This window comes from Rhipicephalus microplus, chromosome 4 (genome assembly GCF_043290135.1).
Source record: "Rhipicephalus microplus isolate Deutch F79 chromosome 4, USDA_Rmic, whole genome shotgun sequence".
Lineage (NCBI taxonomy): Eukaryota > Metazoa > Arthropoda > Arachnida > Ixodida > Ixodidae > Rhipicephalus > Rhipicephalus microplus.
In genome coordinates this window covers 77,404,160-77,548,338 of record NC_134703.1, presented here as the reverse complement: position 1 = coordinate 77,548,338, position 144,179 = coordinate 77,404,160, and the positions used below count along the sequence as shown (strand labels likewise).

The following is a 144,179-nucleotide window of genomic DNA, read 5'->3' as shown; positions in this document are numbered from 1 at the left end:
CGAATAAAAACTTCAGAAAATGTGCTCAAGGTCACAACGCGCGCTGGCGAAGGCACGTGTCTTGGTGAACATATTAATCTTGGCTCTGCGTAGGCTTTCAACACGCTTGGCTATGACTGAAGAAATAATATCTGGGGTTTTACGCAACAAAATTATAATATATTGATGATAGGCGCTGTGATGGAGAGGTCCGAAAATTTCGACCACCTGGGGTTCTTAAGCGTGCACCGACATCGCACCATAGACGGACCTCTACCATTTTGCCTTCATCAATATGCGACCACTGTGGTGGGGTTAGAACGCGTTACCTTCGGGTCAGCAGCCAAGCCCCGTAGCCACCATGGCAGACTGCTGAAGGAGATAGAAAGATAGAAAGGAGATAGAAAGAAATTCCTGTAACTCCGCTCGTACTCGATGGATTTAAGAAAAAAAATACGCGGTAGTCGATTTGGGAGGCAACTGATTCTGTGAATGAAGCCATTTCATTAGAACTTATCAAAGTGTTGCAGGCCTGCTCTAACACATAGGTTCAGGGGTTGCGTCGTTTTGGAAGCGGCTGTCTTCCGGTGTTCATCACGTTTGTTTGCTTTGAGTGTAGAAGGTCTCAAGCGTTGGTGAATTGGAGAATGGATTTGGAACTGCAGAGACCCAGAGGGAAATGGGATGCCGAGGCTACTATCAAGTGAGGTAATTAGTGTGCTCCCATCTTGACTGAGGGTACCCTCTAGTATGATTACTGACAATGTCTCCATTGCTTCGCGTCAGACGTCTACAGCTCGTGATGGATTACAGGGGTTCAGGAATCATCATCATCATCATCATCATCAGCCTGACTACGTCCACTGCAGGACAAAGGCCTCTCCCATGTTCCGCCAGTTAACCCGGTCCTGTGCTTGCTGCTGCCAATTTATACCCGCAAATTTCTTAATCTCATCTGCCCACCTAACCTTCTGTCTCCCCCTAACCCGCTTCCCTTCTCTGGGAATCCAGTCAGTTACCCTTAATGACCAGCGGTTATCCTGTCTACGCGCTACATGCCCTGCCCATGTCCATTTCTTCTTCTTGATTTCAGCTATGATATCCTTAACCCCCGTTTGTTCCCTAATCCACTCTGCTCTCTTCTTGTCTCTTAAGGTTACACCTACCATTTTTCTTTCCATTGCTCGCTGCGTCGTCCTCAATTTAAGCTGAACCCTCTTTGTGAGTCTCCAGGTTTCTGCTCCGTAGCTAAGTACCGGCAAGATACAGCTGTTATATACCTTCCTCTTGAGGGATAGTGGCAATCTACCTGTCATAATTTGAGAGTGCTTGCCGAATGTGCTCCACCCCATTCTTATTCTTCTAGTTACTTCAATTTCGTGGTTCGGCTCTGCGGTTATTACCTGCCCTAAGTAGACATAGTCTTTTACAACTTCAAGTGCACTATTACCTATCTCGAAGCGCTGCTCCTTGCCGAGGTTGTTGTACATTACTTTCGTTTTCTGCAGATTAATTTTAAGACCCACCTTTCTGCTCTCCTTGTCTAACTCCGTAATCATGAGTTGCAATTCGTCCCCCGAGTTACTCAGCAATGCAATGTCATCGGCGAAGCGCAGGTTACTAAGGTATTCTCCATTGACTCTTATCCCTAACTGTTCCCATTCTAGGCTTCTGAAAACCTCCTGTAAGCACGCGGTAAATAGCATTGGGGAAATTGTGTCCCCCTGCCTTACACCCTTCTTGATTGGTATTCTGTTGCTTTCTTTATGAAGCACTATGGTAGCAGTTGATCCCCTGTAGATTTCTTCCAGAATGTTTATATATACTTCATCTACGCCCTGATTCCGCAGTGTTTGCATGACGGATGATATTTCTACTGAATCAAACGCCTTCTCGTAATCTATGAAGGCAATGTATAGTGGTTGGTTATACTCTGAGCATTTCTCTATTACCTGATTTATAGTATGAATGTGGTCAATTGTTGAGTAGCCTGTTCGAAATCCTGCTTGTTCCTTTGGTTGATTGAATTCTAATGTTTTCTTTACTCTGTTAGCAATTACCTTTGTAAATAGCTTGTATACTACAGAGAGCAAGCTGATCGGCCTGTAATTCTTCAAGTCCTTGTCATCTCCTTTCTTATGTATTAAGATGATGTTAGCGTTCTTCCAAGACTCTGGTACTTTTCCCGTCAGGAGACACCTCGTAAATAGGGTGGCTAGTTTTTCTAACACAATCTGTCCTCCATCTTTCAGCAGATCTGATGTTACCCGATCCTCACCAGCAGCTTTGCCTCTGTGCATGCTCTCCAAAGCTTTTCTGACTTCTTTTATCATTACCGGTGGGGTGTCGTCTGGGTTACTGCTAGTTCTTATAGTATTAAGGTCGTGGTTGTCTCGGCTGCTGTACAGATCTCTGTAAAACTCCTCCGCTATTTTAACTATCCTATCCATATTGGTAGTTATTATTTTGCCTTCTTTGTCCCTTAGTGCATACATCCGACTTTTGCCTATCCCAAGTTTCCTCTTCAATGCTTTGACACTTCCTCCATTTTTCAGAGCGTGTTCAATTCTCTCCATGTTATACCTTCTTACATCGCATACCTTACGTCTATTAATCAACTTCGAAAGCTCTGCCAGTTCTATTTTGTCTGTTGTACTTGACACTTTCATGATTTGACGCTTCTTAATTAGGTTCTTCGTTTCCTGCGAAAGCTTGCCAGTGTCCTGTCTAACTACCTTGCCTCCAACTTCCACAGCACACTCCGTAATGATACTCGTCAGATTATCATTCATTGTATCTACGCTACAGCACATGTTCAGGAATACACCACGTCTTTCAGCCAAGGAGGCCTTCGGCAGCATAGAAAGGGCAAGATTTGCTGGTGATGAGTGATGACAGGCTGACGATGCAGATGTGTTGCCGTGATTTGTCATACAAATAACGACCTCTTCTACAGCACATGCGTACCACGAGTCTCCCAAGAATTGTTAGCAAATGTGTGGATGAGACAATTGTGGTACACGGAAAATCTTTACTGCTATCAAGTTTTGTATCAGCCTGTGGTGAAAACGCAAACTATCTTATGAAGGCATTGCACAACTCACTTATCATAGTAATCTTTTCATGCATGTTTACTAGAAATGTGTGAATAATGAAGTTTAGGTTCGAAGTGAACAGTGCCTTGGTCGAATTATTTAGTATGAAATTCGAATAGGATATGCCTAACATTATACAAATGGCCATGTTTGTCATTACCCAACAAACCTGCACAATAAGAAAATCTGTTACAAGGCACACACAATTTTTTTGTTTGTTTATCAAAGGTACGTGGAAAACAACTGAGTAGAAGAGAGGTATGACTTTTTGTATGACTCAAGTGATAGTGCGCAAAATACGTTACGTTATACAATTCACTGTACTTAGAGCACATAAGCCAGCGTAAGAGGCTTTTAGACATAATAAGGCTGAAAAATGGTGCATAGAAGCCATAGTAATGTGTTCATTTAACCTTAAAGTGGGGTTTCGCGGCAGTGCATATTTACCTTAGATAGAATTTGCCCTGGCGTAGCAGTTCTTAGACGAAGGGAGTCAACCTATAAAAGGGGTTATATGCGGTTAATGAAAATCTATTCCTTCCGAGTTGGTGATACGTGTTCGTATTGTCCCACTCCAGCGATGCAAGCAGATGTATACCTCCTCACATGGACATATAGAAACGTTTAAAGGGCTGAAGCCAGAACGCTCCCGTCACCTCCTTCAAGCCGGCCTTCACTACAGCGACACAGACAGTTACAACCGCTGGATACATGACAACACATTCCACAAGACGCTGCATGACTTCATATGCAACACTGGCCTAACGGCGTATATTTAACCAACATACTCGCAAAAATAGTATGCCTGAAAGACAAGTCTTTGTCACAATAAAAAAATATTCCAGTGTTCTTTCGAATACTCAAAGCACCTGCATATTAGCACATTCCCAGTTTTTTATTGGGCATTTATACAGCTACATAATTTAGACCTTTCAGCAGGCATCTACACCATCACTTCTTATATAACTGCCAGTCATTATTATGATGCGGCTGGTGTTGTTTCGACAAATCATACAATTCCACCAGGAAAATCTTAAATGAAAGCAAGTGTACATTCGTAAAATTATCCGCTTCGGGAAAAAATTAAACGCAGAACAGTCACGTGGAGTTCCTGAACTCTAAGCTGCTTCGTCATCAATAAAGCTGAATTAAAAAAGCACGGAGATCAGTTATGGGACAAAGGAAGTGCAAATGTAACAACAAGCCTCGCGCACGGTCACTTGTATCAAATTTGTCATGACCTCTCCAGACGGTGACGAATGTTGGAAAGGAGATGAAACACCCCACACGATGCTGTCCGAATACAGAGTTCTATAAGGAAGCGCGGGGCTTACAGCAACACTCCTATAACAGCGTTATCTTTAAATTCCACCGTTGTGGTTGCGTTAGATGATTGACTAATATGTGGGATTTACAACGTCCCGAAACCACCATATGATTATCAGAGATGCCGCAGTGAAGGGCTCCGGAAATATGCACCAATTGGAGTTCAATAACGTGCACACAAATCTGAGCACATGGGCCTACATCAACTTCACCTCCATCAAAAACGCAGCCGCCGCAGCTGGGATTTCAACCCTCGACCTGCGAGGCAGCAGCCGAGTACCTTAGCCACTAGACCACTATGGCGAGGCCGGTTGTGTTATAGTGTCTGCAATGCGTCGTACCTCCTCACACTGGTTGTGACAGCGCTACGCATACCTTTCACGTAAGGACACAAGAACATTAGTTGACATGCGAGACTCGGGAGAAGATGTGTGTCGGTCGAAGTGTCGGACACTCAGTAGATCGAAAGGTATCTGGAAACGCTCTAGCGTTTATAATCGGCGCAGCGCTCGAGTCTGCCAGTGGCGGCGCAGGTTAGCAATAATAGGTTCACCCCAACCGTTCAATTGGAAACTGAGAAATTCATACTCCTAGTAGTGCCGCACCGCGTCTCTTTAACACGTGCGCATTTGCCTCAACTTATCGCAGAATCAAAACACTTAAACGGCTGCGCTCAAACTTCTCATTAGCCAGTATTGTAACTTTCGGAGGATTTTCGCTTCAATGCACTGAAGGCCGCATGAGACACGTAATGCTTTCTGAACCACTTTACAAGCGAAGTCCGGCAGTCTACATCCATCATGGCCAGACAAATTTAGTCAGAGCGACAGGAGCATGATGGAGTTCTTAAAAGTAAGTTACCTACTGATTCAAATTCGCTTCAAGATTTCTTTTTTCTGCTGTCTTCACGCTGGCGAAATTGGTAATGCCGGTGTTCTATATACTTTTTTCCTTGATAACGTTTCCCGAGAAAACCCCCACCGAGATTTCTTCTTATTTTTTTTGCTCTCTCGAAACCACGTTTTTCTAGCATCTCTTATTTTCTTCCTTTCTTTTTCTTCACTGCGCTTCTTCCGGCAGAACCCTGATTGATGACGGCTCTCGGGCGTGGCTTCCCTTCACAGAGAGAATATTTGTCTCGGTGATTTAAACAAACTTTTATAGTATTTTAGCGTGATCTTGGATAGCCCTGTGTGGTGAGGCGCAGGACTAAAATTAGACTACTTATTAGGTACTTCGGTGCCCTCGCGCGACGCTGTAGATTACGTGAAGTGACCCTTGTAACTGCTGCTCAACGTGTATCATGCATACTCGTAAAGTGAAGCGATGTTTAGCGCCTGCTTTTTTTTTTCGTGTCGCTACGTGAAAGGATGCGCGAATATCTTACAATTTGTATGGATTGACTTATCTTCAAAAACTTTCTCTCTTGGAGCTCATTTTTTATGTAATTGCGTCCATTGCTTGAAAATTCTATAATCTGTGAGAAAAAGCAGCAGGCGCTATTAAAAGGCCTGACGTATACGCAAAATATAAATAATAAACACACCTTAGACTGCTTTCTCTCTCTCTCTTTCTCTCTCTCTCTCTCTCTCTCTCTCTCTATATATATATATATATATATATATATATATATATATATATATATGATTCAAAAAAGAAATTCTGTGGGTCCGGTGCAAATATAATTAACAAATAAAGCAGCACAATTACGAAATTTTGATAGTTGTTTACTCTACGTTTCGGCCGTGGCACGGCCTTCGTCAGGATTAACAGAGATACGAGTATGCGGCTGCTTTTATGGGCAGTCATGAACACGTCAGTACAAAACACGTGCGATCAGCATGTGAGTGTCACAAAAATACTTTGAAACAGCCGTGACTACAAAAAAAAACATTAATGGTTTTTTTTTACCTCGAAGGTAGTGCCAGTGAGAGATTTCTTCCTTGCGTTGTTGAACAATAAAAAATAGTGCTCAATGTACCTGTTAATGGCTGCTAATAAGGAATGAGAGAGATGAGCATTCGGCTTTTAGTTAACGCGCACGCTGCGATTCCCATTAGAAGCCATTGGCATGTACATTGAACACTATCTGACAAAAAAGGGTTGCTACGTTATACTCGCTGGGTGTAACCTCCTTAGCTTTAGAAAGGTTTAGCGAGCGTTGAGCCTCAGTGCCATGAACACAATGAACTAGTATATACCATGAACACGAGGTGGTTAAAGGTGGGAAGTAGATACGAAGCGCAAGCCGTAAGAAAGTAAAAGCCAAATTCTCCTGTCTCTCATTTCCCATTAGCAGCCATTAACATGTACATTGAGCACTATCTGACAGGAAAAGGTGGCTACCTTATACTCGCTGGGCGTAACCTCCTTGGTTTTAGAAAGGTTTGGCGAGCGTTGGGCCGCAATGCCACGAATACAGAGAACTAGTACATACAATGAAGTGGTTAAAGGTTGGAAGTAGACACAAAGCGCAAGCCGTAAGAAAGTGTGCATGTGCCACCTCTCGTTTAGTCCTTGGAATGTCCGCTGGATGGCGGTGATTCTATATAGGGAATATACTGTAACGGAGATGCCTCGTAAAAATATGATGAAAAGAGGCGAGATGGTGGTACTTTGAGTGTTGAATAGATAGACTAACGGACACACAGACATATGCGTGGATGGACGCATGAACGGACGCAGGGGCGGATGCATGGACGAACGCAGGGACGGACGCACGAAGAGACGCACGCATGGATGGGAGGATGGATGCATGAACGGTCACACAGACGGACGCATGGACGGACGGAAGGAAGAATGAATGGACGGACGAATGCCTCGCCCCACTCTCCATCATTCACTCCGTGGATATGCTGCCAATTTTTTCTGTCAACTTCGTTGCGTACAGTTGTTATCAGCCAAACAACGTAAGCTGCAGCTCGTAAGCATTAATCCTTCTTAAACATATATTATTACAGAAGAAAGTGGGATGCACCAGGTTTGTTGTAGCATCGATTCGTGCATATTTGCTCCCGGGTATTGAAGCAACTGCTGAACGAGCTTGAATGGCGTGGAATGCAGGGTCACCGCACCTGCTACAATTAGCGTTGCTGCAGCGCTACCTGTCTGATTGTTCTCTACTAATTGCTTGACCGTATGAACGCGTGCACGTCGAGCGTAACCTAATTACTGTCCCGAGAATAATTGAGTTACGCGTGACTGACGCGTCTTTCGAAACTCGTGGAGAAGTCAACACAAAGAAACTCAACCTGCCGAGTTCAGCGCGTCGACGGCACAGTCGAAGAGAAACTGGTGCTGCCGGTGCGTTTTCTTCAAAGCTTCTAAAGGGTAGCATAAAAGTGATGATCGAGTTATGGAAAAGATTACACGCATCATGTTATACTCGCACGCTTTGCGTTAAAAAAAGCTTTTATGTTAATTTCGAGATAATTGTATATGCGCTCAACGACGATAAAATTGTTGCTGAAGTAGTGCTATGATCTTTGCCCCACTAATTATCGCTGCTGGAAGTCTTGAGGCAGTTATAAAAGTATCTGAAGCTAGCTGACCTAAAGAAAGAATCACATCTCAGGCACAATGCACATTGCTCGCAATTTATCTGTCGTCATATTAAAGTTACTACGATACCTTTGATATTACCGTGTGGCTAAATCCCAAAGTGTACTGGCCCCAAAAGAAAGTCACAGGTGCTCTAAGAAGAGAACACTTCGTCTTTCTTCTTCACCCTGCCGCATGTACACTTCTATAAAACTTGTACACCCCCTCACCGCCCAACTCCCTTACCTCTGGTGAGATTTCAGTCCATACAAAGAGAAGTGTGCAAGCGTTTTTAAATATGACTGCTCTTTGAAAACTTGTTTTATGTTCTAACACACGCACGTTATGCTTAAAGCGAGCTCTGCCGACAAGGCACGTTAGAAAGCGGTGGGTTTTAGACAGGAAGTCTGAAGCAGAATCGACCTTGTCTTAAATTTGCATGGTACCGAAAGCGATAACATGGCTGTGTTGTGTTCTAACTTCACCAAGTTCTATGAAAAATGAACTGGGTTGTTCATCAAGCACTTGGCGCAGCGCGTAGTAGATGAGAAATGAGCAGCACGTGCGTGGACTCGTGTTCAAACTTAAAACTTATGTGGTTAAGCCCTCTGCTAGAGTAAACCTCTCCGCCGCACGCACGGGACAGGATCCGGCCAAAAGAAGTGGACCATAATTTAATTACACTGCTAGTAATTCGCTAACTTGCCGAGATGAGGTGTTTCATGTGGGGATTGCGGAAAAGCGTCGCACCGAAGGGACCAGAAAACATTCCAGTCTCGAGTTAGTGGACTGTACGTTTCTCGCTAGAGAGAGAGGTGTGAGAGAGAACGAAATATATACAGCTAGATAGATAGAGGCAGAGGGGTGATGAGGAGAGCTGTATATTACTACTTTACTATATGTTTTCAAATATAAATAAAACAATAAAAAACTTGTCTGATGGAACGGGCTGCAGCGACCAAATGTGGCATCACAATTTCTTTTTCCGTACAGCGAAGATTTCCGATGCATGTGGAACAATAAACAGAAATCGCATAAAGTTAGGGAGCAAGCCAAAAAGCTCAGCTCTGTAAAGCGGTCATCGCCGCTTTACGTTTTGGCGGTCGCGTTATTCAAATCACCCTAATATCTTCTCCCCTTCCAAGGTCAGAGAAAGAAACTGTTGCAGGCAAATGTCAAACACGTTGACACGCTATTCCGAAGCAAGCAGAGAACGAGGAGAGAGAATGAAAATATTCGAGTAACCTGGCAGGTAGCGCGAGTCGTTATATAGCGAAGATAAACAGGCCTTCCGAGTGTTTGTTGTGCGAATAATATAAATGTTCTATCCATAGCCAGACGCCCCAAGAAGACTCTTACGCTTTAAATGCAAATTAAGCCTTCCCTCACTTCGTGGCACCCTCTCGTACCTCTTTCGCTTCCTTACACCGTTTAGCCCCATTTGGAGTGCCCTAATGCGTCCTCCCCAATCCTTCAGATATGTCAGGATGCGCTGAGGCATCCTGGCCCATGTGTTTATCCTTGTGGCATTCGCAACACTCCGCCCCCTCCCACTGAAGAAGGCTCCAGGCTTCAAGCTGTGCTTTTGCAATCATTCACTCGGCGCTGGAGTGTATGTGCCTGCGGAAGCACGTCGGCGTCTTCTCTCGCTGTCATACGTGGATCTTCGTTAAAGCACTGCTCAGGCTATACCCAGCGCTGCCAGCGACCTCAGCCACGGCCGCTGGTTCGTGCGCTTTTTCATCCAGTCACCGTGCCTTAGCGGACTTCGTCTAACTGGTTTCGCGTAAAACTCGTGCCCGTCGACTCTGGCGTGTCTAGGTGATTCGTAACCTTTCGTTTACGCCACGACCCATGCGACTGCGTCGTGTGTGGGATGAAATTACTGCTGGCAGGTTGAGCTAACCAAAGCATCGGGCAAGACAAGAGAGAGAATGACAGAGGAAAGGTAGAGCGGGCAACCAGTTTGCACCCGGTTTGCTACCTTATACTCTAAAGGATGAAAGAAAGAGGAGGAAGATAATAAAAAAAATGAGAAGAAAAGGGAGGACAGCCAATGTGCTCGCACGCATATCAGTGGTCACGAGTTCACCGCGTCAGACACATAGAAGACTTCAAAATGTCAATTGTCACAGAACACAATTAGACGAAATGCAACTCAGCGTGCATGTTTCTCGCAGTATAGAAAGGAAGCCAAGCCACGGTGGTTACATTCCGCAAGTAAATTTCACTTGAATCTATCTTTAGCGCAAATATGAAGTGCATGCTTCTCGGTTTAATTAATAATTGTTAATAGCTAGCTCAGCTGGTATACCCCCAGGTTACCGAAAATATTGCGTCACGAGTGCCAATTGATCCCCTGGCGATCGGTAGACCAAATTTCGGAAACAGAAAATACAACATAAACAACTACAAAACAACGCTGCTGCCATATCAAAGTTTTCGTTGATGTGCGAGGAGGAATCGCCACGCCACTTGTCATCTGTTATGTGCATTAAGGTGGTTGTCAACTGAGTTTGTTGGTTCTTGCGAATGACACATGACAAAGATACAGACAGAAAGAGGCTTCACACATGTGATTGCTTGTTTCACAATAACATACTGCTGCGAGTAAGCGCTCGTGCGTGCCAAGTCTGTTCTCTGTCTTCTTCTTGTGCCCTGTGTCGTGTTACGCGCACTACGATCGCGCCTCTATCTTGAAAACCGCTAGCGGAAACCAATGCAGCTTGCTAAATTCTTTTCGGATAGTGTTTCTCTTGCGCATGTTTTCGGCAGATTTCAGTTGCTAATTTTCTTTTTTCTGAAATCTCAGCACGTGCACAAAACATTTATTCACTAATCTTTCTAGGTTCCACACGAGTGAGCCAGCACACCTTGACGTGCGAAACTTCGTTTTGGCAAGAAAAAGTAATAGTCGAAAAATGTAGTTTTTTCACTGGTTTTATTAGCCGCACATTGACAAAAAAAAAGGCGTGCAATACATGTTACAGTGGCGTACAACTTTGCCCTTCGTATAGTAAGTAAAGATGATCGCATTGTATAGAGATGATTTGGTAATTACTAAGAGATGTAGCTGGCTGTAACGGGGTCGACTTTTGGCAATATATACGGACATGTGTAACATTCAAACTCGCATTTTTAACCTACCGCCTAAGCAAATCCACGCCCTTTTTTTAATAAGATGGCGTATCCAACTCAGAGTGGGTAGCTCCGAATATAAACTTCAACCAAAAACATTGATCTAAAAGAAGTTAGGCAGTGCTCCAAATTTTAATGCTGTCGTACAAGAACGTAACATGTTAAGCATTGCTGGTCTCTCATTAGTTGTTTCAGAATGTTGTAGTATTGCAAGTTCTTTATTCTCGAATCGCTATTCTTCACCGCTGACAAGATGACATGGAATCCCAATCATTTAAGAGCAGCTGAGAACCTGCACGCATACTTTTGCTCCTGCAGTATACTTCTACTATACACAGTGGAAACGAAACTTATGGAGCTGATTGTATACAGGTGGAAATACTTCGCTTCACCACATTCAAATGTGCCGTTCTGCAAACACTCACTACGGCTATGAGACGCGCCGTAGTGAGGTACTGTGGACGTCTATATCGACTACCGGAGGCGTGTATTAATTTCGCGCTCATCGAAACGCGATTTAATTCCACGAGATCGGGTTTCATAGCGCACACCATACGTGATACGCGACAAGGGCGTGTGACTGCCGTATCGTTAGCTGCAACACCAGGAGCGCCGCGCCTTCTTACGAATGTGAAATCGCTCGTTATGAAAAGAAAATATCCGCATCTTCATCGGGGCCAGCAATCTGAAACACTGTGCACCGGAAATGATCATGAAATAATAATAATAATAATAATAATAATAATAATAATAATAATAATAATAATAATAATAATAATAATAATAATAATAATAATACAAACCAAAAGCAGCTTCGCAATTGTGATACCAAGACTGAACCAAAGTGTGGAGCTTGGAGGCGTTCCTCGTTTGTTCATATATTTTTTTCGTTTATCTCTTTTATTTTTCTTCAGTTTTGTGTGTGTGTTTAATCTATTTCTTTGTTTTCCTATCTCAATTCTTATGCTTTTCTTTCTCACTCTTTTTCTTGCTCTCTCACATTTCGATATTTCTCACTTCCTTTCCTTCTATCATCTTCTCAATCTCTATTGCACAACAGCCTACCTTCAGAAACAAGGCCTAAATATATCAACTGTGAAGTGCGCGTTGATGGCGTTTACACGCAAACCAATGACGCCATACCCTGTTTACATCAATGGGCAGAGTGTCAAATATGCACGGACGCATCGTTTCCTGGGCATAATAATCGACAGAAGTCTTTCGTGGAGCCCACATTGTGCGTACTTGAAGAAGAGACTGCTATCTATTGTGCATATCATGAAATTCTTGTGCGGTGAAGTATGGGGAACTTCTGTGGCCTCCATGCTACAGCTATACAGGGCCCTATTTCTGGGTCTATTGCGCTACAGCTTGCCGGTACTGACTAACACTTGCAAATCGAATACTCATTCATTGGAGAGTTTGCAGGGCCAGGCACTGCGTATCTGCCTAGGACTGCCCCGATGCGCTTCTACTTATGCCACAATCATGCTTGCCAAAGACCATCCGGTCAGGACATATATAGTTGTGGATTGCCTCAGAGCGCACATTCAACATGCTAGCCGTGTCCCCGACCACCACTTGGCCCTTCTACCTTCCGGAAGACCACGTGCTACGTTTTCAGACGTCATAGCCAAGCACCTAAACAGCATTCCATCAGGATATACGCCAGCTGCGAGAACGGCTTGTCCTTTGTGGTGCCTCGACCAGCCGCAAGTACGTCTAGAAATTCCGGGAATCAAAAAGAAAAGCAGTCACTCCAGAGTAGCATTGAAGCAAGCAACACTGCTATTATTACATGAGTTGTACTTAGACCGAACGCAGATATACACTGATGGGTCCGTCTCGTCCAGCAGCTCATCAGGTGCCGCTGTAATTCCGGCTGCAGAAATGACAATCAAGTTCAAGTTGTCTCATATGACTACATCTACGGCATCAGAGCTTGCTGCTATAAGGGCTGCTTTACAATATCTCGTTCAAGAACGTCCAGGAAAATGGGTCATATTCTGTGATTCGAAGGCAGCGCTTCAGAGTTTGCAGTCTGCCATGCGTAGGAGGAGTCATGACCAACTGGTACAAGAAATAAGACATTGCCATCATGAAGCTCTAGCACGAGCGCATGATATTATATATCAATGGCTGCCTGGACATATCGGTATTACCGGAAATCAATTAGCCGATGATGCAGCCCGCTCAGCCCATGAAGGAACCCGTGTAGTCCCGATTTCTCTATCAAGGAATGATGCAGCAAGACAACTTTACCTGCTGGCTCGAGATCTCACACGCACGTTCTGGTCGTCTACCAGCTTCCAAAGGTGTCAATTTTATGAACTGGATCCTTCGCTCAAGCTAAAGCTACCATTACAACTTTCCCGCTCCGATGCGACACTGTTATGCCGCATTTGGTTGGGTGTTGCATTTACAAAGGTGTACTCCTTTCGCATTGGTATGGCAGACACTCCTACATGCGACTACTGCGGAGCTGAAGAGACCATCGAACACGTCCTGTGCAGTTGCGCTTGCTACGACACACAGCGATGCCAGCTCCGGATGGTTTTGAATCGACTTGACCCCGGACCATTTTGTGTGCAGAAGATACTAGGACCTTGGGCATCTGCCTCAGTTGCGCAGAAAGCAACAAAAGCACTGCTACTTTACCTCAAGTCAACAAACCTGAGCGACCGCCTGTAGACTGTGTGTGCTCCCCAAATGTGCTCGTGATTGTGTGTACCTTCTCATCTTTCTGCAACCTCTTTTCTCCCCTTTATCCCTTCCCCAGTGCAGGGTAGCAAACCGGATGCGCGTCTGGTTAACCTCCCTGCCTTTCCTTGCATCTTTATCTCTCTCTCTCAATCTCTATACTTTCTTTCTCTATCCTCTGTTCTATCTTTTTTCTATTATTTTTATCTCAGTACTCGTGTACTTGTTCTCTTGCCCATCAGAGTTACTACCTCTCACGCTGGACATTTCGGTGCTCTTGTTCTGGGGCTACGCAGCTATAGATGAAAAGCACAAAGCCAGCGCGTGCGTGTTCGTAAAGATACTTTTTGTTCACCGAAAAGCACGCGTCATCTAGTGAGCATTGTTGGAATCACTGGAGCGCCGACGCATTATGGATGGATGGATGGATGAATGGATGGATGGATGGATGAATGGATGGATGTATCCGGCTGTGCCCTTTTGATCGGGTGGTGGCTCACGCCACCTAGCCACCAAGCCATGCGTGGAGCGGCGGCTCACCATCTAGTGAGCATTTCCGAAGTCACCGGAGAAGTGTAGACGCACAAGGTGCGAGTATAAAAAGCTTGCCGAGCAAGCTCCTAAAAAAAGCATGCACTTTTTTGTGCATGGGGAACACATTAATCAGAGTAACGTCACGTGGAGCCATAGCTGACGAAATGAAAAAAAAAAAGGTATATAACGGTGCTCCGTGCTGCTCGCCCTTTCACCATACCCTGTATTTTTGCTCTTCCACAACCCCACCCCCCCTCCTACCACTCTCACAAGACCCCTAACTTCATCGTTCACTACACAAAGCGAAGATACGCACCTGATCTGATCTTTGATAACCAGTGCAACAAGCCGGCCTGTACATACCTGCTACTGCAGCGCTGTTTCACTCCGGGTGGTCTTAAGTCAAAGCAAACATGACTTCTGCCAGGGCGTTCCTTGAAGATAGAACAGATATGCCACATTTAAGTATTGATTGATTTGTGGGGTTTAACGTCCCAAAACCACTTCTGATTATGAGAGACGCCGTAGTGGAGGGCTCCGGAAATTTTGACCACCTGGGGTTCTTTAACGTGCACCGAAATATGAGTACACGGGCCTACAACATTTCCGCCTCCATCGGAAATGCAGCCGCCGCAGCCGGGAATCGAACCCGCGACCTGCGGGTCAGCAGCCGAGTACCTTAGCCACTAGACCACCGCGGCGGGAAGTAGGTAGCGAAGGAAGATAATTGTATGTTTAGGTGATAACATGTAATCAAGTGTAAATCACACACCTGGAACTCAATCTCAAATATGGCATGTGTATCACGCGTCAGACAGTAAGGTGGGCGAAAATGAATATCGAAAGCGCGCACCATCGCTACCGCTAACAACTCGTTTTTCTTACCTGCGTCGATACCCCACTTCCTCTGCGAGAGTGGCAATATCCACTTACAAGAGCCGCGTTTAGGGAGGATTGGCGTAAGCACTTTCGGTGAAATGATCCGAGCATAGGCGGTGGCCGTTGTACAGTCGAGCGCGATATGACGATTATCGCGCGAGCGTCGTCTGGTCTAGCGGTACAGAATCCTTGTGTAGTGGCTCGTTTCGGTACAGTGAAAATCGAGATAGTGCGTTCTTCTCACCCTCATTGTCAGTTCCATGCTACAACAATCGCCCCTACAATTCCCTCCACACCCTTTCTCTCTATTTAAAGCTTTCCATCAGCTGTGATCAAGCGTATAACTTCGTGGGCTCCTATCTACTCAGACGATAACAAAATAGCTGAGATATACGTGGTAAAGCTCTTACTTGGCACCACTACATCTAAAAAGCTCCCTCAGGTGGTATAGTGATCCGATAAAGTGAAGCTTGCATCGTACTTCCCTGACCTCCTTAGAGTATTCTGGAAGGTGGCGCTGCTGTAGTTCTTTGTCGATGCTCGCACGATAACCTTCAAATCACGCTCGACTGCTCTCGTGTCAGCCATTCGAGGTTTCTCATTTTCGAGTAATTCCGCCACACGTAAGACCTAGAAAAACCCCGCGCCAGGCCAGCAGTGAATGCGCCGCACAATCACAGCGAAAAATTGAAGAGTGGCATTTCAGAGCCTTTTTAAACACTCTTTAGGTAACTATCACGCTCACTTTCAGGGTACCCACTACGCCATCAATCATTGCGTAGTAGGCAGACATTCACTATGCCATTCTTCGTATTCTTCGGAGAAGTATAGTACTTGCTGCACACTTGCAAGGAACTTCGTGAAATTTTTTTTTGTGCTATGGCTGATGATGATGAAGAATTTCGTCACAAGCTCTCGTAATCCCTACAATTCCCTCAGGTAGTATACGCCGCAGCCAATTGGTAAAAAAGATCAAGCTTTTGAAAAGAGTTGGAGCGTTCAACGACCCACTCGTTGCGCAAATCGCACTATTTGACGCCTGGTTGTTCCTTTGCTGTTTAATAACGCTTTATTACTCATATAAATGTATTAACTTCCCCGACGATTGAGCCTGCCTAAGGCCAGTAGGTCGAGGAGTTCTTAACACCGGTGAGGCTCAGTGGTAGAATACTGGTCTGGTACGTAGGGGACCGGGATTCAAATCCTATTTTGTCCTTAGTGTTTTTTATTTACTTAGTTTTTTATTTTGTGCGATAGTGGTTACAGACAGCTACGGCGCCGCACGTGATCTGTGTTGTGATCTCATAACAGCTTTCGCTGTGATCAAAGAAATGTCACCATAGATATCAGTAAACAACACGTGAAAGCACAAGAAATATTGAGTGTGCGAAAAAGGGACAAGAAAATGTGTTCTAGAGCAGGTCAAAGAGCGATCCGCAACTAGGCAGTTGGGCAAGTAACTCGAACTGCTCCTGACACGGCCGGAATGGTCACTGCTACGTAAAACAATTTAGAGCTGCTTTCACGTTAATAACATTCAATGATGGTCATTTTGAAACAAAAAACTGATTATCCCAATACTTTAAACCTGAACCTTTTAGGAAAAACGTTTAAGCACATTAGGCACACATAATTCTCAAGTTTTCTTCTCGCGAAAAAAATGAAAAAGAACCGTTTACACAACTGACACCACGGCGAAATTTCCGTCTGAGCCTCAGCTGGCATCAATCGTCTATCGAAAGACTGTCCACAAGCAACTTTAAATGCTCACAATATTACTTATAAATGTCCTGGGCGAATTACAAAAAACGTGACTGCAAAGCAAGAGAAGAAAAGTTCTCGGTTCGTCCTTCAACTTCTTCTGTTAGGAATAGCGCTTGATTCTTCGTAACATTGGAATAAACAGCGTACTTACCCGTCGTCCGCCGGGAAGCGGCACAATTTCGCTGAGCTGCTCCTTCCCGAGTTGTTGCACAACAAAGTAGCGCAGCACGCTTCGTGTCCTTTTCGTAGTTTTTCTAACATCTTGAACACCTTCACACTCTCAGACACCGATTTTCGCCGTCATAGCAAACCATGAAAATTCCAGACGTGCACACAGTGAAATCGGCAGAAGCCGACAAATGGAAGACACGGCGGAAGAGATAAGAGCGGAAGCGCTACCCGTCGGCGCAACGAATGACGCCTGTAAATAAATGTATCAGGCGTTGAAAACGGAATAGCCAAGAACACATTTTGTTTCTAGTCACAATTGCCTAACTTTACTTTATTGATGCGCAGGTTGGACATATGACACCACATACGCAAACGTTGCGGAATTTTCTCTAGGTACTCAACTTGTGTCGACGTCTTATTTCCAATAGCGAAATAAGTCAAAGTGTCCGTCCTCTGGTCTTACTTGTCAATACCACCACATCATTACGGGGAACGCTGCCGTTGAGGGTTTCAAATATGGCGACGATTCGATGTAATTCAATGTCCACCTAAATATAAGTACACGGGATTCCAGCAAATTGACTCCATTGAAATTCGGCCGCCGTGGTCGGGATTCGAAGCACCACGGCATAGCTACTTTCTGATATGACCCGCCATGGTTATCTAGTAGATAAGGCACTTAGCCTGACCCGCACTGGCTAATGCACTGACCCGTGGGTCGCGGAATGGAATCCCGGCCGCGTCGTCGCATTTTGATGGAGGCGAGAATGCTTCAAACCAGAGGGCTTAGATTTAGGGGCACGTTAAAGTACCCAAAATGGTCGAAATTTCCGGAGGCTTTCAATTTGGCGTCTCTCTTAATCATATGGTGTTTTTTTTTGACGTTGAACAACAACAATTATTATTATTATTACTTTCTGATATGCGGTGCTTCTAACATATTAAGGCATGATTCCCACTTCGTATTTTTTCATAAGTTGCATCAACTGATACCATACCATACGATGCCAGATTGAGGTTGCTTGACAAGTGGGGATAAAAAAAACAATTACTGGGCTGACGGGTCATTCCAGAGGCAGCACACTTGTCTCTTTGGCTTTCTTATCGCATTTTTTAGTTTTTAGGATCATGTATAGAAAGACGCCTGAGTGAGGGGAGTTGATCACATCTCTGTCTCCATGTTTTTTCTCTTTCCAGGTAGCGTGTCATCTATATAATCAATTCGACACCGTCATCGCCAAACTAAGATTTGTCGCAAGGCATGGTGACTTACGACGTTATGACGATAGTTAAAGCGCGAGAACAAAACGACGACACAGAGACAAGAAGGACACGAAGGCCAAGCCCAAGTTGCCACACTTCCAAGTTACGACGTTAACGTCGAGGAGTAGGCGGCATCGAACGCATGATGGATGATGCCAGAACGACGCTGTCGTACACCGGCACCTCATCACCTTTAAGCGTGACGCGTAGAAACAAACAAAAAAAAAGGCACGAGGAAGTAGTGAGGAAGTTACGCTTAATACATGGGTCTAACTTGACAAATCGAATATAAATAAATTGGTTATTAAGGTACGGGTGATAAGACAAAAATGTTCGTTGATTATTGTGAAAAAAAAGAAATTAAAATCGCACATTAGGTGGCAGTCACGAGGAACAACTGAGTGTCTATGTTTCACACTCATTGCTGAGTTTACAGCTACCACCAGTTTTAGCGTTCGTCAAGTACTAGCTAAAGAAAAGTCCAATAAATGGAACACTGAGAGTCGTCTCTGAAAAATTTTGAAGTTTGAGATATGTACAACGCTGGGAGGAACCTGAAGGAAGCAGTCGTTGCAGATTGTACCGGGTTCATAACGCCGTTTATCACGGGCTTGCGTGACACAAACCAATATCAGTCCTGCTTCCACAATATTGAGCAATTAATTAGTTAACTGAGGCAATCTATTACGACGCAGTGCTTTGAATCAGTTCGAAAAAGGAGTGCATAGGTTTAGCGCAGCTATCCATTTTAACAGTTTCTAGAAGTCTAGAAGAAATACGTGTGGTCGTAGTGGTTGCTGTTTTTTTTAGGAGAGAGGGGGCGGGTGGCACGCGCTTTTATAACAGCAAACTGCGGTGATTAACTCGCTCAAATGCAGAATTGCTGAGCATAAGCGCATTTCTCGTTTTATTATCAGAGGAAAAAAATATATTGCGTGTTTGTATGCGTGAACTTGTTATATGCACAATTCTTGAAAAAAAAAGAGAAAGAAAAACATGCTACGGCGCTTTACCATTAAAAACTTGAGCCTGCGGCGCAATTTATCTTACACATCGAATTAACGTGAAGGGGTAGTTTTTGAATAAAGGCCCCAGAGAACATTGTGGGTGTTGGCTTTGAGGCAACCAGGATAACAGACTTTACGGTTAGGGTTTTGCGCTTTACCGACTGCGTCTTGCCCAAGGTGACCCCCTCTTTAGAAAAAAGGAGGCGTTCTTCTTCCCTAGTGCAAGCATTCTCCGGCTGCTGCGTCGATAGGAGCCAAGGAATAGACCATCGAAATCGGGATCAGCGGCGTATAGTAAACCAGTCTTCATTACAAATGTTAGTTGAGAGAAAGCGCTAGATGCGGCCACTCTGCTAGCCTGGAAACTTGAACGTGTTGTCTCTTTTGGAGTCCACTACGGTGCACACTGACAGCCATCACTCCAGCAGGTGCTACAATGTGTCTTTGACGCAAAGATTTCTCGGGCTAGTTTTGGGGCTCCGCTAAAACCGAAAGATAGCGTCCGCGTCGCGAAAACTCAAACGTTGTTTCGGTCTCGAGCATGCGCAGTGGCCTCGACGATATTTCTTGGGGGTCCCAAACGTTAGAAGCCCCTATATGCAAAAACTCCCTAATCACTTCAAGATATTCGCGGCACGAACGGCATGCCGCATATCGATTTGAAAAAAAAGAGCATACTTTACATTACTGTCGTATATTTATTGCTTCAAACGACAAATGCCGCAAGAACTAAATTATAGTAATGTGCGTCATTTTGTGCAAGTTAATTGAGCAATATTTTTATGATGCGATAGGTTACGGATTACATATAGGCTTGTTATGAATAAAAAAGCATGACAGCTTCACCTATTATTGGTTTACCAAAAAAACAAAATAAAAAAACAAAACTCAGAAACTAACTTCATAAAATGATGTCATAAATGCAGACTCATATACTGTTTGTGAATCTTCAGGTAAAGTGGTGTTTCAGTATACGACTGTTTCTTGTTTGAAAAGTTGTACAATACTCCAACAAGTTGCAGTGTATATATATTCGTATTTAGAAACGACAATGATCAGTGAACAAGGAGCAGTGTGGGACGTTTGTGGGCGAATTAACAGCCATCATGTAGTAAAGTAAAACTAATGCGCAGGCACGTGGCATACGCAATATACTAAAAGCACTATGAGAAAAGAATGAAAGACGGTGATGCCGTCACTGTAAACGTGCTCGGCAGTGGGGGGAAATAACTGCTAGGACAAAGCGCATTCCTGATACTGATAGTTCTCGTATTTTCTCCAATGATAACGGTATTGTAGATTTACAAGTGGTCAAAAAGGTTGATTGATTGATTGATATGTGGGGTTTAATGTCCCAAAACCACCATATGATTATGAGAGACGCCGTAGTGGAGGGCTTCGGAAATTTTGACCACCTGGGGTTCTTTAACGTGCACCCAAATCGGAGCACACGGGCCTACAACATTTCCGCCTCCATCGAAAATGCAGCCGCCGCAGCCGGGATTTGAACCCGCGACCTGCGGGTCAGCAGCCGAGTACCTTAGCCACTAGACCACCACGGCGGGGCGTGGTCAAAAAGGTGTCCCGAAGTGTAACTCTGCTTTTGCTAGACGTATAATCCTAAGGTATGAATTAGAAGAGATCGCTCTAATAAGAGTGACATTAATGTGATGGTATGAATAATGCACGGGGAAGCCAAGAGGACCACACGCTTCTTGTCTCAAGTCTTCGCTGCCTTGATGTAACTATAACGAGCGGCATACGCACACACCACCAGAATGGCAGCTCCTTCAGTAGCTCGATGCGCGCCGCAATTTCTCGCTACTTTGGAAATGGTTCTGGGAAGCCTTGATTAAAGCAAGGCTTTCAGTCCATTTTTTGTGAGACAATCGCAGATTAATTGAACTGAAAATAGGTTTTGGTTGTGAACGCTTGTGTGCACAGTTAAGCAGTCATGTGTGTACTTGTACTCTTCTTGTTTTCTAATCCTTCATTCAATCTTTGATGCTATTCTACGCCCTTTCTCTTGCGCAACGTAGGGTGGTGAACTACAAGCGTAACCTGATTAATCTTCCTGCCTCTCTCTTCCTTTCCCTTTGGCTCTATCTAGTCCAACAACTAAGTTAATGACTTCGGTTATGAACAGCCTTAACGTTCGTTTCGGTGAACATCAGTTGGTTATAGAAAATGCTATATTTTGGCTTGTATATCTTTCGCTTCTCTCTAAGGGCCTTAAAAGCAGAGTATTGTAGATGTGACGTAATGCCGAGTTGGGCCAAGAGGGACAGGTCGTCTTGGTCTTCGATAAAAATGAAAGAACAATGCGAAGAAAATAGAATAAGAAACTGGTTCTTGCGGTAAAAGCCCTTTCCCGTGGTTCTTTCCCTCGCTCGGACGAGAGGAAAGAAGGGTTATGATAACGTGCGGTGAAATGAAACGTATCAGTCTCGGGAACACGGGAACAAGAAAAAGAAACAGCTGACACGGGCGTTTGTGTAATCTAGAGACAAGCAAGCAAATGAAAATAAAGAAGGGAGCAAGGGGGGAAGTCTCCTCTGAAAGCGGGCCGACGACAATGGGGAGAGAGTGAAATGGTCTCGAAGAGCCAAATTCGCGGCCAGCTAGAAAACTTCAGTTCAATGTGCCGGCACTCTTGGAACGAGAATGGCTTTATCGATTTCGGACGACGGTGGAACGAGAGAAGTTGGCCACATTCTCGGGGGGAGATTACTTTATCGGACTTTTTTTTCCCGGTGTCCCAGCGTCATTCGATTCCTAGCGTCCTCGCGGTCAGTTTATGTACTCTTTATATTAGTGGTCATGGTATCTCAAGTTTTTTTTTCTTTTGGTAAGTATGTCTTCTTTGACGTTGTCATCCCGAGTAGTGCTGTGAGATATTGCGGCCTGTGATGGGCTTTCACACAAGTTTGGAGGTGTGGCCATTGTAGAACAGTGTACAGACAAACAGTGTGGTTTCCGCGGTAAAAGGGCGGTTAATGACATTATATATATATATATTATATATATATATATATATATATATATATATATAGTGAACAAAATAATCGAAGCGATTGAAGAGGCCTGCCCCGCCGCGGTGGTCTAGTGGCTAAAGTACTCGGCTGCTGACCCGCAGGTCGCGGGTTCGATTCCCGGCTGCGGCGGCTGCATTTCCGATGGAGGCGGAAATGTTGTAGGCCCGTGTACTCAGATTTGGGTGCACGTTAAAGAACCCCAGGTGGTCAAAATTTCCGGAGCCCTCCACTACGGCGTCTCTCATAATCAAATGGTGGTTTTTGGACGTTAAACCCCACAAATCAATCAATCAATCAAGCGATTGAAGAGGCCTGTTCTTTTATGGACTACCACATGAAGCCAGCAATAATCACAGATAATAAAGGTAAGAAAAGCAAAAGGGCTGTTTGCAGTTTTTTAACGAAACAAAAAAAAAAGATGAAAGATGGAGTTGCTGCGTTGCAAATCAGCAGCATTGGTAAATATCATACTTCTCCTGTGCTTTTAAATCATAAAGAAAAAAAGGGGGGAGGAGGCTGAACATTATAAACCTAAAGCCCCGATTTTTAACAATCAATAAGGTCCCCCATACAATACGCCCCTTGGTGTCAGATCTTCCACATAGATATAAATATTAGGAACGTCAGAGAAGCCGTTATCTGAAGCTCGATAGCAGAGCGTCACGCGTGTAACACGCGCAATGTGTGCACTCAATAAATTCTAGAGATGTTTGCGTTCGTTTACTTTCGCGACGAGTTATTGGTTGTACACAGTCATCATTAACAAATCACGTGTGCACACTAAATGAAACAGTTTTCGGTAACATATACGTGCCCGGCGTTTCACGACGATAAAACATGTAATCTGGTTTAGCTGACGACGATCAACTGAAACCTTACTGTGCCGGTTATGCGGTTATAGCTGAGGAGGAGAAAATTGGGTGGCGTTGTTCTTCTGAAAAACTTATCCGTTTATGTGCTGAATAAATCTCGAGAACTTTAAAAGTGGGTATAGGATAGTGGCAGGCTGTTTCTCTGTTGCTTTTTTTTGCAATTACCGAAGTCACAAGCAAAAACAACAACACCTACATTTTATTACAGTCTCAGACGCCGACATTCCTTGGAACATTACGTATCACATCCTGTTGTTAACCAATGCATACGATGTGGAACGCGCTATTTTATTTTTCGGTTCGTCCCACGAGACGCTGTACCGAGTGTACCACAGTTTATGATGAGCGGTAATTAAGGTCGAAGGCCCTTTAATGGGCGCACTCAATGAGCGCTCGGCCACTTCAAATTAGGCTATGATTGGCGCTCTTAGAACCCCAGCAGCCACGAGAGTGCGTCTGGGGTGGGGGAAGGGGGTTGGTAAAGAGGTTGGGGGACGTTCGTAGAAAGCAATGGGAGATAGCCCACCCCCTTTTACTTCCTGTACTCCGCCCGTCGTCCACCCGAGTACTTCGACGAAAGCGGTAGCGGAGACGGCACTCATCGTGAGGCCGCCTTTTAAGGATTCACTTTTTCGGGTTCGAACGGCCTGCGCCGTGACGACGAGACCACCGATGTCGGCAGCGCTGGCTCGCTTGATTAATAGCGGCGCACGTATCGCAAAACCGTTCCGGGCCGTGGCCTTCGAGACTCCAGCCAGCACTGGGCCTATACTGATTACACTCTGGTGAGGAAGAAGCCCTAACGACTTGTAGGGCTGTCATGATACAGCCGCTATCAGCCACGTGCATTAAGGTGGCACTTTTGTATTTCCTTTCCGTGCATTGGATTCAGAGATGAAGGGCAAATAGAGGGCATGATTCACGCCTCGGTACGAGCGCTTAGTAATGTAAGAATACAATTGCTACGATTGTTTATACGAAAAGTAGTCGGGGAATTCATGTAGCCCCGCGACGTATATACAGGTGCGAACGTTATAGCAACGTAGCGCCGCGCACCGGATACAAAACCTGGTGATTAATAATATTAAATTGTAAAAGAAAAGCTTCTCGACCAATGCATATACTTGACTGATGCAGGAGTAAGAAGCAAGGAAGAACAAGAGAGAAGGCAAGGAGGTTGACCGTTGATTGATTGATTGATTGATTGATATGTGGGATTTAACACCTCAAAACCACCATATGATTATGAGAGACACCGTAGTGGTGGGCTACGGAAATTTCGACCACCTGGGGTTCTTTAACGTGTGCCCAAATCTGAGCACACTGGCCTAAAGCATTTCCGCCTCTATCGAAAATCCAGCCGACGCAGCCGGGATTTGATCCCGCGACCTGCGGGTCAGCAGCCGAATACCACCGCGGCGGGGCGGGTGGTTAACCAGACACGTGCCCAGTTCGCTACCCTACACTGGGGCAAAGGGAAAGATGAGAGGAAAAGAAAAGGGAAGGAGAGGAGAAAATTTTCAGTACATGGGCTGACGCGTATGCAGCGGTGGTACTATGAAAAAGTCAAAGGCGTTCACGTGGGCCCGTAGTCCTCACAAAGCGCAGGAGAGCTTTCACTGCCTTGTAAGCCGACGAAAGACAAGGACAACTCCAGGAGCATCTGTGTTTAGAAGAAGCGGTCAACGATTTAGAGTACTTGGTACTCTACTATGGGAGAGCTGAAAGCCATCCCTTAGGCCTCACCTTTGACGAAGCCGCATTGACAAAAAGAAAAAAAAACCCCTGCAGCAGAAGTTAGAAGCCTACAACCCAAACGTTTCTAAGGCGTGTCAAAATTATAGGCAGCACGGAGCACCCACCCTTCTCTGGTTGCGTTTTTTTTGTATCGCTTGCTTTGTAATAGCGTGAGTGTGGATGAATTCTCTTGAGACCCACCCGTACGTGAGACCCGTACCAGCACGTGCGTGACCTTATGCTTGTTAGATTAATTGAGGGGTCTCAAACCCACATCAGCTACCTGGTCGCAATCGCAGATTCTGTCCTGCAGTTGGCCGGGAGAGCAAAGAGTTGAAAGCAGCGGGGAGGCTAGAACAGTATGAACGAAGTGTGTGCTGACGTTGAAAGAATGCCTTTTGCATATCTCATACACAGGTCAGTCCTAAAATAGATTCCAATCTGCAATTCTATGGATACCAATCTGTACATCAAGGAAATCTGGACATAAGTGCAGAGTTTTGTTCTACAAAGTGACAGCAAGTGGTTGCGAAAAAAAAGTTTACGACCAGTCATGTATGTATAGCTTACCCGAACAATGCACTATCAATCATAGGCGACAAAATAATACGAGCCTCATTTAAAAATAGCCCTAACAGCCACAAAGTCGTAAAGCGAAAATTGGGCGTAGACTGTCACGTAAGGGCCACGGGCTGCTATAGCAAAATGTCGTCGGGTATAGCGTGCTTGGGACCCTTGGCTTAGTTGGTAAGATACTGCTCCCTGCTTTTCAGTGCCTTTAATTGTCTCATGTGATCCTTTTGTCATGAACCTAATGAATAGTTAGTAGCTCAAATGAGGCTTCTTCCCCAACAAGCTTTCGGGAACAACGCAGCGTAGCGTATCAGTGGATACCAAGTCATTGCGGTATATATGGCAACGACCGCGCAGACGAGGCCACTAGATCTGCACACGATGGTCAAGTTTTCAATCTGGTCAAGTTTTCCATGTAGGCCAATCATCGCCCCTATAAGTAACAGGGGAGACAGCACCGAACCTTGTGGCGTCCCCCTACTGCCCAATTCAATCTCTTCAGACCTTGCCTCTCCGACCACAATTCTGGCAGTGCGGTCGGATAGTAAGTCTTTCACATATGCGTAGGATCGCTAACCTATTCCCAGTCCCTGAAGATTCTCTAGTATGGCTCTGTGTGTGATGGTATCGAAGGCCTTAGTGAGATCAAGGCCAAGGATAGCCCTAGAGTCTAAATATCTGGTCCCGACGTTGAGTATTTGATGCTTAATATGTGTAATATGTGTAATATGTCCTGCGTTGATAATTTATAATATGTCCTGTAATAATTTGATGCTTAATATGTGTAATATGTCCTGCGTTGATAATTTAGGCCTGAAGCCGATCATGGTATGTGGGAAGAGCCTGTTCTACTCCATGTAGGTAGTGAGACGCGCAACGACGACGTGCTCCATGAGCTTGCCTATACATGAAGTCAGAGAAATTGGTCTAAGGTTATCTAACTGTTCTTTCTTTCCCGGCTTAGAAATTATAATGACCTGAGCAGTCTTCCATTGACGTGGAATGGTCTCACTCTCCCTACACTTATTCATGTACTCAGTGAGCGCCTTAATGGATTCGTCGTCCAACTTTCTGAGCGTCTTATTAGTTATTCTATCAGGTCCCCGAACATACCTCGGGTTTAGTCGAGTGAGCTCAAATCTCAGCTCGGCCTCCGTTATATCAGCATCGAGTATAAGGTTGTCCTTCCTCTTGTAACCGGGAAGTGGTTCTTTTGTTGCGTTTGCGAAGTACTTTTTTCGTAGCTCGTGGAAGAGCTCCTCCTCTGTTCCTGACGTACAGTCATCCCGTTCTCAAGAGCCGACGCAGCTACAAGACTTCGTTCGCTTGCACGTGACCTTACACTGGTACAGTGGAACTCAATGGAATTCACAAATGGTCGTCTACATAACATGGATCTCTATCTCAACCTTCGTATTCCCTCAGGATTATCTCGAGCTCCGGACACATTTCCTTGCCGTCTGTGGCATGGCATGGCCTTCAGGAACGCATACTCTTTTCTTATTGGAATGGCCAGCTCTTCTAGATGCACTTACTGCAGCTACGAAGAAACTAGCGTCCACCTACTGTGTGAGTGTACCCATTTCAACAGGCCAAGACAAGAACCTACTGAAGCTCCAGATAAACTAGACGATCCGCCTTTGTTGGAACAAAGGATTCTTGGCCATTGGCCGAGTCCATCCTCAGTCCAGAATGCTTTGAAAGCTTTGTTACCTTTTTTGCGGACAACTGGCCACAGAGACGAACTTTGATGTCGTACTTTCTTGAACTATGCTTTTCTTCTTTCGCTATCTTTTCTCTCTCTTCTCTCTCTCTCTACCTCCTCTCTCTCTTTGTAACATCTCTTTTCTATCACCTTTTATTCCCCTCACCCCTTTCCCTAGCACAGGGTAGCCAGCTGGTCTAAGAACGGGCTAGCCACCCTGCTCTTCCGCTTATTTCTTTCCTTCTCCTCCTACTGCTCACCGCACTTAATGTCCGCTATATATTCAATACCCCACTTCGTATTGTTTTTTAACACTTAGCTATCGTTGTGGCCCTCGTTGCGGGCTGAACAGTGACTTCTTGCCACGCACGTTCATATCAAGACAAAGCTTCGTGAGCAGAAGGGATCGGAGCCACGTAACTAATTTATTGAGCGAGATTCGAGGCTGGCAGTAGCAACATAAAAAAAGACAAAACGAGACCTCAACGAATCATTTTTTTTGTTTTTTTACTCCTAATAGGTACAGCTATTGCAAGCAAATGTCGTGCGCGCGATGGGAATACCGTCGTGTAGTCGTGTGGAAACCGAGTACGACGCGAGCTTTATTAGATTTCACCTTCGCAGCCGCAGGAGCTTCATCCCCCCCTCCCTTCCCGGGCGAGAAAGATGGTGCCGAGGGGCACAAGTTCGGAGAATCGCCCGCTAGCAGTTTCACCGCCGAGCCGAAATGAGACGTATACGCGGATACGCTCTTCGTGTCCTCACGTCTATTATTTTTACCTCCACGGTTGGCGGTGCTGCTTGGGTGTACGCCGATGTAAATTCGGAGCTGGGGCGAGCTGCACAACTTAACGCACGCTCGTCTTTCTCCATATTTTCTCCCCCTCTCTCTTTTTTCTATCGCGTGCGGCTTCGTTTTCCCGCATGGTTTTGCGTACACAGCGATTTCTCCTTATTGCGAACACAGCTTCTTCGCCGTTCATCTAAGAGAGCCGAGTGCGCCTACGCGATATCACAGATTTTATGCGCACCACGTTAGAAGCAAGTCTTGGTATTCAGGTGCGTAGGTGGCTGTTTAGGCAAACAATATTAGATAAGTGTACGTGAAATCCGCAGTGAAACCACAGGTTAATCGAATTTGCCTCAGGATTAACAACTTAAGATTTTGTTTCAAAGTACTTAATGTTTAAATACCTTAACAATTCAGGCTTGGAAGCCTATACGCATCAGGACTTTTGTACGCGGCAAAAGCCCAAGTAATCAAGATTTATTCGTGGAGCTGTCGTTTTTTTGTTTTTCTTTTTGCCCACCAAGTACACTCATGTTAAATGACAGGGCGTGCGAGCACGGATATGAGAAAGAAGTCAACAGAAAACGACGCGTTTGTATGTGTTTTTCTGCTTTCCCTCTTGGGTTCGTGCTTGCATGCGAAGTACTTCAAATTTAAAGCTGCCAGCCAGCTCAGCTCTGTGTTGTTCTAAACTTGCACCTGAGGCGTATAAGCACAAACATACCTTTACAGAGTGTGCGCATGCGACGTGTTCTGGGCATGGTGTAGCACCGCGAAAAAACAGACAGTAGCGCAAAAGAGAAGAAGAAAGCCCAAGCAGGCGCTGACTATCAATTGAAGGTTTACTCTATGAAAACAAGTCAATATGATGAAAAAGAAAGAAATGCGTGACAGGGGAAAGAGGAGGGGGGCGGAGATAAAGTAGCGAGAAGGACCCCGATCAAGAAAAACTGCTGAAAAATCAGCCTAGGCATGCATGCCCTTCACAGAGGTGCGAGATAAGTGAACCTTTTAATTTTTCATGCTGAGTCGCGGAGAATCTCAGTCGGCAAAACACCTCCGTGTTGTTTCAACACAACAATCGAACAGTGCGGTGACTGTATTCTCACAAAAGAGTGGCGTACACCCAAATTCATTGCAACGAGCACGTGTAGCTTACTGTGTAATGTGAACATTATATTTTATAGGATCTTCTCAGATAATTGATGTGTTAAATTTTGAAAAAAAAAGTTCTCGCAACGAAGTGCTCGCGAAATAAATAAGCAACAAATATGGATATCATTGATACTCACCTATAGAATATACTTTTTTACCCTATGGGGCTCACTGGGACTTACACTCACCGAAGTTTTTCCCAACCAGGCTCACTGGGACTAAGGCCAACTAAAATACTTTTCAACCGGACTTTCTTGGACTCAATATCGCCAGAATATCACCCTCAAGAACTAACTCAGGCTCTGGCACACGGCTTGATCTCAGTTTGAGTGAGCCTTAGTGAAACTCGACTCATGAGTGAGTTTGCCGACCTATGATAATACATTACATACCATGCAAGAAAGTGAAGGCGTGGTGACGTCATAGACCGAGCGAACTGTCACTCAGTGACGTAGGTTAGAATGAGAGTAGAGGGAATTATCCTCTCACATTTTATTCTTCTACGCCCTACGTGGATGGTACAGTTCGACATGATGAAGCAGACTGAGGAACGAAAAGTCTGAAGACATGCCTGTCTCCTCATTTTTTTTAATAAAGACAATACCTTCCTTGGTTTCTGTCACCAGCTTTCAGTATATGATGGAGCCTGATAATGTCCATGATGTTCATAATAATTTCGATGGTATATGACTGCCCTGAATGGGGGCCTTCCTTGGATATCTGCCTGCGTACTTCTAGACGTACGTATGGTTGGCACAGGCTAAACGATGGTTGCTCTTTGCTATGGTTGGCTGAGCACTCGTTCTCAACTGATAGTATATAGGTAACGTCTTGCAGTAGTAATGTCTCTGTTACGACCTCAGTTGGCTAAAAAGGTTCTTTTTTAACACGAGATTGTTTTGTGCCGGGCCCTGCCAAGACTTTGGCGACGTATTTCCGTCACAAATATGACATGTGCAGAGTGAAAGCCAACAAATGAACAAAAAAATTCGGTAAGGTAAATTTACTCCATTGGGAATCGAACGTCCGACTCCCCGGCCCACGTCGAAAAGGGCCCGACGCTTCACCGACTGAGCGAGTGCAAGGCTCCGTACAAACATGCCTTATTTATATAGCATAGTAACACAATGTAACTAGTAATGCCTGACGCAACAGCAAGGACTGCAGCATTCGCAAATATCTTCCACGAAATATTGCGCGCAAACAACTAATGGCGAGAGCATTTCCAGAAACATCTATCTAGAGATTCTCCTTCTTCATCCTTTCATAGTATTTCGCTTTCTTTTTCAAGCCACAGGCAAATCCTCTCCTTTTTCTCTGCATAAGTCGGGAAAGAAAAACAAAGAAGTCGATTATCTCGTATACAACGGGACCACAGTCACGACAAAACACTCTACGACGCCAGGGCTTCTCGACGGCCAGCTTAAACACGGGTGTTTGGATGGCCACGTAATCTCTTTTCCGCGCCAACGCCATTCATCACCACGCCTTGCCGAGCCATGCCTCGAATGGGAGGCTGGCTGCTGTCGCGCTCTGCCGGGTAAGTAAGAGCGTGTCCGTTCACGGCTGCATCGCCTCTGGTCGCGTACACTCGTGGGCTGCTCCGGTTCTTGCGCGCAACAATATGAACAAAGCGCCTCAGCATATAAAGGCATCTCAGCCTGGCTTTGTCTAACGTCACATTAGCTGTTTCGTGTGGAGGCATGTTGAGCATGCCTAACTTGGCGGACCAGGATAAAGGACGTGATGCTCGCAGCGCAAGGTGGTACTTGGGGGTCCTCCTGAACGCTGTGAATTAAATACCAAGAACGGCTGAGGTACGTACGTTGCGCGCAAGCAACGCTGTCCAGATTGTGCACGTACAGCTGTCTCTATCGAAAAATGTGGTAAAATCTTCGTTGATTAGCAGCTGATGGTGAATCGTGAAAGCATGTTTGAATCACGTTTATTATAGGAATGCGAAAGCAGCTCACTGGACAACCTTAATAAGAACGATTCAATAAGAAAAATGTATTGAGCACGCAGAAGGAAGAGCCAGCTTTAGTAAGCATAGACTGAAGGTCGAGTTTAAAAAAATGAAAAAAAATGAAATACGTGAGGTTGGCATCACACAGTCTTAATCTCTTGAGATAATAAATATAATGTCCCTTTGTACAACATACTAATGTATTGATATGGCAAAATGCGTTCTTGCATGGCTGCCTTATATATATTTGATAAGTTTATTTCTAATCGTATGGCTTTGACACTGCTGCCGTTCCACTGCGAGATGATCAAGCTTTCCGGCATATACAATTGCTGGTCACTAGCAAGTACTTGGAAGAGCATCACTATACAGGTATCCTTAGACAATGCAAGGGTTTAATCTTTCACTATGGGTCCATGTGGGCGATCCGACGGACACTAGTGATCAAGCACTTGTTTCCTTTGCCAATTGATATGTGGGGTTTAACGTCCCCAAACCACCACATGATTATGAGAGACATTGTAGTGAAGAGCTTCGGAAATTTCGACCACCTGGGGTTCTTTAACGTTCAACCAAATCTGAGCACACGGGCCTACAGCATTTCCGCCTCCATTGAAAATGCAGCCGCCGCAGCTGGGATTTGATCCCGGGACCGGCGGGTCAACAGCCGAGTACCTTAGCCACTAGACCACCCCGGTGGGGCGTTTCCTTAGCCAATGCCACCAATAAAAATAAATGCTCGCTAAAGCCTGTCACTCGCTAAATACTTTAATGTTTTCTTCCTATATTAGGTAGATTTCTCGTGTTCTTCGTGTAGAGTTTTTTTATCATGCTTCGGAAAGAACATCCTCAGCAAAAAAGTACTGGAGACGTTGACATGAACCAGATTCTACGCAGGCCGATTGTGCACTGTAGCAGAGAAGTTGATTCCTAGCTCTCTGTGAATAGCGATTCTTGCGGTCTTATGTAATTCGAATTGAATAGTGGCATAAACAAATGGAATGTGCAATACGTCTCAAATAATTTTGAAATCATCTGAGAACTGCAGAGTAATTTCATGCTCATCTCTCAAAACACGGCTAGTTATGTCCAGAAAGAAGTCAGGACCTAGATCGCAAAATTTAACACATTACAAAGTGTGCAGAAGGCTCTCGCCTACAGATGTTCTCTAGAGTGTAACGCGCTACTGAATTTTTCGTTCCCGATTTGGCTCTTCTTTTACTGTTGAAAAATTAACAAAGCAGTTGCTGTCACGGCCATCCGCAGCGGTCAGGTCGATGAACAGGGGATCAAGACTTCGCGGGCCACTATCCTATGTGTTTCTACAGAAGCATGGCCTGCAAATTTTTGACGAGAACTGTAGAGTAGATTCAAAGAAAGAATCGTATAACAGTTCACTGATGTTCCATAACCTTTGCACCTACATCTGCACATACATTCGCTGAGGTGCTGGGAGCCAGGCCACCAGTGCTATGGATTTGTGTGTCTTTGAAGAGAAAGCTCCAACTTCAAAAAGATCTTCTCTGCTTTTTATTGATATTAGCAAATTCAACATCCAAGGCTTCAAAAAAAAAAAAACGTCTTCTGTGGTTGCAAAAGTTACCAGTAGGCAATCTTCTCTTCCCTCTAGGTGTTTTATTTTTTTTCGAACGCGAGTCCTTTCTTCAAGGGAACCACGAAAAACATTTTCCACGCGCATACGGCACACCCGCTTCATTGCTACGAAGGCTGCAAAAGGCCTCTTCGCATCAGCGGGTGCTGCCTCAAAACTCATTACGGTGGCTTGAGTGGCGCGTCGCCTAAATTAATTAGGCCACTCTTTGGCTTTTCCGGGAACGCTATGGGGCGGCCTGTTCATGTACATTGCGTACGTGTCTCACAAATGCATCCCAGCTTCGAGTGCAGAGATGAAAACAGAGATACATTCAACGACAAAAGCTTTTTTTGCTCCTTGTTCAACAGTTCGAGTGCACGCGAAAAGTTTCGGAATGCTATGACAAACAGACCTGATCATCACCACATACTGCGACGGGACAATGTCACCTTACACCGTCAAAATTCCCTTTTGTGGCGTTAACCTGTAATAATAACAATTGTGGGCATGTTCCTAGGGTAAAAACTTACATGACGACCACTATGCCTCCTTGTGACCGCATATACGTGCCAATAATAATAATAATAATAATAATAATAATAATAATAATAATAATAATAATAATAATAATAATAATAATAATAATAATAATAATAATAATAAAAATAATAATAATTGTTGATGTTCAACGTCCAAAAACCATCATATAATTATGAGAGACGCCGTATAGTGGAGAGCTCCGGAGATTCCGACCACAAGGGATTCTTTATCGTGTACCTAAATCTAAGCACATGGGACTCAAGCATACACGTATCATCCTTTTCGGGAGGTGAGTTGTATGAAGTTTTTTTTTTATGAACGTTCACAAACACTGCGTAATCTATGTACTCTTGTTTATTATTATCATCATCAGCGTTTTGTCTGCACATTTTGGAGAAAATCTATAGTTTTGTACTATAGTCATTTTTACGGTATTTCACGCATATTATCACAAGTATTTTGGAGAATAAGTTTTTTTTATGTTGAGGTAAGTATGTCGAGGGGCGTTGAGCCCAGTGCACGGTATCGGTGGTTGAATTTTACATTAGAAACTCGAGAAATGCACCTCCAGTGTCGCAGAATTCTGACCTAAGGCTTCTTGGGGCAATATTTGCCATCAATTTCGCATTTTCGAAGTTGTAAAAAATTGCTATGAATGACCTGATACCAGAATAATTTAGCTCAATTCATTAAGTAAAAAACAGTGCTTGACCAAACGAATCTATTGTTTTAGTAAGCAAAGGAGAGCGTTGAATTCAAGCTCTGACAGGGCAAGAGCCGCGCCCTTGAAGTGAATGTACAAAGAATTACAAACAACAAGACAAAATGTGCAAGGCAAAAAGAAAAATATATCAGGAACAAATAAACAGGAAATTAAAATAAAGGCTTTAGGTGAATACGTGCATCGCTCGAAACACCGGAACGCAAAAAAAAATGTGCTGACACTGCAAGCATCAAAATGAAATATAATAAATGTCGTGTCTACTACGCTCTTCGATAAAACTACGTGCAAACGTTGTTTCGCATTATTGTTCCCCTGTCGAATGGCGGGGCTGTGACGCAACACCAAGTAATCGCGGAAGTTTCTATTGCGATAGCAGCTTAATTACTCTAATATCTATATTACATTCCATGCATACTTTCGTTTCAATCACTGCTATGTTAAGGACTCACATGCTGTGCCATCTATGAGGCTGCAGCTTCGATGCACTGTCTCGCAGACGCTGGTCGACATTCCACCAATTCATTGCGACACTTCGCCGTCGAGTAACAGAATAGAAATAGGGGTAACATATTGTGGTAACACAATAGAGTAACGCAATAGAATAACAAAATAAAATAGAAATAGGCCGCGTAAGCGACTGGGAACGTTGAATGAAAGGTACGAAAGAAATGTTAAAAAAAAATAGGACAAGAAGAGGCCCCAGCAATGAGCGAAAGGCGCGCCGAGAACTTGCTCAGTGTGAAGACAAATTGGAGGACAGGGCGCCGGAGAATCTCGATCAGTGCTTTCTGGTACACGCGTCGCGTTCTATTAGGGATAAAACTGAAAGAAACGTCCCGGCGGAATTCAAGTTGATTCGGGTAAACCCTCGTGTAGCAATAGCTCGCGACCCACCCGCTGAGCGCGCAAGCGAATGGGCCGTCTCTTCCATGGTCACGTGATAGTATAGCTGCAGCCGCCGTCTGTTTCCAATGTTCATTCGGATTAAATAATACAATCGGTTCCAGTGAAATCATTGGTACTTTTTCTTTGTGCTATCCTCTTGAGCTTGAACCTTGCTACGTCGGTAGAGTACGAGGATAATGAGTGAAGTGTGCCAAAATATTGCAGTACATATTGAATGAATGAGTCATTATGGATTTCGTGTGCATTTGTCGCATGAATTGAGGAAGTCTTAGTTGACATATAGTCTCAGTCTTTCTAGCAGCCTTGATATACAAAGCAAATGTAACATAAAAGGTGTTTCTGTAGTTAATACGGAACACGTATGCGGTAAACTTCTTTCAGAGCAGCGACTGTGGCACGGCACCATCCACTAACTGTTACTTCGGCAGCTAATAGAGAAAATGACTATGGTATGAAGTTACACTTGAAAAGAAAAAAAAAAGACTTCATTTCGAACCAAAGTACTTCAGTGCATACCTAAACCCTTGTGTATTGCCGAGCCTTGAATGCACAGCGTACGTTTGAATTCGAGAAGGTAGAAGTATCGTGGAGCCTTCGAGGGCGCATTTTCTTGTGAATTCAGTGTTATTCTACTGACGTTAACTTCTGCGAGCTTATCAAACATAACCCGTGAGTATCTGGAGGCTTGAACGCCGGATTAATCGATAATGGCCAAGACCACACAGCCTTCCCTAGTATCGAATTCCGACATACAATATGTTATCAAAAAGAAACCCTAAAGTGATATCGGAAAAACCAAAAGTGAGAAATAATTTGCTTATAACCCGGAAAAAATAGCCCTCTTCTTTTACAGTGCTACTTGCCTGCGCAAATACGATTCAACAAGGCAAACAACAGAATAAAAGGAGTTACGATGTATTTCCCGCTGTTACATCTGTAGTTTTTGGAAGCACCATTGTGTATACGAACAAATGAACTTTGTGCTCTTGTCGTAATAAAATCGATTAGAGGATTCTAATTTTTCGAAATCTTTTATTTTAAACGTTGCAGGTCGAAGGCAACCTATGAACCCGGATCATGTCGCGCTAAGTATGGACTCAATCACATTGCGCTACCAGTGAAAAAAAATCCATTCGCTAAAAGCAGGCTGTTAACTAACGCAACATCAAACATGGCCCTTGCTTGTCTGAATGCTGGCCGATCAACCGACACTGTCAAAAATATACCGAAAAGCTGCCAGAGACAACATCTCGGGTTGTAACTATAGGCGTATTGCTGAGCATGATTCGGCAGCAGAAAATTGGCACGGTAGCGGGCTGCACAAACTTGAGAAAATGCAAGTCGTTTTAACCCTTCGTGTGACATTGGGACATATACGTCCCACTTTTTCTTCTCTCAAAAAATTTTTACCACATCAAACGTTGATATTCACGCAGCGCTAAGTCACTCACATCTTACCTCTAGTCTTAAAGAAAATTCTTTCACGCCCGGCGACAACAGCTGCACTCGAGTATTCTGACAGCAAGAACATGGACCGCAAAATGGACAAAAACTGGTTGGTTCATGAGGTGAAGTAAGCTTTACAAAAACATACCACAGCACTATGAAGGCTCACATGAGGTGCTACTGCGGGTGGTGTTCTCCTGATGAAATGTGGTCAGCACAATTTTCTTCGTCATGACTTGAAAAGTGACACTCAGCAGTGCCACTTGCATCTGCCGTTTATTCTCATACACCTGTCGATGCAATCGCGAGGTAGTGCCTTCATGAGACTGTGGGACAGTGTTTTCTCACTTCTTGAAAACAATGTCACGAGTTTTTCCAGTAGAAAAGTGACTTTATTTTGGTGAAATTGTTTGAAACTATTTTTTGTAGTATGTATGACTGTACCCCAGCCGGTTTTAATATTGGTTCAAAGATATAAGCTAACCTACAAAGGTTCAAGTCGTCCTTTGCAGGAAACGGGATGAAAGGCATGAAGCACAGTTCTGAATGGTTCACTTCGGTAAGGTGAAGTGCCAAGGGCAGACATGCCATACTATCATAGTCGCACGCTTGTTTGCCGACCCGACCTAACCATTACAGCATGCATGACCAAGCTCGCAGTGTCCATTGGAGATCGCTTTCTACTTCCTTATGTAACCTGGTTCCGGACAGCTCTGGAGTAAACTTTCGTATCTACGGGACACATACAAGGCAGGCATCAGAATATCTGGGACTCTTGGCGTAAACGTTCGGGCACAGCTGTGTATTGCTTATTGCAACTGACAGCTTATACGTGCTGCGTAACTACAGCGTGGTATGACGCCATTGATTCTGGTATAGCTTTATTTTATTACTGGGGCCTGTATGCGTTACGGCTTAAGATCTCACGATATAGTGCTGCCCCAGCAGGTAACTTGCTAATTCCGATTGCCAGGCATGTTCAACTACCACTCTCTTCCGTATCTGTTGTTTTGTGCGTGTTAGCGAGGGTATGGTAATTGCGTTCCGAAACCGCGTGATAAACTACTACTACTACTACTACTACTACTACTACTACTACTACTACTACTACTAATAATAATAATAATAATAATAATAATAATAATAATAATAATAATAATAATACAGTCTGTAACGTGCCACAACCACGGTATGATCAAGAGCCATGCAGAGGGGGCTCCGGAAATTGCGGAGGGGGCTGCGGGAGGGGGCGAGTTGGTGCTGAGATTGCACAGTCTGGTTGTTAGATTAGTTAGGCTGTTTAGATTGTTTATATTGCTTAGGTTGTAAGATTTATTAGGTATGCTGGGCCATGACGTGAAATGCATTTTGGTAAAAAATACAATAGAAAAAGAATAAAGTTTCTTCTTCTTCTTTCTTTGACTTTTTACAAGGCTCTTATTTTGCGCCGCAGTCGAGCATAACTAAGGAAACTACCTCGTTCTTCTTCATCAAGTTAGGTGTGTTTGCGGTCTTCAAAGAATAATTCCAGTTCAAGAGAAGTTTCGCGAATGTTGCGAAGGCCTTCTTCCCAGTTTAGCCTCCGAAACCCACATAGCCGCTTTTGCAGAGGCTGAGGAGGCAACACCACCGTTCGAGTGAGTCAATATTTCTCGTCGCTGCGTGGATGATGCGATGGTGTGCATCCTGTATATCGCGGTGCCAGCCCAACAGTTCGAACCTCCCCCGTCGAACATGCGTGTTCACAGAGCAGACCATTTCTCAAGCTGCTTGCGGGAAGCTCCGAGCCCCGAGTTCGCGTGACACTGCGTGGCTCTCGATAATGATGTCATTCCCCCCGGCGCTATGCGGCTGAGTCCTGCACCGTCCGCCAGGACGCACCCATCACCACCACCACCACGGTGCAGCGCGATAGCGTGCATGGCCAGCGATCGCTCGCACGGAGAGTTTCAGCGTCCGTTACCGCTGGATATATATTCTCGACAACGCTTCCATCTGGGTTTACATGCAATTTTTATTATTTACAGATTGATTCTCACAGCATTTTTTGAAGATTGGGCAAATTTTAGGAAATGCTGCCGCCACATTTGTTCTTTTTTGGGAAATTTAACTAGACTTCAGGAGTACTTGTTTAGTCTGCTTCTCACTTGTCCTGCTTGAACCTTGTTTGTTTCTGCATATGTGTCACGCCCTGCAGATATACTTTCTCAACGACCTGAGCTCGTTCTAGTTTTTTGTTATTCACTACAAAATGCTTGCGAAACAGCAAGATATAGAATAAACCGATGAAGATTTTGAAAGTAAGTGTAATGAAAGAGCGAGACAACACGCATTCGTCAGAAAACATTTTTTCGAAGCTGCGTAGCGTACAGGCTGATCCGCTGTTAAAATAATTGTTTATTGTCGCTTGCACTGTGTAACTATTAAACAAATGAAAAGAACAGTACTCTATCATTTTTCTATTGACATGTTGCAGTTGGCCCGGCTGACCATATGTAATGGTGGGCTTAATTGGGATATGCACAGTTATCACATGAATACACAATTAGCTCATAAGAAAAAAAAGGTTGTTCCTTTCTCTAAAGGAACACACAATAACATGTACATATGCACGATAATGCAAAAGTAACAGCCATTCAATCGATTGTTTAATAACCAAATTGCTTACCTTTTGTGCCGCTTGCATCGAAGCATCAAAAGTTGTTTCGTTACGAAGTATTACTATTGTGATAAGAAGACGCTTCTAGCATTTCGAATGCTGAGCTGTAAATTGTGTCTATAATAAAATAAATTTTCGATCAATAGAAACAAATCATGACACTTTATTTTCATTCATAACTTTCATACATATAATCACTTCTGGAGGTTTTGGGAAACATCACTTGTGAATGATTCGAGAGGCTGTTTGAGTGCTGAATTCGAAAAAAAGTTGTTTTTTTTTTCAGAAAACCGAAGCAATGAGATGCGGAACCTTTCCATTCATAATTTGGATGTTACACAACCACCTTTTTAGCAATATTTTTAAACAAAAATTAGGGGCAAATAGAGAATTTACATAACAGTATAGCTCAGAGAGAGAGAGAGAGCGGGAAAGTATTGTAATCCAAGCGATACGTAAGCCACTTCATATTTTCACTACTGGGGTTTGGTTAAAATAGAGACAGTTGCATTAGTAAATGTATTTGAGCTGGCTAACTTAAATCGAAGCTTGCCACCTGCAGCAATTGGCTGTGTATATAGTCCTCATTATTCAAGTATTTATTTTCGTTCTGTTCCTTCTTTATCGCATTTTCAGAAAAAGAACGTATTTTCTCTCTTGACAAAAGAGAAAAATGTCAGTCTCTTTACCAAGACATTTTACTAATTCTTTAAACCAGTTAAAATCCCGCCTTTCTTCTCTTTGCTTTCTAAGTTCCTTCTACTCCGATTTGAAAAGATGCGTCATTTCTAGTACATTGAGTTGGACCTAATAATCATTTAAGGAACGCTAACAGACGATAAATACAACTTGTAACATTGTTCTCATACTGATCCACGAGTTAGGGTGTATTTACAGCTGTGGGTGTATGTACAGACGCCGCTGCAGTGCCTGAATCTCACATTGGGGCACGAAGTACTATTAGGTTAAGCATTATTAGATATGTGTGGACACAGATGACACCCGTTTCACACATGACCAGCAGAAAAATTGTTCACATCTCTTACACCCAATACGAAGCACCATGGAAAACTAAGTCATATAGGAATGTCAACTTCCAGCACAAAAATTTATCTTCGAGTTCAGCACCTTCAAGTTTTGTGTGCAAATTCACTGCCATAACTAATGAAAATTTTGCCGCTTTAGACACCAACTTGTGACTTTTGGATGCGAAGCAGCTCTTTCACGCACGTGTGTAACGCCGTAAATCCGTACGAACGGTACACGCGTTGCGGCGCGTCCGTATGAATAAGCCGCAACGTGTTCTTGTTGCCGCAAATGTTGGAGCGTTGCCAAGTAGGTGACGCTACAGCTGCACTTTCACGTCACGCTCCCCTCACACGCTTCTCTCGCAGGTGCGCGCTGACTTCACTCTCTCTCTCACCCACAACACGCTCGCCGCAGCGTCCGCAGCTGCTGGCTCCTCCACCCACTCGCAACACTTCCCTCTCGCCTCGACTTCTCCACTGCCCGCAACGCTCGGCCGCACGTCGAGTGGGAACACTATGGTGTTTTAGAATAGCGCACCGCGAGTTTTTGCGGTGTTGTCGCGGGCACTGTGCATGCGTTGTAACGCGAGCAACCGTACGCGTTCGCGGCCAGCCCCCCCCACCCCCCCCCCCAAAAAATCGAAATAGTGGGTGGCGTGTACGGCCCACATGCGGCCCGCAAACGCTGGTTTCGAGGTTACAGTGTCGCTGCTATTGCGCGTTGCGCTTCGCAGGAGGGCAAACGCTATTCTAAAACCCAAATGGCACCCGCTATGCTCGCAACGCCCGCAGCACCTGCAAACGTTATTCTAAAACTCCCTTCCCTTTCGGCTCGTTTATCTGAGATGAAACCTATACGAAACCCAACCCAGGTCCCGTGTCTCTGCTTTTCAAACAAACGTTTAGTCGAGTAAATGCAGCTCCAAGTCGCGCTTCAAGCCGTTCTTTTAGCACCCGCGTCAACGCCCGTGTCATCCTGGTCAACGCCGTGCGCCCCGCTGCTGCTTCGCATCCCATCAGGGTTCCCTTCGGGAAAATGGTCGATAACTTTTATTTGCTGCGACATGCTTAGTGTGTGTTGGTTGCAGTATTTGGTAGAAAGGTCATCGCCATAGAATGTTTATCAGCATGGTAGTTTTTTTTCAAATAGTTCAAATATTTTAGTCTCCGCGTAAATGTAGTTAGCAACGTTACGTTAGAAAGCACCATTTATCACACAGATCAAGTAACGGGTGTGTTAATAAATGCACAATACACTTGTGGATTTTAAATAATGGTTCAATATAGATAAATTTGGCAATCACTTTCCCAGGTCAATGTTTTTCAAAGGAGAACTTTGTGACATAACAATTAAACTGTTTACAGCCTGCGGAGGTATTTATTTATGCTTGCATTAGTTTGAATGACCAGCAACTTCCATACGCAAAAAATACAAGTAGATGGATTAACCGAATTTATGGTCCCCATTTACCTCTAGAATGTTTGTTCTTTAATTATGTTTGTTATGCTACTTCGTAGATTAGATTGCCTATTAAACCTAGGCAGTCACATGACCACGTATGAAATGCACGCATGCCTGGTAGGCTAAGAGGAGGCATGCCTAGTATGGTATCCAACCGGTCATGTGCCTTGTTAAGTTCCCTGTCTTCTCTCTTGTTCTTCCTCCTTCACGCACGCCTGCTCATATCTCGCAATGCACGAAAGCTGCTTAGACAAGTTTGTGAGTGTTCATATGATGAGCAACACCCAAAGAGTGCGATGGAGTTGTATTAAGAATGCTCTACATGATGAATGTAAATTAAAATATCCAAATGAAGCGACGCCGATTCGACAATTTCGTGGTGTTATATGAGCTGGCTATGGTGACGAGCTGACATTCTGCGCGTAGTTGAATGCCTCTAGTGGTGAATACAAGCCGATTAATTGCCGTAAATGTCGCGCAGCAAAAGATTCGTGTATATTTACACTAATTTGTACAATACACTCATACAGTTTAAACGAGCATATAATGAATGCGGCATTCATATTTCACCCTTTTCATGCAATCGTCACAAAACAAAAAACAATAGACGCGTTTTTTTATCATTGTGATGTTCAGCTTCAACATACAAAACCTATTTATGGTGAAATCGAACAACGGCAATGCAATCATTCGGAACAAAATGGCTTCGAGGCGGAAACTACAACAAGACAGGTAGTGTGGCAATATTTTTGCACACCGAGAAAAAACTAAGAAACGCTTTTATGTACAAGATTAAGCATGAGGTACAGGAAACTTCATAAAGCTGTTTTTTTAGTAAGACTTGTTTGATCCAACAAATGACTGTGCATGCTTTTGTGAAGACTTTTGTGACATTATTTTGTAAATAAAGGCCGTGTCTTTTTTTACCAATGCAGTTAATGTTTGCTCGCACGCAATCGAGGAAATATATACGCATAATATACCTTAACTAAGGGGACTAGTTTGTTGCTTTAAACATGAGTACTTGAAGAAGTCAGACGTCACACCACTAAAAATGGACGAACAAGCGTAATATACAGAAAAAAATGTGATTGAGAGTAAACTACAATACCTTGGACTTCCACTACATTAGTATCGCGCAGAATTCTTAAGCCTAAGCAAGTGGATTGTTCCTTCATAAATGTCTCCATTCGTTTTCTTTACTACGCCTCGTTTCACACATGCGCAAACACTCGTGCACACAACATGAGCGGCGTAAGACCCGCACATCATATTTTCTCTTTGTCAACACTCTGAGTTAAGGACGTGAATGAAAGGCACTGATATATTTACACGACTGCTCAGTCCCAAAAAAGAAATGACCACACATACCAAGTCGGTGAGGAAAAAAAAAAAGAGGGGCGCTGATACTCGATTATCGCAGAGGACAACTAAAGTGAGTCAAAACGTTCAACGAACGACAAGCGAATGACAGCACAGACTTGACAGTAACAATCACACCGCTCATCGAACAGTGAACATGACGATGAATGCGATCGCTGATGCCCGCAGTAGAATGGAGAGAGGCATTCGTCGAGATGAGCTGCTTGAGTCAGCAACTGCAAATAAGCAAACAAGGGGCAAAACTCCTCATCGGTAGATACACAAGACAGATGTTGGCTGTAACATAAAGCCTTGAGGTGATCAAGTGTTACTCCCGTATTCACAAAAGCTCCTCGACTCGACTTACACTCTTCACTTGACAGAGTTGAGCACTGCGCCACCGCTCGGCTGAAAATGACGCTGCGCTACTCAAGAATCGCAGCAGGTTATTGCCGATATGCAGTGACTTGCCGTGCCCAGAAACGGCGCTCCCATCGGCTTTCTCAAGTGAAGGCGAAGCGTTGAGTGAAGGGACGTTCTAGAATACGGGGGTTAGTCTAACAAGGTTCTGTAGGAGGCTTAAACTACCACTTTCACAAATCAAATTGTCGCCCGCAGCAGTGGTGTAGTGGTTGCGGTGCTTGGCCGACCGTGGTGGTCGCATTTCATTAAAAGCTAAATGTTAGAGACCATGTACTGTGTAATGTCACCGCTCGTTTAAGAAGTACAGATGGTGGAAATTTTCAGGGCCTTCCACTACGGCTTTCCCTATAATCATATCGTGCTTTTTAGGACGTAAAACCCCAGATATTATTATTATTATTATTATTATTATTATTATTATTATTATTATTATTATTATTATTATTATTATTATTATTCAACTTGCCTTTGCGTGGAAACTGGAAAAGATCTCTGACACTAAAATTAAAGCCCTGGCTTCGTCAACACTCCAACGGAGACAAAACCGAAGCCAATTTATGAAAATAAAGAATCTATGTAGTGGGATAATTAGGGTGAACAGTGGAAGTGCCTCAGACAGGCTAGTTGACGTTTCGATAGGAGGACCTACCTTTGTCAAAGGCACCTTGTTATCCTTGGCGTGTTAGTTTTAGGGGGGTTAGTGGTGACTTAAACTAACACGCCAAGGATGAAATGATGCCTTTGACCAAGGCAGGTCCCTTCATCAAAACGTCGGCCAGCCTGTCTGAGGCACTTCCTGTGATGACTGGATAGTCTTGGGCCATGCCAGTCGCTGGACCGAATCACACACACGTACGTTGGCGGGTTCCACACTGACTCGCTGGTCATGTGCGCCGTATTTATTTCCTTGCAACATCGACGCCCCCAGGCGCCAGAACGGCAAACTAATCTTATCACATCCCTCCCCCTTTTATTAATGGTTGCAAACCATTGTTTAAGGTGTGTATCGCGATACTGGTCGTCAAATTCTGGTACTTCGACGCAGGGCAGGAGTACTGGGTGCTGCGCCAGCAAGCTCCGGTTCCCTCGCCACGTCTTCCCTGGGATCTTGCCTAGACTCTGTGTCGTGAAGACGATCCGGAGATAGCTGCCTCTGACCTACGTCCTAGCCTGGAGCAAGACCAGTTAGCTGCGTCTGACCCACGTCCAAGCTTGGAGCAAGACCGGTAGATACTGGGCTGCCTGACTTTTGGTTGTCTGCACTCAGTTCCTCAGGGGCCTGGTGGATGTGATCCAGATGTCGAGTTAACCGTCGTCCGTCTTCCAGTAGAACATCCACGGACGAAGTGCGTTGTTCGGTGACGACTGCAGGAAGCCACGCAGGTGCTGGACGGAAGTTCCTTGCGAACACCTGGTCACCCGGGTGGCCCAAAACCCTGGGTCTTGTTCCTTGGTCGCATCTGATTTTCTGCTTAAGTTGCTTCTGTAGCACCTTGGTCCTGAGGTCTGGGTGTAGCAGGTCCAACGCAGTCCTCGGCTTCCGCCCCAACAACAGCTCCGACCGACAGCAACCCGTGACCTCGTGAGGCGTTGACCTGTATGTCAGGAGCATGCGGGCAATTTGAGTGCGAATATCTCCAGGGCCTGCCTTCCGCAACTTGTTTTTGACAGTCTGCACGGCCCGCTCTGTAGCACCGTTTGACGCTGGATGATACGGCGGCACCAGCATTCGCCTCACCCCGTTTTTCTTGAGGAATGTGGAGTAAAGCTCACTGGTAAATGCTGGCCCATTATCCGACACGACCACATCTGGAAGGCCTTGGTTTGCGAACATAATGCGCATGCAGGAAATAGTTGCTTCAGCCGAGGATGTAGAGACCGGGAACACTTCAATCCACTTCGAAAACGCATCGACTGCGATAAAAAAATGGGTGTTCCTGTAAAGACCGGCATAGTCCACATGCAGCCGTGACCACGGTTTCTCCAGGAACGGCCAGGGCATGACAGGCACTGGTCGTGACACTCTTTGATGCTCCTGGCAAATACGGCACCTTTGAATGGTTATCGCTATATCGTTATCCAGGCTAGGCCACCACACATGGCTACGCGCAACTGCCTTCATCTTGGACAGTCCTGGATGACTCTCATGCAGCAGCTGGAGGACTTCCTTTTGCAAGGATTTTGGAACAATAACTCTGTTGTCCCACAATAGACAGTTCCCTTGCACGCTCATCTCATGAAAGCGCGTCTCGTAGGGTCTTCCCTCTGACCCTAGGTTTATCTGGCAGCCTGACCACAACGGTGCTCTTACTTGTGACAGCACCGGGTCTCTGGAGGTGGCTGCCGTAACAGCATTTGATGACAGCACCCCTGGGTATACTCCTTCCAGCATTAACACTTCGGCAGGGTAGTCAACAACGAATTCGGCAGTTGGCAGAGGTAGCCGGCTTAACCCATCGGCATGTGCAATTTGTGAACCCGGCCTCTACTTCAGGTCGTAACTGTACCCTGACAACAGCAAGGCCCACCTTAGCACTCTCGGAGAACAGGATTCGGGAACTGGTTTGTCTGCTGCGAGCAGGCCGAGCAGCGGTTTGTGATCTGTGACGGCTTCGAATCGCTGGCCCCATAAGTACTGCCTGAACTTTGTAACACCAAATACAAGGCTCAATGCCTCCTTATCTAATTGGCTGTAGTTTTTCTCCGCGGTTGCCAGGCTGCGGGAGGCAAAACCAATGGGGCGCTCTTCTCCAGATGACTCTCGTTGCGCCAGTACTGCTCCAATCCCGAAGGGAGATGCATCAGTGACAAGCACAGTTGGCTTTCCTGGATCAAAATGTGCCAATATAGCAGCAGAGGCCAATAGCTCCTTGCTTCTCCGAAATGCCTGCTTTTCATCAGTTTCCCAGCGCCATGGTGTTCCCGACGCCAACAAACGATTGAGCGGCTGTAATACGGCAGAAAGGTTCGGCAAAAACCTTCTGTAAAAATTAACCAACCCGAGGTAACTCTGAAGTTCCTTGACCTCCCGGGGTGCGGGGGCTTCCAGAACTGCTTCAGTCTTAGCCGGGTTTGGACGCAGCCCAGCCGCACTAATGATATGACCCAAGTACTGGACTTCTGGTTTCATGAATTCGCATTTAGATAACTTCAGTCGCAGTCCCGCGGTCTTCAGGCGATCCAACACTCGGCCCAAATTTTCCCAATGCTCTTTGTCACTGGTTCCTGTGACCAGAATATCATCAAAGTATACTACGACATGGTCAAGGTCGTGCAACAGATTTTCCATCTCTCGCTGAAATATAGCCGGAGCTGATGAAACCCCGAACGGCAGCCTTGTGAATTGGTATAACCCCTTCGGTGTGTTAATGGTGACTAGCTCTTGGCACTCCTCATCGACTAGAACCTGCTGGTAGGCATCTTGCAAGTCAAGCTTTGTGAACTTCTTGCCCCCTGTAAGTCGCGCAAAAAGTTCCTCAATCTTAGGAATAGGGTAGGACTCGACGACTGTCACCGGGTTTATGGTAGTCTTAAAATCACCGCGGACCCGAACCCAGCCGTCGCGCTTCAATACAGGAACGATGGGCGCGGCCCACTGAGAAGTTTTCACCGGTTTGATAACGCCTTCCCGTTCCATCCTCTGTAGTTCTTCAAAAACCCTATCGCGCAAAGGAAATGGTATCGGACGTGCCTTGAGAAAACGTGGCTTCGCGCCCTTTTGTACGGATATAGACGCTGTAACGCCGTGAAACGTGCCAAGCTGCTCCGAAAAAACTTCGTGATATTGGCTTACCAGGTCTTCCGTAGACTTCACGACGTTGACTCTCTCCGTCTGAGCGATGCCTAGCTTGAAGGCCTTCATCCAGCTATGTCCAAACAGCATAGGACACGTTTCAAGATAAATAGTGGTAGCTGGCGCTCCTTGTCGCCAAGTTTGACCATTGCTTCCAGCTTTCCCTGGACGCGTTTCATATCGCCGAAAAAACTTCTCAGCTGCACACTCGATGGCTCCAACGGCACCGACGGAAAAAGCTCGGCAAACTTGCCATCATCAATGGTCGACACACTAGCGCCGGTGTCCAACTCCATATCGAGCATTATGCCATTAACTTCAACCGCTATGCGCATTGGCTCCGAACTAGCTGTGTGAAGCGTCCACAAGTCGAAAACTTCGGGCTCTTCAGCAGAGACAGACAGGTCGCCCAGGTTGTTCACGCGACTAGACTGGCTCTGGTCGAAATTTCTACTTCCCGGCTGAACTCTGCAAACTCTTGCAAGGTGCCCTTTTTGGCGGCAGTTGTGACAGATTGTGCTGCCGTGTTTACACCGACGCGCAGAATGACCTCCCCCGCAACGGAAGCAACAGCTATCATTTTTCCCCGAGGTGACAACGTTCGCTTGCTCCGGAGCTTCGTGAGATAGTAGCTGTGCTTGCTGACAGCTCAATGTGCATGAATCTTTACGCGCAGCCTCCATAGCTACGATGGTGTCCTTTGCAGCTTCGAAGGTTAAACACGTCGTTTCCAGCAGCCGTGTTTGCATGGTTACGTCATTGATTTCGCTGACTATCTGGTCGCGCAACATGCGCTCTCGAAATGTTGCGAAATTACAGTCTTCGGCTAATTTCTTCAACGAGGCAATGTAGTCACTTACGGTCTCTCCCTCTTTTCGATGTCTTGAGAAAAACTTGAAACTTGCCACTACTTCTGATACGCGAGGGGCGTAGTGCTTGCCAAGTGTGGTAAAAATTTCGGTCAGTCCTGCTTGGGCGGGCCTGCTTGGTGCTAGGAGGCCTCGTAGCAGAGAATAAGTCTCTGGACCGCAGCATGTCAAAAATACGGCTGTCTGCTTGTCGCTCGGGATGTCGTTCGCGATGAAGTACAGCTCGGCCCGCTCACGGCATTCCGCCCACTCCGATGTACTAGGGTCGAACGGATCCAGCTTCCCGACGACAGGCATGACGACGTGTGATTGTGCAGTGCCCGTCCGGTTCGTCAGTCGACCTCGTCACCACTTGTGATAACCGGATAGTCCTGGGCCATGCCGGTCGCTGGACCGAATCACACACACGTACGTTGGCGGGTTCCATACTGACTCGCTGGTCATGTGCACCGTATTTATTTCCTTGCAACATCGACGCCCCCGGGCGCCGGAACGGCAAACTAATCTTATCACACTTCCACTGTTCATTCGGATTATCCCAATCTAACTTCTGGGGCTTTACGTGCCAACTCCGAAATATGCGATCATGAGGCGCGCCGTTGACAGATTATCCAGCTTGATTTAGAGACTCCCTCCCCCCAGGTTTTTAGAAAAAAGCCCTTAAACATAAATACACCTGTGTTTTTCATTGAATTTCATTTAAACGCGACTGCCGGCACAGCAAATGAAGCGCGCGACCTTATTCTCAGCATCGCGACGTGGAAACCGCTGAACCGCCGCGGCGGGTGACAGACTCCCCAATGAAAAATTTGGTTCTAGCCTCCTTTATTCAACAAGTGTTAATTTATGAATGGCAGTTTACAATAATTCAGAATTACAACATGCGAAAAATCCACAGGACAGTCTTTGACATTCACTGAATTAACATTGTTTTTGTCAGTAGGAGTGGTAGCAGTATTACGCCTGCTCGTAGAAATGAGGAAGATCTAGCCAGAACTGTCATCAGGGTAGGCACAAGGCCTGTCTGTAGAAATTGTGAAGTAAAAGATCAAAGAACAGTCAGTGAAAACAGAACAAAGTACTTTTTACACACATAAATGAACGTAGATCATCTTTCACGTTTCTTGGCGCTCGCGGCTCACTCCTCACCAGCCACGTCCTGGCTTAAGCTGTCGACTCGCAATAGTATCGTATTTATGTAGAACTATGTTCGGGTTTCGGGAGCTCTACGATTACATGCAGCGTGCTTATACGTACCGGCACCGTAGTGTCCCGGGACGTGAAGTCCAGACGACCGGTGGCTGCTGCCCAGCACAAACTCCTTCTCCGAGTAGGCATCGCCCGGCGACGAGGACGATGTGGAGGGTGGACCCCTACCACCGTTCTGAAGCGTCGCAGTGCACTTGATGCGCATCTCGTCGTGCACAAAGTGGCTCGGCCTCACCGTGAACCGGAGACCGAGCGACGTCACCTGGCGGCCAGAGTCGAACCGCTGCATCGGGTAGTGCACCAGGTACCGGTTCGACACCTGCACGCAGAGTTAGAAGGTTGAGGGGGGGGGGGCTTTCTTATTACTCAGATTCTGCGCATTGGTCGAGAACTTATTACACCTGATAATTACAGTACCTACATATTGTCTAGCTGGCAATATGAATCTCGAAATCTGAATTACGGAAATGACATCCAGAGACAGTACCTGGCGTCCGTTCTTGCGCGCATCGACAACAGCCAAATATCTGTGGACACTGTTCTTTCAAGTGCCCGAGAGAAGACATTGCAACAGAAGGCGACAAAAGCACTGTTGAAATTCCTACGCGACACGGACTTGAACAAGCGGCTGTAACAGCAATGTCGCACACCACGAAATACAAGAATGAACTATGAGTGTGCGCGCGTTGCTGCTTAGTGTGCTGTGTTAATATCTCTTCCCTCTCTCCTTCCTAACTTTCATCTCCCTCCTCCCTCTCCCATGCGCAGGGTAGCAAACCGGCTGCCTATAGACTGGTTAACCTCCCTTACGTTGTTTTCCTCCTATTTTTTTCCTTGAATTACGGAAGGCAACGGACTTGCACGAAGCGTTATAGACCAACGGCAGTGTGACTATGCCGTGTTTGACTGCTTGCGGGCGCCCCACACCCTCTCTCGCTTTCTGTCCACATGCGTGAACACGGAGTTTAGCTGAAGCTGAGGTTCCGACAAACGGGCTGGTTTTCTTTAATGCTGCCATTCGAGGAGGAATTTTGAGTTGCACCCTTGAAGAAGACAAGCCTGCGAGTCGAAATGTCGGTTCCAACTTGACGCTTCCAACTTTTCGCACACAACTTGCTGGTAACGTGGTCGTAGCTCTAAAAGGAAAGCCGATGCAATCGAAACTACATGCCTCTTTGTCATTGAGGTGCCACTGCAGGTCTACAGGGCGCCCGTACCGCGAGTAACTGCAGGTGACGTTCACGAGGTCTCCCACGTGGTAGCTCGCCTGTCCACCTGTTATGGAAGGCTTGTCATCGTCTGTCCCTGCAGGAAAGCACACAACGATGCCTTTTATTTATTCAATTGCATTCGTTTCTTCATTGTATTTAAAAACAAGCGTGTTACGAAACCTTATGGTCAATTGCACTTCTAGCCGCAAAGTGGCCTATCTTCTGTTGGCAATCTTCTGTGACCCCAAGGCGGCCCTTCAATGTATGCGAAGTCTACGACGCGGGAACTACCGTCAGATGGTATCTCAAATCAAAGAAATCTGTCTTCGCACCATTAACAAGGGATATGATATAATATCTAAACGGCTGCCTGGTCACTGTGGGATTGGTGGTAACCACCTAGCCGACAACGGCTAGGTGGTTATTGTATCACCACCCCATCTTGCGCGACGAACTTATTTTGCAACCCCAGTATTTTTCCAACCGTGTCGATCACCGTCACAAGGTTGGAATTATCCCCTATCGTACTAACACAGCTGCGCAGTCGTTCCTGCCTCGTTCTTCTCGCGAGTGGAACCACCTTCCCCCTGAAATTGTTGCTATTAATGACAACCATCTTTTTCGTGATACCGTAGCTAACATTGTATACGCAGGACCTATTTAATGTATTTTTGTTTGTACGCTGACTTTTGCTTATATTCGTACTAACGCTGTATTTTTCCCTCCCCACCATGTGCCATGTGTTATTCAATGTAATCCACTCCCCTCTGTAATGCTATTTGGCCCTGAGGGTATTATAAATAAATAAATAAATAAATAAATAAATAAACGCTGCCAGTTGTCCCCACGACGGAGCACCCGCACTGCTAATACCACTGTCAAGGGTCGATGCCGCAAAACAACTTCGCCACATCGCACATAATACCACACTTATGCATTGGAATCGTCCACTGAGCTCCACTGGACGTCCACAGAACCTCGCTTCGTTGCTTCAATTACAGGTGCTATCAAAGACTTCGCGACGGGATTCTACAATGCTGCGTCGGTGTTGGGTCGGCGTTGCCTTCACCAATTCATTAAGTTATCGCATTGGTATGGCTGAATACTTCAACTGTGATACCTGCCATTGTGTATAAACACTCGATCATGTCCTGTGCCATTGTCCAGACTTAGAAGAAGATCGCCGGACTATCCAGTGTGCCTTAGGGAGGCTGGACGATCGACCCTTTACTCGGGAAAATATCTTGGGACCATGGCCTTCAAGTACCTCAGCCCAGAAAGCCACACGAACTCTTCTAAAATTCTTGAGGGCAACATCACTGTGCGACCACCTGTGAAACCTGAACTGCGTATGCGGTGTGTGTGTTTGTGTTAAGTGCTATGTGTATATCTCCCTCTCTCTCTTTTTCTCCCTCATTCCCCTCTCCCCCGTGTAGGGTAGCAAACTGCACTTAGTCTAGTTGACCTCCCTACCTTTCTGATATTTCTCTCTCTCTCTTTATTTGAATATAATCGTCATGTTCTTAACTAGCATTGTCATGAGAGAGTATACAGTGTGCTGGTGCCAATTGACGCACAATCGCATCCTCTAAACATATAAATTAAAAGATGTAGTATGTCTACCTTAGTAAGGGATTTGTTTGACGAGTAGGGGACCTCAATTAAGAATTTTTGGACATGACTGGAAAGTAGCCATTTTCGATGGGTGATCTTTTAAAAGTACTACTAAAGTGGTGGACACAGAAGCTGCGAGTCAAGCATGAACAGGCTTTCAGAGTACCTGTTCTAAATCGTACAAAGTTTGACACAACGCGAACAGTGATGAATATTAATTACTATGTTCAGTAGGGTGTCTACACACATCACTGCATTAGAAAGCTTCAGGAGAAGCCAAGCGCATGCCTAAAGGTTCAGTAAGAATGTTTACCATACAAACATAATCAACATACGTTTATTATGGTCAAGAGGGCATTCTTTTATTGTGTAGTTATGCGACTACAATTTATGTCACAAATTACTCAAAGCGCACCTGAGTTCTTGGCGTCTTGCGCTGCGACGATCTCCTCGCTAGAAAGTGAATAAGCTTCGGAAACGGTCGCAGTGCACTTCAGTTTCATAATGCCGTAGCTGAAGTGGCGTGGCTCGGCCGTGAAAGTGATTCCCAGGGAAGAGTGGAACAGCTGATCCCGGTCGCGGAAGATCGGGTACATCTTCTCGTACTGCGGGGGAACCTGCGGCATTCAAAGCACTCGTCAAGGCTAGTGAGTGCACAGACAATTCAAAACTTTTTTGGGGGATTTTGATGGTAATTACCTAACTTTTTAGGAAAAACACACGTGAAAGTAGTTGGGTTCCATAACGAAGTGTATCGATATCCAGGAATGTATTTCCTCAATAATAATTATGCTTAAAGTTTTGGTATCTATAGTATCCGTTTCGTGGGAAGTATTTGCTTCCGACCTTCCATTTAAATACATAAATATTGAGAAATAATAATTTCTCTGGGAACCACTCCAATATGTTCAAAGAATCGAATCGCATTAAACAAGCTAAAATATGATGACTGTAGGAGGAACGCTTTTTCATCTATGCAGCTATACTTTACGATAATTAGTATCGACAAACTGAAAGAAACTAAAGTGTTCATAACGCTGTAACTCAGTAATTAAATTCGATGCCTCTATTTTGTAAACTGCTTCCTGTAATGCTTCTAGTAGGTTTAGGCCACGAGCTTGCATGTCGAAGTAAGATAGTCGAGAAACCGGCACTCCTCTCTCTCTCTTTCTCAAGATCCACCACTGGATCTCACGGGGAACTAATAATTATGGGAGTGGCAGCAAGCTGACTGACCTCTTCGCCGTTAATGTACCACGTGAGCACAGCTGGTGGCTTCGTCGCACCCGCGTGGCAGGTAACGTTGACCAAGTCACCGACCTTGTAATGGGGCTTCGTGCCGCGGATCTCGGGGCCCTTTTTAGGAAGAACTGCAACGAGGCACGACAGAAAAGTGCATTCTGAAGTTAGGATAGCAGAAAGAATAACAGACATGAAAGGTGACTTTCTTTTAATAAGTATTCTTATATTCAATGTTGTAAGCACCGTTCGTGCTCGCGAAAAATAGAAGAGCACATAAAATACCGATAAAAGCACACGAATCTCAGGGGCAGCGAAGCAGGCGGGTACGAATTACGTTTAGGAGCACCATAATATCGTTTATATGTGCGTGAAGATGAATGCCAGCCGGAGTATGTAGTACTACTTGCTATACTTATATACGGAAATTCATGACGATTGTTAGGAACTTAACATGATTCAGCTTTAATTAAATGCAGTTTGCATTAATAATGACGATATGATGATAATTATTGGTGCGAGGCTCACATGTGGCGTAAGAGCTCTATGACTTGTTTTTTATATTCGCTTGGTTATGAGAGAGAAAGGCAGAAACAAATAGTCTTGAAGAACGTATACGATGATGAACTAGAAACAAAGGAAACTTAGTGCGTCCTTTTTTTCTGTGTGTGCAGAGTCGTTTAACGCTGGAATACCTAGCCATATATTTATCATTCCAAAGCAACAATATTTTACATTCACGATCTATGACATTCCATTAAAATGCTACAAAGACTTGCAACATGGCGGTAGCCATAGTATACATTTCTGTAGCCATAAGCCGAACGCCCGCAAGGAAGCGGACAGCTAAATAGGCGGGGCTCTGCCTTTTTCTATCACCTCCAAAAATTACGCCTTCCAGCCTAAGCTTCCGAAGTACTTCTCTCAGGTAGTATTGGGTGTACTTTGTTCTAACGCGTTTATAGTTATTTTATCGGACAATCCGGGGAAGCAGTGCAGCTGTGACAAAATAGTGCCCTCATCTAGCCGTGAAAGGGCGCTGAGGTTTTCGACTTAGTGCGGGAAAACGGCTGGACTTTCGACCGCATAATGGCAGCACTGAAGGCAACCCAACAATGAAGTTTGCGGGCTCATTCATTTGAGTTTTTTTTTCTCGTATTTCTGCGGATATATACTGTTTTCAGCCAACAAACGCTAGAGGGCTGTGGTTATTTCCATGCAAAAGAAGTATCACATAAAAAAAGGCGGATTTTCATGCTCGTTTTTTATCTACAAAAGACGAGAAAGGAATCGACGAGCTTTTTTCGTTAGACACCCCGATATATCATGCCCACAGATAATAATATTCTTACGCACGCATGCACGCACACACAACATACACACACACACGCACGCACGGACGAACGAACGACACGTATCCCGATCTCTAACTGCCATTCCTTCCCGGGATAGACGTGTACACGACCACCACCACCAGCACCACCACCACCAGCACCACCACCACCACCATCACCACCACCACCATCATCATGACTACGTCCACTGCAGGACAAAGGCGTCTCCCATGTTCCGCCAGTCAACTCGGTCCTGTGCTTGCTGAAGCGTGTACACTGTGCCGCACAGAAAGTTAAAGTGCAAATGCCTCCCGTATCCCATCTTGGTTTCCATCTACATCGAAATTTCACTCACTCCTAGCGGTGCTTTCTCGCTCACAACCTTCGACGCTGACGACATCATTACCGCTAAACAAGCTCCTCAACGCTGCCGCGTTGAATGAGCTCGTGTCTTGCTTCGTCATGCGATTTCCACATATATGTACATGTAATTCGGCAGTTGAAATTATCAAATACGTATTGCGATAACCGGCTATAATGTAGCCTCAACCTTCCCATACGTGAGTAACTATTAGGCAACAACAACCGACAGTTTCCCGTTGCCTTTTTCTATTGCATCAGCTAGGTTCGGGGCTTCAAACTCTGTGGCGGTGTCGCTCGCCATTTCGTCATTCTAATGGCACGCATGGTAATCGTCAGCATGGCCGCTTCCTCTTGCTGCATTTTACAGTAGTTTGACGCGTGGCTGAGGACATGCACAGTACCAGAGCCTCGAGCTTGGCGGTTCGGTGTTTCTTCGTTCAACAGAAAAGGAAACCTAATCTTGATAGCAGCTAAGCCCACGGCACAAGCCTGAGTTCAACTTGTGGCTAATTTCACCTATAAAGCACACGTCACACAACAAACAAATAACAAAATTCCGCTGTCAAACAGCAGCTGCCTCGCGTGCTGTGTCGTTACATGTGGCAACAGCTCCCGAACAAAGTGCGAGGATATCAAGCGGAAAGCCAAAGCTTGCTACAGCACTGTCGATGCAGTGGCTCTTCGAGCGAAATTGACACTTCCCTTTGCGCCTCGTCGGTGAGTGACAAGATTGCACTTCGTCGCCAGGCGGTTTTTCGCCAGCGTTTGCTTCTTTTACACACCGTGATCACGCTCCAAGGCTATTGCTCCGATAGACCATGGAACAAGAAAAATATCCCTGCGGTTTTCAACGTATACAACGAGTGTAGGAGGGATTTTCACCACCTCGTAACACGCCAACGCTCCGTCATTCGCGTTAAATCCTTCAGGGCAGGTCTTTGGAGCACCCGCAGAAGGTTTACGATGCTGGCGATGGGCTACCGGCAGTTCCTTCTTAGTTCGTACGGGAAGTGCATTTTATCTATAACGTCTTCAAGTTTCCAAGTTAGTTGACCCGCAGGTCGCGGGATCGAATACTGGCTGCGGCGGCTGCATTTTCGATGGAGGCGGAAATGTTGTAAGCCCGTGTGCTCAGATTTGGGTGCACGTTAAAGAGCCCCAGGTCGTCGAAATTTCCGAAGCCCTCCACTACGGCGTCTCTCATAACTATATGGTGAATTTGGGACGTTAAACCCCATATGACAATTAATAAATAAATAATAATTAAATAATAAATAATTAATAAAAATTAAATAATCAATCAATCAATCAATCAAGTTTCCAAGTTACACGAGCCGATGTCAGTGCTTACGGCATGTCGTCATCGCATGAAGTGGATTTTCAGATCCGTGTGCACCTATCGACAGCCGTCTACTATGTTTAAGCCTAACATGAGCCGGTCGGACCGTTACCTGCTTTAGGGCGTTGGCGCAACGAGAAGCTGGAGGGCCTCGTATCGATCTTTGTGTTTCTTGTTGCAGTAGCCGCTTTTCGATGCAAGGGCGAGACGTAGCAGCATACATTTTGCGCTGAGACGTACTTCACGTGGCACGCTATGTGAAATTTTGTTTTGGAAGAAGGGACTGCGAGAGAACTGGAGGAAATAAATTCAAGCAACAAGAGCAAGTTTGGCCCCGTGGTGAACTGCTCTGTTATTGCACCAAACATAGTTTTTTTTTTCGCCAATCTGTCTTATTTTATATTTTGTGCATCTGTAGCTATAAATTGCCTACTCTTCCGTTGCGCTTGAGAAGGGTGGAGACGCCTGTTCTTGCTCGAGGCATGCGACTAAAGGAAACGTAGATAGGGAACAGAACTTTCTTTTTCCAATGAATTTCTTGCGTAAAAAAAATCACAGCACATTCACGAAGTGAATGATGGTAAGTGGACGAAGCTGCGGGAGATCAATAACTACCGCACATTGCCCACTCAATCATGTGAAACGTGACAACACTTGTGCACAGTATAAATAGAGTTGTTTTTAATCGCAATACGCATTAGTGTTGAGGTGCCCATATGGATATTCATATAGATATCCATATAAATATCCATATGGCTGTCCATGTGGATATGGACACTTATATGGATATGGATATCCATACCATGTCACACTTGACAGTGGACAAGGCTCGACCCTAAGGACCTTCGCCCCTAAAAAGAGAGTGAAATGTGGAGTACACATGGCTCATATTTGAAAGCATTGCTGTGTAGTGCTTCATCTGTAAAGTAAAAGGTAGATTACATAAGGGGTTTCTTCTGTTTTACATGTAAGAGCGTTTTTACGTACCAGAAAATTTGCACAGTTGAAAAAAATGAAGTGACGTTGCTTGCAAGGTAAGCTTCGTGAGTTTTCCTACTTTCAACTAACGTCTAGAAATTCTTCTTTTATGACTTATCGCCCAAGTGTTCGTACGGATGTGATTTCGCCCCATCCGGTGTATGCCGAAATCTCGGTGATTTGTAGCCAAGAGTTTGAGAAAAGTGCACGCAGTTGGGTGATGTGTTGCAGGCAACCCATGGTCTAAAGAGCTATGGTTGTACCTTACGCATGTTCATAAAGTAGCGCCAAACATTAAGAACGCGACGATCAGGTACATCGTGCCTGTAGTATTACTGCGTCACGTAAGTTAACCGGTCCATGTATACCTTTAAGCCGACGAGGGCTATCAGTAGTGAAAAGAAACACGCTTCGACGTATGTGGATTGCTTGGTGGACGTGGTGAAATCCCCCTGAGTTGTGGTCGGGTTTACATCGGTCAAACTGGCCTGTGTTTGAGCGTCCGAGTTAGGGAACATGAGCTGTCACTTCGATGTATTTAGGAAGCACATTTGCCTGCACATTGACATTCCTTTTCTTCTGAGGCGAGGTTCTCAAATGTTTCTGTTCTTGCCAAGAGCTCAGATGCCGTGGCCCGGTGAATAATGGAAGCGTTTTGGAAAGAGAAGAAAGGTGATTTGTTTATGAGCGACACGTCCGTGGATTTGCGCACGTCTGAGTTCCGATTTTGCTCTTCGTAGGTTGACTAGATACGCCTTTTCCATGACATTGTGTTTTAATTCGTAGTGATTACGTCAATAAGTGATGTTTGCAGATGTGTGGTACGATGTATATGTTTTTTTGGCGTTTATACTGCAAATAAATCAATTGCAAGGAAAAGATGTCATCTTTCTTTGCGATTCTTCGTTCTTCCTGTGCTGTTTTAGGTGTATAAAGTTTTCGCTCATCTTTTTCGTGAACAAGAATGCCGTCACTGCAGCCACTGACCAAATCGTCCTCATCAACAACAACAACAACAACAACAACAACAACAACAACAACAACAACAACAACAACAACAACAACAACAACAACAACAACAACAACAACAACAACAACAACAACAACAACAACAACAACAACAACAACAACAACAACAACAACAACAACATCAACAACAACAACAACAACAACAATGACGACGACGACGACGACGATGAAAACGATGACGACGACAACGACAAAAATCAGAGAAAATTTGTGATGTTGTTAAGAGATACACTTGGGTCTCGAAGTGCCCCTGTTACTTTTTATTTTTTTTTCTTGCTACATTAACTTTGTCGGTGAATGCAACTTAGTCATCATACTTTTCTTGCTACATTAACTTTGTCAGTGAATGCAACTTAGTCATCATACTTAATCATATAGTCTTTCACGAACGAATTAAGGGCGCCGCATCGCGAGTTGGCTTGATTAGTCGGCTTAATTAGCCGGCTCGATCAGTCGTCGGCTTGATTTGACGCTACTCTATACGTTTCACATTTAGCTGGCCTGTGGATTCGACCACCGAGCGCTTGCGAAGAACACAACTGGATGGAGATGGCAAACGAAAATAAACCTATTTATTGGAAATATAATACTACTTACCGTACACTTTGAGCTCTTTTTCGGAGCGCACCGTTTGAAAAGAAGGCGCATCAGCGGACACCTCGCACGCGTAGAGGCCCTCCGACTTCAGGTCCGTCTCCTTGAGGTACAAACTCCCCACAGAACTCCGGCTCGTCTGCGCGGGAAAATTGAAACACACAAAGAAGCGCTGATGTTTCTCATCATTTTCATATATTTAATATTATTTATTATAATATTATCAAAGTTCACTTTGAAGCGCTCGAGCATTAAACCTTTCCTTGCGGCTGTCCCACGTTCTTTTATATAAAAAAGGAGAAGATTAACCTAATTTTATAAAATAAGCGCCGGGTTCATAACAGTCACCATTCTGACCCTCAACTTCGCCAACAACACTTGCTGAAATGATGCCTCCAGCAACATCCCACGTTCAAAGATTTTTCCAACTCGTCAATCCCGCATATTCCTCTGCACTTCTGTCTTGATCAGCTTTTTTCACAGAAGTATGTTAGGTCTATCTGTCCTCATGTTGAAAGCTTGTTTATTTTTACTTCGCATTTCAACCCGGTCATCTGGAAAAGTGTGCGTGACCCATTCGCTATACCATCATTTTCAGCTCTCATTTTCCAACATAATTATTCTTACTGCAACAACTTGCAGCGCTGCAAAAAAGAAAGAAAGAAAAAGATTAGTTAAATTGATTTTTTCTGGGACTCGAACAGCAATTTTCCCTTCTTTGGTGTGCTAAGCAGTCTATTCAGTATTCTAGTAGGCAATGACCTTTCAGAGGTATCGTTTCCAGTTGTAAAATCGATTAAAATTTTGAAATTAGGACAACCGACCATACATTTGTCTCGCTTGCTCTGGCGACGACAGGCGTGCTTGAGCAAGCGCGGTTTTAGGTTTAAGAAAATGAGAACAGGGGAGAAACGACCAAATAACCAGTGGGTCAGCCGAGACAGGCAATTAAAGCTGGACAGCTGCGTTAGACGGGCGTTTAGCCAGTGTCCTTGAGATAGCGCAACGCTGGTTCATTGGAAAGATTGGACGCCATTAGTGGCAACTTCAGCGAGCCGTTATAAATGCGCGCGCGAGAACTTTACAGTCGTTAACCCTTTCCACTCACGCTTACGACAGATGCCTCTCTGCTTGTCTTTTAAGCGGGAAAATTATTTCGAAAAAAAGATATGAGCTCATCTTGGAATGAAGCATTCGCCTCGTGGCGCAAAGCGAAATTAGAGATGAGTGAGTAGGCGAAGAGCTGCTGTTTGCGGTAATTATGTGCTCAAAGAGTGGGTTGATTAAGGCACTCGTGCCGTCCATCACTAAGAGTTTGAGCAGTTCAGATAAAATTTAAATAGATAATTAGGAACTCCTCCAGCCTGTAACGCCCATTATGCTTGAGTCTATAGTTATTTTGTCACTGCGATGCAAAAGGGTGCCTTTAGAGACGCTTCACGGAAGCGAGTGACACAGTTGAGCGTCATAAACGCGTTAGTAGTCTACCATGTCTTTTTGAGTGGAATGCCTATGTCTCAATGCTAAATCCACCCAGCATGGGCTTGTTTTTCTATATTTTTTTAATCTTCAATTTGAGTTAATAGATCACTTGGTTGTACTCCAATGTTTCTCTTTAGCGGCAATTCTTAGTACACTTATGTCGTCATTACGCCTGCACTGTAGCATTTCGTAAGTCGCATGTGCTTCGGCGCCGGGACAGCTACCACTGTCTCTTTTATCTAATATTATCAGTTTTTTTTTTGCCTCGACAGATTTCAGTCAGAAAAACCTTTTCTCTCACGCTGTAGCGCACTAAATTGCAAAGGTTGCACACGTAATTGCAAAGGTAATTGCAAAGGTCTGTGACGCTGTAATATACCAGCGTCACAGAGACATGCACGCAAGTATATTCATGTGGTTTCCAGGCAGTCACAGCAAAAAATAAAAAAAACAACAAATAATAAGTGCACTTCACTGCCAAGCCTTCATAGTCTTCGTAAAATACCGAGAAACGGCCACGCCCGTGCCTTATATTCCACGCAAGCCCAGCCCTCGACACATCACATGTCTACGTTCTTCTGGGCACTTTTCTAAGAGCAAGTTTCCTGACACTATGCAAATGTAAGAGCGAAAAAAAATGAAAAACAAGCTGATAGATATACAACGCGACGATCCAGTGAAGACAGCATCAAGGAGCAAAAAAAAGTAGGAAAGGAAAATAAAGAAAGAAAAAAAAAGCAGCCAAGCTACATCACTGTTGTTGGTGTATGGACTATAGGGGGGGGGGGGAACAAATACGCAGGCCGAGATAAAAGAACGGCAGCGCAGCACTCTCGGAAATGGCTCAACAATTCACCGCGGCGAGGTGTATAAGTGCAGTGCTCTCAGAGAGGGGGCCTCCGCTGGGCCACAACTACACGAGGCATCGCTGAATACGAAACGCACTCGCGCTGGCCGAGCAAAAAAGCCGAAGGATGTTCACGCCTTTTCTCATTTCGCGTTTCACGAGACTCGCAAGCTCTACCCTAGTAAAGGTAAATGGAAGGGGTGGGGGGAGTGGGTGGAACACTTGCCTCCTGATCTTGCCTATATAGTTTCCGCGAGGGGCTTCGGTACTGAAAAGAAAGTGACTCTCTTTTTGCCACACTCCGAACCCCTCGAATGCTCGGAAGAGATTCAGACTCTACTCAGGGCTGGGCCAGGCGCTCGTATGCGTGGCGGTTCAGGACAAAGGCGCGCGACGAGCTGTTCGCTACACGCGAGCGAGTAGCGAGTCGGGACGCGAAGGCGCCGAGACCAATGGTTTAGTCCCAGTGGAATCTCGCTGTCATCGTCTAAAGTGAGGAGCGCCAGAGAGAGAGAGAGAGAGAGAAACGCTTACCACTTGCCGACGGCTATCCCATCGTAGATGGCGTGTCTGGTATAGTAGTCACGTTCTTTCTTTCTTTCTTTCTTTCTTTCTCTCTCTCTTTCTTTCTTTCTTTCTTTCTTTCTTTCTTTCTTTCTTTCTTTCTTTTTCTCTTTCCTTTTTCTTTCTTTCTTTCTTTGTGTCTTTCTTTCTTTTCTTCCTTTTTTCATTTTCTTTCTTTCTTTCTTGCTTTCCTACATTCTTTCTTATGTTGATCATACAACCCAACATTAAATATTTCACTGAAGCGCCCGTAGCACTGCTCCGATTGCTGTTTTGCATCGTCGGCAAAACACATTCGTATGGTGCAAAACACATTCGGGTGGTTCAGCGGAGAGCAAAGCAAAAGGAAGCGCAATGGCTGAGTGATGCCACGCTTGTTTCATTGGAGTGCATTGCTGTGTCCCCACTTGAGCGAGAGTGACGTTGCTGTCAATCGGGCAGAGGCCTTATTTGGAAAACGGTCGCACGCTTCGCCATGGACCCGAAACGAGCGGGCGATTGGCTCACTCCGTGAAACGCTGGCGGTGAAAGCGTTCCGTGCATGGGCTGTTGGCGTCTCCGCTCATTCGCTGGGACCGCTTAGCCGTTTAGCTATTACTCCATGGTCACATTATATGGGTAGAGAAACTTGGAACGAGAAGTGTCGGAAACCTACTGCCACAGGCATCAAAGCCCGCCGTCGATTGAAGCTCAATTAAGTGAGGAGGGGTAGAACAAACAAAATCAAAAACTCAATATATCTTTTTTTTTCATATGGTCATAAGTTTATATATGCTAAAGTTAACTACAAAATTACTTTACAGTTTATCTTCATCATCATCATCATCAGCCTGACTACGTCCACTGCAGGACAAAGGCCTCTCCCATGTTCCGTCAGTTACACCGGTCCTGTGCTTGCTGCTGCCAATTTATACCTGCAAACTTCTTAATCTCATCTGCCCACCTAACCTTCTGCCTCCCCCTAACCCGCTTCCCTACTCTGGGAATCCAGTTAGTTACCCTTAATGACCAGCGGTTATCTTGTCTACGCGCTACATGCCCGGCCCATGTCCATTTTTTCTTCTTTATTTCAACTATGATATCCTTAACCCCCGTTTGTCCCCTAATCCACTCTGCTCCCTTCTTGTCTCTTAAGATTACACCTACCATTTTTCTTTCCATTGCTCGCTGCGTCGTCCTCAATTTAAGCTGAACCCTCTTTGTAAGTCTCCAGGTTTCTGCTCCGTAGCTAAGTACCGGCAAGATACAGCTGTTATATACCTTCCTCCCGAGGGATAGTGGCAATCTATACCTGTCATAATATGAGAGTGCTTGCCGAATATGCTCCACCCCATTCTTATTCTTCTAGTTACTTCAATCTCGTGCTTGGGCTCTGCGGTTATTACCTGCCCTAAGTAGACATAGTATTTTACAACTTCAAGTTCACTATTACCTATCTCGAAGCGCTGCTCCTTTCCGAGGTTGTTGTACATTAGTTTCGTTTTCTGCAGATTAATTTTAAGACCCACCTTTCTGCTCTCCCTGTCCAACTCCGTAATCATGAGTTGCAATTCGTCCCCTGAGTTACTCAGCAATGCAATGTCATCGGCGAAGCGCACGTTACTAAGGTATTCTCCATTGACTCTTATCCCTAACTGTTCCCATTCTAGGCTTCTGAAAACCTCCTGTAAGCACGCAGTGAATAGCATTGGGGAGATTGTGTCCCCCTGCCTTACACCCTTCTTGATTGGTATTCTGTTGCTTTCTTTATGAAGCACTATGGTAGCAGTTGATCCCTTGTAGATTTCTTCCAGAATGTTTATATATACTTCATCTATGCCCTGATTCCGCAGTGTCTGCATGACGGCTGATAGTTCTACTGAATCAAACGCATTCTCGTAATCTATGAAGGCTATGTATAGTGGTTGGTTATACTCTGAGCATTTCTCTATTACCTGATTGATAGTATGAATGTGGTCAATTGTTGAGTAGCCTGTTCAAAATCCTGATTGTTCCTTTGGTTGATTGAATTCTGATGTTTTCTTTACTCTATCAGCAATTACCTTTGTAAATAGCTTGTATACGACAGAGAGCAAGCTGTATACTACAGAGAGCAGTTTATATTACACTTGGCTAAATGGTTGTCTCATTTTTTGGCCGAGTGCCACAAGGGGGGGGGGCGTATACAGGGAATCTGCTATCAGGGCTTGTTTTTAGTTCGGCGCATCACCGGGTCAACGATGATGATATGTGGGGTTTAACGTAGATGGCATCCAACCGACACCTGGCATCACAGTCGCAAACTTGCAGATCCTTCCCCCAACGCCCTTTGCCACCCTCTTCCCCCACCCCCCAAAAAAAAGAAAAAGAAAGTGTGAATCAAGTAGCTAGGAGCTTGTTTTCCTTGTGCGAATCGTAAAGAGAGGAAAATCTGACGTCACCATTTCTTGTGAGGTGCTGCATTTTGATGGGAACGACAATTCCTTCCAGTAAGGCTTGTGTTGACCGTCCTTGACCAAGGCTTTGGCTAAAAAGTGCGCTGTAGTGCATAAATTAAAGTGTATAACAATACCTTCGTAAACAGATCCCATTGGAAGGCATTTATTAGGTTACACTGGGAAAGAGTACAACACATAAAATGTTTTATGCTCCCCCCAGCCAAGCAGACATGCATATATATATATATATATATATATATATATATATATATATATATATATATATATATATAGTGGGAGTAATAGTTCAATGGGCCAGTTAGTCTTCGTGAAGGTATGGGATATGTCACAACGGGAGCGTTGTCAACAAGGATAAATATATTTATTTCCCAACAGTTTCAGGAGAGGTCCTCCCTTCATCAGGGGATAAGTTATACTGACATGAGCTTCCAAACTTCGTTGCTGCCGCGTCCCTCTCGCCTTGAAAGATGTTTGCGAGAGTGAGAGGGAACTAGAAAAAGGGAAAAAACAAAAAAGGGGGAGAAAAAAGACAAAAAAAAGAAAGAAAAGAAGGAAAGTAAAAAAGAGAAAGAACCACTGTCAACACTGAGAACGAAGCCAACTGTCCGTCTACATCCACATACGGTTCATATCACGTGCTGTTCAGTTCTTGACGTGTGTCGGGCTACCCAAGATTGTCGCCGCGGTGCCGGGAGGGTCTGTGGCGGCGTGCGTAAAGAAAGGGGTTTCCCCGTAATGGGTCGGTCGGCGGGCGGCGGGCGGCGTGCGCAAAGGAAAGGTTTCTCGTTAATGGGTCGGTCGGCTATTTATCTTTAATTTTCGTCCGTTTCCCTTCAATGGTCATGAAGTGGTAGGCGAACGTAAACACTTTGTATGTGCATGTAAGAAAAAAAAACACAAGAAAGGACAGTGTACACGTACGGGTCAGTCAGAAAAAAACATGGTTTCCAGCTATCAATCTTTGTCACCAATTTTCTCCTGGCTTACTTCTCGGAGGCAGTTGAGTTTTCCGGGGTCCTCGTTGATGCCGGCTACTAATGTACGAAATTTGAAAATAAAATATGCCTCACGCTGTTCGCGCTCGCGTCTGTTTGAGAAACCGGACTGCAAAAGAGTTACGCTGATATTTTCAAAACTGTGGTTTGGCAGGCGCAGATGTCTAGATAAAGGTAGCTTCGGCAGTGAAGTGGCGTGGTACCGGTGATTATTGAACCGCAGCCGAAATGGCGTGTCTGTTTGGTCGATATATTCTTGTCCGCAGATGTTTCAATGTAGCATGTATATTACGTTACTGGAGTCACAATTAAGGCTTTCAGTTATGCAGAATTTGAAATCCGAGAGGTTCGCTTTGGATTCACGTGTTGTGACCATCTGTGGGCATACCTTGCATCGAGCTTTTCCGCAAGGATGGCACCCTGATTGAATTTTGGGGGTGTTTGTTTTTGCTCTGACAAGAATGTCCTTCAGATTTTTATCCCGGCGGTACACCACGTGAGGTGGCTTCGCGAAAATAGAAGTTAGTCGTTTGCTTTGCCTGATTATGTTGAAATGGCGGGAAAGTATGTTGTTGATTCGTGGCGCTGATGAGGAGTAAGTTAGTACAAGGTCGCCGCCCGCCGACCGACCCATTACGGGGAAACCCCTTTCTTTACGCACGCCGTCACGGACCATCCCGGCACCGCGGCGACAATCTTGGGTGGCCCGACACACGTCAAGAACTGAACAGCACGTGATATGAACCGTATGTGGATGTAGACGGACAGTTGGCTTCGTTCTCAGTGTTGACAGTGGTTCTTTCTCTTTTTCACTTTCTTTCTTTTCTTTCATTTTTTTGTCTTTTTTCTCCCCCTTTTTTGTTTTTTTTTCCTTTTTCTAGTTCCCTCTCACTCTCGCAAACATCTTTCAGGGCGAGAGGGACACGGCAGCAACGAAGTTTGGAAGCTCATGTCAGTATAACTCATCCCCTAATGAAGGGAGGACCCCTCCCGAAACTGTTGGGAAATAAATATAATTATCCTTGTTGACAACGCTACCGTTGTGGCATATCCCATATATATATATATATATATATATATATATATATATATATATATATATATATATATATATATATATATATATATACATATATATATACATATATATATATATATATATATATATATATATATATATATATATATATATATATATATATATATATATATATATATATATATACGCTCATCCAATGCAACAGCAAGTGCATTGAAGCAGCATCAAGTCACTTCAGGCGTTTTTTGTCTGTCCAACAAACCCATTATTTTTTTATAGGTGCAGTGTATCGAACCGCACGCTCGCAGGTCTCATCTCACGGCTTCTTTTTCTTTTCTTTCTAGCTCTGTCCCAATTCCATCGCACCACCGCACCACTTTGTTCTGTGACTCCAAACCTTTTTGTGTGGCTCTTGATATGTAAATTTCGCAGCCTCGCTTCTTCAGGCGCGCTTTTCATGCGACGCATTCTTGTTAAAATTCGACCAGCAAAGAGGCTAAACAGAGCGCCTAGTAACAAAACCCATGTTGCCACATGCGATGCCCGACAAGAAACAGCCCTGAAGCCCAGAAAAAAGAAAACAAAATCAAATTCAAAGGAAAGTCGAAATTCGAGACAAAGGAAAACAGAAAACTTACGCCTGCGCACAGTGAGACGCGTGGCGCTTCGAAAGCTGACACACCCGAAAGGAAAGCGCGCCGGCTTTTTTTTTTTTGACCTTTGCATTTCTTCGAAACAATGTGTCATGCATACTTGTGGAAAGAACGCGAAAATAAGGCTTTTAAACTATGGCGGTCGTTATTGAAGGGGATAAAGAAAGTGCACGAGAGCACACTGAAGTGAAGCAAAAATAAACTCCTAGTATAATGTCAGCAGGCAAGAGGGAGAAAGCATGAGCGGCTCGTGCGCGTATACTATCATAAAATTCCCTACGACTTTGCACTCATTTCATATGACCCACCCACTTGCATTGAGAAAACCATGAGAAGGAAGTTTTTTATGACGACATTGGCTGTTTTTTTTTTCTTGCCAGATTGTTGAACAAGCGTGGCGTTGCAACGCGAACGCGTGTAAGCAGCCTTAACGTGAGGAGGCGGCGCGCACATGTAGTCTGCCTAAAAGCATGGACTATGAGAAATAACGAAACAGGGTTGCGTGGGAACCAAAATGCGCAGAGCTTGCAATAAAGGCGCGGCTCTTACGATGACGTTGGCGGTAGTAATGGTCACATCAAAGGACATCGCAAGAAAGTTGGCCGAAAAGAAATGGGAAGAACATGAGAAACGGGGTACATTCACGTGGTTATTTGTCGTAAAAAACGTCTTGTACCATTTGTTCGCTCTTTTTTTCCTTTGTTTGTTCATTCCTTGATGTAATACGCACGCATGAAGCACAGACAGAAATGCACGAAGCTTACAGAAACATATTTTTTATAGACCCTTTCCCTGTTTACAAACACAGGCCCTTGATAACATCCGCTTTCGCCTACCAATGTGCCTTGATAGCATCGATGGACAACAAGAGCTTTAGAAGTTAGCCTGCTGATTTTCTATATTTTTTCCCTTTTTGGACGAGATATATCCAAATAAAAGTTATTTTGAGCTCCATAAAAATTGTAAGAGATTCCCTTGAGCTTTACGCACGTTCTTTTTATCTGAAAAACTAAACAGATGCTTTCCTTATCCTTAAAAGAAACTTGAAAACCTGCTTTTAGTTCGACGGTAGGAGCTGGTAAATTAGGTGACCGGAAGTTTATGGGGTACGGCGTTTGCAAATCAACGACTGGCCATTTTTTACTGAAACATACACTTGCCCTTACTGGGCACCTAAGCTACCTCCGATGAGCTTTTAACATGCTCAGTCCTTCTCTACCACGTGAAAATGATTCTTTTTCATATGTCTCAAAAAGGTCGTTTTTGCCAGTTTGAAATGTACTCCAGAACGCATCACAGCATACCAAGCTTTGTACAGTGAAATGGTATTCCCGAAAACATGTATTGTAGAGCAACAAATATATTTTAGAATGAATAAAAATGTGGAAAGTGTGGAATTTTTGGTTGCCAGATGGTAAACAGTGCAATAAAAACACTATAAATATGCAAGAACAAAGCAAATTGAGAATATACGTACATTCTTTAGATAAATGACCCAGGAACAGCGTAAAAAGTAATGAATGTTGTACAAGATGTTCCTCTTCACATAGACAAAGAAAATTAGAACTGAGGTGCTGCTCCATTGCTAGTGCCATGCGGTGAAGCATTGCATAGTTTTTCGTGAGACACAAGTGTACTCATACTCTTTTGTCAGAAACTTTTGTTGTCTTGTGATAAGAGTCTCTAGGTGTTTCAATATAGTAGACACCCATGGTGTGAATAATTCTTCTATAAATTAAGTGTTCAATGAACTTCTCTATCAGAACTAGCATCACCTATTTTCATGAGCCACCTGACTCCGCATAGGTTGGCGTTCCCTTATATGCATCCAAGCATATTTTTTCGTTTTTTTTTCACAAACTGTATTTTAAAAAATGACGTTATTGCGTGCAGTTCCAAAAGGTTTCGCACTGCTCCGTAGTCAGAGACAAGATGTACGCCGGGAGGCTTCTTATAGTTAGGAGAAGCTATTCAGCCAGCGCCAGCACACCGCGCTACAGCGAAGTGTGGACCACGCAGGTAACCAGAGTAGCTATAAGGCAGTGCACAAAGGTCGGAAGCTATACACGCACTTGCTGCGGAGTAGACAACTTGAGGATATAAGCAAAACAAACCCATGAATTGCCATGGATGTCTCAGGCTGACGCAAACAATCATCACCAAGAAACTTGTAGCTGAGATGTTCTCATCTTCAAACTCTAAGCTCGTCCTCACTCAATTCAGGCGGGGTAACAAGAGAGTTTTGACGAGCGCATGAGTTTTGCAGCGCTGGTGCGCACCCATAGGAGCGTCTACGACGGTGTCATAGGAGCGACTAGAGACACTAGATGCAACCCTGTGTCTGATATAACAAAGAAAGTAAAACTAAAATTGCTGGAAACTGTCATAGAGAGCCACTTCGACACTCTAAACACGCGGTGGACCTTCACAAATAAATGTTTTGTAGAACAAATGTTTCCTGACTCCTAGGAACAGCTGTCTATAGAATATCTGGCATAATATTATGGCAATTACTACTGTTTAACATTGTCAAATTGCGAAGCTGACATTTTAATTTGATATTCGGCTTTCAAAAGTTATTTTCATTGCAGAACTTCAGTGTTACTGTACCACAATCACGAGGTGAACGTACTTCTGTCAAGTTCGCCAGCCCAGTGCACCTTTCGAACAATACACGCACACTGGTTCGCGCAAAGGTCTGTCAAAAATCACTATGCTGCCGAAATGGGCAAATTCAAACTGATTCTGAAAGATGAGTACTTGAACTAACTACTAGAAAGTGCTAGGTGCACGCGAAACAAATTCAACATGCCAATATTGATAATCCAAAAGCGTCGATCACCAGTGATCGATCACCAGTGATCGATTCCAACAAACAATCAATGCTCTCCAAACCTCCCGGTGTAATGACCAGCCTAGGCCATGACGTCAACATTCGCATCTGCTCACGTCATCTACTAAAGCAACTTACTTATCTGCCCACATGTACGTGCACTCACCGCTCTTTCTCGCACGATGAGGAAGAGTACTTAGACAGAAGGAGAGACAAGCCCATGAACGGAGCTTAAAATGGCCCTGCAACACTTTTGAGCGTGGCCAGAAAACGCTGCCGATCGGTAGTAGAGGCTCCCGAGAACACGCGAGCCAAATATTATAGCACAGCACGGGGCCTGAAATGCACAATAAACTATCAAAGTAAGCTAAAGGTTGCTCTTTTCTCGACAAATCACGTAATATACCCGAAAATCAAACGTAAGAAGCCCATCTGTCAGCCATTGGGTGATTTGAACATGGCGCGCTCTCTCGATACAGGGATCGCCGTGGGAGGCCGCTACTTGTCCACTCGTGCACACGCAATCACACTGAGAAAGCCGCGCATTCAAAGAAAAAAAAGAAAAAAAAGTGCTCAAGGTCACGAGGCGTACGTGACGTTTTTCTGTGGCCCTATTATCCCTTCCTGGTTAGCTTCCAGTGCTTTCGTCGGGACGAGAGGAGAGGGAATGCAATTGCAGCAGGCCACAAACCTTTGTAACTCCACTCGCACTGGACAGATTCTTGAAAATATTTGTGGCGTTGAATTCGTGAGACAATAAGCTCTCCCAGTGAATTCATTCCATGGTTACTTGAAAAAGTGCTTCAGGGCCACTTCAGTGAAAGAAAAAATGACGCGAGCGGGGACCGCTTTTGGACCATCAGACTGGTGTCCCTCAGGCATTATGGCATTGTGTTCGAAAAAATTCCCGCAGCTGTGTGTTTGTTGAAGACTCGTGCCCAACTACAATACCACTATTGAATTTCTAGCACTGGGTGGTTTCAAGACCCTACGATATTTCGCTCTTTGTGTTTTTTGTTTGTGTGCTTGAAGACTGGTGCGGCGAAACGTCTTTTGGAGTCTGTTATCATGTATCCATCGGTCATCCACGCAAACTTAGTTATTATTAAAAATTTATTTGAAGTGTACATGTGAACTTAGGGCTGTTGATGAGCGATTCTGCGTGCCAGTGAACATACTGGCACGCATAATAGTGCATCATTTACGCATCTACAGTAAGCTACGTCATTAGGAGTCAGGTTTCATTGATACCATTATATGCACTGCGATATTCTTCTAGTAGGGTAATATGATAGCGTAGCCGGTCTAAGATTTCGCTAACCTCCCTGTCTTTGGGCCTATTTCTTACCCCCTTAACACCACATTTATGAAACAGCTGTTCCTAGTAAAACAAGCTGTAATGGGCCTCACCTTTACGCACTCCCATGCGAATTCTCGCCGCGTCAATAAAAATAAACTGTAATTTTAGAGTTTATGAAATGCTCCCAAGAAAACGCCGTATTCCCGTAGCCGCCGATGTAGGTAAACGGCTAACTCATTTCCCCTATAATTTTTTTTTGACAATAGGTAACTATCTATGCGCTGATTATGTTCGCTTAATCACAGCCATTGAAGAGAGCAGCGTTACTTTAATACGCAGGACTTAGCCATATGCTAAATGGAAGCAGATAATAGTATTATTTTTTGAAGTGTAACGTCCCAAAATCATCATTTGACGGAGAGACGCCATAGTGAAGGGTTCCGAAAATTTCTACCACCACCTGGGGGTTCTTTAATAATGAAAGCAGGCAGCGAGATACAGAGACACTCGATGCATGAAATGCAAGATTCTGGAAAATATAATTTTTTGCCGAGAATAAACTGCTAGATTGAGTCAAGATTGAAGCACTAGCTGTTCTTCTTTACAGTTCAAAGAACATTCTGCGAAGTGAACGAAGAGAATTGTCTGGGAGTATTTGATGCAGAAACTTTAGAAATTAAGAATCCACCTCATCCCCACCTCTGCTCCCTGAAAGTTCACTTTGCGTTCAGATGATATATACATCCGAGGAGAGCTTCGACATAGGACGGTGGTCTGTCGTGTACCAAGAGACTTGGTGAATACAGCCGAGTTTGCAGAACCAAAAAAGAAAGGGAAGGAAGGAAAACGAAGAGCCAGTCTATTGAGAGCACTGGGAGGATGGTCTCAGATGAAAAGGCCGATCACGTAATTTGCGATCATTGCGTCTCGCACCCCAACTTCGCCATGCCCGACTGTGATCGATAAAATCTCTCGTCCCGCGCAGAAGGAGAAACGACCCGTCCCGTTGCTTAGTATCCTTCTTTTTTTTTCTTAGAAATATTCCGTTCATTGAATCAATATTCTTTCTTTTTTTACTTTCTACGGGAACTTGAAGCACGGAACAGACGGTTTCGATGCAAAGGAGGCATGGAGTTTAATCTCAATAGCTCCGCGATTGTACGGGTTTATTTCACTCCTTCCTATATTGAGCCATGCTCTGCGCCTGTCTGGCCTTTCTTGGTGCACGTTCACCTACATTTCGCTGTTCAGCACACATTGAACATCGTGACAGTTTTATGAGTGTCTGCCTCAGTGGTTAAACTACTGGCCTTAGAGGAGTAGTATTGAATAATAGCAGGCAATTGAGGGAGTGACAAATGAGGTTTCGGTTTATTGCAACGAGCATTATTAAAGTTCTAAGTTCAGTTTCATCTACTGCTATCAAACTCTTATTCTTATAAAGTTGCTAAAAAAGAAATTTCAACAAAACATAAGCTAATGTTGCCATTTGAAAAACGGTGTTCCCATAGGAAGTACACGGGTCACCTCTGAATACAACTTGACGCCGAGTTGAGAAAAACGTATCCATATCCCACCTTCCAAATGATTGAATTCTCGTGGCTGATTCTGCAATATATCGCTTTCATTTGAGACCAGTTAAGGAAAATTCACGCACCTGCACGAAGTGAATGACTACGAAAGGGCAAAGATAGGCCCTAAGATCCATAGTCTCCACGCGGAGTTCGCCGTTCAGTATAAAGGACGGACCGATGGACAGGCGGACGGAAGGACTCCCGGATGGAGGCACGGATGAACAGATGGGCAGACGGATGGCGCAAAGTGATCATGTATTGTGCTGTCATATACCTGATTGGTGCACACATGGAACTGATTTTTCACAAACATATTTTCGTTTTTTTTGTTGTGCAGGTGTTAAGTTTCGGTTTTGGTTTTGTGTAGCACACCGGACAAGGCTCCTGAAGAGCTTTGCCGCTATAAAAAGTGTGACAGCTCTTCTGTGGTAAATCCTGAGAAAATGTGTAGCACGAGCCCAGTGACTCCTGTTTGTTGAAGTCCCACTAGTCTTTAACAAAGAGTCGATGACACCAATGTATCTGGTAAGCATGTAATGTTTTCCAGCCCAATGTACTTGTTACAAAAATTCGCAAGCTCAGTGTACGACATACGACTTCCTGCTTCTTACGGCACTTGAGATGCGCTTTGTCGCGGCGAGTCCCTTCATGTTGTTTGACCGTTCAGGTGCACCTACACAAAGCCAGTGAATCACAGGGGGGAATAGAGGGCTAGCACCATGTCTATCGCGGTGACATAGACAGCCGCATGTTTCCAAAACGTTTTAGGAGAACCGCTCCTTAGGTCTTGGCTTCTCGGCGTCCATGACGCTACGCAAAACCGAAACCGAAACTTAACATCCGAACAATGAAAAACGAAAACATCAGTAAAAAACCGACATTATGTGTACATCAATCTGGTATATGACAGCACAATACATGATCACCTGCACCGTCCATCTGTCCTACCTTCCATGCATCTATCCGTCCGTTCATATGCCCGCCTTTCATACTAGTCGGTGATTTCGACGTACATAAAAACTTTGGGAGCTATCTTCGCCCACTCATCATCCTCAACTTCGTGGAGATTCATGCACTTTTCTAGTGTTTTTTAGTTAATTAATAACATTGCTTGGTTATTTCTGGTAATCATAATATTTTAGACTATTGTTTTAGACTTTATTTATCATGACCGAGCCTAAAGTATCGCAATCTTTTGCCTAGTTATCTCCTGCAGTTTGCGCTGTACTGCGGGCGTGATCATTCCCCATCAGATGCATGAGCGAACAATTCGAGGTCCTAAAGTACTCTGCACTCAGGAAAATGATACAAAAACGATCATTTCGGACTGCGCCTCTCGCGGTCAGGGTTTTTGAGACCCCTGTTCACGCTAGAGTTTCCACATTATTGCTATCGCAATAATGTGGACACTCTCGGCTGTTATTTGCCATCCCAATCGCCATCACCATCATGTCTAGGATATGTAGATGAAAATTAATGAACCTGAATAGTTGAAACGTCATAAGTAGCAGTGTTGGACCAAATTACTTCTCAGCTCCATGATTAGCAGATGTCGTGCTAGTCATTTGTTCATCATAACAAAACCAACACAGCACACTCGTTATCCCCAAAACCTCGTGCTCCTTGCATCTGCCTTGGTCAAGTGTACGCGTTCGCTACATTATCCTTGCGGTGTATTTTGACGATACACCCTTTTAGGAGCTTGCTCCTTTTGCTGGGAGATTGTCTCTCGTCGTCGCGCCGGTGTGTACGCTAGTGCTCATTGCTCCCGCTAGAGGCGCAGTTGTGCTCTTCGTTTCAAGAACGCTCACTAAATAGCGCGCCCCCACTCAGGCGACGCTCGCTTCACTCTCGGTGGGTGCTCTAGTTTGGTAGGACCGCTAGGTGGCCGCGCTCATATATATAGCGCTCGCACTCGGTGCGCTTCCTTTCTCTCTCGCAGGATATCACTCTGTGCGCGTCTATACCGCTACCCACTATGAACACCGCAGAAGCAAAGGTGGCGGCCCGGAGGGCTCGCGATGCGGCGGAAGCGCGGTCTCGTCGTCAAGACCTTTCGAGAACTTTTCACTACGTCCCATTATTCAAAATCTTGTGGCTTTGTACTTTGCAGATCATAAACCTATTATAGATGAAGGAGCTCTGGAGCGAGCTCCTTCATCTTCATTGACTTCGTGGATATGCGGGAGTTTTTTTCATCCTGTCTCGATTTCAGATTCTAGCACTCTGCTTCACCGCACCGCTGTGAAGACACCTCACTTTTTTGTATAGATTTATAATAATTTTGAAGTAGTATGACTATATGTTCCATGTAATCACGTCACAGGCGAGCAGTTTTGTCAGAGAGGACATTAGCCGTGTTTTAGGCGAGACGCATATACGGCCACAAAAACAGCGCTCGGTGCTAATGAGCATCTCGAATGATATGCCAGGCTCAGAATAATCATTTAAGTCGTCATGCGCAGTCTCGCATACTTCCCTGACACAATGAATTTCCTTCACACGTTTCGCATCCACGAGAAAGAGCCTCTTCAATCTCTTAATAATCACATGCTCATTATTTACTCAGGTCCCTCATGGCAGCTCTCATGCGCAGGAACGACAACATGCACGAACTCTAACGTTGCGTCTACTACAAATTCTTCAACAATTTCAAAGTGTGCCCGTGTTTACAGAGATTCATGTTTAGTATTTGTTCTGAGGCTACGCTGAGGTCATATCAGCCCGTTCCAAGTTCGTTTGTCTAAGGAAAATTTATTCTCACTAATGAGCCCTTGTCGTGCCCAAATAAGAACTGTATTAAGTAAGCGAGTAGCGCATTCCAAAGGCCGGAGTGAAATGTGACGTTTGATATTCAATAAGCCAACGAAACAAAGAAGAATTGCGGGAGGTTGTATTGCAAATGCAAAAGTCAGGCCGTATCTGTTTAGCTAGAATCAAAGCTAGACGCTGAAAGCAAGCACGTGTTTTGAATACTACGCACTTAAGAAGCGTTAAAAATCGTCACCCAATTCGTGCGTTGATGTCGCCCTCTGTGAGAGTCACCGAATGTTTTCTTTCTTTTTAACTTCCCAAAGTATAGGCCTTCTTTCTCGGAGAAGGAAAAGGGCGTTTGTTTATTGCGATGTTCGGACTTTTTAAAACATCTACCTAATAAACGCATGAACAGTATGTTTTATTCGCAAGCTTTCCTTTAATTATTTCGAGGGTGAAATAAATCGGCAATCAGGTTGCTGAAAACAAAGCGAAGCGCAATGTGGTTCGCACGTGGCTTGCGCCAAAGCTTCCTGATTTAATGTACACGCTATTTGACGTTTCTGCTTGCGTACTTAAAAATAAAGCTTTCATCCACTTCCTGTGTGTTTCATCTCCTGGTTTTGTGTTTGAATGTGCCACACTCCTGCAGTTCCTCCAGCATTTGGGTGGCATGCTAGAAAGTAAACATCTGCAGCACCTGCGAAACACCTGTGTTGTTTTCTGTTAGAGCTCGAAGCCTCGACCGAAAAAATCGAGTGAAATATCGATTCTCTCTAGTTCTGAGTCACGAAATTCCCTCAGAAATTGGAACGTGCTTCAGAAACACGAAACGCGACGGTAAAACTGGTCAACGTAAGGATCGCCTTCTTCGATTGATTCAAGTGAGAAATATACTAAATTTGAGAAGTGCTGTATTTGATTATTATCTTCTTATAATATGAAAAATTTTCTTTTTTTTCCAGGAGGACTGCCATTGGCCGTGACCCAAGTATCCTATTAAAAAGGAATGAGTACCCATTCATGAGCATCAAATTTTGTGACGATGTGCCCCGAGCAGATTCGCATCTTCGACAGTGTGAACCATCTATAACGTGCTCAGCGCAGTAGTTCCGTTTCACTGAACTTTATAATAGACTCACGTCTACGTAGACTCCCGACAGCCTGTAGGCCTGGCCCGGTGGGTTCTCGCTGGGAAGAAAACGGAAGAACTCGCGGTGATTCTTGTACCACTTGACCGAGTACAGGTCGTCAGACTCGAGGTCGAACGAGCAGTTGAGCCACAGGGGGTCACCTCTGATCACCGCGCTGGGCATGTCCAGCCGCACCAGCCGCAGACACTCGCACAGACCTGCAGCAGTGAGAAGAAAGAAGACGTGGTCCGATCACGCTTAACAAGTTGAGTCCTTTGATGCTGAATAAGAAACATAGAATAAATGTAATAGCAGCGTCCGATAAGTGGATAATACCCAAGAGTCACACAGTATTAGAAATCCATCTTGTAGAAGTCAAACGAATAAATTATATTTGGCATACACAGCCGTACTAGTGGATGAATACAAGTTTATTCGACGTCCGGCAACGTTTTACGTGACCTGGGCTGAGGTATCTCGCGGGGGAATGATGCAGATGAAAAATCCAGAATCATGCTTCTAGCACTCTGTTGTGTTTCATAGGCATGCACAAATATCAGTGATGTGTAATAATTCATAAGACATTGCTATTTATTCGAAATTCGATTCAAAAATTCATCTTGCATGATTGACGCCTCGTTGTCGAACATGAATATCACAAATTTAGATAAAAATTGCTTACACTGTCATGCTGGTTATGATGGTGTTATGATAGCGCATGCCTTGTTCATTCCCTCTGACAGGGAGCTTGTGGCAATTTACTAGTATATATGCTCAGATTTTTTCTGTTATCTCTGTCAGTTCGGATATGAAGAACAGTAGCGCTTGTATAGGAAGGTCACTTCGGCCGCATGCGCGGTCACATACTCTAAAGGAAGGCTGTTAGTGATAAAAATGATAAATAAAAGAAATGCATAGGTATTAAAAAGGTAACTTTTCGTACAGAGCATGCAGGACGCAAGAAGAATGGTAATTTTCGTAACGTTGCATTCTCGAAGGTGCAACTCTATGTCTAAGACTTTATATACTAAAAAAAAATTGACCACCATTCAATGAAATTCGTTCGCAAGGTGCCAAAAAAGCACAAACATAAGCAGACGTGGATAGCGACTACAACCAATTTCCGAAAATGAAGTTGGAACGACAAAATTACATCATTATAACTCATGGTGTGACTAAATTTTTCACTGATCGACGAGGGAAGCACGAAAGAGTTGCCAGTCCACCGATGTCTAAATTTTTCAACATCACACGAGCTGGTTTTCTGTTCACAACGTACAGTTAAACCATCACCCTAAGCAGCACTGCAAAATTATGACCTGTTAAGTTGTATGCTCAAAAGTAACACACGAGAATACGTTTAGCCCAGGCCCAACGCTCTTTTGATGACCTAAACTTGACTAGCAACAATACGGCCTGCCTAATCACGCAAGTGGACTGTAGTTTCGTGATTCGTACGGGCTTGCTCAAGAAAGACGATAACAATATTAGATAATAAATACCTAATGATAATAGCTTTTGGGGTTTGGCGCCTTAAAACCGTGATATAATTAAGTGACTGTGTAAAGTGACTGTGTGTGGTAATGGAGATTACCTTAGTAACCTGCGCTTCGCCGATGACATTGCATTGCTGAGTAACTCAGGGAACAAATCGCAACTCATGATTACGGAGTTAGACAAGGAGAGCAGAAAGGTGTGTCTTAAAATTAATCCGCAGAAAACGAAAGTAATGTACAACAACCTCGGAAGAGAGCAGCGCTTCGAGATAGGTAATAGTGCACTTCAAGTTGTAAAAGACTATGTCTACTTAGGACATGTTATAACCGCGGACCCGAACCACGAGATTGAAGTAACTAGAAGAATAAGGATGGGGTGGAGCCCCATTTGGCAAGCACTCCCAAATTATGACAGGTAGATTGCCACTATCCCTCAAGAGGAAGGTATATAACAGCTGTATCTTGCCGGTACTTAGCTACGGAGCAGAAACCTGGAGACTTACAAAGAGGGTTCAGCTTAAATTTAGGACGACGCAGCGAGCAATGGAAAGAAAAATGGGAGATGTAACCTTAGGAGACAAGAAGAGAGCAGAGCGGATTAGGGAACAAACGGGAGCTAAGGATATCTTAGTTGAAATCAGAAAATGGGCATGAGCCGGGCATGTAGCACGTAGACAGGATAACCGCTGGTCAATAAGGGTAACTAACTGGATTCCCAGAGAAGGCAAGAGGGTTAGGGGGAGACAGGAGGTTAGGGGGGCAGATGAGATCAAGAATTTTGCGGATATAAATTGGCAGCAGCAAGCAGAGTACCGGGTTAACTTGGCGGAACATGGGAGAGGCCTTTGTTCTGCAGTGGATGTAGTCAGGCTGATGATGATGATGATGATGGAGAGGAAGGCTTCGAAAACTTCGACCACATGTGTTTCTTTAAGGTGCACCTTAATCTAGGTACACGGATGTCTAGCGTTTCGCCTCCATCGAAATTCGGCGGCCGCAACCTGGATTCACTCTCCCGACCCTGTGGTCAGCAGTCCAACTACCTATTAGTACACATTAACGGGTGTATTAAACACCCAGAACTTCTAAGAGCCCACTCTCATTGCAGCCTATTGTTTGCTATTTTGTTTCCTTACAGTGTAAAAAAAGTTAGCGGTCAAGTATAATTATTCAGACAAGATTTTTGCACAGCCGAACAGAGAAGAAGCATTCAGTAGGCCGTACATATACTGATGAACAACTTAATCAATGAAGTCTCTGAAAATGCATCAAACGAAATTTCCCAACTAAACTTCATTATCTTGGAGTGCACCTTTTACAAGTCGTACTGGCATAAGCATTCTATAAATAGGTGACCAGAGAAAAAAAATTGCCCGCAGCTTCCCTCGGGGGAACACTGAGGAGGATGCGGAAGCATGTAATTGGTTAACGGGTGTTAAATTGCGACTTACTTGGGTCGATGGCTAAATTGGTTAACGTGGTTGTGAAATGGGGTGTTAAATGAGTGAACACGCTTGCGGTTCCGCCAACAGTTTGGCCGGCGCTGGTCGAAGGGACGTCGATCATTCTGTTTGTGGATTCGTTGGCATTTATTTCACGGCGACTTCGGACGTCGACGCGCCGTACAAACCAACGGACGAGCGGCAACTGAGCGAGCGAGCGCCGACCTTGAGTATATATACAGCGCGACGGCGCATGCGCTGTCAGCTGTCGAATGTTCTCGAAGGAGAAGCGCGCGCGCGGCACAGATGGTGGGCGACGGCGCGACGGCGCATGCGCTGTCAGCTGTCGAATGTTCTCGAAGGAGAAGCGCGCGCGGCACAGATGGTGGGCGACGGCGCGACGGCGCATGCGCGCGCGTCAGCTGTCGAATGTTCGAGAAGCGGTGCGGACGGCGCGGACGGCGCACTACAAGGCGCGAGTATAAGATGCTTCCGCATCTAAAAATCACAGCATATCCATGGAGTGAATGATGATGAGAGGGCCAAGCATCCATCCGCCCATGTGTCCACCCGTCCGTGCACGCGCCCATGCGTCCGATCGCGTTCGAGAATGCAGACGGCGCGTCGGTAACACCGGCGAGACGCGAGCCAAGGAAACCCAGCACAAGCATCTTCAATGCGCCCGCCGCTCTGCTTCGTCCATGTCCCATCAACGATCCGCCACGAACGGTGACTATCCAGGAGACTGAGAGAGGCACTCGTTCTCCGCGCACTCAGGCAAAGCACGCGAAGCAGCGAATTGGAGAGTAGCGGCAGAGTAACGCCATCTAGGAAATAAAACGAGAAATGGTCATCCATTTCTTTTGCCTTCTTTTCTTTCTCGTCTCTTCTTCTCTCCGTTACGCGTGACGCGTGACAAGGTTAGACTAAGAGGAGATTCGCCCCTAAAATACCGCCCAGCTGAGATTGGTGAACCAGGCGATAAGTCCAGGAAATACGCTGTCATGCCTTATGTACACCGTCTGTTACATTTGTTTAAGAAGATACTAAAACTTTTTACGTTGACATTCTCTTTTCCTCGAACCAAAAAGTTGGAAAAACCTTGTTCCGGGGGTGAAGAGAGAGCCAGAGCAACAATGGGTGTAGGTTGCACGGGGAAACATCGCAATTCCACCGTTTCCTGCTCCGTTGGCGTGGCCTGTAGAATCCCATTTTCCCGTGTAAAGGTGTATATAGGCTAGTCCGGCAAATGCATCTACGAAATACTTCGCCAGCACAATAATACTTGAAAGAGAACGCCAATTTCACCACTTTCGGCTCATTGCAGATCATGTGGATGCAAATGGTTTTTTCAGACTCACTAAAATTTCCGTCAAACGGACTCACTCGTACTCAGACTCGCGAGAATATTACCCAGCAGGACCCACCTAGACTCAGACTCAATGTTCGATCTGAGTCTTAATTAGCCTAAGTGAGTCGGCTAATGAGTGAGTCTGCCGACCTATGCTCAAGACGCAAGTTCTTGCGGTTGGAAATCAAGGCAAACGACGTGACGTATTCTAGTTGATCGTGAAACTCTAATGCAACCGGTGTGTGTGTTCGGATACAAGTGTACATCAAGGCATGTATTTTCGAAACGTCATGCAAAAAGGTGAGCGCCGTCACTTCAACGAATGTTAAATACGGTTGAATAATCGGTGGAATTAGGAGAGAGAAGAAAAATAAAAAATAGGGCCCTATTCTGAAGTTGAACACAATCTTCGCAAGCACATCAGCAGAGTTTTTATCAAAAAGTTGAACAAATCAGCATAATTTTAAACAGTAGAACAGCAGAATATCTAAGTTGGCTATCGCCTTCATATTTTTGGAAAGTGATGAGCAGCCCATAATTTTTTTGTTTGGTCATTGACTGTAATAAATGATTTATGCTTGAACAATGATACGTCATTATGCTCACGACGTGCATTTGTTGTTCGTGGAGTACTGAATGACCACCCGAGCTTGTTCAAAGCAGAATGCAGGACAAACACCCGAAAAAGAAAACCAATAGATCCTTGGAAATGAAAAATATTCCAGTCATTGCAAGAATGACGCTATAAACTAAAGCAACATTAGCAACATTGACGAAAACGAGAGTGCGAATAAACTTTAATACCCAGTGCTTTCCAGGAAGCTGCTTATCCGACGGCCCCCGTGGGCTGTAATTTAGAGCCAGCTTAATGGACAACGGTTGCTTGATGGACAACGAAAGACACAAAAGGCAATTGTTTGTCGTTTTTTTTTCATCAGCCGTAGCTTACCGAACCACAACAAGTTTACACAGCACATCAAGAACTTCCTCTGTCCCCTTGGTGATCGAGAATACAGTGATACATGAAAAGTTCAGTACTAAAATGTTGTGCCGCTTTGCGGGCACATGCTGTCGGCTAGCAAGCAGACGTTCTAATAGCAACCGCCTCGTCCAATAACACAGCCCTAACTTAACTTGAAACTCAAACTTTGTGCACACGATAATCTTGCAAAACTTATGACGGAAATACTTTCCGGGTATAGCGCACAACTAAGCAAAAAGAGTCCACTTAGCTTTGAACCAAGCACGTGCAGTGTGTTTCTAACGTGAAATTTAGAGAGCGCTTGCAGTAAGTGCTAAATCAGAAACAAGTTAACAACCCATCATTAAGTCAGATAGCGTGTGTTACGCAGATGTTTTCCTGAAAGGTAGAGCACCATAGCAGATATAGTATCTATACAATGCAAGCTAGGGAGGATCCATCAATCAACTTAGCGTTATTTAACAAACATGTCGGAAGCGTCTCTCTTAAATGGGCGGCGAAAAATGAACGGGTACTTTGATCGACGGCAGCGAAATAGGTAAAGTGCAGCAAAATGACTTTGGTTCCGGTGTCTATACAGTTACCTTTTTTACGCATTTTTTAAACGTACATAGCCTGCACATCCGGAGAACTCGTATATTTTAGGAACAGCAACGTAGGAAAAAAACTTTAATATCGCATACTTTTCACAGGAAATCTTTGTAATCTTTTTACCGAGTTTATTGATAACACAGAAATAAATCACCTGCCGAAAAAGAGTTTTGGGACCAGGCGTAATCAGTTTTACGTCTATTTCAAGGTTGTTATTTGATGCAATACAACCTAACACTAAAAAAAAAGATCGTGCACCTGTTGTGACTTGAAAGCACAACCCGTAAATACACCCAGCTTGGAGTGTTCATGCAAGTGAGCGAATTTAAGCGTGTCATCAGAACCGGTGCATGCCATAGACGTTATTTACTGTCTATCATGAGAAAACCAACTTAGCGACATTCACGTTGTATTATCTACAGCGTTGGTGACTTATTAAAGCCAGCGTTGTCTTTCATATGAGGTTAAAAAATGTTTCGACCCTGCCAGGTGCACGAATGCTTAGAAGCACAATAAATTTCTCACAAAGAAAGGTAAATGCAACAAGGATAAAAAGTCAGGAAGGAACTTTCTTAGAACATGTGTTATTTATGAAGCTTATAGGCGTGTACTGGTGGCCGTTGGCAACTGGTGTGTGTTTGTGTGTGTTGAGCAGCGTAAATAAGAGCTCATGCACGCTGCCCAACACAACCTAAAGCCTCTTTCGAAAGTAAGAGTTTAGAAGTTATGTTCCTTAACCCATTTGGCGTCCTGCTGTCAGCTTATATAATTGACTAATGGTTCCTAGAGGAGGATATATGGACCCTAGCTATGAGGTCCACGCCATTTTCAGGGTCCGCGCCCCGAAGCCATTTTAGATGCGAAGCAGCTTATGGCGAAGTTCCATTCAAGGAGGATTTAAAAACTGATGGAGTGGAAATGATTGCCCAGAAGTGAAGCCGTGCCTCTTGCAAGATGGCGGCTGCGGTGGCCATCTTACTAGGGGCACGACAATGTATCACCGTTCAGCGATTAAGACAGAGAAGTTTATTGCAAACTGGTAACAACACTTCAAGTGAGTACAACTGTCTGGTGTAACAAAATCACTTTCGTGGCGCGTATAAACAAAACTAGAAAACATAGAGACGATGTAACACACAGCGCTTCGATATTCTCAAAGATTCTGAATCACTCAAGAAAACAAAGGTAAAAGGAAACGCAAAAAGCACTAAGTTGGAACACATCCACGTAATATGTGCGACAACAAACAAGATTTAGAACGAAGCATTTCCTGACGATAGTAGCGCGAGGACATAACAGTGACAAAGGGACAAGAAGGAGACGCTCTTTGTCGTCGTTCTGTTCTCGCGCTATAACTATCGTTATGTCATACCAACTAGCCCTTCGGAGCATTTCCCACTTCGGAGAATTTCCCTCGCACGGCAAACAAGTTTAACGTGGAATGTTTTCCGGGCCACATAGTTCTCCTAGTGCGTCTTAGTGTTTCTAATTTTTTCTTAGTAAGCTACTAACTAGAGCTAAATTCTTTGGAGATTCAGTCACCCATACTCGTTTCTCTGTGTTACTTTGTCGGGAACATTTATCTTTTAATATAAAACTAACGTACCATTTACATTTACATATCGAAGCCACTTGTTCTTTAAGCGGGCACTACAGAAAATGAGCATGTTTTCGCCATCTTGGCAGTGGCAAAAGCTGGCTTCACTTCTGATGGCAAGGCATTGCGGGAGCTTCCACTCCAGCAATTTCTCTTTAACCCTCCTTTGTTCTATCCGGTGTCCATGGCCACCCTTAGCGTGCATGCGCAACAGCAGGCTCATGCACTGCCGAACGTGCTCACGTGCTAGCGCATTCCGGCCTGTGTCAGGTGCGGGGTAATACGCTGTGGCCTCTCCTCCTTATACTGTCTAAGTAATCATGCGACGGCATCGGAAACGAGGCTATGTAGATGCGCGATTAACCAATGCGTTGTAGCCTAGTTAGAACGTGCTGACACGTGCTAGCGCGTTTGGCTCTGCGTAAGTGGCTGTTTAAGATGCTCTGGCCACTCCCACTGCATTCTCTCAGCAATCGCGTGAAGGCGTCGGGTAACGAGATTCTGCAGACGCGCAATGAAACCATGTGCTCCAGCGTGGCGTGACGAGGAACCCACGTGGCGTGCTCCAACAAGAGTTCTGGACGTGTAACAGCGACAGGGGCTGCAGTGAATTCATAGTGTGCTCCGCTTGCAAGTATGCGTTAACATCGGGCAAGGTACTCGTGATGAACGGAACTTTAGGTCGACCCACGCGCTACTTCGCATGCTACTCATTGATCCCTTTTGTGGGAGATGGTGCAAGTTTTAGGGGTACATAAAATCCATCTTAAAAAACAAAACAAATTGACAGATCCCACGTATCATGTGAATCGATGTAAGCTGATATGCAGCAGCCGGTAGGCTGATATATAGCGCTTGGGCGTGGAAGGATGGTAGCCCTGGGTAGAGAAGTTTTAGTGCATGGCGTGTACAACTAACGTTTCAGAAACATTACGGCTGTACAGGGTCTTTGCCCGAAGCAGTTTCGAGACCTGGCGTGACATGGTGGTAGAATACTAGATTTCCATGCAGAATGCTTGGATACGGTTTTTTCTGGGACCCAGATACTCTTAGCATTTTTCGGGTGAATGCTGACGGTGTCGGCTTTTTTTAACGCTCTCGCATTTAAATGACCAATGTCTGTTCTCACCGTTTCTTGGTAGATTTAAACTGTGAGTCACTTGTGGCGTATACCCACATACTGTGGCCCATGGTGTACGGTTATGTGGCACACGTGCCGGGAGCGTAGGATTTGACGACATAAGCGATGCGATTTTGATGTTATTCATGTCATAACCAACCTGACATATTTGACTAACCCATACTAATTTGGTCAACCCCAAGTTAACAAGACGATCACGAGAGCTGCGCGACGTAGATAGATAGATAGATAGATAGATAGATAGATAGATAGATAGATAGATAGATAGATAGATAGATAGATAGATAGATAGATCTTTTTTTCAGGCCCACTATATTAAAAAAAAAGCGGTCCCTTACTATATTTTTGATGCTTCACATCATGGCAGGACCGCATTAAGGTGGGGCTGACTTAGCTTTCTCCTTTTTTTAGAGATGGTTGTAAAGATGTTGAGACATATGCACGTGGGTATACATGTGCTAGGGTTGCATGTTTGAAGAACAAACATAGCTAGCGACAGTCTCTATGTGACTGCAGGCCACACACCTTATTCACAAGCTTTTGAGATCAAACTGGCATCGGCCTTCAGCTTAACCTTTCCTTGAGAGAGAGAGAAATAAAGTCCTTCCATTTCACGCTCCATGTTCTGTTGACTTACGACCACCCCCCTCCTCTGTAATTTGTTTTCTCTGACTGCAAGGGGTCTCGCACCACTTCCACCGGTCCACAAGAAGTCCACGAAACATCAATTGCTGGTGATCACTGCAGTTTACAGAAGGCTAAAAAAGCAGGAAAAATAACAAACGCCACACTTGGGCGGCTCACATGGTAGGCTGAGCAGGTAAGCGATGGCCAAGTAGAGCGACCACACTGATAACAAGGAGTGGTAAGTGCTACCATGGGCGGCAGATAGCAAGATGGGCTTATGAAATAAAGAAGTTGTCACGTACAAAGTAAAATCTCTCGTAGGTGCAAATTAATTCTTCCTATAATTTTCAATATTCAAAAATTCTTTTTTTTTCATTAGCCACAGGACAATGGAATAACCTCCCCTTACACATCACAGAAAGCGCATCACTAACACCATTTTTAAGTGCACTTGAAGCAAAATATGAACTTCGCGAGACAGTTGTTTTCCCATTATTCTTTTTCTTTTTGCCTTTCATTGACATGTGACTTATTGAGAGCGTTTTTTCCCTATTGACATGCTACCAATCTTTCTGCCCTTTTTTGTAATTACGTATTGTTGCCATTGTCTCATAATTCGTCACATTTTATTGAATTACTGTATATACCTTCCTGCCATAATTACTCTGGGATCGGCAGTATTTTCAAATAAATAAATAAATAAATAAACCATACACAACGCAGCTTCATGTGAAAATAATCGAAAGAAGCTTTCACATTAAGTTGACATAAAATAGGCTGTTAATTATGATGATGATAATGATGATGATGATGTTGATATAGTGCTGCAAGGGTTAGGCAGATATTGCTATAACTCAGATACGCAAAGAAGGCTTAGGACACTGGGCTTGAGATAATAAATTTTAATCAAACGAGTCTGCTAATCTCCAAGGAATACTGTACCTAAAAATGCATGCTGTTTTTTGTTATATTGTTCATTTTTTATACAGCACAATTTTTGTTACGGTCCCTAGATAGACTGTAGTGGTGCAATGGTCGCACCTTGTACAAGCCGGCGTAGCGAAAAATAATTCAAAATACTCTTTCGAGGTTCCCTTCATAATATGATCCTGGCTTTAGTCGCAGAACTAAATTAAACTTCTTTGGTTTCAATGTCACAGATTATAAATAAAATTTGTGGAATTTAATTACGAGAATTAAGTGATGGTACTTCAGGGCTCTATGAAATATCTTGAAATATATTATTTTGTATTTATGGCGTATGAGTCTATTAAACATGTTTGGCTTCTTTAGACGTTACCCACAATTGGCTATTAGAAATGAACTATACGTGGAGGTTTTGTCAAGGCCTCCGACATAAGTACTGAATGGCGCCATTCATTGAAGGCAGTGTTGTTATGCGTCTTTTGGTAATGCCTGTGTTGTCAATTAACAAGATACTTTGACGTTATAATAATATCTGGAGTTTTAGTTATGTCCCGAAACCAAGATTTGATTATGGGGGATGCTTTAGTGGTGGGCTAAGTTAGCAGTAGTGTATTCTTCTATTTTAGATGACTGAATCATTCTTGAGTGCAGGTTAAGTAGCCTGGTAATGACCGTATTATGTGACATCACTCAGCAGTCGGTGTTATCTTCATTGTTCTTCACATATACAACACTTAACTTGCCAAAAAAATGAAAGTATAGCTGTTGGCAGGAAAGTTACTTCAGTGCTCGCGGAATCAATCTATGTCCACTGCTCTTGTAATTTTGAAACTCTATCAATCGTATTTAAAAACTCTATTCATAGATTTCTCTACAAGCGAGTCCGTTAGTCAGAGCTTGTATCCTTTTGTCATCATCGTCAGTAGCCAGCGTCCTTTCTCTCCGGTTTCTTACTTTCGTAAGGAGGAATCGCTGGCCCAAAGCTTAGCGTTGGTCAGCATTTCCCGTGCTTCACTGCAGCGACATCATAGAAGGAGACATTGTCAGAGTTGCCAGCTGCACACGCATCATCCCGTAGTTTGTGCTTGAGTAGTGCAAGCCCTGGGATAGATTATGGGTGTCCTCTAGACAGTCGAACATCGGGCGGCAGCGATGGGATGAGAAGACGGCACTGACAAGACCTGAAGGCTCAAGATGAAGGCAGTCGCTGAGGCAGCTTTGTCAGTGTCACGGTATTTGGATGCCCCGATGATTATATCTTGCCGCCGCACAAAAGACGAGAGCTTAGTCACCTACTTCAACCTTCGCATCAACAGCTTCATTTTGTTCATCTGGGCTAAACCAAGATGCTGCAACTCCTCGTTCGTCGAAGTTTCTGTGACTGAATATGTTTACTCTTCACTAACGTAATGCGGTGATCAAAAAGTTTTGTCAGTTGGACAGCGAGAAGTTTTAGTGTATGTTTGAATTGTCCGTCATTGTAAGTACAGCATTCAGGGGAGCCTTTCCAACGTGCCCTTCGTTACCTATAGGGTGCTTTTGTATTCCTGAGGCCTCTGAGGAAAATCCGTAATGAAAGAGTGATCCCGGCATTGAAATCAAAATATGCGAGGTGATATTTTTTAGAAAAGTGCGCTTGGGTAACAGCGTATACCTCTGAAAAGCTACGTCGTAGAGCTACATTATACAATAAACGTCGCAAGAACTTGTCATATACTGTTACGTATAGCTGTAGTATTGCGACCAACAAGACAAAGAAAAGGACCTCAAAAGATAGACTGGTGCGAGATGTTCATATCAGCACCGCTTCTTGCCTAACCAGTTGTAAAAAAGTGTATACGTATTCCTTTACGCACCTGTTTTCCGAGACTGTGTCCTTTTCGTACAACATATTCTGATGTGAGCACCAAAGATTTCTAACGAATCAGATGAAGCCTTTGTTAGGTACAGCTGAATTTAGAACCCGATGTGCGTTTCGAAATCGTGATTCGCTGCGTGATTCATTTCACCACGTCGCACTCCCGTGCTCCGAGGTATCTTTCGGACAGAAAGAAATAACGCAACATTTGGAAGTCATATTTTTTTCATGTAAGATACATATTAAACCAAAAAAATGCGATTGCATTGTGTTTGAAGATAACGCTCTATTTTATAACTGGTTGGTGCTAACTGTTAGAAAAAAATGCACTACATTTACCGCAATACAACAACCATTTGCACGTTGATTTTCATATCGCTGTTACCTTACTGCAATCGCTGTATGTGCAGAGCAATAAAAGTGAGCAAACTTTGTGCCTGTGGCGTGTGTGAACCAATTCTGAAGACAAGGACGCTCTTGCGGGTTTTAATGTGCGCCGAGCCACGCAGGCGTCGTAAACACGTTGTAACGCCGCGGCCAGGTTTTACGATGACGACGCCTTCCGGAGGCGTTAACAGTTTTACGCCGCCAACGGGCTAACAGACTAGCATGTAGTACGTGTGCACCTGTACACTTCTGCAGTTCCTATTGCGACTTTAATTATATTCGTGCAGCGTACAGTTGTGCTTCGTAGAGGCAGAGTTTATCAAGGCTTCGTAGTAGCAGAGTTTATCTGGAAATTTTCGTTACGTAAGATGGTGAAGGGGGTTCATTTTGTAACCGATGTGTTATCAACTAAACGGTTGCTTAATGTCGACCCTTACTGGGTGAAATATTACACATTTCACCGAGGATGTTGCTATCAAAATACTGTAGAACTATTACGCATTCTGTGCGATGCAAGCAAGAAACAAGATGTTCTTTTATGCCACAATAATGCGCCTAAACTTCTGGGCATCTGCGGTAGTTATGACCATACGTGAGACGGTCCTCACACGAAGCTTCGACTTCGTAAAAGTAAATATTTTCTCTCAGTCAAATGAGACCCGTTCTCACTGTCCCAATTGCCCACATGTGTTTTTGTAGTGATAGCATGTTTTATGAACACCTGTTTGACCGCAAGTTTAGTTTAATTATGCCTCCATACTTACTTATTATTATCTTATGCAAGGTGTCCCTGTAACGCGTGGCAGCAGCAATATAGTTTGGTTGTGAAGTCATAATGATGGTGCAAACAAAAGGAAATTCAGCAGAGGTAGAGGAGTAGGAGCAGTTATGATCGCAGGTGTATCTTGCCTCATGAGATATGCAGGCATGCCCATAGGTCGTGTTGAAAATGTGTCGGAACAAAGGATTCTGGGTCATTGGCCGAGCCAATTCACAGCCCAGAAGGCTTTGAAAGCTCTGCTACGCTTTTTGCGGACACCTGGACTCAGAGACAGACTTTAGTGTCTTATACTTTTTGATGTTGCCTTTCCTCTGTCACTATTTTTTTTTAATTTCTCTCTTTCTCTCTCTTCGTAACATTTATTATTATCATCTTTTATTCCCCTTACCCTTTTTTCCAGCACAGGGTAGCCAGCCGGTCTAAGAACTGGCTAACATCCCTGTCCTTCCACTTAAACTTTCCTCCGTGCTCTCCGCTAAATTCCAAGCGTGGGAGGCCTGTCGCAGATCACCGCATATACACGAAGTGAATGATCATGAGTGGGCGAAGCGCGGAGATCACTTACCCGTTTTGAACCACGCGTAGGAAACGTTTCAAACGTTCATGTACGTTTCCTCAACATGGTATGAAGCAGGTAAGTGATCAGTTTGGGTAAATAGCAGTAGCCTCGCGTACTGCTCATTGTCGGGAATTCGAAGTCCACCAAGGAATCTTTACAAGTAAAGCAAACCATGTACTTATTGTGAGCTTCATCATCGGCGTCAAACTCTCGCTGCAGCACGGCAACGGCATTGGCGCGGGACTGTTCGTTTTGGATGTTAGCGAACTTCGTCAGATTATTGTCGAACACCAAGAGGTGGCGAACTTTACAGCTGTGCCCAAAACTTCATTCGAGAAAATTTCGTTGAACCGTGCATCGGTGGCACCAACCTCAGGTAGCAGCCACTTCGGGCGTTTTGCAGCCACTTCCCGCACTCTCGACGTCTCGGGGTATGCTTGCCGGCGTCTACGTGCCGCTGCACCTTCGCGAGCTTCTATTGCGAGTCAGCTTGCCGGTGCTGCATTTTTGCAGCATGTTCGCGAGCCTGAAATTGGGGGTCCACTTGTCAGCGTTGCCTCACTAAAGCCGCTCTGCGAGCCTGCAGCTAGCCGTGCATTTTTGTCTGTTTGTTTGAACCTCACATAATATGGCACATATCAACCATCGATGATTGGCGAAGATTTCGAAGTTTGAAATTTAGTAGAACGCCTTGTGTTCATTGTCTTCGCTGTCGAAGAGAGAGAGATGGCGCGCCGGGAGCGATCACGCGCCGTAGCGCCTTTGGCGGGCTCTTTAAGTGCTATGTCACGCCGGCGGTGGGACAAGGCTCAACTATAAGAAGCTTCGCCTCTAAAGGGCATGCCCAGCGAGACTCAACATTGGACCTGTTTGTGCCTCCCATATCAACACATTATACCTCAATATAAGTGTTATTCGTTGTATATGCGTGGTAGGCCATTATCCATTACGGTATATATACCGTAATGAAGTTTACGGTATACCGTAAACTTCATCGGCACCGAGATTCTTTCAGTAGAACCTAAAGTACCGTGAGTAGCCTTTCCTTCAACTTTCATACCTTCGTCCTTATTATTGGATATTGATATTGTGAAAAGAGAATAACCTTCTCTTCAAAAAATTTAAAAATGCGCATGCTTTAAAAAAAGAAAAAAGAAAACAGCACTTTCTTGTGCGGCGTAGAGAACGCGCTGAGCTTTGTTCAGCCAGTACCATGAAGAAATTTTTCAATGAGCGCTTCGTTGCAGTAGCCTCGTTGCGAATTTATACTTGCGCCTTGAGTTCAACCGAAACCACTGTGGCGTATTGAAATCAATATCTTTCGCCGCTCCCCGATTGCTTTCGGCTCCGGGCGAATGGGTTCCACGAAGCCCCGATACCTTTTGACGGATATCGTAGTAAAAAGTAACGAGATTAATGTTTTTGCTGAAAAGATGAGTTACGACTCCCTCGATACTTTCTTGCATCGCGATACACCAACGATAGCTCATGAGGGGGAAGGGGACATAGATTATTACAGCCATGATGTATTACCCCACCTGGCGGTCCTGAGCCCTCTCCGAATGCCAGCATAAATTGTTCTTGGAAATTGCGAGAGGAGGTTACCTTCGTTGGTTGCTATATTTAGATGGTAAGGATTTACGTTATTTCGCATCACATAAATGCTGTATATGCCGGCGTTATGACAATATTTTAGTATTTATTACCTGTGGTTGAGACAGTAAATGACCAACACAACCAAGAGACACGAATAAAGCGTAGTCGTGTTACGCGTTACGTTATATATGACGTAAAGCGTTACGTCATATATGACGAATAAATGATTTTATGAAACGCGTACACGTTACAAAATACGCTATTAGATATAATTTTAAGCCCATAGGAAAAAAAAGCATTGAACTGAAACCGAGCTAAACACCAACCATATATATATTTTTTTCTCTCATTCCCGTACTGCTATTCATAAACGTCCAGATCACGATGATACATTTGTCAAACATTTTGAAACTGTTCATTGCGAAGGCTGTTCAAGAAGGCCGCTTTCAAAGTTATACTGCACTTGCCGCATAGTTTTGGATCAGGTCGCATGCATACTTTAATTATTGTGATTTCTTTTTTTTTGAATGCTTGAGGTATTATCACGACAAATTATTTTGAGAAATTTCAGGCCCCAAATCAATTAGACTAGTAAGCGTTCTGTTCTAACATGGTCCACAATTGTGATGACGTTTGTAGTTATAGCGGAAAATGTAAGCTCACAATTCACCTTTCTATGAGATCCATACAATTAAAGGGTTTCTTCAACAATGTTTTTCCACGCATAACTCACATCCCCGTTATTTTGGATGTGTCACTCTTCTCGTCGCGTATAACCATAGTGGTGCCTTGCACTCTGAATAACTCGTGAAAGTATTCTATGTTGAGTAACCACATCATCTAGACTTAATCTTCAGACAGTAATGGCAAGTTGAGTATATTTTTTTTTGTCACGTTGCTATGACGTTGCAATAACCCCCCTTCTTTTGTCCGCAATACATCATAAAGCAGTGACAGGCTTTATCGGGTCGCATGCGATCGTTATTTTTTTGCTATATATATTTTTCACAATTTTACCGGTTGTTTTTTATTGTGATATTTGTTCCAAGTTTTCAGACATATCTTGTACTTCCCACTCTTGTAATAGCCTTTCCGGAATGCATAATAGGGACACTAAACAGAAACAATTACTTGGTTGCGAATAACAAACTGGACCCTAAAAACTCTAATACCATATGTTTCACCTTCATGAGTTCATTAATAGCGGAAGGAAGGAAGGCTGAAGTTGCATTTTTTGTAATTTCGCACCAATATTTCAGCGACTGACGTCACGAATTTCGATTTTTCGTATTTTCGTGACACTAGCTAGACGACGAACAGGACTCCAGACCATTCTGTGTGCAGAAGATTCTGGGACCTCGGGCATCTGCCTCAATTGCGCCGAAAACGACCAAAGCATTCCTACATCACTTGAAGACAACAAACCTGAGCCACCACCTGTAGACTGTGTGTGCTCCCCCAAGTGTGCTCGTGATTGTGTGTACCTTTCTTATATTTATGCAACCTCTTTTCTTTCTTTCATCTCTTCCCCAGTGCAGGGTAGCAAACCGAGAGTGCGTCTAGTTAGCCTCCCTGCCTTTCCTAACATCTTTATCTCCCTCTCTTTATGAACCTTCGTATGGTAGGCCTATGGTATCCACAGGTGACAGCTAACTTAAATTTAATCGATTAGAAGCTACGCAAGACCTAGCAGACACCTTCAAAATATATGATGCCATGCGGTTTTGTGCGGGAATCTCACGGTGGCGTCTCCACCCGCAATTTTTTTTCATACATTTTCTCGCTTACCAAGCATCGTGTTGCGGTGAGAGTGGTATTTTTGGGATCGTGACACTGCACTTAACTAATACCCGAAAAACTGTCTTGCTATTTAGTGTCGCTTCAAGGGGAAATAAAGTACACCTCAATTTGAAGGCTTTCACGGATTCTGAAAAAAAAAGTGGACAACAAAAGTTTAAAGCACTTGCTGTTATTAGATTGAGTTTATGACTACTTATTTACTTAATCGACACTCACACCTACGTGTCCGTGGACATTATTCGCATGCAAGCGCGAGATTTTTTTTCGGGCTAAGTTTAGCCTAATCGAGTTTGACCTTTTATCTGCGCTACCTGTATTCTTACCACCTCTTCCTTATTACTCAACAAGGGCCGTTTGAAATACCGAACTATCAGCTCGGTCTGGTTCCCACCCCCTTCTTTACTAATGCAGCGCTATCGGACGCTTTCTACCCACGGACAACTAACGGCAACTTTCACGGAGAGCCACAACAAGCAGCAAAAGCGTGTCATTATAACATAATGAGTAGCCTGAACATGCAAAGTATTCTCATAGGAATATACAAATTATTCATGGGTAAAGTGCATACTTAGGCGGGTTGGTACGAGATAGTCTTTCGCGCTGTTTGAGTTCCACAGTGCATAGATGATTCTTCTCGGTAATCTTTTGTTCGAATAAACATTGTTTTTCATCCCCTTACCTTTTTTGTTTATTTTTTAGCATCGAACAGCTGACGAGTTTGACCCAGATTCCCAGATTCCCAGATAAACGCCAATCCAAAATACTCTTTTTTTTTGGCGAAATGAGTTCAGTGGTATCAAGTACCAACGAACAGTTACCAGCAGCTGTTTCATCGCCACTGAGTTCCCACGCTAGGGGCTGAAATAGAATCTCAAGCAACCTTCTTCGCGTTGATTACATGAAAGAGTTGTTTTTCAGGCAATTTTTTTTTTGTACGAAAGCCGCAGTTTCAGCCAACCAATATCCGCGAGCGCCGATTGGATGGCACACAGAACGCAGATTAGAGAAGACCGGTTAGAAACGCTAAATGGATGCTGAAGAAGCTATTGCATTTTTCGATGAAGTCCGCACGAAGTGCAGTTTTCCGCGCAGTCTACTTACGCACAACTTCCTATCAAGGTGAAATAAAAAAAACAAGAGCCGTAGATGCCTTATCACACACGAAAATTGACCGTCAGCGCACCGTGGCGTTGCTGTCAGAACGAGTGACGCAAAAAAATTATTGTGGGCATCGTCACATGGAGTCATATTGACGTCACCGATCGCGAAAAATTCCGGTGTCATCGTGATGTAACCATGATGTCGCATAACGTGACATTTGAAGTGAAGTCATCACATGAGATTGTAGCTTAGTCAGATGCATGCCGATCGCGGAGGCCATGCAAAACCACAGGCGACGTGCAAAAAACCAGCAATGCCACCAATCTTGGAGGCAGTGGAAAATCATGTTAGGGGAAGAAAGCGTTCGGGGGAAGGCGGGAGAGGAGAAATACATCAACTGATAAGAAAAAGAAGAACATTGCAAATCGTTTTTAGGCGAATGCATTAAAGAAACCTGAGAGTGTCACAGACCACCCGGGGGTACAGTGCTCTGTGGTCACTGACCAGAAAGTCACGGGTTTGGTGCTGGCAGCGGTGGTCACATTTCCACGGAGACGAAATGCTATGGGCTCGTTACTGTGCGATTTCAGCGCACGTTAAAGAACACGGCACGGACGACCTTTTCGAACCCTTCCACGACGGCGTGCCTCATAATAATATCATGGTCATGGCCCGTAAAACTCCGATATTATTGTTACGTACTTACAGCAACGAGTACAGCAATAACAGACACCACACGACTCCTGAGCACTGTGCGCTCGATACTGTAGATTCTGCAGACAAACGCACTCCTCGTTTCTGGAAGACACCTGAAACACCGAACATGTGCCATTGACGAGGAACGCACAATCATACCGACCACTGATGCCGAAGCCAGCGGAGATGGCACGAACGTGCCTCCACTGTTCCCGTGATGGCTTTTGCAGTAAAAGAAAAAAAAAACGCACGTCCGTTTCTCTTTCTAGACGGCCAATGCCCGCCGAAGTCAGCACGCGAAGCCATATCCCGCCTGGCCGCGGTTTGCGTGCCTCCTCGGAGTGCAACGTCTCGGAAGAGATCGGGCTGAAACTGTGTGTTTGTGTGTGTGTGGGTGTGGTGGGGGAATGGTCAGCCGCGAAAACGATACGGGCGTCCATGAATTATTGAACAGCGATCGATAACCTTCTCGTGTACACTTGTGGAATAGCGCTTTCCCGGCGGGTGTCGAAGTTGTGCGGTATAGAAAGGAAGAAAAACTAAAAAAAAACAGAAGGGACAAATCCTGCATTCACATAACCATCGAGTCCTTTCCTGAGGTCAACGAAAGTGGCGGAGCAGCCAACTTAAGCTCCGGCAAAAGATACCATGCCTCGCTTACGACGTTTCACTGTGAACACAAGTTCCGATGGGAGATATATTTTACTCAGATGGGGTTTTTTTATGGGTCACGTTTTATTTCTCATGTTTGTCTGCAACCCAACGGACAATTTATACAGCGCTTACCGACAGAGAATGCCACATTTCTTGCGATAATCATTGTGTTTATAATTCTTAGTCCCTCAAATGGCTGAGTACTTCAATTTTTTATTGCGAGTGATATGAAGTAATGATGGCACACTATAAGACGCCGGCTATTTGTTAGGTCTTGGAGGGCTTGAACATACAATATACAGGGCCCAAAAACTGAACACAAGACGCCATAATGCGGTGCAGAAAGTGTACAATAGTGTAGCCGTCATTGTGCAGTGTAGAAACAATTAATGACTTTTCGACGTCACCGAATAACTGATAACACATCGACGCTATATGTTTAGATTTATTGAACCTGGTTGTGCACACCACGTTAATATAAGCTAATGGAAATGATTATAAATTATGAAGTTGTAGCGTGGATCCGCTCATACCTCACAGGTCGGATACAGTACGTTGAAATAAACGGTAACAATATGGATCTGCTAAACATAACTTCAGGCGTACCACAGGGATCCGTTTTGGGACTACTGATTTTTGTTATTGACATAAATGATATTGCTCATGACATAAGTGGCGACACAACCATCAGGTTTTGTGCAGATCATTGACTAATATATTGTGAAATCAATAACCAGAATGGTCAGGCGTCAATTAAGCAAGTTTTTAGAGTTGTAGAAGGATGGACCACTAAAGGGCAAATTAAAATCAATGAATCCGAATCAGTTATGCTCAGAGTTACGAACAGAAAAAACTTGGTATCAAATGTCATTACGAGATGAATTCCACAACTCTAAACGAAGCCGACTTGATAAAATACCTAGGTTTAATCACTTTAAATTACTTAAGTTGGAAACCACACATGAACAGCATTTGTGCAGCTGCAGAAAAAAAATTATGGTTCCTTCGCAGCAAACTAAAGCTAGCAACACCATCCGTTAAGCTGTTTTATATTTGAGCTACCTAAGGCCAACGTTAGAATACGCCAGTGCCGTGCGAGATCCCTTCCAGTCGGGTTAAAAAATAGCATGAAAAAATTACAGAGAAAAGCCGCAAGGCTAATTTTATCGCATTATTCTCGAACTGACTGCGTTTCTGAATTGCTTTGGTTGCTTGAATTTCCTACGCTGGCTGAACGCCGGAAAGTCGGTTGACTTAAATTTCTTTTTTTTTTGCAATCAAAAGGACACCTCAATATTGAAATTAAACCTTATCTTGTTCCCGGGCCCTTCAGCAATGTAAGATTATGCAATCAATTTGTGTTTTTGGTTCCAAAATGCAATCTTGATGTGTACGCATATTTTTTCCCACGAACGATGAAAGAGTGGAATCAGATGCGAGTACCGGCACTGAATTTGAAGAGCATAGCTTTAAAGAGCGCATTGAAAATATGTCGTGAACATTGAGTATTGCTATAGTATTTTACGTACATTGCCATGTTTTTCGAAAATACATCGTATAGTGCATACTATACCACCATCACAATATATCTGTGTACGTTTTTAGAAACGACGTTTTTAAAATATTTTTTTGTTCTGGATAAATATGTATTTTTTTAGTTCTGCCTGTATTAAAATACGTTGTACTTGTTTTGTTTTATGTTACATTTTCTGTACCCACCCTGTTACGGCCATGACGGCCAATAGTACTTGGAAATAAAAAAAATAAAAAAAATTGTCGACAGTAACACCAGAGCATAAAAAACAGCGCCATGGAAATATGATGTGATATCTGTGAATTACAACAAGCAACATTCCCTTTTACGAATCTCGGCAGTCAGCATATGGTACATACAAAGATAACATTACCTCCCAGAAACAGCGACAGAACAAACCACTTATTTTCTAGTGTTGCCCAGGAAGTGTGGTTGAATATTGAAAACTCTCAAGAGGCCTCGACCTATGCCGCGTACTCTTCCTAATTCAGGACGTCACTTCTGGTGATGGCACCACGGGAAAGTATGGAAAGTAACCTTCTTTCATGTGCCACTGCACGTTTTGCAACCACTAACTACCCTAAGAGGAGTCCACGAGCAGTATTTGAATGATTTTTGATGTCGCGCAGATGGAGTTAACCGGAGCCGAATTCTTGGAGGTCTAAAGTTTGATGTCTACAGATAAGCTATCTTTGAAATTTAGTTTGACCAGAGCACATGTTCATTTATTATTCTTTACTTGCCTTATTGGCATTCTACAACACCGAGTCCCCGAAATAGCAAGTTCATGTGTCCTCAAACGTTCGGTTTGCACGGCGTTCACGCTATTTGCACGCACCGAAGGTTCGTAATTAGTGTTTCAGAAGTAAATCTTGCTTGAACAAGGAACACAAGAAAAGGAGGCAAAAGAAGGAACACAATCGTAGCGCTAGGGTTCTTGCTCTTGTTGAAATATCAACTCCTTCAAACGCGCCAAAATCTCAGTTCTTGTAAGTAAATCTCTGATGCTCAACGTATATGGTCTGCGGCAAAGTAACGATATAAAGACATTGGCACATTGGAGGGTGGGGAGGGGAGGAGAAGCTATAACTTGTCATGTTTATCAAAAAAAAAATCGAGAAGAGCAACAACACTATAAAAGCATAAATAAACATAGGAACACCCGACGCAAGTTCAGTGAAGATCTATACCTTGCGGAGGGTTCTTGAAGGCTCCCTATTCGTTTACATGGATCCGGTCGGCTCTTCTCCCTAAGGGCGTATAAATCCCAGAAAGTCTGCGCTCATTGCTATTGGCGCCGGTGTCACTTCAGGATCTCTGGGGAGATACCATGAGTCAACTCTTGGGAAACTACAGTTGTAACTTGGACGCCCAAGACTGGTCGTATGTTTCATCTGCACATCTCTATTTCTGTGTTCTTGAATGAACAGTCAGCACTGACACATGTGGTAGAGAGATAGAAGTTAACGAAAAAGTTTGAGAGAAAGTTCAGGAACACGCAGTAAGGAATGTAACGAGAGATTTAAGGCGTATGTAAACAACACAGGAAGGCAGCGTCATTCATCAGGGAGTAAAGGAAAGTAGCCGATAGTTTGGTGGAGTTTAAGAAAGAAAAAAGGAGCTGAGCAGCATTGTCTGTGCATAGGGAAGATAACTGGTGTACCCTTGGAGTAACGATACAGGTGAAAAGTGAAGGGACAACCTCAGGGTAAGTAAGATGCCGTGGCACATCCCCGTGTAGCCTGGCGAAGAAAGAGGATGAAGGACTCCTTCTCGTACGACTTCAGCGACATAATAAGTTCCGGTTGTAATTAGCTAGTGAGATGAGATTTCAAAAAATGATGACAATGAGATAAAATTGGCTGGTGTAACAGGGTGAAATTTGGAGACCACTTTTGCGGTCGGCTTTCTACTGAGCCTGAATGCCGTCGGCGTCTCGTGCTTCGCTTTGTGTAGCGTACGCCACATGTCAACTCAGAGCCCACCTCTGCACTGTGTGTGTCGAGGGCCTTCTCTGTTTATATTCACTGGATCTGCATTGTATCTTTGATGAGTGCCGAGTAAGTAAAACACGCCGACGTGCTTGAGCTCAACCAAGCCAGGCCCCTATTCTTGTTGTAAGAGCAGTGCAGCTTGCGATCATTGCGAAAGTGAGGAAACAATAGAGCCCGTTCTTTGTCACTGCCCTCGTTACAGTGTGCAAAGACGGCAGCTAGCTGCTGCGTTAGCTCGCGTTGACGACAGACCCTTGTCAGAACAGTCAGTGCTTGAAAACCGACATGATCTGTCGTCGCACAAAAAATCGGCGAAGGCCTTATTGAACTTTTTGCGTGGTAGTGGCCTATTGAATAGGCTATCACACCCCCACTCTCTTTTTTTATTTTTCGCGCGTCTATTTTGTTCTTCGCTTTTGTACTTCTCCATTCCCCTTTCCCTTGTTGCCGGGTAGAAAACCAGATGCCCCAATATCTGGTTACATCCCTGCCTTTCCCTCATTTTATTCTGTTGTAAGAGACATAGCTTAATCTTATTCAGATTTATGGGCAGTAAATATGTCCACATTAATATCTCGGCCAATCGTTTTCAATGACAGACAGTTGCGAATTATCCACGTCGGATGCGATGTATTCTTGCGGCACTGCGATAAAACGCCACTCCCTTAAGATGGCGGCAAATGCCCAGGTTGCTATGCACACGAAAAGCTTCTTAAGTGCTATATTTACTGACTGTCATATGGTTATTTAAAAGAATACGTTTCTTGCATAGTGCTTTATATTGCAGCCAGTGAAAATGATATACAAAGAAAATGGCCTGCGATAGCAGCACATGTCTGCGCATAATTTGGCTGCCTAAATAACATCGCTGGTGCAACGTTATCTTGATCGACTATTGTTATATTATAGCACGCAGGAAAATATAGGCTAGAGTGGCGATGTGTGTTTTGGAAACCTTCCGTCCAGCGTGATTTTTCTTTGGTGATTACAAGAGATTGTTCGTGACTGCTACATGACTACAGGAAGGAAAAGTATTCGTAAATATTCGTGAATCAGTATTCGTAAGTAAACAAACCTTGCATAGCGAGAGGACTCAATATAGACTATTAAGGTGAATATAAGGCTCAAGCTTCCAGCTGGCACACATCGGACATCTTGGATGCTATTCGAGTAATTGAATATTGAATTGGAAGAGGTCCTATTCGATTCAATTTGAATCAAACAGCACCGTAGTTATGAATTTGAGTAATTGTTATCTGAATATTTAAATATCTTCAACAACGTAATAATAGTTTAATAACAACTACACTAAAACATAAGATATTGAGAAAGTGGCTGACAAGGTTGCCATTACAGCTACGCCGAGCAAATATCAGCCGATCCTGACGGATAAGTAACCAGAATTTTCAGTCATTTAGCCGATGCTAGCTATATTTTCCCATTATATAACCGACAAGAGGCAACGCTAATTGACATTCACTACCATGACATACCAACAGTTAGTCAACATTATCAACTTCTAGGCGGTGCTGGCAATGTTCGAGAAAACGCAGTAATTCAATACAGTCAGATAGTGCTAGGGCTTTGTTACAGTATGTCCGGGGAAGGAGACCCGAAAATGTCTGCTTCACACGTACGAATAAAGTAGAAGATTTGCCGTAGAGGTGACCAAATGCATGCAGTGCAAGAAACTAGAATGTCACACAAAGAAAAAAAAAGAGCTCGGTCCTTGCGGCGCGCCGCTGAAGCACAAAGAAGGACGCGCGAAAAAAAAAAAAAAAGCCAGGTATCTACATTGATACATACTTAACGTAGATATAGAATTTCAGTACAGCTAGCGTAATCAATATCGCTCAGCCTACGCGTACGAAGGACACTGCAGCGCGGGGTTAGTTTTCTCCCGACCAGACCCCGAGGTCAACCTTCGGCGGCGCTGCACACAATTAACTTCGAGTACGCTTCACGTTCCCACCTCGCTGCTTTGTTCTTTGTTTTTACGGAAGGTTCGCGAAACGGGTGAGAGGGTAAAGGGCAAGCAACAACCGGGAGGCCTCGGGCTCGGAACGAACGGCAGCTGTTGCTGCGGGATGGTGCACCACCTTCTTGGTGCAGCCAGATGATTCATGGCAGCTGCCCAAGTGCGCGAAAGAAGCCCCAGCCGCTATTGCCCAGGTCGACTCGCCCAATCGACTGCGGCCGCCACGGATAGCTCGCGGGATTCACCGCCTCATCCCTCTCGGGCCTTTTTCCACCTAACTTCCCATCCCGACCCCTCCCTTTCATCTGCCGACTTCACCGCCGAGCATTTTTGCTCATCTTTAAATGCTATTGTTTTTTTATCGGCAGCGTTGTTAGGCCTCTCCGTATGGATCTCCAACACCCGTTCGTGATAGGTAGACAGTGAACACACACACACACACACACACACACACACACACACACACACACACACACACACACACACACACACACACACACACACACACACACACACACACACACACACACACACACACACACACACACACACACACACACACACACACACACACACACACACACACACACACAGTACTTCTCTCTCATACTCATGCATCCATAAAGACAGTCCCGCGCACTCTATCTTTTTTCTTTTGTCACACGTATCTTCGGATACATCTCTCGCTATGCGCGTGTCTGTGGTTCTAAGTTGTCACACATCCATGCACAGACGCACGCAATCCCATGTGTGTTCATGGACCCTCGAACACTCGAAGATGACACACGAGTCACGTACGTCGCAGCCACGCTCCAGCGCGCTCCACCATTGTCTTTTCGCCCCATCATTGATTAGGAAGACCCCGGTGGAGGCTTTCATATACGCTTGTTTCCTTCATACCCGCCGAGTTCAGAAGCAGCAGTTGGTAGCCGCGCACGTTTCCGATAGAGATCGTTGCGCGCCGTAAGGAGCGGTCGCTGTTTGCTTTCCTCCTGACCGTGAGTTCGCCAGCTAAAGAAAAAAAAATGAAACTTGAAATAATTTCCGAGAATACCGTTGTGTTATGTTGCACGTCAGTCGTATTGCGAAGCAGAATTGTAGTTTTGTGAGTGTAAAACGGCTGCTGTTATTTTACTGGTCTTGAGTGGTTGAGGCACGTGCTAGGCACGAAAGTGTAAAAAAAAGTACTGCCGGAGGAAGCAAATAAACATGCTTGCAATGACGCTGAAGTACTAATAATAAAACCAAGAACGAAAGTATAAATTTAAGGGCTTGATTTCAATGTTAGACACAAAATAATGAGAACTAAGAGACAACAATGCCACCGAAAGAATAAGGGCTATGAATAAATGCAATTCTAATGTAAATGTGAAGAAAGAAAAGTGGGCGAAGAGATCCTGCATGCGGCATGTTTTCTTTTCGTCCGCTTTTCTTTCTTAACATTTACATTACAACTACTTCTGATAACATCCCCTATACTTTCTCTGGCATTATTGTCTGTTAGGTCTCATTAATATTCATACCACAACGAATATGTATTTTTTATATTCGCCATACTGTTGTCTAAATAAAGGTTGCCCTTTCTAGCAATCATCCACTGTTGGTCTCAATGAAAAATTCTTTGTTCTATTTAAGTTCAAATGTAGGTGAGAAAACATTATAAAGGGCCTTTCATCAAAAGTGCTTTGTAAAAGCTTTGTTCTGAATAACTCAATGCAAGTGTAAGTGGGACCACTTTATAGAGTGGCTTTATCGAGATTGGTTCGTAAACGCTTTCTTGTCTCCCCTGGTAAAGTTGGCTTCTCACTTGAACATTGTTGTAAACGCCGCGGGGAAGGATGCCTACGGGAGAGAGAGCGAGGAGCGAGCGTAGGCTGCGGTGGCGCTGCGATGCGAGAAAGGGAAGCGTGGGAGAGGAGAAGGAGACGCGCATGCGCAGTGAGGTCAGTCACGCCACACGCACACCGTATGGAAGTCGACCATAACATGTTTCGCATCTAAAAACTCATAAAGTTCTTTGTGTATTTGCTGAAGGCGACTAGAAAGTGAATGCCATTTTGTCTTTCTGACATGTTCATGAATTGACCGAAAATGCGCTTATGGCGTAGTTGGTTGATGTCAGCACTTTTGCTGTCCCATTGTTTTAGTATTGGCCTCTTCACCGGGTGTGCGCTTCTATGCGCTGTGAAGGATTGATCCTCTTCCGCCGCCCCCCTGCATTTACCGCATTTACTGCATTTACTGCATTTACCGTGGTGTTACATATTGCCTTCAAGATCGGAGGTATTGCAAGGTTTCTGCCCCTCACATGGCCTTGCGTGGCCTTCGTGATCAGCCCACATTCGACGAATTTACGATGCCTCGCAGTGACATCCTAGCTTACGTCATCCCGTGAAGCTTTTCGTTCTCTTTTCGCATCACTCGTATTGAACACTGACGTCATAGGACGACGATCAGTTTTCGAGTTTGAACAAGCATATTAGGTTTTCGCTTTAATAACCGGTTCCACAGCATATCCCGTTATATTCACTGCAAGTGCCTCTTAGTATGCAACACACCAGTGCAATGGAACTGGTGCTTTCTGCGTAGTCACCACCGCGACGGAGTGAATGTGCAATAACCGGGTACCTCCCGTTACAGGCTCCGACACACGCTCTATAAACCATACTTTATAAGGTGTCACATACTTGTAGTTTCGGAACGCGTGCACTGGTAAATTAATACGCCCACGCTACAACAAAGCGGCTAAAGCTCCAGCCTTTTTGCCAGATGCAGCAGCGGCACGCGTGGTTGCACCCGCCATGAATGTCAAGAAGGAATCGGGAGGAGTACACCAACAAGCGTGTAGGGTTCCACGAATTGGAAATCAGCATGCACTTCGCGCTAAACGTGTTTCAACACACATCGCGAATCAGTCTGGCCACGGACTCTCGAAGGTTGCGAAAGTGCTTACTTGGCTTCGTTTGGCCTTTTTAAGGGCGTCCCGGGATTAGCTAACTATACGTCGAAAGGAAGCGCATAGGAAACAAACACAAAGTTGAAAATAGAAAGGGCGTGTGCTAGAGTGTTTCGCTATATTGAATGAACCTCAACACTAAAGCATCCAACTTCCATTCTCAGCACGTCTTCATAACGAGCAATTCTCAGAAGCCAGCCTAGTAGGATAAAAAAGAAACAATAAAATACATAAATGCTCGATCACTGTAGCACGGGGGAGGTTCGTGCCTATTTCACAAAGCGATTGCCTGTCGCATACAACTTTAAGGCCTCCTTTTTTGTGTGTATTTTCTTAGGAAAGAATGGGACCCGGTGGAAAGAGACTCATTCGCGCAGTGACGCGAATATGCTGCGCCCATGCCTTTGCAAATTGAGATGCGCGACGCGGGGCCGTTGGTTCCCTGAAGCATGTGAATTGCGACAGTAAGACAGGCGGCGGGGGAGGCCTCTAACGGAATAAGGTGTGGTGAGAAAATAGGGGATCGTATTCCGTTAGACGAATGAGCTCCAGAGCAATATTGGCTAGGCGCGCGGAACTTGCGCAAAACGAGGCATTCAGGGTGAAAACTGGGCTCATTAGGAGGCATACATCAATTATGGTAGAGCCGACAATCTTTCGGACATCAACGATTGATCGATGCCGTATTTTGTAATGTGCATCGTGTCAACGGCAACACCTTCACCGCTACCACTAAATAAATATTACCCGTCATGGTGGTCTAGTGGTTTAGATGCTCGACTGCTGACCCGCAGGTCGCCGGATTGAACACCGTCCACGGTGGCCGCACTTTCGAAGGAAGCGAAAATGCTCGAGGTCTCTGTACTTAAATATTATACACGTTATAGAGCCCAGGTGGTCGAAACATCCGGAGATCTCCGCTACTACATCTTCCAATATCATAACGTAGTTTCGTTACGTTAAACCCTATCAATTGTTAATATTACCAAAAATAAATAGTAGGAATGCTTTTATCGTCATCATCATCATCATCATCAGCCTGACTACGTCCATTGCAGGACAAAGGCCTCTCCCATGTTCCCCCAGTTAACACGGTTCTGTGCTTGCTGCTGCCAACTCATACCCGCAAACTTCTTACTCTCATCTGCCCACCTAACCTTCTGTCTCCCCCTAACCCGCTCGCCTTCTCTGGGAATCCAGTCAGTTACCCTTAATGACCAGCGGTTATCCTGTCTATGCGCTACATGCCCGGCCCATGTCCATTTCCTATTCTTGATTTCATCTATGATATCCTTGACCCCCGTTTGTTCCCTAATCCGCTCTGTTCTCCTCTTCTCTGTTAAGGTTACACCTACCATTTTTCTCTCTATTGCTCGCTGCGTCGTCCTCAATTTAAGCTGAACTTTCTTTGTAAGTCTCGAGGTTTCTGCTCCGTAGCTGAGTACCGGCAAGTTACAGCTGTTATATACCTTCCTCTTGAGGGATAGTGGCAATCTACCTGTCATAATTTGAGAGTGCTTGCCAAATGTGCTCCACCCTGTTCTTATTCTTCTAGTTACTTCAATCTCGTGGTTCGGCTCCGCGGTTATTACCTGCCCTAAGTAGACATACTCTTTTACAACTTGAAGTGCACTATTACCTATCTTGAAGCGCTGCTCTCTTGCGAGGTTGTTGTACATTACTATCGTTTTCTGCAGATTAATTTTTAGACCCACCTTTCTGCTCTCCTTGTCTAACTCCGTAATCGTGAGTTGCAATTCATCCCCTGAGTTACTCAGCAATGCCATGTCATCGGCGAAGCGCAATTTACTAAGGTAGTCTTCATTAACTCTTATCCGTAACTGTTCCCATTCTAGGCTTCTGAATACCTCCTGTAAGCATGCGGTAAATAGCATTGGGGAGATTGTGTCCCCCTGCCTCACACCCTTCTTGATTGGTATTCTATTGCTTTCTTTACGAAGCATTATGGTAGCCGTTGATCCCCTGTAGATTTCTTCCAGGATGTTTATATATACTTCATTGACGCCCTGATTCCGCAGTGTCTGCATGACGGCTGATATTTCTACTGAATCAAACGCCTTCTCGTAATGAATGAAGGCTATGTATAGTGGTTGGCTATATTGTGAGCATTTCTCTATAACCTGATTGATAGTATGAATGTGGTCGATTGCTGAGTAGCCTCTTCGCAGTCCTGCTTGTTCCTTCGGTTGACTGAATTCTAATGTTTTCTTTATTCTGTTAGCAATTACTTTTGTAAATAGTTTGTATACTAGAGAGAGCAAGCTGATCGACCTGTAATTCTTCTAGTCCTTGTCATCTCCTTTCTTATGTATTAAGATGATGTTAGCATTTTTCCAAGACTCCGGTATTGTTCCCATCAGGAGATACCTCGTAAACAGGGTGGCTAGTTTTTATAACACAATCTGTCCTCCATCTTTCAGCAGATCTGATGTTACCTGATCCTCACCAGCTTTGCCTCTTTGCATGCTCTACAAAGCTTTTCTGACTTCTTCTATCATTCATGCTTCTCTTTCTTACTCCTCTTCTTTTCTATCTCTTTCCGTTCTATTATTCTCCTTTTCCCCACCCCAAGATATCCAACCGAGCCAAGCTTGGTTAACCTCCCTGCCTTTCCTCTCTATTTATCTCTCTCTCTTCTATCATTACTGGTGGGGTGTCGTCTGGGTTACTGCTAGTTCTTATAGTATTAAGGTCGTGGTTGTCCCGGCTACTCTACAGATCTCTGTAAAACTCCTCCGCTATTTTAATTATCCTATCCATATTAGTAGTTATTTTGCCTTCTTTGTCGCTTAGTGCATACATCCGATTTTTGCCTACCTGAAGAAGGATTTAGTTAGGGCTAGATCTAGTGGGATATTTAGGGAAAACGCATGGGTTTGCATCAATGCTATTAAAAGGTTGTAGTTGAGTGCATAGTGTAGGCAAAGAAAAACAATTCTGGTTCTTGATATGAACCCACACGAAACTGTTCCTTCTGCGAATTTGAAAGTAAGATCTTTTAAATGGCTTAAATGGCTTCAAACGTATAAGTGCATAAATTCACTCATTTCTATATTCGTAATACACAAAAGTCAACAGGTAGCCATCAAAATGTTAGTTATTATATGTTGTGTTCCTATAATAGTGGTGATATGCTGTACATTCTAGGCAGAACTCTTGTCCATCAGCATCTCGTTCGTCTGTCCAAACTTGCTAATTTGTTCTTTAATTGTTCTCTTTCCTTCGCGTATTTAACGCACTCCAAAAGATTATGGCGAACATTTTCTTCTGCATGACCACAATGGCATTCCGGTGAGTTGGATCGATGTATCTTGTGCAGGAAGCTGTTTGTGTATGCTACTTCCAATCTAAGATGCATCTTCAGAAAAAGGCAATAATCTTCCTGACAAACTTTTTAGTGGAGACCGGACTGGACAAGCGCCTATGACTGACAGCCAGAAATGGGTATTATGTAAAGTGTGGTCATGTATATACTGGCATTAGAGTAGTAAGGTGTGCGTGTAAGTAGTTTATGACTGTGTGAACTGCGTGAAGAAAACTGTGTATTGGCATGTTATTTGAACTGGTTTCAGTGCGCTATTATGTGTTTTTTTCCTTTTCCGTATTGTTAATTTTTGGGTACCTTTCTGTATTAATATTTTATTTTTCGCTGCAGAACTTTGTGATATGGAGTAGCCGAGGCAAAGGCTCCTCAACCTCTCCACAGCAAAACAGTTAAAACAGAACAGAACAGAACAGAACAGCATCTTGTCCTTGAAATGCGTACACCTTGCTCAACAGCAATGTGATAGGACGTGGCTCCTTCGACCTTATATCCAAAAGGAAATCGGTTGCTTTGAGTACGATGACATAGTGATATAATTTTGTGAGACAGAGTCTGAGCGGAAATCAGTGATTCTCGAAAAAAAAAGCGACTGCCAACTAGACAAACAACGAGTCTCTGGCTTCGTATTCAAGCCATGCATTCATGTTGGAATCAAACAAAAATCATCATCATCATCATCATCAGCCTGGCTACGTCCACTGCAGGACAAAGGCCTCTCCCATGTTCCGCCAGTTAACCCGGTCCTGTGCTTGCTGCTGCCAACTTATACCCGCAAACTTCTTAATCTCATCTGCCCACCTAACCTTCTGTCTCCCCCTAACCCGCTTCCCTTCTCTGGGAATCCAGTCAGTTACCCTTAGTGACCAGCGGTTATCCTGTCTACGCGCTACATGCCCTGCCCATGTCCATTTCTTCTTCTTGATTTCAGCTATGATATCCTTAACCCCCGTTTGTTCCCTAATCCACTCTGCTCTCTTCTTGTCTCTTAAGGTTACACCTACCATTTTTCTTTCCATTGCTCGCTGCGTCGTCCTCAATTTAAGCTGAACCCTCTTTGTAAGTCTCCAGGTTTCTGCCCCGTAGCTAAGTACCGGCAAGATACAGCTGTTATATACCTTCCTCTTGAGGGATAGTGGCAATCTACCTGTCATGATTTGAGAGTGCTTGCCGAATGTGCTCCACCCCATTCTTATTCTTCTAGTTACTTCAATCTCGTGGTTCGGCTCTGCGGTTATTACCTGCCCTAAGTAGACATAGTCTTTTACAACTTCAAGCGCACTATTACCTATCTCGAAGCGCTGCTCCTTGCCGAGGTTGTTGTACATTACTTTCGTTTTCTGCAGATTAATTTTAAGACCCACCTTTCTGCTCTCCTTGTCTAACTCCGTAATCATGAGTTGCAATTCGTCCCCCGAGTTACTCAGCAATGCAATGTCATCGGCGAAGCGCAGGTTACTAAGGTATTCTCCATTGACTCTTATCCCTAACTGTTCCCATTCTAGGCTTCTGAAAACCTCCTGTAAGCATGCGGTAAATAGCATTGGGGAAATTGTGTCCCCCTGCCTTACACCCTTCTTGATTGGTATTCTGTTGCTTTCTTTATGAAGCACTATGGTAGCAGTTGATCCCCTGTAGATTTCTTCCAGAATGTTTATATACACTTCATCTACGCCCTGATTCCGCAGTGTTTGCATGACGGCTGATATTTCTACTGAATCAAACGCCTTCTCGTAATCTATGAAGGCTATGTATAGTGGTTGGTTATACTCTGAGCATTTCTCTATTACCTGATTGATAGTATGAATGTGGTCAATTGTTGAGTAGCCTGTTCGAAATCCTGCTTGTTCCTTTGGTTGATTGAATTCTAATGTTTTCTTTACTCTGTTAGCAATTACCTTTGTAAATAGCTTGTATACTACAGAGAGCAAGCTGATCGGCCTGTAATTCTTCAAGTCCTTGTCATCTCCTTTCTTATGTATTAAGATGATGTTAGCGTTCTTCCAAGACTCTGGTACTCTTCCCGTCAGGAGACACCTCGTAAACAAAAAAAAACCCCTTAATCCCTAGAATTGCTATAAAAAACGTTAAGCCAACAGTAAAGAACGCGTAGGAAGCAAAAGCTACGTGGAATTGAGCTTGCTTTTTTTGTAATGTAGCTTTACGCAAGGAATGAAATACTTCCAGTTCGGCGGTACGGTTTTCCGCCACCACGTGTTTTTGGGTGGAAGCATCGCACGGCTGGTTGGTCGACAGACATATATGCCGGCAGTACTTTCAATCCCAGAAAGAGCACGGTCGCCAGCTGCGGCCGTTACACTTCGTCGCGTAGGCACCACGCGGCGGGTGGCGCAGACGTGCAAGCGGCGACCTTCTCAAAGAGAGAGGGTGCGACGAGTGAGGGGAGTTCTTTGCGTTCTCCGAACGCCGGAGTCAGCGGGGAGCGTAATGACCGCAGCATTGGCAGGGAACCGCGCTCATTCCCAACGCCCTCCGCAGCGACTAGAGCAGCGCTGATGCAGCAACATCGTCGTGGTAGGCTTTTAGCATATATATATGCAACATGCAACGCAACACGCCTCGTACGCTCGACGAGAGGGAAATTAGCGTGCCTTAATCAGACGAGACGTCTTTTGCTCGGTCCCTCCGTTGCAGTACGGCCTCCATCCACGTATTTCAGCGACTTCCGCTAGATTTATTAGGGCGACCGCCTTAGATGCATCATGCAGCGCGAAAATTGACCGTCGGAGCCCCTTCGACATCGGTGCCAACTGCAGGGGTGACGCAAAATATCGCAATTATCATTGACGTCACGATATGACGTGTTCTCGGTGTTACAAATGGCCAATAATTGTGACATCGCCACAAAGTCTTCGTAATCTTGCAATGACATCACATCATGACGTCATCACTTGATGTCACTTGCTCAGAGGTGTACCGATCACGGAGGCTTTGCAAAAACAGGTGAGGCTCGGAAGTCTTCCATTGTTGCTGATTTTGGAAGCAGTGCAAAACCACGTTAGGTACAGAGAAGCTTTAGTAGGAGGAGCGGGAAAGAATCAGTAGATCGACTCAGAGAAAAATAAGACGACTTTCTTGTTGGAGCCGTCTATTGGTGAATACATAATGGAACCTATGAAACCGATGCGCCTAACTAACAGAAGACCAAGAAAACCTTGTATTCTATGAGTTAGGCGCATCAATTTCAGCAGCTGTTCACTCATTTGAGAACACTGACGTCAAGCGCAGTTGAACGACATCTATAAGTTTCATTTACGCCTGTTGTTGATCTTCACTACAGTGTGGATCTGCCGCAAGCCCCCAGGAAAGAGTTGACTACGCTGCTATGTTACTGTTAGGGTTGCCCTGCGAGAGCTCTCGTGTTCAAAATTTTCTGGCCGTTGAATTCACCATCCATAAGTGTAGCCATGCAAGCTTTGACACGCTCTTGAACTACACTGCACACATGGTGCAGTGTAGTTCGAAAACCTGCGAAAATGAAAACGAAAACCTGCGAAAGAGAAGCATGCACAAGTCACGTGAACGCTGGCGTTACTGTTATTAGAAAGGGTCTTTTCCTGATTGCGTACAAAAATACCGCATGGGTGGCATCACACGCGGCAATGCAATGAAAGATGAGTGACAGAAGGAGGAGGACGAGGAGGATTGATTGATTGATTTGTGGGGTTCAACGTCCCAAAACCACCATTTGATTATGAGAGACGCCGTAGTGGAGAGCTCCGAAAATTTCGACCACCCGGGGTTCTTTAACGTGCACCCAAATCTGAGCACACGGGCCTCCAACATTTCCGCCTCCATCGGAAATGCAGCCGCCGCAGCCGGGATTCGAACCCGCGACCTGCGGGTCAGAAGCCGAGTACCTTAGCCACTAGACCATTGCGGCGGGGCTAGGACGACGAGGAGGAGGAGGAGGAGGAGGAGGAGGAAAAAGAAGGACAATCTGTTAAAAAAAAACATGAACCAAGTGGGGCCTTCTAGCCTAAAACACCACTAAATCGGATACAGTCGTCCTCGATTCTGCGTGGGATCAATTTTTGTTGACGACAAGTATAGTCGCTGTCGGTTATACTGTCAGCAAATCTGACATCTATAGTCGTCAGCGGTCGCGAATGGGTTAGCTTAAACACTACCACCAAACTGCAATATATCACCTAAAGGTGAATACCAACGCGTTGTTTAATTAGTATTCGTTGAATATTGATCTATATGGTATTTGATGAATTTTATTCCCATTAGGGAGGATTTGTGAAAGCCAATATCTCGGTTCCCCCTTACCAACTAAAAAGGGACGTATCGGAGGCCTTATCGTATACTGCACACAGAAGTTAACGAAAGTTGTTCCTTAATTGGCTTAGCAGAACCGGAAGATGCGACATCCATCGAATAGAGACCGAAAGTAAAAGTGGTCCGGAGAAAAATAGAGAAAATATAAATAACACAAAACACAAACTAACCAGATGATTCGTTTTGATAGATGAAAGAAGTGTACATGTAAGGGCTATTTTCTTTCTTAGACTCAATGCTAATAAGATTAATCAGACAATCATGCCAAGGAAAGTACAGTGGATGTTACTAGAAGTGATTGTAATGTAAATGTGTAGAAGGAAAAGTGGACAAAACGATAACTTGCCGTGGGCTAGGGACCCAATCGGCAACCTTCGAATAACGTGTACCATGCTCCAATAAGTTATTCGAAGGTCACGGGTTCGGTGCCTGCCCAAGTCAAGCTTTATTTAGTCCACTTTTCTTTCTTCACATTTACATTACAGTTACTTGTATACTTTCCTTGGTATGATTGTCTGTTATGTCTGATATGTGGGGTTTAACGTCCCAAAACCACCATATGATTATGAGAGACGCCGCAGTGGAGGGCTCCGGAAATTTCAACCACCTGGGGTTCTTTAACGTGCACCCAAATCTGAGCACACGGGCCTACGACATTTCCACCTCCATCGAAAATGCAGCCACCACAGCCGGGATTCCATCCCGCGACCTGCGAGTACCTTAGCCACTAGACCACCGCGGCGGGGCTGTCTGTTATATCTCATTATTATCGCTTAAAAAGAGAAAGAGGAAAAATGGTCATTCAAGTGGTAATTGCCAAATTTATCAACAGAAATAAAGCTCTTTCAATATTTTTGCTCAGTTATTGAAAGAGCAGTACGCAGGGTATTCAGAGCCACGAATGAGTTTTCATGCAAGTCATAGCAAAAATGTCATTCACATAAAAAAATGGAAGACCACACGTTAGCTATCTCGCTATTGCGACATATCGAGCAATATAATGAATGTGATATCGCTCAATTTCTGAAAAAAAAAAGCTAGCCGCACTTTAAGCTCTCTCCTACACACTTGCAGTAGCTTGGATTGATGCGAACATGTTTATTGATGGGTGTGTAAAACTGATTAACAATGTAGCGCTAGGAAGGGCACCTCCTGTCCTGCGCAGTCAAGCAATAAAATGCTGGCGTATATATCTCTATAAAGTAGTTCATGTTTGCGCTGATATCACTAAGCATCCACTGCATTTTATTTTGATATTTCTACTCAGAATAACTCTGCAATGCGTGCCCCTTTCACTGCCATTCTTATGGCTCTTATCTCTGAAGCCTTCAGTGAACTCCAGCAGCTAGAAAAACGTGTGAAACGATGAGGTCTTGAAGAGTGTTAGAGGGCCCCTTCAAGAAAATGCGTCTCTCTCTCTCATTTAGCCTTCGAGTACTTGTTTACGAACAAGAGCAACTCAGAGAAAGTGCAACGTGCACGGAAGGTATTGAAGTGATTTTAATTAGTACGCCTGGGGCAAAAAGAAAGATCGCTGTTGCTAATATTTGTTATTTTTTACGTGTTTAAGCGCACATGCCAAGTGGGTCAGACAAGCTAGACAGACACGCTATAAGCTTTCCATATGCGCACTCCAGACGCACGGGGCCGCGTTGGGCAAGCAAGATTTGCTGCGCCCGCCTCGGACGTGTTTTAATTAACAGCCAGTGGTGGGAAAGAAAGAACAGGGAGTGCTTGGTGGTCACAGCTGCCTGACTTTGGCAAGTCAAGAAAAAAAACTCTCCTTTTCTAGTCGGCGAAACAGTGAAATGGGGATTCTCCCAGATTTTTTTCAGCTATTCTCCCAGCTGAAGGCGAAATACCGGAAGACCGAAATACCGAAATACATAGGTATTTCGCCTTCATCGAAATACCGATGAAGGCAAAATACCAGAGGACCAAGTAGAGTTCAATATAGGTGCACGTTAAAGAACACTTGATGGTGAAAGTTCTTGGAGCCCTCTTTGGCAGCGTACCTCATTAAAAAATATAAATTGTACTGGTAAGTGCGTTACATTGGACCATGGGAGTGCTAGAGTTGGTAATGCGTTAAGATGGTTTCGCAGACGTTCATTCGCGACGCCGAACTGCGTTGCCGCAAGGGGTTGAAGTTGCAAGGTATCAATAGTCCCCGAAGGCGACGAAGTCAACGCGAATACTCTTGACATATTGAGTTAGTCACGAGCATATGCGAAAGAATATTCTAGAAAATGCCAGCTAATCGGCATGGTAAATCTTGAAACAAATAACACTTATCATGCTCCCTTTCCACGTGTGTGAGATGTGGATTTTTTTGAAAAAAAGTTTGATCGTGCGGCAATTTCATACATACCGTAACATTGGGGTTCACTGCAGAGAAATATTTTCATTTCAAAAATAAAAGACAGGAAAACGTTTTTTATAAAACGGGATGAGCTATATAACATGCAAATAATTTTATAGAACATCAATTACCCACAGAGTGCCCCATATGAAATAAGCTTTGAGATGAGTCAACAGCACTGTCTGACCTTCATTGCTATGCCTAGCCGTGTGGTATGGCAATGGCTCGTGCCAATCATCTTACACCACACGGATGCCATTCAGATAGCTAACAATGCTTGATATATTACATTGAAAACAAGCACAGAACCTATATCCAGGTGCAAAGCTTAATTTTCAATGACGACAGGTTTGCATGTGACTCGGTGACCAACTCGTATCTCCTTTTGGTTGCGAGGCAGTTCTTCGCAAGTAATAGGTGTCGGCGTAATAACCACATGAAATGCCGCTAATGCGTGCACGCCCTTATACACCCATGTGATATTTTTGTGACCCTATACAAACAGAGCAGACACATGCAAGAAGTAATAGCAACAACAGCAATACAATTTGTATACGCACATTAAGATAGCGCTGAATCGGCAACTTTGTCAAACCTCTGACAGATGGCAGTGATTTCGCACAAGCCCTGTTAAGTTGTTTGTAGAGTAAGAACGCTCGGGAGAGGATTTATGGAGGCGTTGCCACTCGCGCCGCTGCTACAGTTACTTATTGCCTTATTGACGCGTGAGCCATCCTTTACCGTTTGACTGTGTGGCTACCGCTTTGTTCACAATCGAGGCCCTTACATACGCTATTTATGGGTGTATATGGAAACAAAAGCGCGACACGCGACGAAGACACTCATCTATCGTCAGGCTCAGGGGTAAAACAGCTTCTCCGTTATAACAGGTGTGCGACTTCTTTTGAAAAAAAATTATTAAGGACGTTGACAACATTTGCAAGGCTCGCTTCTTTCAGCATCAGAATAGCGTTCTGGAAGCGTGGTCTTCATTGGTTAGCTGTGGGAATTCAGTGTTGCGAAAGCAACAAAAGCTGTGCAACCTCCGACTACATGGTTATAGAATTGGTATATATAGGCGCCTAACAAAATAAACGCTAAAGCCCACTAAATAATTTTCGACTATAGCAATTTCTTTAAAAAATATACCCCTTTAATAAATGAACATGCGGTTGTTATCAATGCAGGGAAAATGTAGGCATGACGTTATCAATTTCAGTTATCTCACTTTTTTATTTTGGTCATATGAATCCAACAATATTTCCCCGAAACATGTCATGTCAAGCTTCTCTTCTCCTTCGGCCAACGGCGCAAAACGTTTCTGGCTCACTTAGAAGAGAATTCGATCGTTGTTTACCGACGAAATAAAGTTTTTTCATTCCATTCTATTTAACCAACGAAAAATGACGTAGGCTGGATACCTGGCAGCGTCAAAGTCTGTGACGTCATGACGCATTGGTGCAAGTGCTACAAAGAAACGTCGCCACCAGTTCAAATGTTTGATTTCAGCGAATGATTCTAATACGACGGGCTGAATGATATAATCAAGTTATTTCACACTAATCCTGGATACTCGTTTCGTCTAGTAGAAGAGCTACAAGCCGCGACAACTATATGGTAAAAGTTGATTTGATTGATTTGTGAGGTTTAACGTCGCAAAACCACCATATAATTATGAGATACGCCGCAAGGGAGGGCTCCGGAAATTTCGACCACCTGGGGTTCTTTAACGTGCACCCAAATCTGAGCACACGGGCCTACAACATTTCCGCCTCCATCGGAAATGCAGCCGCCGCAGCTGGGATTCAATCCCGCGACCTGCGAGTCAGCAGCCGAGTACCTTAGCCATGAGACCACCGTGGCGGGGCATAGTAAAAGTTCGTGCACGTTACAAAATACTTGACCCCCCATGACGACTTAGAGGTCATGGTGCTTGACTGCTCCCCCGAAGATCGTGGGGTCAAATCCCAGCCGCATTTCGATGAGGGCGAAATACCAGAGCCCGGGTACATTCAATTTAGGTGCGCGTTAAGGAACACCAAATGGTGAAAGTTTTCGGAGCCCTCCATGGCAGCGTCACTCATAATCATATTGTGGTTGCCAAAGCTCTAAAGTGAAGAATATAGCTAGGCATGCGTCCAGTTTGCTTGCATGTGCTGCAAAACATCAGACATACTACGCCTCAGATATATTATGCAAGATACAACAGCCAACCGAACGTGAAGACAAGAGCAAATAATTCGTATCACTCGTATGTGCTACAATACACCAAAACAGCTTTAAGCACATCACTGAATACGTAATTTCTGCCATACTGAATATATTGTAGAACTGTTTTTAATTGGCATCTAGTGGCTAAGGTACTCGGCTGCCGACCCGCAGGGCGTGGGTTCGAATCCCGGCTGCGGCGGCTGCATTTCCGGTGGAGGCAGAAATGTTGTAGGCCCGTGTACTCAGATTTGGGTGCACGTTAAAGAACCCCAGGTGGTCAAAATTTCCGGAGCCCTCCACTACGGCGTCTCTCATAATCATATGGTGGTTTTGGGACGTTAAACCCCACATATCAATCAATCATGTTTTAATTGGCACTCCGGTCAACATAAACGGAAGACGTGCTCTTAAACGGAGAATCAAAAGTTTTCAGAACACGCAAGTATGCGTTAAGCACACACAAATTGTGGAATTAAAATGGGCAGAAAGTACAAAAGAAACAAATCCTGTTTTGGAGACGAGATTCGTGTAGTTAAGCCTTCAAGCCGCTGCGTTGGCACCACTCCTGAACCACCTTATAGGTGGCGTATCAAGGTTCTTTAATGTCAGGAGCCTTCACAATTACACGTCCTCAAGCGCGGAGGCTTTTTACCTTGGCACATGCGAGATGCAGCGAGGTATTAGCAGTTCTTGCGCGAATGATGCGATTTTGTTGGTCTTGTTAGTCACGCTTTGTATATCGCTAAAGGGATGACGTCACCCCGAAATCGAGTCTTCGGAGGGATAACTAATGTCCGTGTCGCTTACCATCACCATACCGCGAAGGCTGCGACGCGGAGCCATCAGGGCAGAAATTAAACTTCAATGATGCAAGCTCATTACGTGGACATCGGTGACTGGGACACCCATCTTATTAACTTCGTCTCAGTGTTACCAGTATCGTTGCAGACTCACCTTCTAAGGACTTTGGGGGTAGTAAGAATACCCGCTTTTGGAAGATGTACCGAGCGCGTAGCGTAAATAACGATCGCTATAGTTTTCTTAGGACGTACGAGCAGTCCATACAGAGCTCATATCACAGACGCAAGCCTGCTCACGACAGTGTTCAGAATCTTTCCGAGATGCAGCTATAAATGTTTCATTGCAGCTGCGGGCTTAAAATTCATAAATATATGACTAGGACCATGAACTCGAATGCTATTTACGCACAGTACCATTACATTTATGCTGCACTTTCATTATGAGAACAAGTAGAGTGTCGCTAGAGGCAAGACAGTGTTGCCATGAAATCTCGAGGGGGGGGGGGGGGCAGAGAGGGAACGTGAACGACAGGAACGTATGAAAAATAGAACAAGCACCAGCTTCAGAGAGAGAGAGAGAGAGAAAGAAGACTTTATTGAACACAATGGACCGGCAATTTGGTCTCGGTGGCTTTAGGCGGTGGCGTTAGGTGGCTTTAGGTCCAGGGCCGCCTTCCAGCTGCGGCGAAGACGAAGAAGAAGTTTCCGCGCGGCTCGCACAGCCGGGGCGGGGGCAAGAATGAGTGAGTTCGAGGCTCCCTGTGATTCAGCTGCTATAGGCGCACCGCGATTGGCGGCATTTTCATGACTGTTGTCGCCGGCACATTTCCAGAGCTGGTGGCTCAGCATTGTTCTGTGCCCGCACGCTTTACACATATTGGTGGGGTATAGGTTTGGGTAGATGTGGTGTAGAACGACCGGGCTAGGATAGGACTGGATTTGTAGTAAAGAGAGCTCACGACATCGCACCTGTATAATTTCTCGTGCGGTGATGGGAACCTACGCTTTTGAAGCCTATAGTGTTGGCTGATGTCACGGAACGTTGTAAGACCGTCACCTTACAACGTTCTGATTCTTGTTGCTGCGTGCCTATCAAAGTGTCTTGATCCAGCAGATGCACGAGCTCCAAATACTAAAGTTATCATTGAAAATACCTCCATAGAAGAAAACATTTGGCTGCGAAAATTGCGATGCCATGCATACCTATACACACATAGCCACACTCTACTCAATAAGGGGGGGGGGTCTCACTTGGTGGATTCCTAGCTTGAACGGTTGTGTCATTCGCTATCTCTGACGCCAGCGTTGCTTTGCCGATCGGCCCGCCATCCGCAATGTACTGATGGTCTAGATCTCACCGAGTGGCGCCCTGTCCTTAGACTCTTTTGCCCGTGTCCCAATTTTTTCGGGGGGCGAAGCTCCCTATGTCGTTGGTCGTGTGTCCGCGATGTATGTAGTCACCGTATGTAGTCACTAGAGGAGCGGCATTCGCGTATCATTTTCAGTTGAGGAGAAAACCCGCGCACATAAATAGAAAATAGTTGTTTCTGGTGAAATAACTTACAGAGACGTGTATCGCTGACATAATCTCGAATAAATTGACCTTGCATTTGACGCTTACCAGAAAAAAAAAATGTATCAGAAGGACGCACTTTGAGCATTATGTGACCAGAAAGGGTTGCCACGTTACTTTGCAGGGCGTAGCCTTTTTTTTTGCGTATTGCGTCTTCGTTTCTCAAGGCCGAAAGGAAACGGGGGACACGTGTTCCAAGCGAGCGAATTTTCGTTTACAGTGCAAACCAGTAATTTATTTACCAAAGGTCACGAGATGGTATATGGAGTGGTTTTGTTGTTTCTACAAGGCTTCCACGCTACGCCACGCCTAGCTGTGGCCAAGTGACGCTATCGTAGTAGTAGACGAAAGTAAAAACAGAGCTAAAACGTTCACGCAGTGAGATGCCCCGATTTCATCGCACTGAGGGCGTGGTGCATGTGAAGGCAGACAAGAGATTTTCAATTAATCTTAAATGCTGGAAACTTTACCAGCATTCTCCAATTTCCGGTTGTACCTTTAATGAGAAACAATTATGCTGCTCATTACTTTGTATAGGGCTGCTCTGGATAATGAAGGAGAAATAAAATAATTTGTTAACAAACAAAACAAGAAAAAGCCTTTTTTTCTGCAATCAACGCAAGATGCCGTACTCGCAAATGTGCCACCTGCAAGAATACGAATACATCTTAATCGCTTGTGGCAGGCTACTTAGGCCTAAAAAAAGTTAATAATAACATAGAGGCTTAGTGTCTGAACTGAGCGTTAAACAAAAGCAATTACTACCTAGTATCAAATACATTCTCGAACAGTGAACGAACACTGCCTTTCTGTCTGGGATCACGAAAGAGCTTTTGAACATTCTTAGTGGCACTGTTCTTATTGAAATACTTCAGTTTTCTGTGTTAAGTGGGTGCTCTATGCGTGCTCGCAATTACGCCTATGCTGAAGTACGCAATTAGCAACTATGCGTGTGCCTGAATTGTCCTTGTCCTGGTGTGCAACCACTGGCCTTTGGCGATGAAAAGTTTTAATCACTATAAAAATGCATCAATCGTACGTTTATTAAGATAATTAGTGTCGGTGCCTTTCTCGGACTCCTAAGTCTTGTATTGGTATCGCTTTACTTTTTCGCTTAAAATGCAACAAAATGTACAGAAAACTAACCAAGCTTTCAAGATTCTGCAACAGCTAGTGTGTCAGCACCAACGCAACTATTTTACTTGCGAAAATTGACAAAAAGATACCTCTTTAGTAATGTCCGCTACAACACAAATCTAGCAAACACAACGAAACATTGCTCACTTTATTAGTTTTTTTTATCCGCGTACGAACTTGTTGCAACCAATACGTTTACGCGCATACAAGCAGAGCCATGTAATGGTAGGTAGTTTAAGCTACCACTGACTTGTGCTCTCTAACATTGGCTATATTGTGCTGAATAGCATTGGCTAGTCCAGTAGCGTTTGCTATCGGCTCTAATGAGAACATAATGGGATACGACAGTCCATTATTATAGTTTAGTTTTACGCCATTAAATATTTCGTACACTGTGATAGTGCCTTGTAAATATTTTTATTTTTCTTCTGTTTCTTAGATTTCTTGTATCTCACTTTCGTCACCTCTGGCGCTGTCGGAAACATGCAGCGAGCGAGCTTCGGGGTTCACCTTCAAGCAAAACTCTCTTTCTTTTACGAAGGGAGCTTGAGAGTCTTGATTTCGTTTCACCAGCTAGAACCACATTAGAAAATAGCTCTTTGATTTCGCTTCCTTTCGAAGGCACAAACCTGCAGGCGTTGGACGGATTCGCACTGTGCCTTTTTTTTTTGTTCATTTAAGACGAGAATTCCGGCCTCTTGGGTTTTTATTCGCCGTGTAAATCGGCGCGATGTCTTTGGCACATCTCCGCAGCAGGGTCCTCATTGTCCGCAATTTCTTTAGTTCCACCGTCGTCCACTTAGATAACGCCATTTCCTCGCCATTACCGAGTAGGTTCGCAATTCGGGCTGCGCTTCAATGAGACCACTGCGACGGCGCTCCCCTTTCAAAAAATTTCCATTTAGTTTCAAACCTAGGAGTCGGTCGGTAGTTTCCGTGCGAGATCCGTGCAAGAACAAAATTGGCAAAGACTCGAATTCTCGCAATGTATTCAAGGCTCCGTGCTTGAAAGCAGTCCAATATTCGAACGTCTTTAGAGATGTCGAAGTCAGCTGGATGATGAAAACATTTTTTTTTAGTGAACCTGAAGATACTACTATCATTACCAGTGTTGGCACCAGCACTATTATGATCTTAAAGCTTATGTAAATCGGCTCATATGAACAATGCTTTACCGGAGTCGGCACGCAGCGAGAATGATACATTGTGAAAGCAGAGTCATATATGGCATTGTTTTCCTTTCGTGACGTCATTGAGGAGAGAAAATGGAGGCTGAATGTTGCAGCAAGTGCAAATAATAAATGCGTGGTCTCCCATTTAACGTATATTCATGTGTTTAATATGATCATCAAGCCGACTTTTAGTTATCGTTATTGAGTTGTTTGATTGAAGCACTGTTTTTTTTCTCATATATTTGTGTAAGTGTTTATCTAAGTTATTACTGTAAAATCTTGCTTAAGGGGGGGAGGGGGGGGGTCTCCTAATTGACATGACAAGCGGTCCTTTCACTGCGGTGACCCCCAAGAAAGAATTGATGATAATATTTCGTAAAAGGCAAGTAAATAATAATATTAGTTATATCACAAGGCCAAAATTGGCAATGACTAAGAAAGAAGATGCGCATATGCAAGTGCACAACGCTGTAGCATCTTCGAAGTCGTAAATGCATCTTAGAGCATTGCAAGCACATTATAAATTTGCTTAACGATCACTGTTGCGCAGTTCTAGCCCATCTGTGAATTCAAGCCGCACTAGAGTCGACCAGTAGCGGCACGAGCAACGAAAATGACCACTTTTCTTGCTATTTTCGTGTGACAATACGGCAAGCGCAATGAGGTGGTCACCTAACCAAAAGCCAGTAGGTTAAGAAAAACCGCAGCGACGATCAGTTTGTCACAATCAAATAATGATTATCAATTATTTATTAAATAATTATCTTAGAGAAGAACTTGTTCTTAGCCTGTAGATTGTGACGAGGTCACCCGCGCCGTCATCCTCGTCTTCTTGTTTTTGCGTGCGTGTGCTTTTGGTGGCTGAATATGTATTAGGAGTAAACAAAAGGAATGAATGATCGAATGACACGGAAAACCAATCACCCGTAACACGAAGTTTCTCTTTGATTATACATTGGCACTCTGTTTGCTCAAAAAGTCAATCTAATTACAAATGAGCAGATAAATAAATAAATAAATAAATAAATAAATAAATAAATAAATAAACGAACTAGCCAAGCTACTCTCATCCTTAATGCCAGGGCTTGTTCCTTTTAATCGACTAGTTATTTCAACGATTGATCCATCAAACGATCTAAACGATTTGTTCATACATCAAACAAACTAATTAACTTTGTCTTGGACACTCTAGTCTGCAGCCTAACCAAAACTGACAGCTGATGAATAGGTACTGCTACATCAGACATAGTCTTTGAATGCTTGTTCTCACTGCCAATTGGTCTTTGCATCTAAAAAGTTCATACGAACTGACCCTTATTGTTCTTCTAACACAATGTCTCACTACGCAAGACAAAGAAACAAAAAAAATTAAAGGGTGCGAAAAATCGGTAGGAATGTGCAGGAACTCCAAATCACCGTGTTTATAGTAGTCGCTCTAGCAGCGATGCGAAAATTGAATTACGCGTGAACCTCCGCATCCCTGTAGACCTTCAATCTGGTTTTCGCGATCCGAGTTCATTGCGTAGTGCCATAACAGTCTTCGTTCTCTTCCTATACGGCGACACTGCGGGCAGTACCGACGGGAATGGATGCGACAGCGCCAAAGAGAAAACCTCCGTTGTCCGCTCCTCACCGGAGAAGGCAAAATAGAGCCGCGCGTGCCACAGCAGCGCGTTCTAATGAAAATTCGTTGACGCATCACCCACTCGCGGCACGTCGCAGAAGTGTCCCACGCGCTTAAAACAATAAAGCTTCACGCAAACAGAGCGCGACGGTCCTGTTAATGTTCCCCCTCGGTGTTTGCCTTCCTTTCTCTTGTGTTGTATGAACTTTACAGGGGTACGTTAGGGTTGGAACGTAGCGGGGTGATGGCGCGGAAGCATGCAAGACCCAACATAAAAAGTGAAACGAAAAATACTGCGTGCATTCGCAGCCACTGCACCGCACCCTCATTGCATTCGCCGCCTCTTCCGTGGGAATACTTGTCTTTTACGCTCACATTCCTTTATTGCCTTCAGAGATAGCGCTTTTTTCTATTGCTCTGACTCAGTTTGTGACCGTGCATGCGTCATCCTCCTCATAACAACGTAGAAGAGGCCTTCCGCGTTAAAGAAGCAGCAACAAAAAATAAACAGAACAGCACGGCGACGACGACGGCAAAAACTCGCCGAAAGTGCTCGTAAAACAAACGAAAAAAGAAATGGCCCGCCTTGGTTCACGCTGCCGAAGCACGCCCCAAAAACGCAAGAACCGAGTTGGGAGAGACCATCGCTGTAAAAGCGAGTAATTACTGACCACGCTTCTTTACGCTTCGCGACGCGAAACTGAAGCCGCTCAGCGGTGACGCGGGCACAGCGTGTTTACGCCGCAGCGCCTGCGAAACAACGGAATGGCGCGAAACAAACTTTCGCGTATGTTTTTTTTCTGTATCACGACAGCCTATGCCGCAGAGGAGCACAGCTAATTACTTGACGCTGTGTAGAGATCGGCGCTGTACGTCCAGTTGAGTGCACTGCTTCGGAGGCTGAGGAGTGCGTTTACGCCAGCCTCCACCAGTGTAAGAAAAGTATGACATTATCTTTTGGTACTGAACTGTCATGCGCAGACTCCCAGCTAGGTGCCCTATATTTAACGATTGTTAGGCGTCGCAGAAGCCCTATGGGGCCACGCCTTTAATCTTGAACTGTTTAGTGGTTTCAGTGCTATATACGACTATATACGACTGCCGAGTCAACAGTCTCGCGGGACCTAATCCTTGCCGTGGCGGCCGCATTTAAACTGAAGCGGAATTACAGACACCCATGCGCTTACATTTAGGTGCACACTAACGAGCTACCGGGACTTTGAATACAACGTCTCTCATAATCATACCGCAGTACTGCGCCATAAAGCCGAGACAGATATTAATATGAATTATTATTCGATCTGGACCACGTGAACTACATTTCATTGGGAGCGGAATGTAAAAACTTTCGCGTTGGTAAGTTCAGCTGCATGTCACTAACCTTAGCTCGTCGCATCATAACTAGATTCTGGTTTGCGCAAGTAATATACCCAAAGTGTAGCAAGAGAGAAAGAAATACACGTTCTTCTGGAAAGTCCTCATGAAGAGATGAAACCTGGTTCATCCTATATATAAAGAGGATGGTTTCTAATTCTAAGAATCCGCTGCTTCTAGCTACCTTTCTTGACCGGACGATAGCATTACGTTGGTTGGCCAGTTCATTAGAATAGCAAAGTCTTGGTAATGAGTTACTTTCGCTCTTTTCACTATTTTTTACCTTCCGTCGCTTGCCAGTAAAGAGAGCTAAGGTTACAATAATCGACAGTGATCACATGGTGCGTTGCATTGTAAATAATAAAGAAAAACGAAAGAAAGAATCCCTAAAAGAGCGCCATAGACCCACTGTCAATAGGGAAGTGCACCGATTTCGCTAGCGGTGTATTGTTAAAGAAGTTGCACAAATAAAAAAGCCCACAGTCACATATGCTAAGGCGAAGGAGCTGTATGCAATGCGCCAGATTGATCGTGTTATGGTAGCCCTGAAAGCAACGTTCATTTGCGTTGGTTATGTGTGCCGCTTTAGACTGATACCACGTGCCCTTGTCCAAAGATACAGAAAGTAATATGAAAGGCTTTCCTAACTCCAGAAAACACCATCACTTCGGAGGCCCCCACGCCAATAGGACATGCCTACCTATTCAAGACGTTGAAAAGGCATTTGACTAAGCGAGCTTTTTCTAGCACACACATAGAGTGTAAGAACACAAAAGGCGTTTAAAACTGCACTGAACTTATCACGAGGTACTTATTCTTACTGCTCGCTTTCGTGCGACGCAATAACGTCGTGTCTATGGCACACCTGGTGGTAGTGATGTACGCCTCCGCAAGAGGTGTAACATTTGCATGCAGCAATCACACCACGCATGCTCTCTATAACCTCTAATAAGAACCATATTATTCATCAAATCGGCTAGAACTTCGGCTGAACTTCGCTTTCGAACGTGAGCAAAATTAAGAAACGATTGAAGAGGAATTTGGTCTTCAACTTTTTGAATTTGATAACTCAAACATTATTTTGCATCGATGACGGAAAACAAGTCTCACGCTGCGAAGAAAGAAGATGCACCTACGAGTCCTCGTGCTACTGTTCTAGAACGGCAAAATCATGTCTGAGATAGATGAATGCAGGTTAACTACAACAAATGGTGCTGTAACCGGCTCCGTGATTTTAGTTTCGAATGTGTATTTCTCTACAGGAGCCAATAAAAATTTCCGTCATTCAAATGAGATCTAATAATCCATGAATAGGTTTTGGCAGACTGATGTCTGTTCAGCACCCGCAGAAATGCCATGCAAATACACGAAATGTACACTGTCGTTCTTCATGACAGATAACACGCGATGGCGTGACCTGCTCTCTACAACGGCTGCCTACAGTATCTTGCAGCGGCTTGTTCAGCGGTCATAACTTGTTGTTTTGTTTGCCAATAGAATACTACCAAAAGCCAACGCATTTTCTTTTGCTGTCGGTCGATGATGGTCCTGTAGATAGCCGCGGCAGAACACAGGCCACGCGCTCGCGTGTTCCCTTTCATAAAGGACGACAGTGTACATATTCACGCTCTATTTGTGCTTTATGTTTACCATGTAATGTATTCATAAGTACACATATCTTGTTGTAACACATTTTTGTAAGTGCACGTTTTGTTCTGCTGAGATGTTCAGTTCAACTGTTATTGATGTCCACTGCCCGTGAAAAGAAATTTCTCTAATCACATACCGAATCTGATACCACAAAGAAATGAATATAGCTGGACGAATGTGCGCAACGTTAACAGTAGAAGTAAAACGCAAGCGCGTGAACGCGCTGTAAAAGCCAGTGAACACGCTATTTGTATGTATTATGCGCCTGTCTACGGCCTCTGCGTTGTTTTGAAGCCATGATTATAAGCAAATCCGAGCGCGCAGTTTCTCTGTTACTGTTATATTACACGTTAGGTGCGCAGTGCACCGCGTCAGTTTTGCCCACCGAAGTTGTTAAACATCCCAGCTGTATTGCAACACGAAGCCGGTCAAACAATACACAGGAAGCAATACGGAGTACTCTTTGAAAGCACCTCGGCAAGTAAGTTCTCAAAGAGACTTGAATGCACGCAAGACACCGTTTATATTGTAGTCAGTCTTGACTATGTTTCGTAGCAGATTCACACGACCGATAAACCTTGTGCATTTAAATTTAATATCGAGGAGGTCGTCCCACACTGGCTTTCAGAGTAGCGCGAGTACCACTGAAAAATGTCTGTTCAGGAAGTTGATGTAAAAAGAAGAAACAAAGTAAGTTTTGGTAAGGTATTTTGTGCCTGTGAAACGCAGAGCCCGAGAAAACTAAAAGATTCGTTCTGGTGTAGCCTTTATATAGGGGCATAGAAATTTTAAGGGAAGTGCGCTCTTTAGAAAAGCGACGCGCTGGAATCCGTGTAACGGAAACATGAACCACGTGGCACTTTGCAAGGACTCGGTAAGTATCTTCATTCAAAGCTTGTGAGCGCACCCAGGCATTCATTTTTGATCAATACACCTCGGTGTTCGCAGGGAACCGAGCATATAGGGAGACGAGTACGTTGATAACAGCTGATTCAACAATGTCATGGAAACCTTTTTGTACACACTTCTGCAGCACCATGCATAATTATTTTCGTAGATATACATGTGGTCAAGCGTCAGGGTAAAGCAATCGACTTAACTGACGCCTAACATGAATTTCTACAGGTACCCTTACAACAAACTGATGGCATCATACAATATAACCGCATTACTTAATATATCAGGCTCTCGGTTGAAAATGTGTCATGATTTATTACGTGAAATATCTTATTATTCTCAAGCTTGAGCACAGTGTTTTGCAAATTTAGTATAGAACACCTCAGTCACGGCTAAGACAGCTCGAGTAAACGCTGGTTGCTAGGCGTGTCGTTATGGTTTTAATACGAAATTCTTCCTGAGATAAGCTTTAACCTTCGCTTCACTTTACTTCACTTTATTACCATAAAGACCCCCTAGAGGGGGTAACCTTTTGAGTTTCGCTGAGAGATAATCGCACTGCCGAAATTGAGGTTTGCGTAATCCTGAAAATTGGAATCTACTAACGAAGGAAGAACTGATCGAGACGAGCAATTGCTGAAGCTCCGAAAAAACAGCATCACTTGTTTGCGCGAAGCAAGGAACGGCGATCAGGTGTAGGTGGCTTTGGCAGCGGGCGCGTTCGGCACATGCAATCGCTGATCTAGATAAAATAAAATTAACAAAGCGAAATTGCTAAGACCAATGCTACTGCCTGTTTAAAAAAATATCCACGCGTAAACTCCCGAAGTTGATTATCTAATTAAGTGAACAGCCGGGCAAACCATTAGGGGGCGTTCACTATGCCCATTTGCAATGTTAGGCGATGTTCTGTTTATTCGGCACTCACCGCACCTTGTAATAGTGCCGTTCGTTATTTCTCGGCGAGCATGTTAACGGCCGTGTTCTCTTTAATCGCCAGGTTGTTTGCGTCTATAGTGCTAGTTGTAGGCATTATTCGTGCGGTCTCACTGATGCCTCTCTGGTTGACGGAGGTTCAACATGCCCATGCTTGCATGGCTATCCTCGAGGACGAAATTATTAGCGCTGGCTACTACAAAATTGGAATTTTTTCGTGGTTAAACCCGTTTCACTTGATGGATAGCTGTACAGAAAGTAAGAACCACGATACAGGCCTAAATTCTTTGTTATTAGCGGTTTCATGTCTTAGGAGTGTATGTGTACTCAACCTCTTCTCAAATCTCGGGCGCTGGGGACTTCTGTTTCAGAATACTCGATGCAGGTTTTCGTCTTCATGATGATGATGATGATGATAATGATGATGATGATGATGATGATGATAAATGCATCCCAGAACGTGCACCAGCAACATACCTACGTGTATGCGCCTTTCTGCCAATAACTGATGTTCATGAAAAGAAGAAGTGACTCTGTTCAGTCGCTGTTTTTGTGCAGTGTTCAATTTTTTGCTGTTTTCTTGGACTTTTACGCTCGTATCCATTTATTCCTCAGTGTGCCAACAATACGTCGGGTGAAGAATACGAGGGCGCGGCGCCTTGTAAGTACGAGGTTCATTTATGAAAGACTTGGCTAGTACGCAACTGCTACGGTGGTTGGTAGCCATCACCACAAGCCTTATGCTCGTCCAATTGCATCAACCCACATGAGTGATTCTACATGACACAATGAAAAGCCTGGGGGCTTACAGGAGCGACAAAACATCATAAAGCCGGTTCGTTTGCTCATTCAAAACCACAAAATGGCTTCGGTGAGCCCAGTGGCAATGGTAGACGATGAAGCCGAGAGCAAGAAGCTTCGCTTAGAAGATAATCTTTTCGACGATAAAACGTCAACTTATAGCCTATGTGATGAAGAGAACATGGGCGAAGATGAACCATTTACGTTGGTTGCGTATAAGAAGAAGCGAGCAGAGGGCATCCCAGTCGTCTTGCGTCCAACAGCTAAATGTGTTAGTTTCTGGAAAGTGAACTCCATTCGAGTGTCAGCCGAAGTAGTTTCTGCTGCTAAAGAAAAACTGCAGTCATTCAGAACGACCAGAGATGGAAGCTTCAGATGGAAGCTTCCTTAGCTTCAGCAAAGCGTATTCTGACGCTTTCGATTGTAGGTGGTCTGGAAGGCAAGCCTTTCATCCCAGAGTCAGACACTAGGAACGTTGGGGAAGTAAAACATGTGCCTCTGCAGTATTCAGACGAACAACTCCTAGAGTACTTGAGAGATGCAGGGGTTAAATCAGCGCGGCGGCAAATGAAATATTACCACCAGGAAGATGGAGCAGTAACGTTGCGTCCACCTCATACAGTGATCCTGACTTTTCGAGATGACCGCCCGATTCCTGGAAGAATCTGCTTAAGATTCGCCAGTGCACCAGTAGAAGAATATCTCGGTCCAGCACTTCAGTGCTATAACTGCCCGCGATTCGTAAATATGGCAAAAAGTTGCCGTTATGCACGCCGGTGTAAGATCTGCTCAGAAGAACACCACCATAAGGAGTGCAAGTCAGTTCTTGAGCCTAAGTGTGCTAACTGTGCAGGTAATCACGCTGCTTTATATGTAGGCTGTCCGCAAAGTAGAGCTGCTGCGAAAATGCGTCTACATGAGCTTATCCATGGAAGAAAACCGTGCCCCAATGAACCCTCTCCAAACCTTGAGAATGTTCATCCTGTACGTGATCTACCTCAGCGCACACCGTAACAACAACAATCGAGAAACACACCAAAAGAACCGTCAAGAGCACATCCTAGAGACCACTCACAAGAAGTACATTCAAGCACCCCAACCTACGCGTCGAAGCTGCGAATGCCTACGCGATCTCAGGCGGAAATTAGCAGAACCGACAGTGCCAGTGTTCGCCCAAGCTACAACATCGAAACATTATTCTCAGCAGGCCTCAGAAATTGAACCATTCAATGCTGACCGTGCCTCTGCATCAGTCATGCAATTGATTCTACCAATGCTTTTCGCAGCACTTAGAACAATCCTGTCTTCTCTACTGGAAGCAGACAACCTGCCAGAAGTAAAAGTCCTGCTGCCTCTGGAAGCACTATTGTGTCGACAATCCCGGTCCAGCCTACGACAAGTAACATATCAATGAGCGCTATAAAAATGTCTCCATATTCCAGTGGAATGCCAACAGTCTTCCAAAGAAGTGTGCTGACTACCGTAAACTCCTTTTGCAATATAGCTTTCCAATACTTCGCATCCAAGAGGCAGGAATGAATGACGATTTCCGCCTCCCTAACTACGCGATATACAAGTCATCTCGTCGAAGTGGTCCTAGCACAGTGCATCTGTGCGTCAGAAAGGACCTACCTTCTCACCAAGTTCACTCAAGTTATTCGGTATTTCCGGAATTCATCGCTTGTAAAGTATCCTTTGGTGAGCAGTGCGCAACAGTGATTAATCTTTACCTACAACTTTCAAGCCATATTTCGGTGGAAGAGCTAACAAATATCTTCAATCTTTCGAATTGACATACATTTGTATGTGGAGACTGTAATGTGCACAACATAATCTGGAGTTGTGATCGATGTGATGCACGTGGGAACGTTGTTGAGTGCGCCACAGACAAACGCAATTTGACTATTTTAAATGATGGCTCCCCAACGTTTGTCTGTGGACATAATTACTCAAGTTGCATAGATGTTACCATGCGTTCTAAAGATCTAGTGAATGGTGTTGGCTGGACTACGGATGTAGAAACGCGTGGAAGTGACCATTTTCCTATTCTTATAAATCACCCCTACTTGCGAAATGACGACGTCAGACGCTACAGCAAACTGATGAACTGGAAAGCTTTTCGGTACCGCCTAACAAATCAAAATAGTGAACTTACGACAGTTGAAAGCTTTACTTAATTTTTGCAGAATAATGCAATAAATGTACAAAAAGTCTCGATCCCAAAAAACTATGCTGCAGTCGACGGAGAGTATGAACATCTATATAAGAGCCATCAGACGACGTTCCGAAAGGGCATATCGACGCAGTGGAAGCTTAGAAGCACACAAGAAAGCACAGAAATTCCACAGTGTAATACGCAGACAACTAGAAAATTTAGGTAGACGACGCTGGCGTGATTTTTGTGGCACGCTCTCTTCCCCACACCTGTTTCAACAAGTTGGCTTGTAATTCAAGCATTTAGTGGCCCTATATCACAGAGGTTCCCATTTCATGCGTTTCATCTGCTACCACAACTTCCCGCCTTGGACAGGCGGGAAGTTGTGGTAGCAGATGAATTTTGTCAACTTATCAGTAGGCCCGGCGCATCACAATGTGTTTTATTTGATAATTCTGTCACGTTAGCCAGCCAAAAAATTCAAGCTTGTTATTGGGCCCACACCATCAAATACACCCTGTATTTACATTAAGTGAGCTGCAATCTACTGTAGCATTATGTCGTCGAAAATCGGCCTCTGGACCAGACTGCATTAGGTACAATATGCTAAAAAACCTTGGGCCAATGGGGACAACCTTTCTAATAGATATTTAGAATAATCTATGGACGCAAGAAATTGTACCCGAGCCTTGGAAGTTTACTCGCATAATTCCGATCTTAAAACCGACTAAGACGCCCTTGATCCTTGACTCCTTCCACCCAATTAGTCTGACAAACTGTTTATGTAAAGTAATGGAAAAATGATTGACGCGCGACTTCAATGGTTGTGCAACAGAACCGGTGTATTCTCCAAGTACTTAACAGGTTTTAGGAAACAGAGATGCACAATGGATGCAATACTGGACATAGTAACGTATGTGCAGCATGAACGCATGTGTGGTAGTTTTACGGTAGCAGTGTTCTTAGACATCAAAGGCCATTTGACACACTCAGTCACACTCATGTTCTGTTGAGTACGTTGGAACTCAGACTGTTTGGCAGGTCTTTGCAGTGGATCTCTAAGTTTTATAAGGTCGCAAAAAATTCATTGAGACGAGCGAAGGAAAGAGTGCGGAACACGACGTCAGACAGGGAGTGCCACAAGAAAGCATACTCGGGCATTTTCTTTTCAACTGTGTTATGGCTGATTTAGCAAAAATACTGCCTTCTAGGTTGAAATACTCCTTATATGCAGATGATGTGCGCATTTGGGCATCTGGCACGGACGTTCGCTTAATTCAAATTGCATTGCAAGACGGCATAAATATTATTAACCACTTTTTAAAAGAAAGAGGAATGGTTCCGTCACACGCAAAGACAGCTGTATTGCCCTTCACCCGTAAGAAGTTGAAATGCTTTAATCTTTATTTAGAAGGAGAACCACTGATGACTCGGACACAGCATCGGTTTCTCGAAGCAATACTTGATAGGCAGCCATCATGGGCTCCTCACACAAATAAACTCGAAAATGAGGTGAATGTGCTGGTGAATATACTCCGCAGAATTGCCAGGACATCATGGAGCGGATTCGTATCATCAATACTCGCTGTTCACAATGCGTTATTACAACAAAAAAAATGCATATTCTGCAGCAGTCTTACACGGCCTTTCCCGCACTTCAGAGGAGCGACTTCAAAGACTATTAACTAGGGGACTGCGCGCCTGCCTAGGTGTTGAACAAGCGACTTCCAGCAGCCTTGTTATAGCTGAGACTCGACAACCACCCTTTCCAGTCATGAGAACAATCGAAACATGCCGCCATTTTTTTCGATTACAGACGCTACACAAAGACGACCCATTGGCACTGGAGATTTTACAGCAGGATAAAAGCAATGCTCATAAACAAATACATGTGCACAGTAATATATATATATATATATATATATATATATATATATATATATATATATATATATATATATATATATATATATATATATATATATATAATGAAAGAAATTTTAGAGTTCTGTAGTGGACTATCCTCCATGCCTGCTTGCAATACCAAGCATTGAATTCTCAGTGGATGGCATTATCAGAAAGAGAGACACGTTTATCCAAGCTACTCAACAACTAGCGCTTTATCAGATACACATGCGGTATCCAAGGGTACATACACGTTTACACAGATGGCTCAAGTATTGCAACGTCTTCAGCATGAGCATACCACAGTTCAATATTCAGAAATCATTTAAATTATGTCGCACGACATCATCTACTACAGCTGAGATTTCAGCTATTCTGTATGCTATGAAGTTTAGAAACTCGGCAGCAGACGCGAGAAAATGGGTACTTTTCAGCGATTCAAAGGCCGCTATAAGATTACTCTCCAGTACCAACACGACAGTAATTAGTGATAGTATGCCATACGAAACGCTGAAAGAGCTCACCAAAGCAAGCAAGGAGCCACGATATTAAATTTCAGTGGATACCTGGCCATTGCGACATTCCTGGGAACAAAACTGCCGATGAAGTGGCACAACAAGCACATCGTAAAGATGTTACTGTTTGTTTACAAATTTCAAAAAATGAGTTGCGTAGTATTTAAAGGCTAGAACTTTCAGAATGAGCAAAACTGCTTAGTTTGATCAAAGTACAAAGAGGATAGGTTTATATCAGATCGATTCGTTTATTGAATTCGAAATTACGCTATAGCATTAGATAGAAGTATAGAAACTCTTATTCACCAGTTGAGGCTAGGCACCGCATACACAAAACAATTTTTCACAAAATTGGCAGCGCTGAAGCTTCCAAATGCGAATGGGTATTTATAGATGAAGACGTATGTCACCTTCTCATAGACTGTCCACATCCTGACACGCCGAGACGCCGTCTCAAATCAAAACTGTTGGCATTGGACCGCAGACCGTTATCATGAAGAAGCTTATGGGCCCGTGGCCAACTGGAGTTTTACAGACGCACGTTTTAAATTTCTTAACATGTTTCTTACAAGACAGCGGAATTGCTGAGAAGTACTAAGAAATAACGAACTCTCATTTGTATAACACATGTACTTATTATGTGCAGTATCATATGACACCCATCATATGTATCATCATCATCATCATCATCATCATCATCAGCCTGTCTACGTCCACTGCAGGATAAAGGCCTCTCCCATGTTCCGCCAGTTAACCCGGTCCTGTGCTTGCTGTTGCCAATTTATACCCGCAAACTTCTTAATCTCATCTGCCCACCTAACCTTCTGTCTCCCCCTACCCCGCTTCCCTTCTCTGGGAATCCAGTTGGTGACCCTTAATGACCAGCGGTTATCCTGTCTACGTGCTACATGCCCGGCCCATGTCCATTTCCTCTTCTTTATTGCAGCTATGATATCCTTAACTCCCGTTTGTCCCCTAATCCACTCTGCCCTCTTCTTGTCTCTTAAGGTTACACCTACCATTTTTCTTTCCATTGCTCGCTGCGTCGTCCTCAATTTAAGTTGAACCCTCTTTGTGAGTCTATCATATGTATGTGCTGAAGTAAATGACCTGTCGACTAATTTGTACACACGAGCGAATACATCTACATAAGGACCAGACGTGTGCTTTGCTGTTTTGTGCTGGTTGGATCGAATATTAAGGAGGGACATTATCAGAGAATGAATTTGTTGACTTTTGAAGATTTCCTTATTATTGTGTTGTGATATGTGCGCATGTGTTTTCGCATATGTGTGCTCGAGTGTCCTATTTTTCATGCACTGTTTCGTATGTTTTTTTTTCTAAATACGTGCTCGACTTTCACTCAAGGGCTAAGTAGGAGCCGGTGCCATACTTGTGTGCCAACATCTTCTTATATATCATATAAACAAAAAAATCTGATGTTCTTTACATCTTTAGGGCTGGTCGGCGTTCTGTCATTGATGACATGTCAGTCGGCTGTTCTATAGGCGTCACTTGTCATTTCATGTTGCCACATATCATTGTTTCATCCATGATCGTCATTGTTGCCTGTACAGAAATAGAAGTGTAGCACCGCTGAGCAGATGGGTGAAGGTCCGATTCCCGGAATAAAGGGGGAAAAAGTTAGGAGAAGGAATTTCACAATGAGAAAGAAAGAAACAAAGAAAGAAAAGTAATAGGCTACGAACACACACGCCAAGCTTCACCCGCCAAAATTTTCTACATATAAGATGAGCTCCTAATTATTTTATGTTTACTTTAAAGTTAATTATATTGCGTATCTGATGTGTTATATACAAAATTTTATGTTGCTTGTTCGAAGCATTTAGGAGTCAAGAAGTACCCAGCAGTTGTGCGCTAACACCTTGTATCCTGTATAAAACATAAAAAAATCACAACATGCATTTCAATGCTGGTGTCGATGGGCAGACTGGCTTCTTCATTTTTTATTATAGAACAATAAAAAGTGTGAACTGGCAGTTTGAAGTAGAGCATATTCAAAAGTTCACTACACATTTATATATCTTTTAAATTCTGCCATATATCCCAACAACCAGTTTAGAACTATTTAATTAAGGCTACGTTGAAGCATTCCCTCACATTTATATTCACGTATAAGCCGCGTGTGCTACGAAATATTTGCAGAATGGTTACATTCGCAAATGCCACTGTGTATTTTTAAGTCCTCCATAGTAACGTCAACTATTGTGTGATGAATAACAACATATATTTTTCTACAGTTACACAGTAAAAATTATTTGTTAAATAACGTTTTATTTTTTTCTGATTTTTTTTCAGCATACCACAACAACAAAAAAACACAGCATACGTACCCACAAACTCGAGCTTGATAAACCTGCGTGTTTTTCGAAGGACTGTCTTCCAGATCTCTTTTAAACCAGCATTTATTTTTAACACCTTATTATGGCATAGTGGCAAACTCAAAATGACGTACCTATCACACGGTAACGTTTAACTTGACATCGTCTTCTGGTTGTTGCTTATGTATAGAAATTTTTCTTTTCATACGCTGCTTCATGGGTTAATTTTCACATTTCAAGCTTATTTGATTATGTAATTGCTAGTAAGATGCACTGGCGGTCATTCCAAATGATCCAATGTGTAATGGCATCATCACCAGTTTAAATATATTGCTTTGATAATGACAGTTTTTTTTTCACATTTCTTTCCCCAAAATCCAGTCACGGCGGGTGCATAAGGAAACATTTTCTGGCCAAATTACCCTTCACTGTAAAGTGCTATCAGCAAAATAAGGTCTCGACTAGCTCAACCTAATGAACAACTATTGGATCAAGTCGAAAATAATAAAGTACCTGGTGTTTGGCATACCTTTGATGTTACTAGCGAAAACATATCAATTCGCCAAATTGTAGTCGCAGGCAATGAAAACAGATGAAAACTTGAGGCTTCAGTTTCTGGCGAGTTGTACCAGCTTGCCACTGGTCGAGACAAAACCTCGTGCACTTCATGAGTGGTGCCTTTTTTTTTCTTTAACCATCTTGAGCAGCAACGTCCACATATGTGGGCGCAACATGTTTTTGCCGGTTATTTAGAGAGTGAGATAAGCTTGCGCATAGGATGAATCGAACCTTGCGCATATTCTAGGTATTTTTACTAAACATCAGGGTGAGGCGTCAACACAACTGCACCCAAAACTTTACGGTGTGTGGGCTCCACTGCAAATGCGACATTCAGATCTGTTCGTGCACAGCGTTTTAACCTAGCAGGTAGCTGTGTAAGGCGCGTGGACTACTACAGGCTAGAACATCTAAATTTGGACGCTTTTTCAGACAACGCGGGAGAAGGGTTTTCTCGGGAATATGTCGTGCTCCGCAAAGTCTTGATAGGCGGGGGTACATGACTGCAGCTAATCAGAATACACCATTTTCGGCACTGCAGTCTCACCCGCTGAATCATACAAATATTTTGGTGTCACACTTTCAAGTAACATTTCCTGGTCAGCCCACGTGACATATCCAACTCCGCGAATCGCACTCTGGGTTTTCTACGTAGACACTTGAGACTTGCGCCCCCATCAGTTAAACTAATATCGTATGTCACACTTGTTCATCCAAAATTAGAGTATGCATGTTCTGTCTGGGAATCCCACCAATCTCACTTATCCAACATTCTCGAATCGATTCAAAACCATGCTGCGCGTTTTATCTACTCTGAATATGCCTGCAATTCCAGTGTTTCCAAACTTGAAACTCGTGCTCACCTTTCTAATCTAGAATCACGACGTCACATATCTCGACTATGACTTTTTCACAAATTTTATCATGCCCCCATCGAAGTTCCAGCCATCCTGCCAGTCCATCGCTCATCAAGCGGCACAAACCATTCAAGCGCAGTGTATCCTCCACCAGCCCAAAGCACCGCACATCTTCGCTCCTTTTTTCTGACAACCGCGCGGGACTGGAATCGTCTGCCTGCAACTACCTTGCACCATGCACTCCGACCCGCATCAATTCAAGATTGCCCTCGAATCACTTTTTTATTCTGTAATTAATACCCATTCCTCATGTAATACCCCAGCTGGGGCCTTTTAGGTATTCAAAATAAATAAATAAATAAATAAATAACCACCTCGGTTATTATTTATGATTACTGTTGCGGTTTAACACCGCAAAAACCAAGATATGATTATGAGAGATGCCGTAGTAGAGAGCCCTGGTAGGTCCGGCCACCTGGGGTTCTCTGACGTACGCCTAGAAGTTCAGAATGTGAGAGGGACCCGAGGAAGTCCCGACCTGCACCAGTACGGTATCACAGGTGGCCACAAATACAAGGGCCTCGGGCAGTTTCGCCTCAATGATCACTTTGGTGAAAGCACCAATGTTCATCGGGTCGTTCCACAAGTACTGAGACCAACGCCAAAAGTATTTCTTCTTTGTCTAAAATGAATATAAACAATCAAATTTCACATTTGCTTTGCGCATAACAACTAGTTTATTACGTAAAAATGAAAAGCGCCTTGCTGTAGAATAACAAAAAAACTGTTTCGAGTAAATTGTCATTCACTGCTGATGCTACCTCAAAGCAACGTTTTTCATTTTTTTTTGCAATGTAATTGCAAGTTCATGGGAATTTTGTTGAGTAAATTTAATACGCTTGCCTACCAGTTATCTCAATTTGCCCTTGAAGGGGTTAGACAGCAACATGTTTTATACAATTATACATTTTTAACACGTTGGCAGTGTCACCCGCCATTGTGGTTAAGTAGTTACGATGCAACCGAAGTCGCGGGATTGAATCCCGGCCATGGCGGCTGCATTTTCGGTGGAGGCAAAAAAGCCTGAGGCCCATGTGTTTAGATTTAGGTGCACCTTGAAGAACTCCACGTGGAGTCCTTCCCTACGGCGCCCCACTTAATAACGCGGTAGTTTCGGGACATTACACCCCGCCACTTGCTATGCGTAGACGTGTGACGGTGCAAGACACTCACCGGCGAAGCCTATCACGTGGCAGAGCGCGAGCGCAGTCCAGCTGGAGTAAGAGCGCGAAGCAACGGATGCCGACACGAGGTGACGACGCATCATCCTCAGTGCAGCCGTGTGCAGCGCGCGTCGTACACTCGTGATCCGGTGTTTGTATCCTCGGTTGTCCAATGACGGGCGCGCCAAAAGACGCTCGAAGAGTTCGAGCCGCAGAGACGCGCTCGACACAGCGCACAGAGCCGATGAGCCTCTCTTCGACCAAGTGGCGCTCCAAGCCGCGCGCGAAACGAACCACGAGCACTCGCGCGGGGGGCCGCGCGCCACCGTGCTGCCCCTCGCGGCGTCGACGAGAACTCCGAGCTCTCGGAAGGCTCTGGCCCCTCAGAGCAGATCTCGGTCATTGTACCAGTGAACTTGAATCGCGAAAAAAGTAGTCCGCTCAGTTTTCATTTCCTGCCAAGAATAAGAAGCGCTGTATTTTGTTTCATAATACTATTTATGCACGTCGAACCATGCGGTTGAAGGCAAATTTCCTGCCAAGAATAAGAAGCGCTGTATTTTGTTTCATAATACTATTTATGCACGTCGAACCATGCGGTTGAAGGCAAATTTCCTGCCAAGAATAAGAAGCGCTGTATTTTGTTTCATAATACTATTTATGCACGTCGAACCATGCGGTTGAAGGCAAATTTCCTGCCAAGAATAAGAAGCGCTGTATTTTGTTTCATAATACTATTTATGCACGTCGAACCATGCGGTTGAAGGCAAATTTCCTGCCAAGAATAAGAAGCGCTGTATTTTGTTTCATCATACTATTTATGCACGTCGAACCATGCGGTTGAAGGCAAATTTCCTGCCAAGAATAAGAAGCGCTGTATTTCGTTTCATGGTACTATCTATGCACGTCAAACCATGCGGTTGAAGGCAAAAATGCTTTGACGTTATCCGACTCTGATCCCTTATTTATCCGCATGTATGCCTCCACGTTATCAGCACATTGCGGCCTTGTGCGTAAGAATAATTCAACTTTATCTTTGAGATTTACCTTAATGACACTGGGCATAAAATTACCATGCTTACACGGAACACGCAGGGTGGTGAGATAGAAGGGTAGTTTATTGTAGGAGTTTCGCGCAAAAATTTTCGTGACGCCTTCTGCAAATCATTAAATTAGCAAGTTCTGAAAAAGATATGAATGTTTCATTTAACTGATAATTTATTGTAATGTTTCTTTTTCTTTGTCTGTTATTTGGCAAAGCTGTATCAGAGCTGAAACTTCAATATGAAACAGGGGAGGGGGGGGGCTGCTGAAGTTGATGAAAAACGTGAAATAGAGCGATAAATCGAGACGCAGAGAGAAAGAAAAAATATAGAGCCGCCGAGAACAACCAGTTACGCGGCAGTAAAATCTTCCTACCTAGCAAGCTCACGTAAGGCTCACTACTCAGTTTACCCAACAAACGTTTTGGTCCCTGACTGCTTCGCATGGAAGTAGTAACAAAAAAAAGTTTAATTTATTAAATTTTCTGGCTGATTTAGTTTTACTGCTTCCTCGCTGTGTACATGTAATACCGTTAGAGTTATGCAGGCTGTCTCGTATACTATGTCGTCTTGCATTCTCATCACGAAGTATAAGGAAGAGACAGCGAATAACGTCCTCTTTGTTGCCGGCTTCTTCTTTGCCCTAAGGAGCAAAACATACTTTACGGTTGGCTAACTTGCCTTCTGAGAAGAAGCAGGCGAGCTGAACGGTAAGCCATCCTCATAACTTCCCAGATTTTACTCGCCGAAACCAGGATTAGATTATTGCGTAAGTCCACTAGCGGAGGGCTCCGGTTAACTTCGTCCACCCGACGCTCTTTACCATGCTCTGACGTTGCACAGCACACGTGCCCCTAACATCTTGCCTCCGTCATAATGCGACCACCACAGCCGGGATCGAACCCTCAACCTTGAGGTCGGCACGGGTAGCTAACTTGGCAACTCCCTTATGAAAAAATTTAATGTACACTTATAAACAGGCTAATGTCATTCGACATCACAATCTTTAAACTGTCTAATGTCAGTCTAATGCGCTTTCCTAATGCGTACCTAATGTGAGTCTAGTAGTAACTGGCCACCGTTAGTCTATAGAGTTATGACATTAGAGTTTCTGATGACTATAGTCTAGCGTAAGTCTATAGAGATATGACATTAGAGTTTCTGATGACTACAGTCTAGCGTAAGTCTATAGAGGCCCGACATGAGAGTTTCTAATGACCATTGGCTAGCGTTAGTCTATAGAGTCCTGACATCTGAGTTTCTGATGGCCGTTGTCTAGTGAAGTGCTATCGAGCATATGCATTAGGCTGACATCAAACGTCGCGCTGTAGACTAAGGTCCTATGCCATCAACAGAACATTTGCTGAAAAGCAGATCAATAAATCGCTTCTTTATTAATATGAAAGTGTGCACAAATTACAGGATTGGAAAGGAAATACCATCAGACCACTTCCACCAACGAACAAATCATAGTTTTTTATACGTCAGAATGAGCCTTTCAGGCAGAAGCATGTTGCAGCTGAGCTGGGCTTTCCGAATAGCACGTCTTGCGCTTCGACTTGTCGTTGAATGATCACAGCCTATGAATAAGGAGACTTCGAACAGCAAATATTGGACATCTAAGGCTGTCCACATCCGCAGCCTATAGTACCTGCTGAGATAATATAATTTTTTGCAACACGCTCACATAGATCCCTCTAGTACTGAGCGACGTTAATGATAACCCTGTGCCAGCGACTCATGCTCCGTGTCCCGTGTGTGTTTACTAGTAGACATTGCGTAAAAATTGTCATGTCGTGATGCTTCGAAGTATAATACAAGTGGCAGCATACTAACCTTTCATATAATCAACGTGGGGTATGTATACAACATGCAACATATTTCTTCTCTGTCAAGGAAGCGTCTTGCCGAACGGGGCTGTTCTTTCTCGAAAAAAACTAGAGAATTAGTAACTCTCTTTTAACGCTTCCTGCAATTTATATGAGCAAGAATGCTCGCTAAAATACAGATGATAAGTGAGCCACCTGCTCAGAACATACATCGCAAGTCAACTTCAAAATGCGGCAAAGAACGGTTAACGATTTCCTCTGACGTTTAATGAAATGAAATGGATTAGTGAATTGACCTCATCAGCGCTTATTAAACGCCATTAAAGAAATGGATTCGACAACCTCTACATACAAAACCACTTAGCTTCTTTTGAAAATTCCAGATCAAAGAGCTGTTTTTGGCGGTAAAGAAAGGGTGCTCGGATAATTTTTTCAGACAAAGTTTAAAAGAAGACTTATCTAATAAGCGCATAGCATTTACATTAGCATAACCAAAATATGAGCTTTCATATTTTTGTGCTTTGTACCACCACGAAAGGAATGCCTACACACACGAACTTTCACTTATTTCTTTCGTACTGAACGCGTTAGCGACAGAGCGCGCAACCTTACGAGTCACACTTTCCGCACTTACGGGAACGGCGTCTCGTGTCCGACCAATTAATTACCCGTGTAACGTTAAACGCGTCGTTATTCAGCGGCAGTTCTCACCCCTCTGTCACGAAAGCGGCGTGCAGAATAGCATTACATCGTCATCGAGTTCGTGTACCTGCGCCATAACGACTACGCGAGGGAGTTCATTAGTGTCAAACTGTTTATTAAATGCACCTTGCCCACGCATTTAACCCGCCAAACGACGCGCGTTACAGTAGAGCTCCTCGACCAATCATTCTTGTAGGTGAGGTTACTTTAACTGATAGAGGCCATTGGCAATGGCCAACGTGCTTCATAGCATAGTGACTGCATGAAAGAAGGAAGGTTGAGAAAAAGAAGGAAGGGGGCAGGGCAGGCAGTAACGATATTTGAAACACATCAGTGTGTCAACTACCAGTGAAAAAAAGTAGAATAAAAACGGTGTTCGCCCTTCTTGTTCTTTTGTTATCATGTTTTATGCGCTAAGCGAAAAGAAATGATCTGCACTACTTTACTGTGGCCAACTAGCATATTTCATCCAGTAAAGAAATCTAGTTCACCGTGTGCCACCAACGAGTGCTAAATCAAAATTACAAATTAGCCACACAGGGCACCTTTTAGTTCATGTGTTGGGATGCGTGGACGTAACCGATAGGGTGAACGAGAACGAAAGAGAGAGGATAGCGGAGTGTAGCGGAGGATGACAAACGGTGATAGCGAGAAGAGTGAGAGATGGAGGGAATGACAGGGGCGAAACGGCAGGTTCCGTGGCGGCCACCCGCACTCCACTCATCTGCGCGCGGCCGTGCGGTCATCGATGACGCAATCATAACAGATAAAGTGAGAACATCGACCATAAATGAAAATAAAGCACCGTATGAACGCCGACCTTTCTCAGGTGGCATGTGGAACGTGCCCACGCACTGCGCTGTACGGACTCTCGGCTAACAAGGCAGTCGCGCCGCAGGGTTACGGAGTTGCCACTCCGGAATTGAAATAACTCCGGAATCAACCCACAACATAGCAACACCGCAATCAAATGGAAATGAAATGGGGACAACGCTTATAGAAATGGAATGGGAATTGAATTAAGGGCCTCCTGCACGAAATGAAATGGCAATGAAATTGCGTCCTTTTCCGAAAATGGAGCAGTTTTTCTTCTTCGTGCTGCTTTTAAAAGTTGAAACATTGGTGAGACAAAGACTCGAATTTAAAGATAAAGCAGTTTTTTTAAAAATGGCTTGGCTGATTACAAGCATGGTACATTTATAAGCCACGCGCCTACTACAATTCTGTCCTTATATTGACCGTGTTGCTCCAAAATTTGTATTGTTCGCGTAACCGTGGCTCTATGCCGTTAGTATTGTACGGAAATACGTCATGCTGTGTATCCCCGCTCCACACAGATAGTAAGAAATAATGAACTTTTCAAAACATTGGTTCGGGAAGCCAGCGGAAGCAGGAGAAACCCTCTAACCCCGGTCACGGCAGCGACTCCCCGAGTCCCAACGCTACGATTAGCGCCTAAGAAAACCCGCGTTCACTCTGCTGTAAGGGGAAGATATGTAACCAAGCTACCTTGGCAACTTCTTTTGCGTACTTTCGCGGTTCCCTTTGCATCTGGTGACATAAGCTTTCCTTCTTAACCCGGTATAAAACTTTCAAACTACCTTTCCCACGTAGAGGAATTAGAGGAACTAAATTAAATGGTCGCATTTTCGATGAAGGCGAAAATGCTTGAGACCCATGTGCCTAGATTTAGGTGCATGTTACAGAACCCCGGGTGGACAAAATTTCTGACACCTTCCACTACGGCATATCTCATATTTATGTGGTGGTTTTGGGACATTAAACTCCAGCCAATCTCGTAGTGGGAATGGGCTAAGTTTTTTCCATTCCGAGGAATTGAAAGGAATGAACTGGCGGCAAGTTCTAATTCTCCAAAATGAAATTTGAACGGAATGGTGGTGTCCTCTCTTCAACAATAGTCACGGTAAGCTCCGTCTGCAGCGGTCGATTTGAAATGGGCTGCACGAAAATGTCCCGTCCCCATTGCGCTACTCATAGCGTTCTCTTCTTAATGTAAAACGTCTGCTGATGTACAAAATAGCCTAAGCTAGTTCTTTCTGAACAATGAGTGACGAAACTGGCAGAAATGCGTTGTCAGTCGCTGCTTCTAAACATGTTTTCAATTATAATGCTTTTCTTGATTTCTAGAAACGAGTAGGTGCGTGAGCACGGATACATCACAGCTTACGTGACGGACCATTCGAAAAGACTGCCTCTCTGCCAGTTTGTATATACGTCACGTGCGTAGATGAAAGTGCCC

At 44.2% G+C, this 144,179-nt stretch overlaps 1 protein-coding gene across 1 annotated transcript; it reads right to left on the bottom strand.

The window, feature by feature from the left end:
• Nucleotides 1-42,661: 42,661 nt before the first annotated feature.
• On the bottom strand, nt 42,662-138,590 carry LOC119172757 (uncharacterized). The gene is made up of 8 exons (XM_075892984.1): nt 138,356-138,590; nt 76,567-76,775; nt 58,949-59,084; nt 53,306-53,439; nt 52,485-52,686; nt 50,416-50,549; nt 49,293-49,563; nt 42,662-43,186 (listed from the first exon to the last, which is right to left on the bottom strand). Exons 1-8 carry the CDS (start codon nt 138,447-138,449, stop codon nt 43,092-43,094), a joined length of 1,275 nt encoding a protein of 424 aa, XP_075749099.1. The 5' UTR covers nt 138,450-138,590; the 3' UTR covers nt 42,662-43,091.
• Between the last annotated feature and the right edge of the window lie 5,589 nt (nt 138,591-144,179).

What these genes read in the sequence shown, in the direction of transcription:
- LOC119172757 (XM_075892984.1), bottom strand. Translation starts at nt 138,449, where the DNA reads ATGATGCGTCGTCACCTCGTGTCGGCATCCGTTGCTTCGCGCTCTTAC. An exon ending in CCACGTGATAGGCTTCGCCG is followed by an intron (nt 76,776 to 138,355) that starts GTGAGTGTCTTG and finishes TCACTGCTGCAG; the next exon opens with GTCTGTGCGAGTGTCTGCGG. An exon ending in TGTCGGGAGTCTACGTAGAC is followed by an intron (nt 59,085 to 76,566) that starts GTGAGTCTATTA and finishes TTTCCCGCGCAG; the next exon opens with ACGAGCCGGAGTTCTGTGGG.